Source organism: Aythya ferina, assembly GCF_964211825.1.
Source record: "Aythya ferina genome assembly, chromosome: 4".
NCBI lineage: Eukaryota > Metazoa > Chordata > Aves > Anseriformes > Anatidae > Aythya > Aythya ferina.
In genome coordinates, this window is record NC_140300.1 from 14,187,081 (window position 1) to 14,331,259 (window position 144,179).

The 144,179-nt window shown below is 38.7% G+C and overlaps 1 protein-coding gene and 2 long non-coding RNA genes across 3 annotated transcripts in view; 2 read left to right on the forward strand and 1 right to left on the reverse strand.

The window, feature by feature from the left end:
* Window positions 1–6,598: 6,598 nt before the first annotated feature.
* HS3ST1 (heparan sulfate-glucosamine 3-sulfotransferase 1) lies at window positions 6,599–17,835 on the reverse strand. The gene is made up of 2 exons (XM_084517635.1): window positions 17,640–17,835; window positions 6,599–9,328 (listed from the first exon to the last, which is right to left on the reverse strand). Exon 2 carries the CDS (start codon window positions 9,198–9,200, stop codon window positions 8,238–8,240), a length of 963 nt encoding a protein of 320 aa, XP_084373761.1. The 5' UTR covers window positions 9,201–9,328; window positions 17,640–17,835; the 3' UTR covers window positions 6,599–8,237.
* A 796-nt stretch (window positions 17,836–18,631) lies between these two features.
* Window positions 18,632–112,018, forward strand: LOC311435983. Its single transcript, XR_014692516.1, has 5 exons — window positions 18,632–19,195; window positions 23,806–23,865; window positions 105,984–106,122; window positions 110,857–110,959; window positions 111,735–112,018. It is a non-coding gene; the product is annotated as an uncharacterized lncRNA (long non-coding RNA).
* Window positions 112,019–139,642: 27,624 nt separating this feature from the next.
* Window positions 139,643–144,179, forward strand: part of LOC311436277 — a 16,120-nt gene continuing 11,583 nt past the window's right edge. The window contains exon 1 of the long non-coding RNA XR_014692716.1: window positions 139,643–139,704. This is a non-coding gene — a long non-coding RNA (uncharacterized lncRNA). The remainder of the gene's footprint in view (window positions 139,705–144,179) is intronic.

Here is a 144,179-nt window from a genome sequence, read left to right on the forward strand (position 1 = left end):
ACAAAGCCTTCACAAGGCTATCAGAGACATAGTATTCAAGCACCTACATATAACCTGGTATTTACTTGCTTTTGAAATTTTTGAAAGTTGCTTTTTTAAAATCCCAGTGGTTACTTTTCTGCATTTCTAGATACATAAATTCTTTACGCTCTTACCTACCAACTCCTGACAAGACCAATTTGCAATGTAGTGTCCTCACAGACAGGTTTGGAGGTCATGCTGCTTCTCACCTAGGGTGTTTGAATACTATTATGTCTAACATCAATAAAGATGTAAAAATGAGCTATGGGCATTCACTCCATTTAAACATTTTTATCAAATGCATTTGTCAGTTCACAGGTTGATCTGCACAAGGTCTAGTGGATGAAAATAACTGCTGAAATGTAGACACCAGGGCAGTGGAGTCATAGCACAAAGCTATGTGTGTATGCTCAGTGGCTAAAGGGGTTTTATATTAGCCTGTACATTGGCCACAGTGTGCCACTCCTCTAGTTGCCTCTGCATGGCCAACACTTTAAAGCAAAGGTATTAAAAATATCCTGATGTAATGCACAGGATAACTGCCCACAATGTTGTACCACCCCAAAGAACTGGCAGTACAAGTAGGAGGTAAAGAGATGGAAGGATAGGAATATCTCAAGGCACTGTAATACCTGAAGATTTCTGTAGTTTAATTGTTGCACACTCAGGTCTAATCAGAGTTGCATGTGTTTACAGAACTGAATGATGACCTGAACCAGGGACCTGATGCAGATGAAAATAATTTTGTTTGAGTTCTCTTTTGTCTGAAAACACTTTTGTTCTGGCACAGCTCTCACAGCTAGCCAAAGCTGTTTGACTAGCTTGAGCAGTATCTTTGAAGGCCTAGCCATGGCCAGTGTCTGCTGAAACCACCTGCTGCATCACTGGTTTGGGGACAAAGAAATTTAGAGGGTGATATCCCCCAGCAAGCAGTTATTACTAGACAGTCAAACACAAGAGATGATAGTTGGTCTGCAAAGAAATGGCTGCAACTGGAAAGGTCCTTTGGTTAGTAGCAGCAATGCCAAAACTATCTCCCGAATAAGGTAATCAAGAGTTTAGCAGCAATATCAGTGTAATGTATTCCTGCTGTCTGCACTGGGCATGCTGTCCTCCCAGCTGGTTCAGCAAACTGTAGGACAAGCATTTATATAGGCAGAGAGCTCATTGTAGTAAGCCACATTCTCCTTTATGTTTAAAACATTATTTCCAGTATATTCACAGATGAACAGACCAGTTCAAGGCTGGTAACGTGGGGTGCAGGAGAAGAAAAAAAAGTACAACACAGTGACAGTAAAAACTCTCCTGCTTGTGATAAGGTAGAGGAACCATACTCTGCAGATCCTCATAGCATTTGTGACACTACTTTCACCCTTGCAATGAGAACAGTAAAAGCTCTTCCCTTTCCTAAGCTGTCAATCCTTGTTCCATTTCATGATATAAAACCATGAAAATCCATTTTTTATGCATTACTGTATTTGTGAGTAATAGTAAATCCTTTCCTTTATTTACCATGCTTGAAATTTAACTTTCTTCCATAAGGCTGTGGAAATGAAGTTCTTGTATGAGTCACAGAAAAGGAGTGTTTGAAGCAGTTTAGCATTTACATTTTTTTTTCCAGTTTATGAATGTCTGAGCATTAGCTGACTCAAGTTTATTAAGTATGAAAAAGCACTAGGATTTTATCATCACTTGATGTTAAATAATTAACTTAGCAAACGAGTGCCAACATCATAAAACACGATATGTATGATATTGAATCTATATCTATGTTCAATAATAAATATCTTATGGCATTCATATAACTGAAGCCCACACAAGAATAAGGAAGCTGCCAAAATAGTATCATATCCAGTTGGCTTATTCAGCAAGAAACCAACTGGTCCACAGATGCTCTTTTTTCTATGAGAAAATATCCTCTTTTGCAAGTCTCCTGTCTGAAGAATATTTAATATGAACTCTTCTCCTCCTGCAGGCTGTAAATCATTTATTCATCAAACCCTTTTATTTGTAGCAGATGGAAAACTTGCTACAAGTTTGAAAACAAAAAAGGGAAAGATTAGACAGTTAGGTGAATAATAAGACTAATTGCATTATACTGCACTGACTTTCTAAAAGGCCTTATGGCACGGGAATGAACTGATACTCAGATGAATTTGGATGCCTTTTCTCTGTTTGGGTGGCACAAATGAGAGCTGGGCAATAAGCATTTTTTTCCTGAAAGCCCTTATTCATCATATGCAAGGGTGTGAACAGAGGGAATGAAGCTATGATAAGATGTTCCCCCATATCCACTTCTAGTGTCCTTGTCACAATGTGGCTGTCTAGCCCTGGTCCCAGCTAGTGTGATGTGCAAAATGGACCAGTTGTTCTCTTTCTGCAGAGTGTCCTTTTTCCCTCCCTTATTCTCCTTGCATGGGAACACACATATTCAGGCAAGAGAATGATAAGACACTAAAAAAAGATACAGTATGATTCCAATTCTTTTTTTCTGCAGCACTTGCACACTTCTTATTTTAGTATGGTCTGGCTACATTTCAGTAAACTCTTGTTATGTGACTATATAAGATAACTTGCATTTCTGCTCAGACTTCTTTGTACTTTACATGAGGGGAAAAAAAAAGACCCTGTTCCTACATGGATCAAGAGAATGATTCTCATATTACTTCCACTCTTTCAAAAGAAATATTGCTACCACTTGTAGTGACACCATGGGTAAGTGTCACGCTATCGCCAATAACATAACTGCTACACTAGCAATAAGAACAATATGTTCCTTTGATTATACATTTCTATTTACCAAGTACAATAGATAGCTACTCACATATGATGGTGTTACAATAGTTCCTGCTGTAATGCAATGATACAGACCAAATAAGACAAATTTTATTAAAGTTAAAAACATATCCGAGCAAACATATGCAAAGTGCATTTTGTACTTCATAATGCTATGCTTTCCCATTCATTTGACCAGTATTCTTTAAAAATACTTTCAGATCATGAATTTACTTTCTTACAGTGTTAATTGAATAGTTATAGGACAGATATGACACAGCAGCAGACTGGGGAGGAGAAAAGAATTTCACAAAATCCAGTAGTAAGAGATTCCCTGAGAACTCTGTCTGGTGTAAAAAATACTGCAAGAACCCTGCCGTTTGATAGTTATCTGATCTCAACTGCACTAAGTCCTAGAGGCTGGCCTGTTCATTTTGAGGAAATATGACTACAGATTGTTATTATTATTATTGTTGAAATACTGTTGACCAAGAACTCAGGAAGGGAGGGCATGTTATTTGTTCTGCTGTTTTTCTGTGTATACATAGAGGTTCCTGTTTCTGTAACCTGCATTCAAATTAAGTTGTGAAGAATATTGCCATTCATTTCAGAACAGCTTTTTGTTTTAGCCACTGTGCCTTCATAATTGAAGCTGTGTATCTGAGTTGTATTACAATTGTTTTTTTATATTAAGGGATTCCTCTTCCACCTGCTCTTTGGGGTTGGAATCTTAGACCGTGTTTTGGCAGAGCACAATATCTACAGAAAGTAAAAAGATGATGTCACTATGACAGTATTATTGACTTAGGAGTTAATTGAAGGCATTGCTTTCATAGACAACATAAAGTGATATCCAAGTCAAAAATTTAATGTCCCATATCATTAAACAAAAATGTTTTCAGCCCAATGAGACCAGCTGTTCCTGCGCATCCAGCTGCTCCCCACCCTGACTTGCATATTTTATATATCCCAGAAGGCATTTAAAATCTGCAGCATCACTGTTGAGATTATTGCACTATTGACTTAAAAACTGCAACAACTGTTGTGTGGGAGTTAAGCAGAAAATTTACCATAGGTGGGTTATTGTTGCAAGAAAAGAGACTACTGCTCTCCTTTACTAATAATCTGATATACACTTTCTTTTATTTTTGGTAAGCATCTTTAATTTTTAAAAATCTTTAATTTTTTTCCCCACTCAGATAAGATCTTTGCATAGCTTCCATCTGTAACTGGCCTTGCCAAAGCAACTGAAACATGGAGGAATTAATACTGAACGTACAGTCTTTCCAACGTAACTGGAAACTCAGGCAGAGTCATGAATACAAGTTATTGGAGTAAGAATGAGAAAAGAATAATGCTACTTACAGCTGTAGAGGAAATACTTGCAAATATTTCAGCTGGTATGTACCTACTAGCAAGTTCAATACACTCTGTTTACATATGTTAACCTATCACTTTTTCCTGTGCAAAGTAATAAAAATATTACTTTATTATTGTATCAGATAACATCTATTACTATACTCCTTTAAAATTTTATTCACAATGTGAGCCGAATTGGGACTTGGTTGTTGCAGACTTTGAAAAAGAGAAAGGAGAAGGGATATTCCCCAGAGTAGCAGTTTTGATATGCAACCTCTTACTTGTGGGGTGGAAATGTAAACTTTCTTAAATGCCTAGTCAGCCATGCTAGATAAAGCAGAAGAAAAACATATGGAAATATGCACTACCCCATCTTACTTTCCTTTACACATTTGAAATCTGTGTGCATGACAAGAAGGAATAGGAATCCTGTTTTTCTGCTGAACCTGATCCTGAAAATGCATATAGACAAGGAAATGTGAAATGATCAGATCTGAGTTCCAAAGCAAGAAAAGATATTCAATGGTGGTAAGCGTCTCACACATTCATCAATGAATGTAGCACTGCCCTACTGGTACAAATAGACTCAAACAAGATTTAAAAAAGGATGATTTTTTTTAATGACGTGTTCCAAAACAATGTAGATTTACTCAAGCACAGTAGATGTTATTTCACCCATAAGAAAAAAAGGTGTAAGGAACAGCAAAGGACATACGAAAGTATCATGCAGCACCAACAGTAGTTGTATCAATATTCTTGCTGAAGTTTTATATATATATATATATATACACACATATATATATATATATATACACGTATATATACATGTGCGTGTGTGTATATATATTTACCTAGGAGACTTCTTTCATTTCCCATACTCTAGAAATGTTCATGGAATAATCAATATAGTTTAAACTTTGTCCTCTGCAAATATACTATCTGCTTTCAAAGACTCACACTAATCCACGTTGTGAAGCAAAGGGCAAGGCTTAGTCTTGGAGTGCCACCCTGATTAATGTCTTGATTGGCTTTTCTTCTTCTTAGTCAAGGGGAGTGGTAAACTTTGAATTGAACATTGGATTATCATAAAAATGTTGTATGTATTTAATATTTGTAAGAGTGATTACAGAGTTGGCTAGCAGCCCTGAGGAGACAGGCCTCCAGAGCTACACCCAAGTAGTTGTACTTTAGACCTGAGAGGGCAGTTTAACAAGAATAAATACCTGTACTGCTTAACAGCGGAAAGGTATTTTCAGAGATTTCCTTTAATATGAATAAATATGGCATGACTTCAAAGTGTTTGAAGACTGTGTTTCTACAGTCTCAACCAGAATGTGCATCAGCCTCTTTCATTATCTCTTCACTTTCTTCTGTTTGATTTTTTTGTTGTTGTTTAGCACATTTTTAGAAAATACAGTGACATGTGCAGAAAGTGAATGCAGCTGTAAATTCTGTAAAACAGAATTCACACTCAGAACCATAGCTTTTAGCATTGCGACCCTTGAATATAGGGCATCTATGGCCAATAAATTTTACCTGTGACCTGATGGTTCATAGAATCACAGAATCATAGAATATCCCGAGTTGGAAGGGACCCAGAAGGATCATCGAGTCCAACTCGATGGTTCATACTCTACTTCTTCTACAGAGGTAAACCCATACAGAGGTGGGGAGTGAGAGGATATGTCCTGGTTAGTTTCAGGCAAGATAATGGTATCAAATAGCATTACACATTTAAAAACATTCTCAATTCTAACATCAGGCATCAATACTACTGTGGCATTCACAATTACACACATCATATGCTGTATCGCCATGTATGTGTGACCTGCTGTAGGTGAGCTTGATGCATCCCTGTCTTCTTGCATTCAGCTGACTCTTTGACCGAAAAGGTACTACCGACATGGCCACAAACCCTGGCAGCATTTCTTTCTTTCCCAGCAAAAAGTTAGTAAACGTAGTGGGCTCAGTCTGGGGCTCTAAGAAGGTGAAATTGAAGGGGGGACTGTACTAAGGTGGGACGTTTTTCTTGTGGGCCAAAATCTCTTAGGTCCAGATGGTTCCTACAGAGTTAGCAAGGAAATGGGATAATAGTAAGTGGACAAGAATATACTGCCCCTCCTTACACCAAACCCGCAGTATTTCTATTTTCAAACTGTAATAGGAGCGTCCTGGTACTTTAAGCCTGTTGTTTTTTTTTGTATCCATCTCTTGCAAAAGATTCAACATTATTGCCACCAGAAGATGTATTCCTTTTTTGTATATTCTGGATCAGCAATGGACCATGTAGGCAACAACCCAGTAGCCAACAACTGATTTCCACTGAATCCACTAGGCTACAGCTGAATTCTTATGTAAAATTTAACTGGAGTCTAAACTGAAGTTGAATCCTAACTTCCGGCCTTCCAAACTAGAGACTGATGAATAAACAAGAAAGGAAAGATGCAATTCAGAAAATATTTTATTGAGTACAATACCATTTCATTTTAGGCTTTCATCAAAGGTCTACTTTATAAAACAACACCAACAACCTCTCTGAGGTTGAATACAGCTTGGGCAGGTGCACAAGGAGCAGGAGAGGGGCAGCATCTTCAAATTTTCATGCAAGCAGCGTAATATAGGATAATTGCATCCAGACAGTACCTTGTCACAGTGCCCAAGTTTGCACCATCTCACCAGGAAAATGTAATGCATCTACATTTAAATTTTATAAAGGATTGTAATAATCAGTAGCAAATTCAAATATACAGGGTGTTGCCACTGAATGTTCAATTGATATACTCTAGATCATAACAGGAGAATTAGGAGCTCATAAAGAAAGTATTGTAGTAAGCACTGTGTGGAAATAAGATTAACTCTAACTCTGGAGAATGGTGGCTAACAGGACAGCAGAACTAGTGTAGATAAGGAGAGCTGTAATTTTACAAATGTACTAACATCTAACTTCTATTTTTAGCAGATGGAAGACCATAAAAGTTCCTGGGACTGGGGTTAATTCCATGACACACAGGCTGGAATGAGGACTTGGCTTCATGTTTCCTGAAGGGAGACTAATTGAACAGTAGTCCGTGAGCACTTTCCAGTTGCATGAAGCAGCTGCTCATCTCATAGAAAATAGCCTTCACTAGGGTACAAGTGTGTTAATATTTATAAGAATGAAGCTGCTGCTTGCTAGAACATAGACCAGCTAATTTTTTTCTGGTGTAAGCATTGATTTTCAGTGATAGGAAATCATAAGTGTGCTATAACATTCAGGAACAGTCATAAGCAACCATTAAAATTTCCCCATATTGCTTAAATTCTTCTCTCAAACCTCTTTCTTTCATTATGAAGTATACGTACATTCATCGACTGTAGAAAATTTTCAGGTTGACTATTTTTCTGCACTTAATTCTGTGTTTTTATGAGCTGGTCCCCACAGAATCTTTAAAAAATTGCAATGAAACTAGCATGGTACTGCCAAAGAATTTGAGGAGCAACTGTTATAGCATTAACTATAAAAGTAAGTACAGCTGTTAGCATGTTTTATGATACAGAGCCTTCCATCATCCTTTGGCTGTGCATGTCCCAACATGTGCAAGAAGTACCACTTTATCCGGAAATATTTTTATGAAGCAGGATGGAACAATTTTCAAATTACAATATTTTCAGATAAGAAAAGAAATTAGACCACATTTTAAAGCAAGAAAAATGGAAATGTAAAGCTAAGCATATTCATTAGCAATTAGAGGAGAAAGTCCAGAATAGTCCAGAAAGACTGAAGTATTCAAATAATTTTGAAGGGTTTTGTTGAAATGAACTTCTTATTTATTAAAAAGACAACACATTCTCGAGAGCATCTTCTGCAGTGAAATAATTTAGTTTCTTCATATAGACACATCATACACAATGTTAACAACCATGAAAAACAATACAAAATGCTTTCAAATTTAACAAGTAGAAAAATATAACTAGTATATATGGCAATTGTGAATCTAATACTGTACAGAAGTATTTACGTATTTTTACAAATAAATTATAGCGTAAATGCCCTTTTAAAAATTTCTAGATGTACACTGGAGCATAGGTTCTGAAGCTCACCACTAACTTGCAACAAATGAGTGCCAGTCAAATGTTCTGTCGACGAGCTCAAAAAATTTTTTGTTGGGTTCATGGAAATACTCATGCAGTTTCTCAAGTAACCAGGTATCTACTTGTGGGTGTGCTCGTCCTTTTGACTCATGTAAACAACGCTCCCTCCCACTGTCCCTTAGGCAGTAGAAGCCTTTAGTTTTATTGAAATAAAAGTTTGAAGCATTTATCTGCGGTGATAATTTCAAAAATCTCTCTACCTTCTCTATTTCTGGAAAGGGATCTTTGATTAGCTTATCCCCATCTACAATGTGGATATGGTCAAGGGGAAAATACTTCAACCAGTTTTGCATGTGAATGTAGTACAAGCTTCTGTTTATTGCCTTGTAGTCCACATTGAGTTCACCATCTTTAATCAGGAATTGTTCAATGGATGGATACGGCTTGTGCTTCTGCATGTGGTTATAGAACACTTGGGTGTAATCTGATAGTACTCTCTCACTTGGGTCTCTTAAAATAAGGAGTAGTCTCATAGATTGGTTCATGTTATAAACTCTTTCAGGCACTTTAGGTGATGTGAAATACGCTGGAGTTTTTTCCACTGTGATCTGATGCGGATAAGAGAACGGCATTTGATTAATATACCACTGCAATCCATTTCTGTAATGATCTTCCCAGTCAAAGAAGTGAACTTCACTTTCTGCTGCTGCAATATCTGGATGAAGACTCAACATCTCTAACAAAGCTCTTGTTCCACCTTTTCTCACTCCAATAATGATAGTCTGTGGCAGCTGCCGGCATGTTCCATTAGAATGAATGTTTTCCTTGAAGTCATTTTTTTGAGATGTTTTCTTTAAAAGCTCTCTCTGAACAGACTGAGCAGAAGTCTCAGCCTTTGAATTGATAGCCGGTCTGGAAGGCACTATCTGAGGTTGAACAATAAGCAACACAGCTCCCAGCAGAAAAGCTGCCATGACAGAAGTTCTTAGTCTGGTTTCACTCAAGCAGGTAATGGGGCATGGAGTGATTTCCACCGAGAACAACCTTTAAAATTTGTTTTTGTTTTGCTGAGTGGATGCGTATTTCTCAAACGGAAACTTAGCTGAGAGAAAAAAAGAAGAGAAGCACATTATTTTATACTCTGATATATCACTACTAAAGCCACACTGCAAGTATCTTTTGATTTTCACAACTGAACAAACTTCTTTAGCTTTCCCAATTCTAGGCTCATAAATCATTTGATAGAATTAAATTCTTTAAAGACAGGCACATAAAATAATGCCACGAGAAAATGATTTCCAGTCACTAGGAGACATGAACATTCTGAATCTTTTTTTTTTTTTCCACCCAAGATTCATTCTGAGGTAACTTTTTTATTTTTTTAAATCTGATTTCAGTGGAATTGAACCACTACTGCAAGAGATTTTTTTTTTTTTGGTATTTGTTTTTAAATCTGCAAGAATAGGTCTATTTTAGAAGCAAAACCTAAAAAGAAAAAGGTATGGGCTTGAACAAGATAGCTTCCTTAAAGATGGTCTTGTAGTCTCCTAAGGGATCACATGATGGCAATCTGAAAGTAAAGCCTCCTGGGGAAAAAAAGGCTAACAATATATGAAGAGAACTTTCTACAAAAATGTGACCTTCCCATAGAAGTTAAGAAGAGCTCTGGGTGAATAGTAGACCAAGGAAAAGGCAAATTTTTTTATAACTTTTAAATGAAGTACTCGTTTGCTGTGCTTAGGGTCTCTGAGGAAAGTCAGGTGCTATGTACTCTGCTGCTGCTATAGTACTGCAGACTACAGGAGGACTGCATCAACAAAATGCAAAAAGAGCTGCGGTCCCAGTCCAAGTACTCAGGAAAGAAGATACACAATGGATATTGTTGAAGATCACTTCCAGAGTCTGACAGCAAGCTGCTGTGATGTAAACATCTTTACTCTTTATTTATCAAAAGGCTACTAAATACTACAACTAAAAAGATTTTCAAAAGCCACCTGGACATGGGCCTAGCTACCTGCTCTAGGTGTCCCTGCTTGAGCAGGTGTGTTGGACCAGATGACCTCCAGGGATACCTTCCAGCCTTAACCATTCTGTGATTCTGTAAATTCAAGGTAAAGGTCAGGTTTCTTAACACAGTGTTCGAAATGAAATGGTAATGGCCTCATATATAGCAAACCTGTTAGATTGTCATGTTATGAGCTAGCTGTGTATACAAACTCCATAAATTTGGAGGCTTTCTGAAGTCCTGTAAGCTCAGCAGAGGCTGGTGTAAGCATGATTGTGGTATTGTCTAACTCCATGTAGAAGTAGAAGCCACAATGGCAGAGCATCTGACTGCTTTGCCTTACCAGGTTACTGTAATTATAAATTTTAGCTCAGAACAATGCATACTGTAGTAACTACCAAGGGCTGAAATACGAGATTACATATGAACAACCTGAGGAAATGCAAGGGCTAGGTTTTGGAAATTCTCCAGAGAATCTGAAAAGATACTAATGACTTTTCCACAATAAGCTAAGTCCCTGTGTGACAAGGACTAATGATGTGTTTCCAAGTGATGTAGAAAGTTGTTTGATAGCTTTGCATTTACAGAGGTCATGACTTCATCCTGAATGAAGCAGGCTTGCTTCCTGATGTTTGCTACTGATTATTACTTTTCTGCTTTCCCTTTTCTAATTACTTTTAAATGTCTGCAAGGCAGTGGTATTGTTAGGAAGCAGAAATTAAGGCTGGGAGGAGAGGGAAGCAAAGGGCCATGATATGCCTATGATACACCTGAAATCAAGAAGCATGTGCCTGCAGGCTTTGGGTTCATGACCATGCTCTGTCCTGGACACAAAGTTGTGCCCTAGGCTGTTCTGTGATGTCTGATATGAGAAAACTTTGCAAAGGAATTTGTTCTCCCATTTTTGGTCACTGCTAAGAGTTTTATCTGGTTGGAGGAGCTTCATTTTGGCTGTCATTAATTTTCTATTATTTCCCTGTCTTCACCATTCTCAACTAAATCTACGTCAGTTTCAAGAAGAAAATCTCACTAATGGTGTTGTGCAGGGGTGGATTGGGTGACAGACAATTAAGAATAGGTACATTTTTGCTTTGTGCTGGATGTCCGCATTGAGCCATGCTGCCACCATATTTTAGAAGCAATGTGAGCAAGTGGTTTAATTAGATCAGTGAATGATGGGCAGCTCAGAACATAAAAGCAACAAAACATCAACTCTTCCTGAATTTTAAGGTCACAGATTAAAGGAATAGCCACTTACTGCAGAGTATATTTTAAGAGTTACAAGCTCCATAAATAGTAAGCCTGAGTCGTTGTCCTAACACCTTAATGGAAAAGCATAATAGGATTTCAGTGAGGAACAGGTTGAATTGATGTTGAAGGGAGTTAAGTAAAAGCCCAATAGTAAGAACCCTTATTTCTTAGCAGTCAGATTGAAATATACTATGCTAGTAGCCAAGTTGCATACTAGGCAGTCTTCCTCTGGAAACATTAACTTAGAGCTACTAGTCTCAGATATTAATGACAAAACACTGCTGGGAACACTTTTTTTTTTTTTTTTTTTTAAATTTTATGAGCTACATATACCAATTCATTGGGATTTTTTGTTTTTAAATTCATAGTTTGCATAGTACTCAGCTGCCAACTTTTTTTATTCAAGCCTCCCCATGGCAGAGTACAGCATGGGAATGTTTGAGGGAAATAAGACCAAAGGTTTCTTCTAACTGTAGCTCTACTCTTATTTTGGCTGGCATCACTCTTCAAAATCAGACTTGCAGGATATTACAGGTGTGATACCAAGGGACTGATGTCAGGTAGTCTTCTTAACTGAAGTACTTTTGGGGGGGAAATATTATTTTCTAAGTAAACAAAACAACTGTCTTCAGTTGCAGTGTGAGCCCTCAGAATAACATGGAAGTACCCTCTAATTCAGACATACAGAATTTGATTTTTTTCCTCCTCCCCAACTATTTGTTCAGGTGCATATCATGCATGCATCAGGATCTGTAGCATTTACTGTCTTTATGCACACCCAATGAACCATGTCAGTAATTATGCCATTCAAAGTACCTCCGTGCTATTGTTGCTTTACTTGCTAGCAATAAAGCTTTGTTTGTCATCTCTTTCTGTTCCTCTCATTTCTTTCAGACTGTGTAGGTCTGACACCTGGACCAATTATTGTGTTGTGTTAGATTAATGCAACACAATGGACATGAGTGTTCCTCTAAATTCAGCACAAAACATGTGTTGTGTAGGCAAAGTGGTGTCCAGGAATAAAACTGCTTATAAATTGGTTGCTGTTCAGCTTTCTTCTCTTCTGCCCTCTTTAATGCTTTATGCAGATCTACAATTTGGTGGCTGGAATTACAGCAGTTTATATAAAATGATGCAAATGTGTATTCCAAAGCTTTATAATTTGTAGGTCTGAAAAACTGTTTCAACAATAATAAGCATGCACTGAAGATTTGATAGCAGCCACTCTGCCAAATTACTTTTCTGCTTTAAGAATTCTCTTAACTGCCTCCACGAGTCATGCAGAGCATACATGACTGCACTCAGTGACTTTGTATTCCAGATTAATACAGAAATTTAACTGACAGTCATTACTATTGTATTTGCTACAAGTAAACGAACAAGTTGGTAAAAGAAGCACAGTTTATGCTAAATGGCGCTTTGAAGATTACACCAAGACTATTCAAAAAGTCTGATTGCTTTTTCTTAATCTTTTCTTCAGCTTTCTCCAATTAATTAGCTAAATGTGACATACTGTTTATTCAACAAGATTCAGTGTGGACATTGCCAATCAAATCAGCTTTCATTAAGGTTATAACCACTTCAAAACTAATAGTAATTTAGAAATAAATGGAACCTTTTCTCACTAAATGCAGTATGAGGGGTACAGCTGTCATATTTCATTGACTTTTAAGTATATCACAGTGCTCTTTGAAAGATGTGTTGCTATTTTATCGCTTTTGACCATCTCTCAACACACACACACCACACACACGCACAGCTGCTGCCAGGACACAGACTACAAAAACAACTATATCCTTACCATTCACATGCAGGTGTCTTCATCTTCACTAAACAAAAGCTGTACCTTTTTATGGTCCTCCAGGGAGTGAGGAAGACCCCCAATAAATTTCAGGTAATCTCACTTTCTCTCATTGCAGAGCTGAAGCCCTTCGCTGGGGGGATCTTTGCACAGACATCTACGAAAACCCAGTCTGGCCCAATTGAGAACTACAGGTCAGTTGCTAAGATTTGTCTCTAGAGGGAGATCAGAGCTGAAAACTGGAGGGAGAAATTTTGCTCTTCACAGGATGATGGCACTGTAGACATGACAGAACCTCAGTACAGTTTGTGGGGTTTATTTTCCTTTACTCTAGAAGTGCATGTTTGGGCACTCAATAGTCAGATTAACATTACCGGTTAAAAGTAGTCAGATTGACATTTCTGGTTAAAAGTAGCTGTGAGGTACAACTCACAGATCTACTTCACTGGCTTCTTATAACAGGAAAAAGAAATCCAAAATCAAGTTAACCAACCCTACAAACAACCTTCTACACTGATGAAGAGTCAGTGAACTGAACATTTGTATTCAGGGTCACATTTGTAAAAAAAATCTGAACTAGATTAACTGAACTTGAAATTTGTCAAGTCATTGATATGAACAGTATATATTCCTACCCTCCCAGGATAGATGGTGTCTGCCATAATATATATTCTTCAGTTGTTTATATGAGCTCTTTCAAGTGACATTTTGTCTCCAGTTAGCATAAAACACACGGCAATCACTTACAGTTTAGTCAAGAGCTTTTCCTGAATTGAAAAGGCGCAATTTTATTTTTTTTCCCCATCTGATCTAGTTTATAAACCAGCAAAATGCAGAATATATTTCAAAGGAAAAAAAAATGTTTTTAACTATTAAACTCCCTCATAATGTCCTCTTCATGAAGAAATGCTTCCCACACTTACTCCACACTATTGTCAAATCACATTTTAAAAAAGTTTTAAGAAACATCTGCCAATGAAATGTTTAAACTTAGTTTCTATTAATTAATAATATGCAATTGCCTACTTTAGTGAGTGTTATAGAGAAAATTATAACAAGTCAAATAGCACTGTATACTACTGAAGCCATAGATCTCTAGGTGCATAAACTATTGATCTCATTATATATTAAAAAGCCATCTGTGCATTAAGAGGGGAGGTGAAAAGATAAGAAATTGTATTAATCTGTATTAAAGTGCCTAAACAATACTGCCTAGCTACTTAAACTACATTTCATAAATTATATTAAAAAATACTGCTTAACCAGAAGAGATAAAACCATGGATTTAACTTTTATAGTCAGCATGTTATGAAATCTAATCATAATTTCAGTGTGGTTATGATGATATAACGTCTACGGGCTTTAAGACTTCAGAAATATTCCTTAAAAAGTCTCTAAATTTTGGTTAGGAGAACTTAGCAAGCTGAGAAAGGTTGACTTGGTAGGAAGTATTTTTGGCTGAGATGTGCTATATTTCTGCACCTGCTGTGATAAATAGAGTTTATACAAATTAGCTAGGTCACTGGTTCGTGCCTTCTAAAGGAGGAGTTCAGATCCAGTGTGAGCAATAGAGTAGCAAATTTATAATAGACTGTAGTTATATATAACATGCACTCTTTTTTTTTTTTTTTTAAAAAAAAAAGGTCAGAAGGGACCACTGCAATGTTTCATGCCAGGAAATCATAGACATTTTTAGACGAGAGAATACCCTACATTTCAGAGAACCTCATGCAGGTAAAAGGAAAATGGGACATTACGGCAGAATAAAAATAAACCTGAGAAGCTCAGGATGCACAGATATTTTTTGTACTGAATGCTTGTATGGAATCCCCTTACCACCTTCTTCTAGCAATTACTTAATATCTTGCAGGACTCAAATGTTGTCCTTCATAAAGGGAGCGGGAAGTCCACTGTATCAGTGCCTTCTCTGTACCCTCATAAACCCAAACATTAAATTCAAAATCTGGAAGTTTTCCCACTTCCCAAGCAAAATGGGTCACAATCTGACTGGGAAGCAGAGATCTATTGCACAGTTAATAAAGTTGATTTCTAGTTCATTGAAACCTTCCCCAGGAAATCAACCTGCATGAAAAGATAGCTCTGTCGTACCTTGTTCCCGTTCCATACAAAGGCTCACCTGAACTGAATGGATTGAAAAAGGGAACACAGCATATTCAACAATCCCAGTTTCATTACCCCTGCCAAGCAACTTCTTACCACTCTCTGTCAATGTGGGCCCTATCTCAAATGCAGCAAGTCATTGAAACCAACAATAAAAACTAAAAGAATGAACAAACAAATAAACCTCTAAGTAACCTTAGAGATCATACTCCAAGCTGATTTATGTCTGCCACCCTCCTGCTACTTGACTTTAGATTAATACTGGAGCAGAGTACTGGTGAGGTCGCCACTGCATTAGACTTAACTAAACCAATCCATTTACTGAGTGAAGCACTGTTTGGTGACCTGGAGGGAACCCTGATACTCTGGAGTAAGAAGTGAAGTGACCCAGAAGGATCTTCCATTTTGGGCTGCCCAGGGATATTCTCAGTTTTCTTGCTCTCTTTAATTATCAAAACTTTTCAGGGAAATGCATCAATCTGGGGCTTTGGTAGCTTCTTGGCACTGGGCAGCATTTCTGGAAGAGGGAGGAAGAGACCCCCTTGTGAGACTAAAAAGCATTTCTGTCTTCCTCTCTGTATCTACACATGTATGTATTCTTATGCATTGGAAAACTGTTTTTCATTTACTCTGCTTTTCAGTAAAGTCTGTGTAATCACATGGTTAATTTGGAATAACCAAGGTAGTATCCTCAAAAGGAGGGGACATGGTTCAGAGACTGGCAATTCGAGGGTCAGAATTTGCTCTTCTAAATTATTGCCTTTCCACTGCAGCAGCTGGCTTTGCTTCACATGTGTAATCTGCTGCCGACCGGAGACGTAATATCAAAAACCTCTGCATTTTCCAAAAAAACAGGGAGGAAAAAAGAAAGGTGGGTGCGGACTGGGTGGATAGGAAAGAGCTAACTGAAGCTGATGTTAGTAGCTGCACTCTTAAAAGGCACTCTTTTCTGAGCAACGTGGGAAATACACTTGTTCAAGAAATGCTAGCAAATAAAATATAGTAGTAATTTATAATTTGCATATTAAGTTTGAAAGGCCATTTTAGCAAGACAATTTATGGGTTGAGATTCCTCTTGCCACATAACACTGCAGAGGCTTGCAGTGGGAGTGGGCAATGAATGGCTCTCCTGTGCCAGAACGATGGTCCCTGCGTGCACCCCATCCCCATGCCATTTAAGCCTGGTATTTATGAGACTTCCCAGATATTGGATAATTTTTTTTTGCTCCCCAGTGTCCAAAAGGAAGTCTAGGAACAGGGAAAGCCTTGAACTCAAAAGCCTTGAACTCACTGCACTAACAGAGAGGAAGGAGTCATACACTTTAATTCGCAGTCAGCTGAGGTGATTGAATTGCCTGTACCTAGCTGGGTGCCCTTCCCTAATCTTTTGTATGACTAAAAGACAAGACCAAACCAAGACAATGCCCTGCCAGCACTCCTCCAGCTGGGAACTACCACCCCTGCCTCATGGCATCCTTTTACCCCCCATAGCCTTGAACCTCTCCTAGCCTTAACCCTGAAAAACACACAGAGAACTACAGTGCCCCCGTGCCTGTCCTGTGCTAGTCCAGGCAGCTTGCCTATTCCAGGCAAAACAAGGGTGAGCTCGAGTTCACGTCTGTGCCCTCCAGCCTAGCACAGCTTGGCAGGCTGCAGCCGAGCACGCTGCACCTGGCCAGCTTCGGCACTCAGCATGGGAGAAGATCAAAGACGCTCGGGGGAGCTTTTGCAAGTTGCTCTGCTGTCAGGTAGGAGCCCTGCGCTCCGCCACGCCGTTTCCACACCCTGCCATTCTGGCTTTGCATGCCCTTGTCATTTAGCTACAAGAAAAACAAGGCGGTAAGGAAAGAGAGTGCCTAGGGGCCAAATCTGGATGGATCTGCAATTCAGGTCCTGCTGACCGCTTCCCCCACTTTCTCCCCATTCTTTTTTTTTTTTTTTCCTCCTTCCCACGACAAGCGAAACCTGCCGGCTCCTGACTCAGTGAGCAAGTGCAAGCACCGCGGTGCTGCAAGCGGGGCAGGTTTCTCCGCGCCGCTCCCCGGGAGCAGGTGCCGCGGGCAGCTCAGCCCCGGCAGCGGCCAACCCCCGGGTGCCAACGACCGGACACCCCCCCAGGGGGCACCGCTCCTCAATTCCCCCATTACCCCAATACCGCCGCCCCAATCCCCCCTCCCCGTTCCCCGGGGCAGCTCCGGCCGCTCTCTGCGGGACCCCCTCCAGCGCATCACTCACCGCGGGGGCGCGGAGCCGTGGGGCAGAGCCCTCCGCGCCGTGCCATGGGCGCCCGTGGGTGCCGGTACCGGCGGAGGAGACGGTGGCGGAGCCGTGGGAAGCGCTCCCGGTGCCGGCGGGGCGGGCGGTGTAACGAGCGCCCGCTGCCGCCCGCTCCGCTCCTCCTGCGAGCAGCGCCCGGCGCCAGCCCGTTTGTACGGCCCCCGCTCCGCCCCGCCGCCGCGTCAAGCACGGCACCGCCCCCGGCCCCAAAACACGGCCCCGGCCCCAAACACGGCCCCGGTCCCGGTGCCGGTCCCCTGCCGGCTGCGCTCGCTCAGCCGCCGGGCGCCGCCGGTCCCCTCGGGGCCAGATCCGGCGCCCTGGTGGCGGGGTGCGGGGAGCAGGAGCAGCGCGGGGGGGGCCGGCTGTGTGCACGGATCGGCACCCAGCGCACTGCCGTGTGCGGGGATGGGCTCGGGGGATGCGGCACCGGGGGAGTACCTCGCCACGGAAAGCACGCCCCAACTGCCTCCTTCTGTACCCATAAAAATAACACCCGTATATATATAGAATAATACCCCCCTGTCCGCTTTCGGTTTTATATACTTCGTGAGCACCTCCTGGATGTGTTTCCTGGGCTTCAGAAGGTGGCTTCGATTTTACTTATTTATTTATTTTTCCATTGAAATGCTTTTTGTGCAGCTAGAACGTAAAGCAGGATGGATGTCTCGAACGTAAGAAATGTGGCTTCCTACGGGGAGTGGAACAAAAGGCTTTCCGTGGATTTTAAAGTCACAGGGTTAATCCACTGAAATAGGTCTCTATTTGCCAAAACGTGGTACATATATATTTTTCAAGTCAATGTATGTTAGAAGTATCATTATCATACTGCATCTCTATCCATTTATTCAGCAAACTCTCTTGAAATTTACCGGTAATTAAAAGCATATATATATATATATATATATATATATATATATATATAAATATATGGTGGGGTAGCTCATTTCTCAGCGGGGAGCTTATTTCTCAGTTGATTTTGGTCAATTTAGCTCCCCACCCTCCTGAGGGGTTTCATGCAGGCTGACAGATCTGTCGGAAAGTGGTGGTCTCTTCCTAACGATGCTCAACTTGTACTGCTTGTATGCAGGGCTCAGGGCGGTTTGCCCAACGAGGTAACTTGCATAATAATGGCTCAGCACTCCCCTAACATGCTTGGATGGCAGCCCAGAATCTCTCTGCAGCTGAGGGTCAGTGTGAGATTCCCTGATTCACACTTTTTAAAAAACATTTTCTGTTCCAAACTCTTGCTCCTGTTCTGGAGTTTTACTACTGCAGCTTTCCTTTGCAAAGAGTGGCCGCTTGTTCACCAGTGTGGCTGGAGAGCTGTTCCCCAATGGCACGTCATTTTATTGATTCAGGGTTTGGTGTTTAAAGTTCCGTCTGTGTTGGTGGAGCTGTTTGCACAGGCATCGCAGGGCTGGGCTCACACTGCACGTGTGTGCCAGGCAGGAGGCTGGCATGAGCCGAACCTACGCATCTGAGAGGGTTCATACGGGCACGTAAGTTATTGGGTGAGGAAGGTTTAAATTGCCTCTCGCATTTCTGATTAAATTAGGCTAACGGCCTACTTTTTGCAGGATACCTTGACCATTGGTGGTGACGTGTTTGCTGTTTGCGCACTCCTTGAGTTGTGGTCAGTGGAAATGTCAGGTTACACAAGCTTTTGGCACCAAAAAAACAGCTTAGTGTACTACTTCTATGTAAAAATTGCACCATGTGGATTTTCTTAAATCCTTTTCCTGCAGTCTTAGTGTGTAGTGGTATTGTAACAGGAGTCACAGCAATCAGTTACGGAACTCTGTTTTCTAGTTCTGGCTCTTACTGAGGAATGCAGAACAAAGGTGCTGTGTTTGTTTAAGTATCACCAGCAATTTCAAATGGATTAAAGGACGTAGGAGTGCGTGGGGAGCTGTTTTGTTTATAACTGTTTGTCTGCTTCAGCCCTGAATAGGCATACTTTTGCAGGGCCAAATTAATTAGTAAAATAAACAAGTGAAAATCTGAGGAATAAAAATCACTCAGTTCTGTTTGGTATCTCTAAACAGAATTTTGACAAATGTTTTCAGGAAATAAGTACAAGAAAAGATAGGATACTGTAACTATGAATTTATTTTATTCAATGTTTTTTGCATATTTAGCAGTTAAGATATTTCCTGTATTTCACCTTCCTCAATCATTTCACTATAATTTCTTTAACAGCAATAGACATCTGTTAATACTGACCTTCTAATTTTTAATATGTAAAGAGAATATTTCACTACTGTGTTTACTATCCAAAAAAAAACACACAAGCACCCACCACCAACAGTAATAGTCTTTTTACTTGTATTTTAATATATTCCTTTATGTTTCAGTATAAACATGAGAGTCTGAGAGTCCAGTAGAGAAACAGTAGAGAAATTTCATTTGAGATTAACTTTGCTGATTAATTGTGCTATTTATGGCATGATAGTGCGTTTTGGTCTTCTTGCAGGCAGGTGAAATCCAAAATGCTTAGGTACTGTTCAACTGCTTCAGCACATGATTTAGTCATAAAGGATCACTGTTTCTTCCATGTAATCTCTAGATCAGATGGTGTGATACCTATTTCACGTGTAATATCCTGTCTTAATATAGAAGAATCAAAAGGTAAAAAAATCACCATTTCTTTAGGTAGCTTGTTCCAATTGTGGACCATCTTCAGTATCAAAATAACAACAGAAAGTATCTTTACCTTTTAATCTGGCAGTATCTAACTGTAGCTCCAAGACATTGCTTTATATGATCACCTTCCTAGGTAGATTAAAGATATATTTTGCCCCAAAATGTACTTTCTTATTCCAATTAAGTACCTTCTCAGTATTATTATTATATTTTTTTTTTTTATTATTAGTTTTTTTTGGGGGGGAGCAGGGGATAAGCTAAAGAAAATGATCTCTTACAGCATCTCACTGAAAGGTATTTTGTCTAGGCACAAGTAACTTCAGTTTAATTTTTTTTCTTCACTTTTCACAGATTTTCATGAGTGCAATACTGATCCTTAACATTCATATTGGAAACATTTTCACAGTGCTTTGATAAGGAACCCCAGTTGCCAATATGGTTTCAAGATCTATCAGTTCACCAGCTGTTAAGCTATTTCAAGTGCCCTTGACATATAGTCCTTACTTTTTCAATTCAAATGTTCTGGTTACTAGATCTGATGCCTTATGAAAGTCTTGATCTGTTCTGACTGCATATTTCTCTTTATCAAGCAAATTTGTAATTTCCTTAAAGCAGACTTGTTTAACGTGATTGTGGCAGTGTCTCTTCAACTGTGGGAAAACTGGTAGAAGTGATACAGTAACTATACACGTGCTGTATTTTTATTCTTTCGATTGAATAATGACTAATCTAGAAAAAGGAAATGAGAATTCTTAAAGCCAAAAGAATAAGAAAGGAAATTAAAATTATAAGTGCAATGTTGCCAATATTCATTTACGCTTCCCTCGTTAGTCTGAAAAGGAGGATGTGAAAAATGGGGCCTCTGATAATACCGAAATTCCATTATATCCTGGATGACTGGCATGTGTCATACACTGTAAAGAAAGAGGTGTTCTGCCCATGCAATAAATGAAACTGGAGCCTGCTTGGAGAAAGCAATTCTGAGATACCAACTCATTCAAAGCCAGGGTCAGAAAATCTGGGGACAGGGCTGGAGACAGGAAGGCACCAGACTTCCCTGAGCAGATGTGGGATGCCTCTGCAGTGGTGAAGGAGGAGATGATGACTCACGGGAAGCAATGCAGCTTCCAGGAGGGGCTGCAGCGTGGATGGAGCTGGAGGTGTGCTTTGCAGCTGGCTTAACAGCTCTGGGACTGTCTGAAGCTGTTTCAAATACAGCCTGGAGAGCAATGGATTCGTGCTGCCATAAGCACCAGTGATCAAACTACTTAACCGGGTTTGAAAACTTTCTTTCAAACCCTGTGCCACCACTCCACTGTTTGTCACAGTGTTTTGGAAAGGCAGAGGTGGAAGACAGCTGAAGAAGAAAGCATAGGCATGAAAATTACTTAATTGAGCAATACTTAAAATTTTCTCTGTGTGGTCTCCATTGGTGCTGCCTGTTACATAACAAAGTGTACATTTGTCAGATCGAAGGAATGCAGTTATGATTTAAGCAATTTAAGACAATTCAAGCTCACAGATTTCTAGGTTTGTCACTGGGAAACACTTGGGAAAGCAGGAAGTAGTGTAATGTAGGAAGCTAAGGGGATTCAGAGGATGAGTTATAAAATACATTTAAACAGACATATTCTAAAGTTATTTTAAATTTAAGAAATAACAGATATGTTAATTCATGTCTAAAATCTCAAGAAGACAGGTCGAATTCAGGGCTAGAATGAAGAAATGACATTGAGACATCTAGACATGAGAAATGCACTATTTTGGTGTGAAAAGCAAAGGACATGAGAAGCAAAGGAAAGTATGGAACAATGTTGTATGTGGTTGGGAGTGTGAGGTTATAAGCCAGCCCTTGCTCAGTTGAAATACATGTACATTTTTCCCTTTTCCTACAAATTTTGTTTTTCTGTTATCCCCAGTGGCAAGAACTTATGAGGTGTTGAGGTTGGATATGACAGCGTTACTTGCTGTATAGGTGCATTTCTGAAAGCAAGGTGGAAGGTGAGGCATGCAGAAGGGAACTCTTAAAGTAAAAAGGGAAAATGAATGGTAATTCAGTGATAATATTGAATTTTCCAGTGAAATAAATAAAGGATTAGTTTGAAGATTCCACATAGCACAGCTGAGAATTTGATTTGAAATGGTCTCTCTTAAACACGCAGTAATGCCATTGCCTGCTAATACATTTTCTCTAGACAAAACATTCTCAAGTTTGTACTTCAAGATCCAGGAGCCAAGGACTGTGGAGCACTGAGGTTTATACTGCTATAAGTAAGAGGACTGCCAAAATCCTGTCTTTCAATATAAACATATAAGACCCATCTTTTCCTTTCCATAACTGAAGTGCTGCTTGTAATAAGAAATAGGGATTATTACTTAGTGAGGCAAGACTACGGATGATGGCTTCTACATGATATGAAGAATGTTTGGTTTAACAAAGTAAAGGGAAAATAAAAGATTAGTAGTAAATTGACAATGGATGAGATCCAAGTTCCAGAAGACGTGTCAGACTTATTACAGCTCTGCAAGCAATTAAGCCTTTGCCTTTGAGAATGTACCCCTTTATGGTATGGGATTGCTATGTAAAGAGAAAGAGGATAGATACAGAGTGATAACTGGTACAGGGTAGTCTGTGTGGGTGACGAGAGCTCTGGGCAAGAGAGGAGTGTGGAGTAGTTGCTGCAGTGCAGATTTTCCCATCCTTCTGTTGAGGGTGACATCTGAAGGCAAGCAGGGCTTACAGGTGCTGAAGAGGGCTGGTCTGTCCTTTTCTCTCTCCATCTTCATGGTGCCAGACCCTTTTTTCTGGGTGTCTGAGTTTGCCAAAGCAGCAGAAAACCACCAGTGCCACCAGCAAAGAGAACTGTTTCCTGCTGCTTTCATTCTTCACTGAGGCTTTGCTCCAGCTAGATCCTGCTTGTGGCCGAGAGCTGGTGAGAAAGGGTTAGGATCCCTGTTTTCAGCAGTGCCTAACCATGTCAAAATGTCAATATCAAAAAGCCAATCGTGCTATTTAGATTTATTATATGTTCAGCCTGAGAGACATACGTTTTTCTAGTCACAGCCATGTTCAAATATAAGGAAAGAGCCAGGTGGTTTCAAAAAGACAAGTTAATTCTTCGCTCAGTCTTCTGGCTACTCTCAGTTAGGAAATCCTGGCCTTGAATTATGTTAAGAGCAAGATTTTAATGCTCTTCAGAATTACAGTATTACATTATTTCCATCTCAGTTTTTAGAGAGTGTTACTGTGATTGAGAATAGTGTTCTGCATTTGTGCTGTCCCCTTTTGTTTTCCTGTACCTGCCACCTGCTGGAATATATTTTACTAATTTTTTTTCTTTTTGTATCATTGCTACTTGCTTTAGAAGCAAATCCCTGTCTCGCCAGTGTTGCATGATCTGTGAGAACTTAATGGTAATAGGAAAGAACTAATTTGCATATTCTAATTGAAGCATACTCTACTGTTTTTCTTGCTTAGGTGAAGGAAAGGATTCGAGATGAATGTTTATTCTGTGACTCAAATACAAACCTGCATAAGGTAGGTTATTTCTTCTACCTGTTTCTTCTAGTATTTCTTTTATTGTTATGGGCTATATAGACTTTGCCTAGCCTCCAGTGTGTGACATGGGTAGGGCACAGAGAGCAGAAAACTGTGCCACAGTTGTCTAGGAGCCTGATAGCACTGTGGTTATGAAGGCACTTTGCTCCCCGTTGAATTGTCTGGGATGTCTGCCAGCTTTAAAGGGACTAAAAGTGGGTAAGGAGATGGCCCACTTTCCTTTCACACGGTTGGCAGGAGGTGAAGCATACTGTGTGTTTTCATAAGCACTGGGGAGCGATGGGACACTTTCTAGCCATCCATTCCCTACGCAGCATGATGTGTTATCTGCTCAGGACCAAGGCAGGGACCCGGAGTGCAGTCATCTGTCCCCTGGGTTAACACTGCAGGGAAAAAAAAAAAAAAAAAAAAAAAGTGTGTGGCCTTTGCTTATTTCAAATAGAACATAACATCACTAGATGGACTGGAAGCTTAAAGCAAGCTGTTATTGCTCTTAACACTAGAAATCATTTAAGGTGTTGCAATAGCTACAGCACAGCAGAGGTATGGTTACCTTAGATGCAAAGAACATGCCCAGGCACCTGTATGCTTTGTAGTCTTTATCAGACACTGTTCAAGGTTGAATGCTTTCACCTAGCAGATTATATCAAGCATAACTGTGTTCCTTTAAGGACACTGTTGTGTGTAAAAGATTTTTTTTTTCTTTTCTTTTTTCTGTGATGGTCTCTAACCCTTAAGGCTCAACTCTGCCTCTCTGATTTAGATTGTTACCTAAGTTTGCAAGGGATTCCACAGAAATCCACTGACCTTGCAGAGAAAGATATGTTCAACAGAGAAAAAGAAAGCTTGATCCGGGCTCTTATTAAATACAACTCGTATATAACGTAGGCTGGTCTATCATTGCATATAGCTAGCTGCCTCTAACATCATTAGGATTTCCAGGCACAGACCAACTAGGTTATGAGTTCCAGATACAGAGTGAAGTCCAAGGAAATTACATGACCCAAGTTGCAGACATAAGACAAGTTCTGTGTAAAATATTTATTGCTCCAAATTATCGTTGTAAGGGTAATAAAATGAAGCCGTATTTGTAAGTTTCACAGTGATATATTTTTATGAGTTTAGAGCTGCTGTTTGTATAAATTCAATAGAAAAGCTGTTTGGACTTGTTTCAAATTTCTTTAGCTACAGGGGAAGAACATTTATTCCCTATTTCACTTGTTAGAAAGAATGAAAAGCAAATCTTTTATCTGCTTACTAGAAACTACAGCTTTAATGAAACTCATTACCTTTCTCAGTATGGCTGTTTGAGTTGTACAGAGATGGAATCAAGTTTCCTAGACATTGAGGGACAGGGCTGACACCAGCTCTTTGCAGTCCTTTTTAGAAGGCACAAACTAAAAATGGTTAGACAGATTCAGCTGAAATATCTACCCAAATCATATAGTCATGTCAGAATACTTCAGCTGAGAATAGCTTTTGCTGGAGATTGAAGGAAACCAATTTGTTTGTGAAATCCTGCCTAGAGCTTCCTAAGTTTCTGGGCTTGATTCTTTTGCTGCTTACTTAACATCCTGGGGGCTGGTTGAATTTGTGGGGTCCTTAGATCATCCTGGCTCCCTGTTTGCAAAAGTGTCCACTAGCAGCCCTCAGACTTGTTAAATGCTGAACAGAAAAAAACAAAACAAAACAAAACAAAACAAACAAACAAACAAGCAAGCAAAAAACACAAAAAAACACACCATCACCAAAATTTTGCAATATCGAAATCATCAGAAAAATCATGATCGCCGTCTGCTTAGCCATAGTGTAATGTGTCTTTCATAGGGCCACCCTGCCTGAAAGGCAGCTGGACTGGACTGAATGAAAGAAGTTTTACTATATCCTTAGGACTGGTATCACTGCAAAGTTCCTTTATAGAGCTGGGGAGGAACCCCAAACAACTACCTTTTCATACTCACTGTTAGAGTTAACATTTGGTTGTTCTGGTCTCATCCAGGTCTTGATCTGATTCCATATTTAAAGGTGGTTTGGGTTGTAAAAGGTGGTAGTACCTTTAAGGTGTGCACTGGCTGTAGGAGGAGTCAGTGTTCCTGGGATCCTTACTGGAGATGTCCCAAAGCTTTTGGAGAAGCCATATATAGCTGGTAATTTTTTTTCAGTGACAGAAAAGAAAGTTGATTGCAACTTTATCCTTAAGGAGAAAAGGTGAAAAAGGTAAAGTCTGTTTTTATTATTATTACTATTATTATTATTATTATTATTATTATTATTATTATTATTTATTTATTTATTTTTAAATTATAGATTTGATCTAGTGTTGTATTGATTAAAAACATAAGATATCAAAAATGTCATTTAATACAACAGTAACCCAGAGCTGTTCTTGAAGACTGTCTTCCTGCCCTACAGTTTTTGTCCATGCTTCTCTAGCAGTGATATGTTTCATTATGATGACCAGTACAGAAAAAAAGGGGAAAGAAATACATTTTTTTTTTTTTTTTTGGATGAAGCTGTTTTTTGTGTGTGTCCTCCACCACTATCCAAGGAAAAATGGATTGTTTTGTCTCTCCATCTTTTCCTCCTCCTTCTCTCCCTTAATGAGAGATGTGTTTGATACATTGCATTTACTACTAGATTGACTTCTCAAATAGCTCTGTATATATGAATAATAACAGGTTTGCTCTGGGGCAGTGTTTCATAAAAACTGTCAGTTTTAAAATTCAAACCCCTTTTTAGGCTGATGTGTCTGTGTGTAAACACCTTTTTTACCTCTCCTTCCACCCCCTTTTTCTCCACTGCAGATAAGATAGCAACATCCCAATTCATCTAGTTCAGTAAAATGAGAAGTGACCAGAATTACAAGCTGTAAGTGCTACACCAGGGAGGGAATAGCTAACTAGCTTTAATTGTGGGCACTGTTCTGCTACTGTTTGGCAGAGTCATCATAAGCCTGCTTTAGCAGCTACTAGCAATTAAAGGTATCTATGGCTAACCAATAAAAACTTTTATCTCTCTCTTAACGCAGTTACAGACTCACAGTTAGAAAAATTGTGTTAGAATAATTGTTTCATCTGCTTTTATGCTCCAGTTTTGTAGCCCAAATTAAGAAACTCATTTTGTCCTTACATTGCAACAAAGCCATAGTAAAGGTGAGATGTAGTCATATCTCTGCCATGGATTCATATATTTCTATCCTTTATTATAGATTCTTCTGCCTTTATTGTAGGAAACATTTCTGTCACATTAGTCAGTCATGTTTCTCTATTAAAAACCCATTTAGACATTTTTTCAACAGAGAAGTCTTTCATGCTTAAAAATTCGTTATTAGGACGGGTAGGTCTTTACCCACAGAGTTAAAACCTTCTTCCATTTCCCACTTAGAAAGTCTGAGATTTTGTAAAACATAGATCTAATTACTTCTAATTTCTCACAAGAATAGATTTTAGTGTTTAAATTTGCAAGGCTGGTGTTTCTGTCTGTGTATACTTGTATATACTGGAGTATATTTCATTACTAAAATATGCCTAGCTAATATATTTGTATATAAATATTTGCACATATGAATATTTACATTTTATGTAAATATCTACATAGTGGATAATGCAGTTTTCTAGCTTCATTTTTTAAATGTTTTTTTTTTCTTCTTTTTGTTACAAAGATTAAATCTCATTTGTTTAAAATGTTATCATAAAATAATTCTTCCTGTTTGTGAACATCAGCTCACGCAGTCTTTGCTCTAAATCAAATGAAGAGAAGTGTAAGCAAAAATGAACTGGAGTTAATTAAAGGGTATTTTTAAGCAGTCTCACTATAAAAAACTATTAAAAAATAGACTCCATTAATGAGCTGCAGCTTGATTAGAAAGTCACTTTAAAACCCTGGCCTGTTCTCTGGGAGAACAGCAAAAAGAATTGTGCAGTTTTATTGTGTAGAACTCATTAATAAAAGAGTGCTAATGTGCACTGGCTACCCTGGTAAACTGTCTTATATAAGCCTGATTCAACTAGACAAATGACCTGTTTTTAAAAAGAGATGGAAACATTTGCAGTAAACCTCTGGGCAGACAGATGTGCAGAGGGGATATAGCTACTACAGAAAAGATGTTCATTCAAATTCTTCAGACACAGAAGGTCAAACATGCTTAGTTAAAAGTCAAAAGAAAATCAGTATTTGGGACTAAATACTTTTCTGAATGCATAGGCTGAAGGCCTCAGCCACGGTCTTGAGATGTCAGTGGACTCTGGGCAGCATTGTTCCCTCACTCCTGGAGCGGAGCAGAAGTAATCTGTGCTGACTACTCCTGATGTTTTTTGTCCTTTCATCTGCCTGGAAATGATTTCCAGGTTTAGCTCCACCATCTTCCCAGGGAAGATGTGGCCTGCCGTTCCCCAGGTCCTCATTCTTGCCTTTCTTGAAGATAGGAGTGAAACCTGTTTTCCTTCAATCTTTGGGCACTTCTGGTCACCATGGCCAATCAAAGATTATTGAGTGTCCTAGCAGCTTCTTCAGTGCTCGTGAGAGCATTCCACCTGAGTCCGTCAACTTATGTATGTCCAGTTTGGTGAAATATGTCCTGACCTGATTCTCTTCCACCAAGGGTACGTCCTCCTTGCTCCAGTTTTTCTTCCTGGTCTCTGGGACCTGGGATTCCTGAGGTCTGGTCTTCCTAGCAAAGACTGAGGCAAAAAAAAGACATTGACCCTCATCTTTTCCCTGTCCTGTGAGGCTAGGTTTCCTGTTTCACTCAGCAGTGGTCCCACATTATTTCCCATAGCCTTCCTTTCATCACCTATGTACTTAGAGAAGCCCTTCCTGTTGCCTTTGCCATCCTGCACCAGATTCAACTTCAGTTGGGTTTTGGCTTTTGTAAATGCATCTCTGCATGCTTGGATGGTGTATTTCTGCTGGGTTCCCTGCTTCCACATTCTGCATACTTCCTTTTAATGTTTTGGTTTTGCCAGGAGCTCCCTGCTCATCCACACAGACCTCCTGGCATAGTTGCCTGACGTCTTTCTCATTGGGGTACTCTACTTCTGAGCTTGGTGATCCATGAATATTCACCAGCTTTCTTGCATCCCTCAAGGTCCTTATCCCATGAGACTCTCCCAAGAAGATGTCTGATTAAGCCAAAATCTGCTGTCCTGAAGTCACCAGTGTGACTTTCGGGTGGTTCTGTGTGGAACCAGGAGTTGGACTTGTTGGTCCTTGTGGGTCACCAAGTACATTTTTCCTAAAAAGCCTGAATCCCTGCATTGCAACACCACAGTCATGTAAGCCATCCACCATGTCTCTATGATCCCAGCAAGATCATAGCCCTGCAACCGCATGCAGATCTAGCCAACATTATACTCATCTACAAAAGGGGCATGAGAGAAGATGCAGGAAACTACAGACCTGTTAGTACAGCCTCAGTCCCTGGAAAAGTTATGGAGAAGATTGTCCTGGGGGTTACTGAAAGGCAGGTAAAGAAAAAAGCTATTATCAGGTATAGTCAAGAAGGCTTCATCAAAGGAAAGTCCTGCCTTAGTAATTTGATCTCCTTCTATGATGTCACCTGCTGCATGAAGGAAGGGATGGCAGTAGATGTAATCTTTTTGAATTCCAATAAGGCATCTGTCCTGGTTTCAGTTAGAACAGAATTAATTTTCTTCCTAGTAGCTGGTGGAATGCTGGGTTAAACCACGACAGCATCTGATAATGTCCCCTTGCAGCATCCTTCCAGACAAACTGTCCAACTGTGAGATAAACAGGTTCATATTATGCTGGGTGATGCTGTCTCAATGATAGAGTTCTAAGGGTTGCAACAAATGGGGGTACATCTGGCTGACAGGCAGTCACCAGTGGTATTCCCCAGGGCTCCGTTCCAACTGAGTTTCAACAGGACAGTTCAGTTCAACATTTTTATCAATTAGCTGGATGCAGGAGTGCAATGCATCTTCAGCAAGTTTGCAGACAATCCTAAACTGGGAGGTGCTGATGATTCTCTGGTGGGACAAGAGGCCTTGCATAGGGATCTGGATACATTGAAGCACTGGGCAATCATCAATGGCATGACATACAGCTAAGACAAATGCCAAGTTCTGCAGCTGGGATGGAGTAATATTGGACTTAGGTATAATCTGGGAGACAAGCGGCTGGAGAGCAGCTCAGCAGAAAGTGGTCTAGGGGTGCAGGTCAATAGTAGGCTCAACAGGAGTCAGCAGTGTGCCCTGGCAGCCAAGAAGAGAAAGCACATTATGGGATGCATTAACCACAGCATAGCCAGCTGGTCAAAAGAGGTGATTCTGCTGTGTTTTGTGTTGGTGCAGCCTTATCTTGACTACTGTGTGCAGCTTGGGCTGCACGATGCAAAAAGGATGTTGAGGTCCTTGAAAGTGTCCAGAGGAGGGCAACCAAGCTGGCAAAGGGGCGGGAAGGCATGTCCTATGTGGAGGTTGGAGGACACATCTCACATCTAAGAATAAGCAAAGAAAGCACTTTCTTATACCTTTCTAAAGGGGGGGAAAAGAACCAAGCAGAATATTGCAATCCATTTCTTCTACCAATAACTGCTCCCATTTTCCAAGTTGTACATATGTCACAGGGGAGAGGCCTTACATGTGACATTTAGGTGGTTTTCCTTCAACTTCACTCTTATATGCATTCATACACTTAAGACAGTTCATGCCTATATGAGATCAAACAATTTCATATCCCTCTTTGGTTAGCTACTTGGGATGCAGGAGGACAGCAGTCCACAGAGTTTCAGAAAAGTTGTTTCTTAAGGCCGAGGAGCTTATCTGATACTGGGAGAGATTTGTGTGGTAAAAACTCTCTGTGATGTTTCCACTCCCCAGAATCATTCTAAGGCAGCTGGGAAAGATGGACCTTACAGGTTGGCCAGGAGAAGTCTCACCTAAACCCAAGTAAACCAAAAGTCAGGTACCTAGTATAAACCAGTGATGGTCAATCACTTAATCAGTGAGAAAGTCTTTGAGTGACTAAGTCTTTCATCTGACTGTATTTGAACGTCTTAGAGCTATCCAGCCCTATTTTCCAAATTCCCAGTTCCTGCAGATTACCTTGAATACTAGTGATAAAGCTGGCTGAGTTTTTTGCTAGTAGCTGTATAAATGTTTGCTACTGTTGTGTGTGTATTTGACCCAAAGGAATGTGTCATTCTTTGTGGCTTTTTAGGAATGCAGCATAAAAATCTATGTGAAGAGCTGCAGTAGACAGTGCTATTTACTCTGCTGAGAGGAGATGCTACAGAATGTTATGAAATCCTCCTAGCCTAGTTTAATCTTTCTTCTGTGTTCTCCCACACAGTGTTCAGAATCAGTTAAGTGACATGAAGAATATTACACATTTTTTATAACAGATGGGGGACATCACTTTTATGGATTTGAACAATTCATTAAAAGTCAGGTTTTGCTATGATTCATCTTGCTGTGATTTTTTTAATATCTTATCTAGTCTCCCTAGTTCAGGCTGATCCTAGTCTAAGGAGGAAACTGAGGAAATCCTCTCACAGGTCCAGCAGCAGATGTCTGCACAGGAAATGCTTTTTCTATTCTTCCTTTTCCTTCAGAGGGGAAATAAGAATATTTTGGAAAACATAAACTGCTCCCTGTGTGCTAGGTGATGCTAACTACATATGAAGGAGGAGACAGGGCGCATACATTCAAGTGTTGTAGAAATGTATTTTCATCCTCTACATTCCCCACATTAATGGGCAGACTTGGGTGAAATGGACTAGTACATGTGAAAGTACAGTGAGAACTCTCTGGAAGGTTTTATCAAGGTTTGTTCAGGGCTAGGAAGGACTGTCAGGTGGGTTCTGGGATGGAGTGCCACAAGCCATATATGCCAACCCAAACAGTTTGTTCCTCCCTGCCCACCTCTGTGACACCCTCTTTCTCCAGAGACCTGTCATCCTTCCCTGTAAAATCAGTCCTTTCAACTCCATCACCAGCTGTGTATCCATAGCACAATCAGAATGTTTTATGATACATACTTGACAAGGTATGTCTTCTGCACATGCATGTGTGTAAGTTTAGGTGACCTGAGGATGTTTGCATCCCATATAACATAAATGAACACATCTGTCTCATACAAGAGGAATATCTGCTTTTTGGGAAAGTAATAGACACATAAAAGTAGACAGTCTTTATTTGACTTGGCACCTACTTGCAAACAGATGAATGATGGCAGACATCTACAATTTGATTACAGGATGGGTGCATATTTGCTTACATGGCAGGGGTGGACCATAATGTACAGGAGACATGTATCTTTATGAGAACTCTGGTAACATAAAAAGTCGGATATGTAGGTAACTCATGACATCTAATTTTCATATCACAGGCCTCCGAGTAATAATAATCCCTTTCTGAACAATGCTGTCTGAGACTACAGGTATGGTTCATTAGGAAATGATGTTGTGGTACGGGAAGCATTCCATTTTGATACATCTCACCTCCAAATGCTGCCCTGATTCTGCTGCAGCTGAGCAGGTAGCAACCTATGCCTACTTTCCCCAATAAAGTGTATTGCACAGACAATCAGGAAGAGAGGTAATTTATTGTCATCTTTGCAAAGCTGAAGGTCCCTGGGGGAACTGACTCTCTCACACAGACTGGGCAGTCACTGTCCAGGAGGTGACAGTGTGTTCTGTTGTAAGCCCGCTTGCAATGGCTTCTTGGTCTGGATTAGGTGAGATTCCCCAGACTCTGCTTTTGAGGAATTCCTCTAATCCACAGTCCAGAACACATGCACGATTCCTCCACGACTGTTCCCAGGTGTGAGGATCAATTCCCACCGCCTTCTTCAGGTGCAGTGTACTCAGTTGTAGTGGGTTTACGTGGCAAGGTTTTGGTAGCATGGAGCCATAGGGGTGGTTTCTGTGAGAAAGATCTAGAAGCTGCCCCATGTTTGGGAAGGGCCCCATTGTTTTCCAGATCCGAGCCAATAAGCGATGTTGTTTTGCGCCTCTGTGAGAGCATATTTAAGACAGGGAAAAAACGCTGCGCCACGCAGCAGCCGGGAGAGTCAAGGGAATGAGAGAACAGCCTTGCACCAAGGTCAGTGTAGAAGGAGGGGGAGAGGTGCTCCAGGCGCCGGAGCAGAAGTCCCCTGCGGCCTGTGGTGAGGACCATGGTGAAGCAGGATGTCCCCCTGCAGCCCATGGAGTACCACGGTGGAGCAGGGTTCCACGCTGCAGCCCGTGGAGGAGACCACGGTGGAGCAGGTGGCCCTGCACCGATGGAGGCTGCCGCCTGTGGAAGACCCCTGCCGGAGCAGTTTCCGGGCCGGACCTGTAGCCCGTGGAGAGGAGCCCACGCAGGAGCAGGTGATCTGGCAGGAGCTGCTGCCCGTAGGGGAGCCAGGTTGGAGCAGTTTTCTCCTGAGGGATGGACCCCGTGGTACGGACCCATATCTGGAGCAGTTCTGGAAGAGCTGCTGCCTGTGGGAAGCCCACGCCGGATCAGTTCATCAAGGACTGTATCCCGTGGGTGGGACCCCACAGCACAGGGGACGAGAGTGACCGAGAAGGAGCGGCAGAGAAGAAGTGCTGTAGACTGACCATAACCCCCATTCCCCGTTCCCCTGCGCCGCTCGGGGGGAGGAGGTGGAAGAGGGTGGATGGGGGGGGAAGGTGCTTTTGTTTTTTTTTCCTTTGTTTTCTCACTTCTCTTGCTTGTTAGTTGTAGGCAATAAATCTTACTATCTCCTTATGCCGAGTCTGTTTTGCCCGTTACAATAATTATTGCGTGATTTTCTCGTCCTTATCTCAATCCTTGAGCCCTTTTCACATATTTTCTCCCCATTCCTCTTTGAGGAGGGGGAGTGAGAGAGCGGCTGTGGTGGAGCTCAGCTGCCCACTCGAGCGGAACCACGACATCAGTTCTCCCCAGAGAACCTCTGGGCTGAGCAGATTCTCTGCCCCAGAGCCTGAAATTGTCACCCAGGCCAAACCAGTGCAAGGGGAACAGAGTGGGAAAGTCATTTTGTAGCTGCTGTTGACTTAAATTCCTGCTGTACAGGAAGGATCGTCCAGAAGATGAAATTTCTAGTGCTGGGGGGTTTCATTTCTCACATTTACTCCTTTTCTTCCCCAAGGGATGAGGTCAATGTCCGCTGCCAGCTGTGAACCCCACAAACACAGCGCTTTGCATGAAGACCTCTGCTGATGTCAGTAGGTTAACAACATTCTGAGCCGGTCTTGTAGCTCCTGGAACTTGTGCAGCGCCTGTGCTTGGGCAGCTGGTTCCAGCACCAGGCACTGCGAGAGGTTGAGCAGGATGGTTGTTCAGAAGGCCGAGGGTAAGACAACCTCCTCGGTCACCCTTTTATTTCCTAGGAGGAAGGCTCAACAGTATTTCTCCTCTGGGCAGCAGCATGGGTACCAGAAGATGTCATCCAGCTGCAGTAGGAAACCTCCTGTGCCATCTTGGCAGGGGTGTAGTCATCAGGAGGTGTTGCAGGAAGCACGGTCGAAAGCACGACAGACACCAGCAGAGTCAGATCATGCTCCACCATTTTATTGCCCGAATAGCCCAACTTTTATAGTGAATTTTACAGGGGTGGACAGTGTTTCACACAAGATTATTGGTCAAAAGCACTCAGACAAACAGTTATAAGAAAATAACACCACCTGCAAGAAAAGAGCCCCCCTTTTTGAATAGAAGTTAGGAAAACAACCCCCTTTGTGCTTAACGGTCACGTAGGCCTAGTCCTTGAGGCCAGCTGCTGATAACAATATTTTCTGAGTTCCTTAATTGGGTGATGTGGGAGTCATTGCCGTGGGAGCTTCTCACAGTTACTCTGGCAGCCTGGTTTGCTCAGCTACAGCAGGCCCTGAGATTTCTAAGGCCTACCCTGGTTGCTTAAAGCAAGCTTAGATCGAACAATTATGCCAATTCCCAACAATTCCCCCGTTTTCTTTTAGTACAGGCAGTACTTGGTTTTACAGTAGGTGTCAAATACATAACATAACACAACTATATAACTTAATCCTAATAACACTACAATTACTGTAAGCACTTAATGGTAACACAATCTAATAGTAACACACTTAAACCTAATCACTTGATGGTGATCAAAGGGTGTCACAGCCCACGTCATTGTCAGAATGATTATCAGGAACCTCTTCATGGTCGTCTTCAGCGTGTGCAGATTCTAAAACTGCTTCAGTCCACTTTGCAGTGATCCACTGGGTACCTGTTCCCGGCACCACTTCAAAATCCCTATAACATTTTGCAAGTAACCCTTTAACCACATTTAACATAATACTATGTGTAATGATGATTGACACCACAATGAACAGAATCCTTAATCCCCCTTTGACTAATCCCAGTAACCATCTATGCATTGTTTCAAACAAATCAGTGAACCATTGATTGAAAGGATTGATACCATATTGACTCTTTCTCATGTGCTCTTTCAGGAAAGTAATGAATTTGTGAGTTGAAAAGGTCTAAACAGTACATTCCCTTAAATTTCTCCAAGTGGCTACTTCAAACAATGACTCCGTACTAGTGAAACTTGATTTTGCTCGACCGATCGCAACTCGTTCTGCTAGTTGCTTACAATTGATTCCCCGTTTTTTCTAAAAAGCGCTGTAATAAATCCATTTCTCTATGATTTTTTGCCGGCACCAATTTCCTATGCTTTTGGCTTGCACTATGGCAATATCCCAGAATCCTGCACTATGGCAATAATAACCTGTACTATGGCAATATCCCGGAATCCTGCACTATGGCAATGATAACCTGTACTAGGGCCATATTCCGGAATCCTGCACTATGGCAATAACCTGCACTAAGGCAATAACCTGCACTGTGGCAAACCTGCACTAAGGCAATAACCTGCACTATGGCAAACCTGCACTAAGGCAATAACCTGCACTGTGGCAAAAGCGCGCTCTCACTCACACAGTACACAGCACAATCACACATACAGAGCACAATCGCACACCCAGAGGCCTCTGGCACATCTCACTCTCAATCATACCACAAGAACATAATTTAGAATGATAAGCAAACAAACAAGTATTGTCTCTCATTGTGTTCCTCGTGAAATGACTTGCAACACTTTGTTTTAAAACCTTACCCTTACACAAATACTTTCAACACAAAATACCTGGACATTTAAGAATAACACACACAATTATTAACACTCCAGTTAGTATCCCTCCAGCAGCTGAAAACATACTGTTTGTCTGCAGTTTCAGGAGATCTTTGCTCCTGTGGTGAGCGGCTGAGAGTGGAGTCCCCTCCGAACAAAACGCTCAGGGTGCACCTAGGGGTGTCCACACCACAGCCGATCCCCGCAGCCGAGCAGTTGTTACGTGCGGCCGCAGATGCCACTCCAGGCACTAAAATTGCCAATGCCGCTCTAGCTGCAACCCCACACAATTCAACATTATCATTGCAATCCGGTGCAAGCAATGCCCATTTATGTCTGGTGATCTCACACAACTGTAACAAGCTAGGAGCAAATACAATGAGTTTATCTAAGTAACATGGACATCTGATAGCATTTGCAGCAATACCTTGCCAGGCCCTATCACCACAAATCAGAAAAACATCAGGAGGTAAGGCCAAAGCTGTATAATTGTTCCAAACACTGTAGTTGTTACCCCTTGTCTCCATGCTATAAGCCCCTAAACCCTGCTTAGCAGTGTCATTGTAATCACAGGTGTTATTTGTATTTCTATACCTGTATGGCCCTTTCCAGGTTCCTGTAGCAGGATCCATCTGATAGCCATGGCTACATTCACATTTGTAGCCACCTTTCAGGTTGATACACATTTGACTACAGCTACCAGGGTTTTGACATTCATCAATGTCTCCACAGTTTCTCTTGTTTACAAACTCAAACCCAGCTGGACAGTCACATTCATTTATGATGCATTCCTTCAGGGGCTCATCACCCCAGTCCTTGCAGTCTCTCTGCTGGTTACACACTTTATTGATATCTATGCATTCTCCACTTCTGCACTTGAATTTGCCAGGTCCAGAGCACTGAATAACATTGTTACAGTTTGCTTCATCAGTGCCATCCAGACAGTCTCTCACACCACTGCACTGCCTACTCCCATGGACACAGTTCCCATCTTCACATCTGAACTGGTCTGGCCTGCAGGTCCAAGAAGGGCAGTTAATTTCATCACTACCATCCTTGCAATCAGGATCTCTGTCACAGTCTTTTTCACCATCACATTTCCAGGACACTGGGATACACTGGGTTGACTGAGGACCACAGCTGATTTCATTTACCCGGCATGCTCTCATATGACACAGCTTAGAACTTTCGTCAGACCCATCTTCACAGTCCAGATCCCTATCACACTGCCATCTGTTTGGCACACACTGACCACTGTTGCACACAAAGTCAGATTCAGCACACATCTTCTTCACACAAGCACTCTCATCACTGCCATCTGAGCAGTCTTCACATTTTGTTCTAGCACTGTCGGCAGCAGTGCACAGGCCGGCGAGGGCGAGCAGCAGGCAGAGTGCCCCGCAGCACAGCAGTGCCCGCCGCCGCCCTGCGCCTGTGTCACTTATACTACTCCTATTACCCGTGCTGTTACTGTCAGTGGCATCCTCCTGGTACCGTTTCTGTCTTTGTCGCCCCTTACTCTCCCCCTTTTCTTCTTGCCACTGACCAATCACCACAAATGGATGAGACACATGATTACTAGTTAGGAAAGAGAGTGTAACGTCTGCTATACGGCTGCAGGCCGTGCCAGCTGCAACCTTAGAAGCTGTTTGTGAGCAAGCCTGCCGGTGGTCATTTGGCGGTGTAATCTGCGTCTCTGCACTCCTGCCCTGCAATAGGGCTAAATCGTCATTAATAGTCTGTAGAATGTGGCAACCCCACGGAATGTTATCCAGAAACATAGTTATAACACCGATCTGGGGACGAATAGTCTTTTTTGCATTGCAAGATAAACCTCTTATAAAAGGAATGCTAGAGAGAAGCAGCACAGCCGCTGCTGCCGCTGCCTCCATGGTTCCGTCAGACAGGCTGCAGGGTCCTGATGTCCGTCCCTCTGCTCTGTGCCGACTCGCCACACGGTGAGGGTCGGCTGACGTTGTCCACTGACGCCTCTGGTCTCCCATAGCAACTCGATATCGGATGTCCCGCATCACACCGCGATTATTTCAATGTCCCGCGTTTTCCGCGGCTCCTTTTCCCGCGTCCCTGCGCGGTTCCGTTTCCCGCGCTTCCCCGCGGATCTTTTCCCACGCTCCCCACGGTTTCCTTTCCCCGTGTCTTACCGTGAGTCCTTTGTACAGTGTTTGCGGCTCGGTGTCTGGTCAGGTGCAGCGCCGGTGCGATGTCCGCTCTGATGTCCAGTCCGATGTTCCGGCGGCGCTCCGATGTCCCGCGCCGCTCCGATGTCTCAGCCTCGGGGTCAGGCTCAGCGCTGTGAGGTCGCGGCGCCGCTGGTCCCGGCGCTCGGCAGTGCTGATCCCCGATGTCCCGGCGCCGCTGGTTCCCGCGCCGCACCGATGTCTCAGCGCCCGGCGCCGCTGGGCCCCGATGTCCCGGCGCCGCTGGTACCCGCGCCGCACCGATGTCCCGGCACCCGGCGCCGCTGGTTCCCGATGTACCTGGTCTCCCGCTTTACCTGCGTTCAGATGTGCCGGTGCCGCCGGTGTCCCGCTGCGCTGGTGTCCCGCTGCGCTGCGATGTTCGCCCCGGCGCCGCTGCGATGTCCGCTCCGGTGCTGCGATGTCCTGCTCCGGTGCGATGTCCTGTTCGGGTCCTGTTCAGGTCTCAGCCTGTTCGGGCGCCATTTGTTGCAGGAAGCACGGTCGAAAGCACGACAGACACCAGCAGAGTCAGATCATGCTCCACCATTTTATTGCCCGAATAGCCCAACTTTTATAGTGAATTTTACAGGGGTGGACAGTGTTTCACACAAGATTATTGGTCAAAAGCACTCAGACAAACAGTTATAAGAAAATAACACCACCTGCAAGAAAAGAGCCCCCCTTTTTGAATAGAAGTTAGGAAAACAACCCCCTTTGTGCTTAACGGTCACGTAGGCCTAGTCCTTGAGGCCAGCTGCTGATAACAATATTTTCTGAGTTCCTTAATTGGGTGATGTGGGAGTCATTGCCGTGGGAGCTTCTCACAGTTACTCTGGCAGCCTGGTTTGCTCAGCTACAGCAGGCCCTGAGATTTCTAAGGCCTACCCTGGTTGCTTAAAGCAAGCTTAGATCGAACAATTATGCCAATTCCCAACAAGGAGGTACATCACAGCTGCCTTTGAGGAAGAGGTGGAACAGCCTGTGCCTTCCAGGATACGGTGCAGAGCTGCGACATAGTAAGTAGAAGCTGTTCTGGCAGGCGTGCCTCGCCGTGAGCCTGAAGAAGCGCAGCTGATGGTCATGATGTGATGTTGTCTCTCACGGCGTGCTGATGGTGAAGCCAGCGCCTGCCTAGTTGGTACTGCAGCATGAGGAGTCCGGTTCAGCTTCCTGCACAGCAAAAATCAGCTCCATGAAGATGGTCCTCTGGGAGGCGGTTGTCAGCTGTAGCTTGCAGGAATGGGAGGAGGGCAGCACCATTAGCTGGCAGTGGCGCGACACAGGCAAAAGCACACAGGCCTTTTTCACCATCTCTTGGACCCAGGAGGCAACCTTCTCCGTGTCTAGGTAGGACTGGGTGCAGAGGGTGCTTAGGAGACGCGAGGCCTGATTCTTCCCCAGGTTGTCATTAGGATGGTGGAGGATGCACTTCACGTCCCCCAGCAGCCTCTCCCTGGAGCACTCGCACTTCTGTTCTACACGGACGCCGGAGTGCCTCTTTGGCCGCTGCCCTGTGGGGTTCAAGTCAAGGAGGAAGGAGAACCCGGGAGGTGGATCCAGGAACACGTGCAGGCTGTAGAATAAGCAATCCTTCTGGACATTCCAGCCAGCATAGGTGTCATTCATCCCCATGTCTAGGTGCAGCTGTGGCATGAAAATATTCTTGGAAAGCATTTGGCAGATGCAGAGGAGGTCTCCTACTAGCTCCTTGCACACGATGGTCACTTCCTGCATGGGCCCAGGGGTGAGCTTCTCCAAAGGTCTGAAAGCACGCCGTGCACCACTGCGGTCTTTTAGCTCATTGTCCTCTTCCCCCTCCTCCTCACTGCTGGAGCTGATCTCCTTTCTGCTTCTGGCAGACTTTGTCTTCCTTCGCCTGGCCAGCCAGCAGAGCGCACAGAACAGGACAAGGGCTCCAACAATGGCCCAGATATGCCACTGCTGGAACACAGTGGAGAGCGTGGCTTCCTCAACAACCACCTTGTTCTCCATCTCGTCTAGCAGCCGAGCCATCTCCTGTCTCAGCTGCTCCTCACGCTGCCACATCTGCTCAAGCGTGGACATGTCAGCCTGTTCGTTGACATGCCCCACGTACTGGCTTCCCAGCACAGTCAGGACAAAGGCAATCCACTCAGCCACGGCCTGGAGGAGGGGGGAGAGAAAGGGGGTTAGTGGGCCTGGCTGGGAGGGAGCTGGCTGCTGGGGGAGCAGGGCTGGTAAGAGGGCTGGTCTTGGAGTGGGCAAAAGCAGGGCTTGTGAGCACGGTGTGGCTGGGTGTCAGCAGGCTTGAAGGGGACACAGGCCCTGGGCAGAGACTCCCCGAGAGTCCCTTTGCCCTTGCTCCCAGCCCCCGTGGCCGCACCGGGCCCTGCCCACGGTGTGGCCCGGAGTGTCTGGACCCCAGGTGCAGGCTCAGAACCCACCCCCCGCCCCAGATGCGTTCCACGGCCCTTGTCCAGCCCAGCCTTCCCCCACACACCATATTCACAGATCGCCCAACTCCAAATGAAATGGACTGCCTGGCGCTCGCTCCCTCAAGGACAGCTCTCCATTGTGACTTGTCCTCTGATGTGTGTGTGACAGGCGTCAGAGCCATGTCACAGACGCCCCACTGCCCAGCTGACGCACGGCTGCCTTGGGCACCAAGGCTCCGGCACCTCCAACCTACAAACCCAAGAGCAGTGAGCTGCCAGGGGCAGACATCCCCTCCGAACTTTCCTTTAATGGACATTCTAGGGGGGTGTCCATGACTTAAACAGTGTGGTAAATTTTTCTGAACCTGGTGGCCCTAATCCATGTTGCCTTTACACCTGTAGCTTTTGGGGGCCATAAAACAAAGGCTGTTCTTGCTTCTCATGAAAGCTGCCCTGAGGAATTCTGCCCCTGAAAGCAGCTACTTGGGGAGAAGCAGCAATAGCAAGGGATGAAACTGATGATTGTAACAGTCTCCTTTGAAGCAAATTTGCAAGTACCAGGGGGTCTGGGTGGGTTCTCCAGAAGGCCAGAGAAAGAAATATAAGAAACGGTGATGCTAAAGTACTATGCATAAATCTAATCTTTGCTAACATACTTGCAAGTATAAGGTTATTTTATGTCTACTCCAATGTCCAAGAAAAAACTCAGCCTTTGGCACTTCTTCCCAGAAAGCCAGTAGGAACCCTGCTGGTTTACTGGGATTGTCCCTTTTACAGCTGGAGTCACGTATTTTCATGAGAACTCTGGTAACATGAAATGTTGGATGTGTAGGTCACTCATGACATCTAATTTTCATATCACAGGCGTCCGTGTAATAATAATCCCTTTCCAAACAATGCTTGAGAATACAGGTATGGTTCATGAGGTAGTAATATTGTGGTAAAAGACCAGACCAACAGTACAGAGACTAAATTTATTGGATACCAAAACACTTTAATCATAGATGTATGTAATTCTACAAACTGTACAACTTTCGTGTCCCATGGGAGAGACAGTGCTATCTAGAAAAAAATGTTGGAGAGTTAATGTAGTGGTTCCAGGGGTTCCAGCTGCATGGTACATAGCTGTGGGGAAGGTCTATGAGGTCCATGAGTCTCTCTGGGGATTTCCATTCCATTCTTAAGCGACTGGACAGTGATACTTATAGCAGTAGATAGAGAATAGCCGACTCCTGGCTAGTTTGTTCAAATTCCCTTGGCATCCAACAACCGGCTCACACTGGTGCTCACAGTCTGCCCATCTCAAAGGCTTTCAACACAGGCACTCTCACAGTGCTTCAAGGGTTCTTTACACTCTAGGTACTCATCTATTTTTAGAACTAAGTTATTCCCATATCCTAGAGAGTTGACTAAAGTTCAGATGTTAACACTGTTGTCAACTAAGTCTACCCCCTGTCAACTGCCACAAGGAGCAACTTTCTAAGTTTGACATATTTCATGCTGAAGCTGGTGAGAGCCATTCCATTGTTTTCAGGAGACATTGCATTTGACCCAAAATAACAGTGTCAAAATATAACGTCCTTTAATACTTGCACTAAAACCCCACCAGGGTACAGCAAATTCAAATACTATGTCTGTCTGCAAGTACATTTTACAGTTTATTAATTTAATAATACATATGTGTGCATACATACACCACACACATTTGTATTGCTGAAAAGAAATACAGCTGGACAACTTGATTCAATCTGCTCACTGATTTTATTTCCCTTAGACTTCAATGGCATTTAGTGGTGTCTCTGCTGATCAGTATAATGTTCAGCTCCACGCAAGATTGTATTTTATCTTGGCTCCAAATATGTTTTCAAATTAGAATGATGATGCAGATGGATCCTTGTCTCAAAGCCATATGATTGATTTCATCTCTGATATTCTGCTCCATCAACATGCAAGGAGTTATTCCTGACATCAAAGGGCAATCTGTTTACACTGGGAGTGCAGAATATCAGAGCTAAGCAATACAGGAAAAATAAAAATAAAAAAGAGAATGGCACTGTTGTTGCTCTTTGAAACAAAACAAAACACAAAACTTATTAGGAAAGCCATACAATCCTTTCCCTAAAACAATTATCTTCAATTCTAAGAACAGAAAAACATTTGTAATGGGTCGAACCACAGGTCTGTTTAGACTGCTGCACTATCTACAGTGGTCAGTTTAGGATACTAGAAATAAGATTGGGTCAGGCAGACAGTGATATACTTCTCTTGTATCCCTTCCAAATCAAAAGTTTAAGTGGATTTCTAGAATGTGGACTAGTAGTAGTCCTAGTAAATTTAGATGAGGCTATAATTTCTCTGCAATGTAACTTGTAGACCAGATTTTAAAAGATGCAAACAGTAACATAAAATACAAAGCATTATGAAAGAACTGCACTCAAGTTTGTAAATTAATACATAGTTATGATATATTTTTGTCAAATAACAGAAATTGTGATGCAAAAATTTTTTTTCTTCCATTTTGATTTGGAACATAGTCACATGCTTGATTCAGAAGAATGTCTTTTGTTATTGTCAATGTAAAGGATGAAAATAAATAAATAACCCAGATTTAATTCTGACCTTGACATATATAGTTAAAAAGTTTTGTGTTTTTTTTTTTTTTTTTTTACTTTCAATTTAAAATAGATTTTATTTGATGACCTAAAGATATCTACTAATACACTGCCATTTTTATATAGCTCATATTAGTTCCTTTTGACTGATATGAAATAATAATAATGGCATCCCTTGAGAAAAAGACTAAAATGTTGAATGTGAGCTAGCCTGACAGTGGGAAAGAATACAGGAATGTGTTGGGCAATATATCATTCCTCTGCGTAATACATAACCTTATCTCCTATGCATCACTTATTTTTTATTGAAGATCTTTCTTTGTGTTTGCATTCCATACAAATAATGAAGTATCTGGATTAGTCAGTTCTTGGTAATGGACTGTTAAAGAAAATTGAGTTGCTGAAATATAAAACATTGTAAAGGGAAACAATTATTTAGTAGAAACAGGTGAAGTAGTTTGAGAAACCATATTTCTATGTATTGGCTCCAAGTTCCCTAAGGATCTAAGTCTGTCTTGGAGGCTTGGGGCTGGAGGGGGAAGGAGAGAGAGAGATTCAGAAACTATTATTTAGATTTAAACAGAAGTTTAAAAAAGTAAATAATAATAATAATAAAAAAAAAAGGATTTAAAAAACAGTGACATTTAAACAGATAGGTATGCAGGAAAAGAATATTGTAACACGTTGGACTTGCATTAGTTTCAGAAGATTCATGCCACAATGCATTTCATAGAATCATAGAATAATACAGGTTGGAAAAGACCTCTAAGATCATCTAGTCCAACCTTTAACCTAGTACTGACAAGTCCACCACTAAACCATGCAACTAAGTTCTACATCCACACCTTTCTTGAAGACCTCCAGGGATGGTGACTCAACCACTTCCCTGAGCAGCCTGTTCCAATGACCTACAACCCTTTCAGTAAAGAATTTTCTCTTAATACCCACCTCACTATAGCCTTTAAGTCAATGGTACAGCACAATAAGGTCTACCCTGAGCCTCCTTTTCTCTAGGCTAAGCAACCCTAGTTCCCTCATCTGTTCCTTGTAAGACTTGTTTTCTAGACCCTTCACCAGCTTCCTTACCTTTATTTGGACATATCCTTGAGAGAAGTTTCAGTTTTTATGTCCCTGATTTTGACTGAGGTACTGTAACGCTTTGCTCAAAGTGATATAGCAATTTTTCCCCAATATACCATCACTAAATTTACTCTGGGAATGTCTCAGATGCAGAAGTGTGTGCACCATTTCTGTCACACAGTTGTGGTGATGGCAGTGTTTCCCAGAAATGTGGCATGTTCTGCACAAGTGACTGCTTTGAGTCCAAGACACCTCAAAAGCTCTCTGTAGCCTTGCTGCATACATAATAACACCCACAAGGGTGCCATATTTCTGTCTGTTCAGCATGTGCAGAACTGTGCATGTGATGCACCCCTGAACTGTTGTCTATATGGTACATTTGCTGAAGTCAAACTGCAACTCCACAATAGCTGTCTGAGATTTTCTGACACGTGACAAACTGGTCTGTGCTAGTGTTTGTGTTTCTAATCATCTATCAAACATCAGAAATTCTGTGACAAAAACACAGCTGCCTGTCCAAAGTTTTCTAGAGGCAAAAAGAGTGTATGTCCGTAAATGAGAACATGCCCTGAAGTCCCTTAATGTATTATATCTCTCTTGCTAAGGTGGCGGGGACCTGAGCTCCTGGGTTGAGAATAGGTATGTTTGATCCATCCACCTCTGACTGTAGGAAGGCTACCTGAAAGAATTCAAAGTGTGAGACATGATGTGGCCCATGGATGCTTTACTCTTGCTCTACCATCCTTTAAGACAGATTAACTTTCTTTGTGCTTGTAAATATCAGTGCACTCTTGGTGCCTTCATGATACTGATGGGTGGGAGATGGTGGGAGCCCTGTGGTGTGATGGGGTTTCTGCATGGCTGGGTCTCTGTTCCTAAGACACTGGTGTGAGTTGACAGTGGTTCAAGAGTTGTTTCCAAATGGTGATGAGCAGGCATGGATGGAGCATGCATGGTGCTGCAAGATGCTGGTTCCTTATGTGTCTGTCTGAATTTTGGATGCAGATCTCCCAGAATCGCAGTCACAGAACAGTAAGAATTGGAAGGGACCTCTAGTGGTCATATGGTACAACCCCTCTGCTCAAGCAGTGCCACTGTTGTGGTAACATGGATGGCAGCTAAACACCACAAAGCCTTTTGCTGACTTCACACCACCCCCACAGTGGGATGGGGGAGAGAATCAAAAAATAAGTATAAAAAATTCACAGTTTAGTAGGACAAAAAAGGAAGGGAAAATACCAATAGTAAAGATAAAAGAAAGTACAAAGCAAGTGACGCACAATGAAATTCAACACCACCAGATTGCCAATGCCAAGCCAGACAAGGAGTAGCCTCACCCATCCCCCAGGAAACCTCCTCAGATTTATTATCAGATTATTATCCAAACCTCCCAGATTTATTATCCATACGAGTGTATTTCATATATCATATGGTATGAAATACCCTTTTGACCACTTTGAGTTAGCAGGCCTGGTTCTGTCTCCTCCTAGTTTTGTGTGAACCGCCAGCCTCCTTAAAGGGAAGCATGAGAAGAAGAAAAGTCCTTAATTTAGTGTAAGCACTACTCTGCACCAACTAAAATATTAAACTGTTAGTAATACGAAGAGTTGCTTCTTGTCCTGTTAGTGTGCACTGCATAGAAAAGTTTTATTGCCTTGTCTCTGTTCCCCTCCATCAGATATTAATACACAGAGACATCTTTGATGAAAAGGGAAGCAGTCCAGAAAACTAAAAAAGTAAGAAGAGGAGGACAGAAAGCATTCCGCTTTGATACATCTCACCTCCAAATGCTGCCCTGATTCTGCTGCAGCTGAGCAGGTAGCAACCTATGCCTACTTTCCCCAATAAAGTGCATTGCACAGACAATCAGGAAGAGAGGTAATTTATTGTCATCTTTGCAAAGCTGAAGGTCCCTGGGGGAACTGACTCTCTCACACAGGCTGGGCAGTCACTGTCCAGGAGGTGACAGTGTGTTCTGTTGTAAGCCCGCTTGCAATGGCTTCTTGGTCTGGATTAGGTGAGATTCCCCAGACTCTGCTTTTGAGGAATTCCTCTAATCCACAGTCCAGAACACATGCACGATTCCTCCACGACTGTTCCCAGGTGTGAGGATCAATTCCCACCACCTTCTTCAGGTGCAGTGTACTCAGTTCTCCCCAGAGAACCTCTGGGCTGAGCAGATTCTCTGCCCCAGAGCCTGAAATTGTCACCCAGGCCAAACCAGTGCAAGGGGAACAGAGTGGGAAAGTCATTTTGTAGCTGCTGTTGACTTAAATTCCTGCTGTACAGGAAGGATCGTCCAGAAGATGAAATTTCTAGTGCTGGGGGGTTTCATTTCTCACATTTACTCCTTTTCTTCCCCAAGGGATGAGGTCAATGTCCGCTGCCAGCTGTGAACCCCACAAACACAGCGCTTTGCATGAAGACCTCTGCTGATGTCAGTAGGTTAACAACATTCTGAGCCGGTCTTGTAGCTCCTGGAACTTGTGCAGCGCCTGTGCTTGGGCAGCTGGTTCCAGCACCAGGCACTGCGAGAGGTTGAGCAGGATGGTTGTTCAGAAGGCCGAGGGTAAGACAACCTCCTCGGTCACCCTTTTATTTCCTAGGAGGAAGGCTCAACAGTATTTCTCCTCTGGGCAGCAGCATGGGTACCAGAAGATGTCATCCAGCTGCAGTAGGAAACCTCCTGTGCCATCTTGGCAGGGGTGTAGTCATCAGGAGGTACATCACAGCTGCCTTTGAGGAAGAGGTGGAACAGCCTGTGCCTTCCAGGATACGGTGCAGAGCTGCGACATAGTAAGTAGAAGCTGTTCTGGCAGGCGTGCCTCGCCGTGAGCCTGAAGAAGCGCAGCTGATGGTCATGATGTGATGTTGTCTCTCACGGCGTGCTGATGGTGAAGCCAGCGCCTGCCTAGTTGGTACTGCAGCATGAGGAGTCCGGTTCAGCTTCCTGCACAGCAAAAATCAGCTCCATGAAGATGGTCCTCTGGGAGGCGGTTGTCAGCTGTAGCTTGCAGGAATGGGAGGAGGGCAGCACCATTAGCTGGCAGTGGCGCGACACAGGCAAAAGCACACAGGCCTTTTTCACCATCTCTTGGACCCAGGAGGCAACCTTCTCCGTGTCTAGGTAGGACTGGGTGCAGAGGGTGCTTAGGAGACGCGAGGCCTGATTCTTCCCCAGGTTGTCATTAGGATGGTGGAGGATGCACTTCACGTCCCCCAGCAGCCTCTCCCTGGAGCACTCGCACTTCTGTTCTACACGGACGCCGGAGTGCCTCTTTGGCCGCTGCCCTGTGGGGTTCAAGTCAAGGAGGAAGGAGAACCCGGGAGGTGGATCCAGGAACACGTGCAGGCTGTAGAATAAGCAATCCTTCTGGACATTCCAGCCAGCATAGGTGTCATTCATCCCCATGTCTAGGTGCAGCTGTGGCATGAAAATATTCTTGGAAAGCATTTGGCAGATGCAGAGGAGGTCTCCTACTAGCTCCTTGCACACGATGGTCACTTCCTGCATGGGCCCAGGGGTGAGCTTCTCCAAAGGTCTGAAAGCACGCCGTGCACCACTGCGGTCTTTTAGCTCATTGTCCTCTTCCCCCTCCTCCTCACTGCTGGAGCTGATCTCCTTTCTGCTTCTGGCAGACTTTGTCTTCCTTCGCCTGGCCAGCCAGCAGAGCGCACAGAACAGGACAAGGGCTCCAACAATGGCCCAGATATGCCACTGCTGGAACACAGTGGAGAGCGTGGCTTCCTCAACAACCACCTTGTTCTCCATCTCGTCTAGCAGCCGAGCCATCTCCTGTCTCAGCTGCTCCTCACGCTGCCACATCTGCTCAAGCGTGGACATGTCAGCCTGTTCGTTGACATGCCCCACGTACTGGCTTCCCAGCACAGTCAGGACAAAGGCAATCCACTCAGCCACGGCCTGGAGGAGGGGGGAGAGAAAGGGGGTTAGTGGGCCTGGCTGGGAGGGAGCTGGCTGCTGGGGGAGCAGGGCTGGTAAGAGGGCTGGTCTTGGAGTGGGCAAAAGCAGGGCTTGTGAGCACTGTGTGGCTGGGTGTCAGCAGGCTTGAAGGGGACACAGGCCCTGGGCAGAGACTCCCCGAGAGTCCCTTTGCCCTTGCTCCCAGCCCCCGTGGCCGCACCGGGCCCTGCCCACGGTGTGGCCCGGAGTGTCTGGACCCCAGGTGCAGGCTCAGAACCCACCCCCCGCCCCAGATGCGTTCCACGGCCCTTGTCCAGCCCAGCCTTCCCCCACACACCATATTCACAGATCGCCCAACTCCAAATGAAACGGACTGCCTGGCGCTCGCTCCCTCAAGGACAGCTCTCCATTGTGACTTGTCCTCTGATGTGTGTGTGACAGGCGTCAGAGCCATGTCACAGACGCCCCACTGCCTAGCTGACGCACGGCTGCCTTGGGCACCAAGGCTCCGGCACCTCCAACCTACAAACCCAAGAGCAGTGAGCTGCCAGGGGCAGACATCCCCTCCGAACTTTCCTTTAATGGACATTCTAGGGGGGTGTCCATGACTTAAACAGTGTGGTAAATTTTTCTGAAACCGGTGGCCCTAATCCATGTTGCCTTTACGCCAGTAGCTTTTGGGGGCCATAAAACAAAAGCTGTTCTTGCTTCTCATGAAAGCTGCCCCGGGAGCAGCGAGCACCTTGCAGTGACCCTGGCCTGGAGGGATTCACCACTGTAACAGATCAGGCAATGTTTGGCTTATACCTGTACCTCGTGTGATGTCTTCAGGTCATACAGCTTTGGAGGTGTGGGTAGAAAGCAGTGCTTTGCACATGAGCAGTCTATCAGCAGCCAGAGCACTACCTCCTGAAAAATTGAATCTCCAGTCATAAAATTAAGATGTTTTAATTGGAATATAGTAGCACAGCATGCTCTGTAGGTCTTTCTGTGTTTCTTAATGTGATGATCCTCCATCTGAAAGCAGCAATAGCAAGGGATGAAACTGATGATTGTAACAGTGTCCTTTGAAACAAGTTTGCAAGTACCAGGGGGTCTGGGTGGGCTCTCCAGAAGGCCAGAGAAAGAAATATAAGAAACAGTGATGCTAAAGTACTATGCATAAATCTAATCTTTGCCAACATACTTGCAAGTATAAGGTTATTTTATGTCTACTCCAATGTCCAAGAAAAAACTCAGCCTTTGGCACTTCTTCCCAGAAAGACAGTAGGAACCCTGCTGGTTTACTGGGATTGTCCCTTTTACAGCAGGATCAGAAGCTGGCTTTACAGCATGTTTTCTCTGAGGTGACCCGGAGTGTTCGTATTTTCCTGAAACTTTCCATCTGTTTTACATACACAGTGCGTCCTTCCTTCCTCAAGTGAACACATCTGGACTGTACTTTTAAAATCCTTGTGTAAAGTCTACTACTCAAACAGTGTAAATCTTGATGTGATCAGTCAAACAAATATTTTTTAAAAGCTTTTCTATATAATGTGACCTAGGGAAGTGCATTAGCCAAGTAAATAACCGTTTGTTGGTGGTGGTGGTGGTGTGTTTTATTTTTGTTGTTGTTTTGTTTGTTTGTTTGTTTTCCCATTAACAACTGATTTCTCTGTAAATCTGTGATTTCTCTGATTTCTCTGACCTACAGTACTGCTTTCTGGGAATAAAGTAGTACTGATGAAGAGAAGAGAATCTAAAAGAAATATGTAATTTTTTCTTTTCAAAAAACGTATAAACAAAACCAGAGCACTGAGGTGTCTCTGTTTTTATATCCTTTAGATTGACATGCCTTTGTTGCTTTGTCTTCCTTTATCTCCAGGTCAGAGGTATCATGCTGTACATTATAACTGCAACACTGTTTTCATTTTTCTCAACATCTATGCGTAAGCTATGCCTTTAAAAAGACAAATTCATCTTGTGGCTGCCTGCTCTGTGGCATCTTATATAATTTGATGTATATTTATTTATGTCTTTCCATTGCAAAGAATGACAGTTTTTACCAAAAGAAAACAAGGCATTCATTCTCATTTGTTTAGGGTTCCAAGATGTATCTTTGCAAATAATTTGTCTCCAGAGCTTGCTTGAAGACTGAGAGTAGGAAATATAGATCTTGGATAAAGAATATGGCAAAGCATGTAGCACTGGAGATAATCTTTTATAATCAAGGTTGGCCCATGATAGACTGTGCCTGTAGTTTTCATACAATTATGCTTTTCTGATGTGCAGAGGTAAGTATGCAACCATTGTAAATTAATATTCAGCAGATTTGTTAGCATGCAGACCTTTGCAAGATAATCAAGAGAGCACTTACAAAGTATTGTAATAATAAATTTCTTACAACAGATGTTCCTTAGCAGATTTTATCTATGTCATTTCAGTGATAAATTCTTCTGACTTCTTAACCTTTAACTACAGTTACACATTTACCTTTGGTTGTGAGAAATAAAAAGAACTGATAAGAATTTTCTAAAATTGATTTATCTGGAGGTCACTGAGTCTATTACAATGAAGAAAACAAAACAACAACAAAAAAAGCCCCTAATATTTACCATGACGTTAGAAATTATGTAAAAACAGTTAGTAAAATGATTAGATCCTATAATGGGAATTCTCCAAGTTCTTAAAGTTCTTGCAAGTTATTAAGCCAAAAGTCTAAATCTAATCTTCCTAAGACATGTTATCCTCTGTTCACTCTTTATTCAGATATGATTTTAGTCTAGAAGACAGATTAAATGTGAGATTCACCTCACATATTCTTTACTTCCTAAAATTAAGGTATATGCATCAAAACACTCATCAAGGCTATCTTTATAATTAATATAGAAAAAACTATTCTAAATGAAAACTTATTTTATATGCCTTAAATAGCTGTCTTAAAATAGAGTGAACCATATCTAAAGTTGCTTAACTGTCATGTTTATTGTGGTTTAGTAGTGACAGAACCACAGGGTCAGTTTTGGCATTAATTTCTAGCTACAGGCTTTGTCCACAAAAAGATTTTTTCCATTTGCTTGGATTCTAACTGTGTGTTCCAAGCAGTTTCTGCCCAGGGGTATCCTTGTCAGCTAAGCTTAGACCTACCTAGATCTTTGAAGATATGAGAATTGCATACCTAAATGCTATTGAGAAAGCATTGTTCTACTTGTGCCTTTGCAAAGTATAACTTGTAATAGTATTTATTTCCTTCTTCCCACCTGAAACTGAAGTTTGTTAGAGACATAAATAGAGACTGTTAATTTTTACTAGAAAATTAAACAATGTCAAGGAATATTTTAGCCCTGATGTCAAGTGATATTGTCTGATTTTGATCTTAAGATTAAACTCTTCCTCACAAACACAGTGGCAAAGTGCCTGTTGGAAGAGATCCTTGGTTTCTGCTAATATCCAACCTTTGCTGAGAATTACTTGAGAGACAGCTATTTGGCTCTGTCCAGTCTAGAAGTGAATCAAACAGCAAGGAAAATCACATGTTCATCTCAATAACACTCACTTTCATTTTTTTATTTTACTAATATAGTTGTGGAGATAGAGGAGACATTCTTTAATAAGAGTAGATAGATTTTACTTGTCTTGGCATGTAGAGCTCTGTGAACCTCTTATCTGTAAAGTAAAATTCTGTAAAATAGAAACATTACCTAAATGATATAGATATTTATGAAACTATTTCTTCAGTCTTTACTGTGGCCCCAGGAACATAGCTTATAGTGTTCTGCAGTCTGTAGAATTTTCTACTATACAATGTGAAAAGCATCCGTAAAATGGGAAAAATAAGCAGAAAAGCATAGGGTGTCACTGCTTCCATTTCTCCAGGATGGTGATGCACTAATGATGGAGATAGAGAAGACAGTAGAAAAACGAGTAGGAAACTGTAGTATTTTCTAGGCGTGCACACTTCTTTAACTTACAAGATCCTCAGAGTGAAGAAGAGCTGGACTACAGCCATTATAGAGTGCTTTCAGTGATGATGCTAGAAGGATATACAGCTGCCAAGCCATTATTGAAATTATCTAGATTCTGCATACCAAACTGAGTTGAGCTAATGTGTAATGTGTATACCTTTTAGTCTTTGCTCTTTCCACTAAATGTATACATCAGCAAACTTAGAGCTGGGAGATAGGTTAATTAGATGCTTTTCTTGGGGGGGGAGGGGGGGAAATAAAAAATAAAGGTCATTCGAAACTCTGGTGGCTATTGTTAAAGACACTAGAAGAAAATGCATATGAAGGGAAGTGCAGTAGGGACAAGTTCGTATCTTTTCCTTCCTCAGGAGATATTTAAGAAACCCAAGGCTGATAAGAATATGGGCATGTCTGAAGTTGTTTAGTGGCTCTTACTGGATTTTTCAATGTTTTACTCTGAATGAATCTGAAATGCAGTCAGAACTTGTTTGCAATCAAAACCAACAAGAAGTCCTGCCAACAGACTGAGCTGCTTCAAACAAACAGCACCAGTTTATAGGTTCATAAATATTGGGTGCAGTGCTTTGAAAACTGTATTGAGCATTCCCAAATGCCATGGTGGCAGCTGAGCAAAGATTAAAAGAGTAATGGGGGAAAAAAATCCAGCTGCCTGTGTTTGTGGGGAAGAACCTCTCAAGCAGCAAAAACAAAAGACAATCTAAGCATAGTTTATGCATAGTAGTTTGAAGAATATATACACTTTACCCCACATCTGATTTTCTTTTGTTCTGAGAGAATGAGGTGACTCATAATAATCAAGCTCCGTAGAGCTCATAAAACAGAGGAGACAGGCTCCACATTAGGGTGTCAATAAGTATTTATCCCAAGAATTAATGCATTTTTCACAAGCTCAGTGCTTATTTTCTGTCTGGTTAATAACATAGACAATATGCCTTTGTTGGCTGTGTAGCAGAGCTGAAGAAAAGCAGTTTGTAAATGAAGGCACAGTTCAAGGTAGGAAGAGTAGAGGAATGGTTGGACTGTGCCTATCGTGTAGTATTCCTTTAGTGGACTATACTTTTATGATACTTTTATGACTGCTGATGTCACTTCAGAGTGCTTTTTTTTTTTTTTTTTTTTTTTTTTTGTTTTGTTTTGTTTTGTTTTGTTTTGTTTTGTTTTTCTGGGTTGATATTTGAGATAGTAGATTTGGATATCAGAAACCTAGGAAGAGCCTTCTTTCTGTATCATGATCATGCTGAATTATAGATATCTGGCTACTTCCATATCTAACAGCTTTCATATCATAATTTTTGGAGGTAGAAATTTTACAAGTTCATCTAAGAAAAGCTTAGAACCTGGAGAGGATTTATTCTTGGTTGCTTTGAAGTAACTACAACTCCATGTGATAATTTTCACTGGTTTTATTTTCTGTGATTCACTGTAGTTTACATTCTCAATATAAATGCATCTTTCTTCAATGAAACACTTTGCTGGTCACGTTTAAAATGGAAGAAGGGAAGGAACAGAGGATTGTCATAAACTGAGGATGTAAAGTCTTTGGGATGTTGTTTGTTTGGAGTAAGGTTAATTTTAAGATGAGGTGTGTATTGGCTTGTAATAGATGGTTGAGCTCAGGTTGGAGTGAAATGATTTAGTTGAATTTGGATGGGTTTTCCTAATTAGTTTGCAGTATGTGTATATTATTTATTTTTTATTTATTTTATTTGCATGGTAATAAAACATTCCCAAATTTCATAGCTATTCTGGAACTAAGAGGTAGACTTCAGACCTTGGCTTTCAGTTAAATTCCCATCAATTCTCAAATCTGAATAACTTCATATCTTAAGTCTGTACTTGCAAATAGTTGTTTCTTTTGTAGGTACATTTTCTTAAAATTACATTTAGAAGGGGCGATGTATACATTTGTCAACATGTATGGTACTCTTCTACTTGCGTCATTTGTTTTTTGGGTAATCAACGTAGTGTCCTGACACACTGGTAATGGTGATCAAATGGGTTTAGCAACAGAGTGTCTGAGGAAGCGCGAGTTAGAAGCTGCTGTTTTGCAGAGACAATGGAAGTTGCTCTCTGAATTACTTCACCTGTTATTTCTCCAGTCTGGTGAGATTCGTGAGTGTCATAAAATGAACTGTGCTACACTGAGAGTGCCTTCTCACTGCGGCTGTTCAGTATGAATAAAGGAAAGTGACTGATTCTGTGTAACTCACAAGCAATTATAGCAGTGAAGGTGAGAGTGGGACTGTAAATAATCGAAGTAAATGAGAAGGCAGAATGCTCTTGAGCTTTTCTCACCTAACAACACAAAAGTGAAGGGCAAGGGTAAAGCAGTTTGCACTAGTTGAGGAAACTTATTAACTTATTCATTGAGAAGAAAAAGCAAGTGAAAGGGCACCTTCCACATCAGTATTTGAAGGAGGTTGTAATAGCATTTTTAATGAGGATGAGGCATAGGCAGAAAGAAGGGTTCATCTTTCTAGAGAAATAATCACACAGGATTGCCTGGCTCATCACATAGCGCAACAGCAGTCCGTCAAGCAGGAGGTAGACTTGTGTGACTCCTTTCAGAGATGCAGACACTGGAGCCAGTCATAGCTCTTTGTCAATACATTGCATGTCACTTCCTCCCTTTAACGAGTTGATCTTAGCAGGAGAGGAGATAATGTTTGTCCATCTAGGGCATCTAGTAGGGCTGCTATTTTGGGCAACATTTAGAGCCTAACCTGGGTCAGGCAGTTGTGTCCTAATCCAGCCTGTCAGCTCTAATGTGGTCCTGTCAATGTCTTCCAGTGTGATACAAGAGAGCTTTGGCATCCTATTTGAGCTCCAAGCTGTCTGTAAAATGTGGACAATATAATTTACTGTATAGTCAATCATTCCTGTTGTTAAAATATTACCTAAATATTGTTAATGGCTATATATGTAGCAAAAGAATTAATTAAAATGATCTCCTGAAAATACCAGCTCCCACTCTGGTAGTGGCTTCAAATCTCACTATTGTGAATCTGTGTTTGAAAATCTTTTTTTTGTATTCTTGTGTGTCAGATTTGAGCAAGGGTCAGACTTTAGCTCAGAAGCTCAGTATTGCCACATGCATAAACAAGAAAGGATGTTAGGAGAAGGGTAGAATGGGAGAATACAAATTGAGAAGATAACTATCAATACATCACATCATATTCAGAGTTCAGAGTTTACTAAGCTGTAGCAGCTCACTCACTAGTGGACTTTGAGGCAGTTACAGACATCTCAAAACAAAACAATAACAAAACCGCCATACTGCTTAATGAGTGTTTTCAAGGAAAAAAAAAAAAAAATATCACATTGATCTGTGAGAAATTTGCTGTGGCCTGTAACAAATTCTGAAATGTGGCAATAACCTGCTGCAGAGCTGGCCCCTTGTTTAAAAGTTCTGGTCTTCTGCAGACAGTCCTGCAAATGATGGACTAGAATGTGAAATAATTACGGGGGTGAACATTATGGAAGTAATGTACTTAAAATGAAATTTCTTCCAAACATAAAATAGTTAAGGTTTTCCCTGAAGTACAAATATTTTCATCTCTTTATCGTTTTCTTCCCATCTGATTTAATTATTCAGAATTTAATTATTTATTCAAAAGCCCAATTCTTAAATATTTTGTTAAGACTAGATACCTGGCTCCAGTAGTACTGTGTGAAGAAGAACTCAGCTGGTTAATTAAATGCATTATTAAGAAGTGTCCAGGGAATCTTTTGGATTGGCAAAATCAAAATAATCAAAAAAAAAAAAAAAGAATAGGACAAAGTAAAGAAACTGGCTCCTAATAGGAACAATGGGGGCCAAAAATATCTAATTATTTTTGAAGATAGAAAATTATGAGATAGATTATAGGGTGTGGGTACTTAGGATCTGAAGGAATGGACTTGGAGTATGAGGATATGACTTCTGATTCACTGTTTCTGTGCAGTTGTTATGCTGCTTCAACTTTAAATGTTTGAGCTGAAAACAGAACAGCAGGAACATCTGTGGCCTCTCAACACAGCACCTGTGTTTAAACCATTGAACCACCTGTTTAAAAAGGTGTAACTAATACTATCCTAACTCATTACAGATAAAAATCTGGCTGTAGGTGTCACATTGGATTAATGAAAATAAATTAAATAAAGAAATAAAATAAATAGTTAAATAAATATCGATAAAATAAAAAGTATTCATTTTGGAAACTTTAACCTGCAAAGACCTCAGTGCAAGTAGTTTCCTGGCAACAAAGAATGTTCTTATATAGAACAGCTAACACTGAGTGAGGATGCCAGATCTGGGCCAAAATCAATTAAAATCTGAGAAAGTAACAGTTGACTTCGTTATAAGAAAAATAACTTTTTTCTTATTTCTTCCTACTCCAGAAGAAAACCTGCTACTAGGAAATTAGTAGATATTTACCAGCCTTCTGCCTGAATTTCATTTGTTTGTTTCTCTCCCTACTTGAAGTTGAAGGCTTTCCTTTCAGAAAATAGTTCATAGGCTTGCATTTACTGAAAAAAAATAAAAAGGAAAAAAAAAAAAAGAAAAAGAAAAGGGAGAAATAGAAGCTTTTCAACTTAGTTGCCTAATGAGTAAATGCATTGAACAGAAATTCTCTTTAGTCTTTCTACTTCTTTTGAGTTCTCTGTTTTTGAGTCGAAAACAAAACAAAGCAAAACAAAAACACAAGAAAACACCCCACCAACATTTTTTGGCTGTGATCATAAAGATATGACTTTCTGGCCATGACAGGAATTGTTCGTGAGTGCTGAAAACCATCATACAGACATTTGACTTCATGGAATACTGTCTCATAAAGACATTTAAACTGTAGTACAAAACTCACTGAATCAAAGGTTCACTCTTGCTCTTTGCCTGAGTTTTAAGACATTGTTTTGGTTTAAAACTTTTGCACAAAACTCCTAACACCCTTTAGAAAAGTTAAAGCATCACTACACATTTTAAATATCTGTGTAATTTCTTCTTTTCAAGTACTCTGTGGTAAAACACCTGCTCTTACTGAAATACCATCAATTTATTTATCTATCTATCTATCTATCTATCTCTCTATCTATCTATTTATTTATTTATTTTCCCCCAGCTAACCTTATGCAACAACCAAGTATCTAACGAATAAGGTGGTTGTTTCAGGTGACATGAATGAATTAAACCTTTTGCATTCTACCTGCACATCTGTCATTACATTAGGCTTTTCACCGGTAGTTCACACATCACAGAAGATTTGCTCAATTTGCCTTCCATGCAAGCTTACAGTTTACAGATACAGTACAGGTCAGGAATCATTTATAATTTCCTGTACACCTTAAGGAAAGATAATTCAACATTGCTAAAGAGTGTTGGTTATGCAGTGAACTTTCCAGCTTGCATTGAGTAAGATTAGCCTATACAGTTTCACTAGATTTAAATCTGGGTTTCTTGCATAATGAAAAAAAAAATTGCTCAATGAAATAATCCAGTGGTGTATCCGTATATAAAGGTCCATGACCAAATTCATATCTTATTTAATTCCACTGACATTTTTAGACTCACACCGTGGATGAATTTTTCTTGTTCAGTGTACCCTGTCACTATTTTCCATATTAATATTAATGAAATTGCCATAGTATCTTGGTTTTTCTTCTAGCATTATAGCTGTGCACTCGATAAATAAAATATAGCTTTAACAAGATAAATAACTGAGATTGGCATGTGTATGTATCCAGTGTACACAGAAAATGTTGGCATTTCATTATAACTGCTTGGGGAAAGTTTTATAATATCTAAATAAGTAAAGTCAGATTTTCGTTCTCTAATTGAGTTCCTGGCTTCTTTCATCATTTTTATTTATTTATTTATTTTTAAGTTTTAATCCTTACTAAAGTACAAACTTAAATCTACAGATTTGAAGAAATTTAGAATACAAAATGGAAAGTCATGATTGCATTCATATATTAACCAATATATATATGTTATATATGTTATATATGTTATATATGTTATATATGTTATATATGTTATATGTTATATATTACATATTACATATTATATATATATTTATTGTTATTATTTATTTTATTTTATTTTATTTTATTTTATTTTATTTTATTTTATTTTATTTTATTTTATTTTATTTTATTTTATTTTATTTTATTTTATTTTATTTATTTATTTCTGGGGACAAAACATGAAGAGTTACCAGAGTGGTATTGATTTTTTTGTCTTTGACTTTAAACCAGTCTTCTGCTTTCTTGAAGTTAAGTACGCAGTTTTGGCAAAACTGTGACACTTGCAATGTGAGCACTGCCAAGTAGAGTCTTTTATAGCTCAAGAGGGTGTGGAGAACAGGAAGGAAAGTACCCAGTGTAGCATCTTGTCTTTGCCTCATCTCAAGGATTAGGGGTGAGCAATATGCTCAGCCCTGCCTTTTTTGAATCATTACCCATGCTGATAACATTTTATACTCATTGCACAGGAGTAAATGGAAGGCAATGAATAATCTGGCCAGTTTCCTATAGGCTTTCCATCAATACTGGAGTCAGATGGACTAGACAGACCATACCTGTCTAATGGGAATTGTTCTTCCATGCCTGCACTATCATACTTGCCATTTCCATTCATAAGCTGGATAATGGCCTCTGCCTCTATTACTCTCCATTTCCTCCTAAACCATTTTTGAGCCTTCATTTCTCAGGCCCACATGAACCAGTTTAGTTGCAGTAGTTTACTAGTAGCTGACAGCTACTTGGTCCAAAAGTCTCTGCCAGTATGGCCTGTTACTGACACAAATTACACTGTATTAGTGAAATATATTTATTAGCTTGGAAGCCCTATTATGGCACACATTTTAATACTTGTTTGTTTTATTTTTCTTCTGTGGAATTGATAAAAAGGCTAGCAAAAGACCAAGGTAGCTTATGAGCATAGGGAAGCTAATGTCATTTTTTGAATTGAGAAACAAATACTTTTATGTAGCCTTATTCATTACACCATCTTCCTTATGAAAAAGCTGTAATAGTACAGAATGATTTATCATGAAGAAACCGGTATACTGTCATCTTTCTCCCAAGAGGATTCTGACGTGGTTTGTGCAATAATGCATTCAAAATCAAACTAACAGTATTTATTTTCTGGTATCTCATCTGATAATTGAATGAATAACCATCACATGAACAAAGGGCAATCTGCATGCTTTATAGGCAACTAGGTTTCAGGCAGTTGTGAAATAATGAAAAGTAACACTTAATAAGAATGCCAGATGAATATGTCAAGCTAAAGTTTTTGAACAATGCATGAGAAGGAAAAAGTAAACTCTAGATTGTGCATTACTTCCTACAGTAAAGTTGAATACTGTTTGTTTAGTAGTGATTCATGAGACCCTAGAGTTGTGTACACCCGAGATGTGATGCTTACACAGAGTTTCTGTTCTCCAATTAAATGTGGCATCAGTATTTTCTCCTTCACTCTTTTATGTGTTTTTATGTGCCTGAATTTTTCCCCATTTCCTTGCAAATGATGCTCACCCTTTGTGTCATATGTCATACTGTGGGCTCTTGTTTTACTTACTGCATGAAATAATATACAGACTCCATTTGTATCAAACTGCTCTTTTTTCTAAGACAAATACTTAAATAGCTACCCCTAACTACATGTTCTTTATTATTATTATTATTACTTTTTTTTTTTGAATTTTAAAAGTGATCTTATTTCTGATTGTGCAGTATCCCTTTCAATATGTTGTCCTTTCCTCTGTTCTTCATGCAGAGTACTACCCTGCTCTTTCCCATTCTTTCCTCCATTGCAACTTCTAAAAATAATCATCCATAAAAGTAGCTATTGAGCTTTATTGTTACTAGCACAGTGAGATTAATAGTGGTGAATATACTGTACCTCACTAAAAGGGTGCCTTAAATTGTTTGACGCATCTCCCAGGACAGTCAGGGAGTTCTGAGAAACCCCAGTGTTTCCTGTTACTCCTTCCACAGTAGCATGGGTCTGCATTGATTTTTCCAGTAGTCTGTGCCAAACAGGAACAATTTAGCTAGTAGGGAGGTAATAAAATAATCTTTACAAGCAATGAATATACTAATGTGGGTCAGAAACTGGATTTGTCTTTGAGTGTGAGAGAGGATCTAGTAGTTCACTACATTTCAGAATTTTCTAAAATAATTTCAGAATAATTCTAAAATTCTATTTTTTATTTTTGACACATCTTACTTTTATTTGGGACCACTGAAGGATTTCATTTTTCTATATCACTTGCTTTCATTTCAAGAAGGTAAAATTTATCGTTTTAATAAACCAAATATTTCAGTTCAGCCTTTTCCTTTGCTTATATATGATTTTTCAATGAAATACTACACAGCCTAATATAAATTAACAAATATAAATTAACAATGAATCAACATGAAATGCTTTTAAGATTATCTAAATGAAATAATTTATCATTTCCAGAGTGATTTGAGAAAGCCAAGACAATTTTTTCAACTTCTTCCTTTTAAACATGTCATTGAAACAAGCCTGTTCTTATGAAATTTTCCAGGATGGTAGTTTTCTCAGTGAAATGAATTTCCTAGAAAATGGCTAAGATCAATGCTGGAGATGGAAAGTGTACATTGAAAAACAGCATGAATGACCTAGGCTCATATTGTCAGTGCTCCAGTGGCCGTGTGAATATCTCCTGTGTTTCTTTTTATTGCCTTCCTGTCAAGAGTGCAATGCATCAAAATTGCCATCAAGTGAAGAGTTCGTGTTTTGTTCCAGCTGTTTTTTTTTTTTTTCGTTTTTTGTTTGTTTGTTTGTTTTTGGTTTTGTTTTGTTTTGTTTTTCCCCCCTTTTTTTTTTCCCCCTGTTTGTGGAGGGTTGATGTGTCTAAAAATAATTACAGGACATTCTAAAATGGAGACCGATAAGTGAATTACATTCAGGTGAATTAATTTTCTATGAAAATATGGACACAGGAACATCTTCAGACATTAACAAATAAGAGCAATAAATCCTTCTGTTTGCTCAAGATATGGTTAAAGCTGCTTCTATTGACAGTGATAGCTGTGTTATTACAGGATGCTTGTGACTGCTCTTTATGAGCTCCTTGAGTTGTATTCATTCCTCTGCTGTCGTAAAAGTATATTTATATAACAAAAAACTACACTGCCTGTGTCACTGTAATTGCCATGGTCAGATGCAGTGTAACATCCTGGCATTGAAAAGAGCTAGTAATTCTGTCAAAAACTTGAGAAGTCTCACTGTGAAGAAGGAACGGAGAATGGAATTTTGTGAATTTTCTTTTTAAATGTCAATAGAAGCTACTCTGAATTGCATGCCTAGAAAATTGTGTATCAAGCCTCACAGTAGTAATAATAATAATAATAATAATAATAATAATAATAATAATAAAGTATGTCAGGCATAACTATCTTCTCTAGATCTTACACTTTAGTAAGGCTTACAAGTATCTAAGCCTTGTACGTGAGAAAACCAATCAGGCCTTATTCTAACATGTTTCAGAGGCTCACAAAACAACAACAACAACAACAACAACAAACACAGAGGAAAGTGTGTTCTGTCTAGACCTTTCTATTGGTTGTTGATCTCTGTGTAGTTCCTGGGTCAAGCCTTCTGTGCGTAGCTAATCTTGCTCTGGGTGTATCTTTTACTGTGTTCCTTTCATGGACTCTTCCAAAGTGGTAAGTGGTACTTCTGTGTTTTGCTTTTGCTGTTGTTGTTTTAACAAGCAATGCATTTTATGGGGCTTCCATTAAAAGGATGTATTGGGTTTGAAATTTAATTGAATAACTGTATACCCAATTACAGTTACAGTTGTGTACAGATGTGGCTGAAAAAGCATGCTGTTATTGTGATTTATTATTAGTCACATGCTGTTGCAGTGCACTAAATAGTTGAACTTTTAAAGTAAATTGAAAAAAAAAAAAAAAAGTAATTCTAAAGTAATTCTTTTCAGGAAAGGGGGCTATTAAGAGACAAGGTATGCATGAAAGGCAGCTCTCCTACAAACAAATGTCCACTATTACTGACATGTTTTTTCCATCTGAACAGAAAATCCTTCTATAGCAGAAAGCCTTTACAGACCAATTTAGCTGTGGAAATGGCTAAGCAAAACCATGTTATCCCTCCTTAGTCTATATCAATCAGCCAATTACATAAAGTAGCTTGCATCAATGGTCTAGATGCCAAACATTCAGTTAAGGATCAGAGCTTCAGATGGAGTGTGCAGACATAATTGCATTTAATGCACTGAATATGCATCATTTTAGTTTGAAAGAAGGCTAGTTCAAATACCCATAAGCATCCTGGACCATGCAGAAGAAGTAGAAAATAACTTTTTCTTCCATGAGACATTTTCCAATAGTATTGCAGTCTCTGAGACCTATGAAGCCACCTACTGCTCAGGTTTTTATAGTGACCTTGTCCCTGCTATTCTTACCCTGTCAAAGTCTTGGAACAAGTTTTAAAAAGTCTTACATTTGTGAGTATTATTGGCTTACACAAGTAGCAAGACCGTGAAGGGCCTGGTCCATACACCATTTCTGTAGCCTCTTTCAGCTGAAGGATGAACTCCATTAGAATACTTCTGAGGAACAAGGAATTATGTTCAAGTTATTTTTCCCCGGCTAGTTCATGCCCTGCTGAGTTAGGTGGAAGTGATTCATAGGTTGCTAGTGGTACATGACAGTAAAGTCAATTACACTGCTAAATGGTGAGATAAATGCAAAAAAGATGAAGAAAGAATTAGTGGATTGCTTTTTAAGGGAGCACCTCTATACATTTTGCAAATGCTTCATCAAACATCACAATGAATTGGCTACATATGAACAAGTTGCGATAAAAGGCAGGGGACACAGGAGGTTGGCAGCATGCCTCACAAGAGCCTTCAGGTGTCTGAACTTCCATCATCACTTCCAAAGTCTCCATGCAGTGCTGTGACAGCTTATGGAAACCTTCCCATGTCTTCAGAACTGACACGGTATTACTGACTGATTGCAAAAAGAAGCCTTCCCTTAGCTTTATTGCTCAACAGTTGTATGTAAAACTAACCCTTCAATGCTTTTGTAAAATATTCTAATATCTTAATATCTTTTTTCTTTTACAAAGTATCTATATGTGTAAGTTTCAAGTGTGCAAATACACTGATTTGACATGTACGGGCCTTTTGTTTTCTTCTAGGGTAATTCATTAATCAATTCAAGATTAATAATTAGCCTGGAGAACAGGCAACTCTTGCAGGACTCCAGTCAAACTTACTTTTTCTGATCAATGTAAAATTCACAGCAGTCTTATAAAACTAAAAATATTAAAACAATAATTGACAGAATAAACAATAATAGAAACAAAATTTTCTGCCTTTAGGACATTTTTTTTTTTTTTTATTGAGCAAATGAACTGATCAAACTACTTACTAAGTTTAGAAGCAACTGCTTCTAAAACAGATCAGGCATTTTACTGCTAAAGCACAGATTTCCTTGGCCACGTAAAAAAAGTGTAAATGCAATAATATGAAGTAGTTCCACTGAAATGCCACTACTGATGTCAGATGGATGTCTTGGGGTTCAGATGAAGGTATACATTACAAAGAATTCTCTCCCTGTCTTGGAAGAAGTTAAAAAAATGTCTTGTCATGTACCATTTTCTGCTGACCTCTCTTCACTCCATGTTTTTTCTTATAGTGCTTGGCCTCTGATTTGGTAAAGAAATTTTGTCAAAGGGGCTGTTGTATGGGAAGTGTGCTTGAAGATATATATATTTTTTTTCCTGTTGCCAGTAGAATTTGCATTAATCTGACTAGTTCTTGACATCCTTGGGAAGTACCTATTGATGTTGGGCTGACGTTGTTGAAGCAAAGAGCCGCAGTGAGGTGGAAAGACCCAGGCTGGGCTGGACTGTTTCCAGAAACAATACAGCCATATTAAGGTGGCATTCTGTACAGATTAATTAGCTCTGTCGAGAAGCAAGTTCCACACTGTGCTAACATGGCTACCTTTGTTCCGCAACTTAAACTGACTCATTTAGTCCTGTCTTAGATACCTTTAGATAAACATGGTATCTTTATCCTCAGAGTACGTCAAGGCCAAATGACTCATTCTGTAGTTCTAATCATTTCTGGCAAGTTATGGTCAGTGTTAATCAGCAACATGAAGCAGATGCTCAGTGATGGTATCACCATGCTCTTCCTTGTATCCACCTGCTCAGAGGAAAACAGCTGACCTAAAGTCAGCTCCCATCTCTGTCATTACACATACGGAGCAGTGCTCTGAGCTGCTCGTTTCTCATCTAGAAGGTGTCCAACAGCAGAATAACTCTTTCTGTCTCAGGAAAGGTTAGTGAAGAGCAGGTTAAGTGCTAAATCACTAATTCAAAGGAGATCTCACTGGGCTTGATCCCTGATGACTGAAATACTGCAGGCTTGGGTATATACTTGTCAACTTGAATAATATATGGGGAATATTGATTCACTTTGTCCTTTCTTGAGTTTTCCTGTGTTGGTCTTTTTATTATTAGCAGTACTATTACAGCCATTTAATATTTGGCTTCAGAACTAAGCTGATTTTGGACCCAAGCGCTGTGGAAACCAAGGGGATGTAGGGGTTATGTTGTCTCTGGTGCTTACCTGGTGAAGCTTCTTAAGCATGTCTGGACATGTACCAAGTCTGTGCATATGATCTTAATGTGAAGACCAAATCTGCAATGCTGTGCCAGAAAAGACCAGTAATATCTGTGTAGGGGGGAAAGACAGAGCACAAGACTTGGCCAGGCACAGTTAGACAGTGAATGCTGATGATAAAATGATAACTGCTAATTGGGTGTAATGAGATAAATGTCTGAGAAGATACCCTCACCAAACAAGTAAGTCAAGAGGCCAATCCTTGTTGGCAGGGAAGTTCTGAGTGTATTAGTACTCATGTAAAACAGCCGTAGGGAAATGAATCATACAGCTGAAGGTTGCTTGAAAACGTCCTGTCACTGGGTGTGCTACTCTGAAGAAGCTTTGTGTGCAGCACAGTGAGCTAAATTAATTTCAAGTTATTAAAGTGAGAGGAATTTTTTGAATAATCATCACTATATGATGACCTAGATGACAATGGGTAGGTTAAAAATAAGAAATGCATTTTTGCATTTCAGGGAAATGAGAGTAGCCTTCCTCTGGGAATCATGGAAAAATTGAATGTGAGGAAGAGAATATCCAGCTTTAGATCTGAACATCCTTTACTCTTGCAACCCTGCACTGTCATTAATACTTTTACAAAGGGATGTGAAGTGGTATCATTCAGATTTTGTAAGGCTCATGCACTAATTTCTCTGGTATATGCCCAGGTCAGCATAACAGAGATTCCAGTTCTGGGTTTAGAATTCTTTTTAATGTCCCCATTTTGGGGGAGAAGATGTCACAGCCACTGTCGAGACGATTACAGCTTCACAGGTGACTGAAAGTACTGCATGATATAGAACTGAGTTCACTGGATTTCTGTAACACTGTGCTTAGAGACATTATATTCCTATATAAACATTTGCAAGCAAAATTGCTTATGAATTGGAAAATATAAATGACAGTTCTCAGTATATTCTGTTATCTCTGTCCTAGTGAATGATACTGAGTTGTTTTCCCAGAGAAATGACATTGGAAAGACTTTGAGAGAAAGGTGTGGGCAGGAGGAATATGCAGAGTTATGAGGAATCAAGATTTTGTTCTCATGGTTTCTCAACTCTGTATGCAGCCAGGAAAAGTGTGAGAGACAGGGAAAGAGTCTTTGTGCTCTTTCTTTCTAGTTGTTCAGTTTTTCCTGACAGTGCAGATGCTCTTCTGCATCTGTAGGCTGAGGGGATGAGAATGAAAGATGTGAATTTTCTGCTATAAATTATCAAATTGCAGTTGCTGAGAATATTATATTAGTAACATTTCATTGCAGCATTTTTCAGATAAAAATATTTACAACTAATGTGGCTATCCAAGAGTAAGCTGTGTATGTCAATTTTTGGCATTCTATTCATGTGAATGGATATCCCACTTAAATGAGGCTCTGGACTTAAATATACAGATACATATTCTTTGGACACTGGAATAATAGAGAAGTTTTTTTTTTTTTTTTTACTGTCACTCACTGAAAGTGATCTTTATTTATTTCACAAGCTGAAGAATGAGGGAGCAGCTGTGACTCCATCTTTTCTGAAGTCTCTATCTGTACTGACGTCATATAATCTGGTAAATTTAGGAAAAAAAAATAACAAAAATAGCAACTAGAAATGACAGACTAGTATTTTTGAAGTTTTTGGTGCTTTTTGCCTTTGAATGCCAAAGGCATTTTTTATAGGCAGGTTTCTATAGGATTGGGAGGTAAACAGAATACAGAAAAAGGGACCTCTGCTTAATTGAATAACATTCTAATAACTGCAGAACTCAACAATAATGAAAAATGAAGGATCAAAATTCTCCAAAAATAGTCTGAAGAATCTGACCCAAAGCTTTTAAAATGTTTCCCTAATAAGTAAAAACATTGTTAAAAGTCTTCAAGCTGTAAATGTATACCTTTCTTTCTGAGCTATGCCCTTAGCTTTCACAGTAACATAAATAATTCCTCCTTTGATTTTTGCTGCATTCCATTTTTTTTTCTTTCTTTTTTTTCTTTTTTTTTTTTTTTTTTTTTCTCTTCTTTTCAGAAGTGGCTGCTCATTCCCCACCCAGCCTTTGTTATTTATGGAGATTGATCATGTTTATTCCTTACACTTAGCTTAATGACACCAGCACACTTAACCTGTGAACCCAGGCTGTTTTGGCTGGATGGTAATTTTGCTGAAGCTGTCATTAAGGTGTCACACTAGATTGTGGGACAGCTAATCTGTACCACGCTGCTATAGCTGTTGAAGGCTGAGGGAGGGTCCTTGCTATGCCATTTGCCACTCTTGGAGGAAAAGTGCCACTTGCATAATAAGACATAGAAAGAATTGTTCCATGGTTTCTCATTTCCTCATACTTCAATTTTATGTTGGGGAATGTTAATGTTACCCGATCACAATCTCTTAATTTTCAGTTTATGTGGTTGTGTCATGCCTTTGTCCAGACATGTCTAAAGTTTTTGTCCAGACACACTTTAAACTGGGTAATTCCATCTAATCATTTATTTCCTACAAGCCCATTGAGTGCAGCTGCTCCTTAATGGCCTGCAGTTAATATGTCTGAAGTGTCATCCAGGGGAACTGTGTCCTTCAAGAGATGAATTTAAAATTCACAGATACCTCAGGAAAACTTCAAGCTCAGCAAGGTTCACATCTGACACCTTCAAGAACCTGTCACATCCTTTCCTGACTGGGAGCCCATGATGTAATTTATTTGACTAAAATAACTGAAAAAGCTCTTGAGAGAAATCTTTTCTCTCAGTCAGATTGTGAACAGGCTAAATTGAACCTAAAATATTTGACAATACAATAGCTATATGGGTAATTATAACCTTAGTCTCAGTAACATCTATGCACTAACTTTAAAGGCATCAGCTTTCACCTAATGTCTGCCAAAGACCTTTTCTAACATTGCATTTAGTCTGCTAACCCAAAACAGATCCTGGGAAAGTCATACTGTAATAATGCGCCTGTAGTTGATTTCCTCCAGAAAATAAATAGTTTTCCCTGAATCCATTCAGGGAAATGGGGTTGTTAACAGAATGCATTATTAGCTGAATTACTATATACAGTGACTGTGATAATACTTTCTACAAGTTGTCATTTGTAATCCTCACTGTTTCAACTGACTGCTCCTGGCTCAGGTGTTGAAAGGGGATAAGAAAAAAGAAATCACATGCTGTCTTGCTTTAACTTCAAAAGGACAGGATGCTGGCATCTAACAATTACAAGAACTTGACTTCTTTTCTACTGTAAGCAATTTTTGCAAGTTCAAAAACTGCTAATGTATGAGTGGAAAAATCCATACAGAATTCTAAAACAACAAATAATTGAAAGCCAATATGTCTTCAAGGAATATGAAGAAATGACATTTATCTACAAATACATACTTCCCCAAATTAGTACTGCATGTTGAATTCTTAATATATATTAAGACATTTATCCTGAGTGAGGATTTTGATGTATAGATTTTAGAAAAGAAAAGTATCAGGAAAATAAAGGTTCTCCACTGCTCTTCTCATTCTCTTTAAAAAGAGCTACAAACAGTTGACCTGATAGGAGATCTAGCTAGCAAAACCCTTAGGAGAAATACTGAGATTGTCCCTCTTTACTTTCCTAGTTGCAGACTCATAGAGGTAAGGATGACCTGCAGGACATGAGATGGGGACAGTGTGAGTTTGGGTACCCTTCCATGCAAAAGCTAAGCCAGTCCCTAAACTATACAGGTACATCCGTGCATGTCATAGATATGAAATTCAGTATTTTCCCTCAGTAAATTTATAATACATTAGATATTATATAATAAGCACTTTTTTTTTTTTTTTTTCAGTGCTGTTTACCACTCTTTAGATAATCCCAAATCCAATTCATATTTTAGCTCTTTTATATACTGCAGTGTAAACATATTAATCAAAATAAATGCATTTATGCTGCAAGGCTGTTTTTAGCAGCGTATAACTTTGCTAAATTTAAAGTGTTTGGGCAAACATTTTTTATGCTGAATGTGTGACTCAGAAAATTATTTTTTTTAATCGTTTGGCCATTTCTAAGAATGAAGTTAGGAAAAACACTATTTCTTCTCTGCATCAGACAAAAAATAATCTCTGAATTTATTTGTTTGCTGAAAAGTTCAAGGGCTTTCAATCAATTTAATTATTCAGTTTATTTGTCATGGTAGTTGACAGATGTGTTTACCATCTGTGAAAAATCATCTTGTTTTTGCCAATTTCCAAGAATCTAGAAAGAATCTGATTCCTTACATGCTGAGTGAGGTCCAGGACAGTTGGACAGTGGGGTGGTTTGAAGACTCCTCTTGGACCGAGCATACTTTAAGTTCAAATAACTCCTGCATGGTGACTGGATAGGCTCTGTTACATCCCTAAAGAAGAACAGAATGGGGAGGGGGGGGGAGGGGTAAGCAGGAGGGTTGAAACAGACCTCCTCTTACAGCCTTACAGCTATTTCTCTTTGCTCATCTGGGTCACAGTTCTGGTAGGCATAAGGTCTCACAGATTTGATTTTTTTTTTTTTTCCCTCAAACATTAAACAGTAAATGTTGCTTACATTGTTACTTCATCTTGTATTTGTTAATATTGGTATTCATAGAGGGATGGAATTTCTGAAGCTAAATGCCTAATAATTTTGACAGGGAATTACATGAGGACCTATGAGCCCATATGGTGCTTAGGCACCTGCTGCACTTACTTTAAAAAATATTAAAAAAACAAGCACAAGCAAGCTACGGAGCAATAATTTTACATTCAGTGTCGCTAAGAATAGGACAATTACTACATACTTAATGAAGAACACAAGCAGAGATGGTCAGCATCTGCCCATTGCTGTGCAAGCAAGAATGGGCACAGAAGCACAAGCAGCACTCCGAAGAAACACCAGTATTCTTGTGCTTATTGTGTGAAGCAGATTTTTTAGAAAAGAGCATGTGACCATGTCATGAAACGCTGTGTGAGCATGCCATTTAGCAAAATGCCCCAGATTGTCTTGTATCACACTATTTGACGGTACAGACTTTGCCTTTACAGCTTTATATCAGTGGTTTTTCGGGGCCTTTATTTCTGTGTGAGTTTAAAGCAAATAGTAAAATGTTCCATTTTTTTGATACATTGAAATATTACATACCACAATGTTTAATTTGCGTTAGTCTTTTTTTTTTTTTTTTTTTTTTTTTCCTCCAGGAAAATCAAAGAATGAATGTTTTCATGATAACATTTATTTGTATATTTCCTTTATGTTCAGGTCTTTATCAGTTTCCCAGAACTGAGCTTTCTCTGTAATTCTGAAAGCCTTTACAACAAATCACAACAAATGCCTTCACAACAAATCTTTTTGTTACATAAGAAATAGAGAACTTTACAAAGATAAGAGTAAATAAGTTTTCAGCTTGTTCATGCTGATAAATCACCATGTTGGTCACAGGGTAAATAAAAGTACTTTGCAGGCCTTCTGAGTTTACAGACACAGCTCAGCAAAGTCTCTGCTAAGGAAAGGAGTGTACATGAAATTCTCTGAAAAACTCTTCCTCTGAGCATCCTCACCAGCTTTGAACCTCACTGGCATCACTGGAAGTGAAAACACTTGTGGCCCATCAGCATGTGATGCAAGGACTGTTATTTTCTGGTTTGATCCCCAGAGTACCAGAGATCACCTTGTTTCCACAGGTGGGATCTCCAAACTTTTCACTGACTTGAGTGGTGTTACCCAATGCTCATATGAATGTGTTCTGAGGTCTCATTCCCTGCCACTGAGGTCAATGAAAAGATGGGGACTGTAGTCTGGGCGACACACACAAGGCAAGCTAGTAACTTTATCTTTGCGTGGAACTCTGGAGACAAACATACAAAAACCGGATCTTTGAGGCTAAGTATGAATGTGGCAATTTAAGTGAAAATCTTGCAAAGGCTTCTTTTAAGTTTCTGTAATAGTGTTATTTATTTATTTATTTTTGTATTCTTAGACAGGAGCAGAAAATGTAGTCCATTCTTGGCATTTAAAGCCTGATTTTGCCTTAGGATTTTCATTTTCACTGTCTCACCATGGGAATTTTAAGTATAGGAACATTACAGATTTGCATGCCTCATCATTTTAAAGCTTTTTCTCTAGTAACATGGGAAAGGGAAAGCTAAGCCTGCCACCAGGCCTAACTGAAATCTGGCATGAGTTTTAGTAAATGTGTCTTTGTTGTGCTGCCCTTCTAGTTTATGTAACTTATTTGCATACTTACTGTATGCAGATAAGTAATATACCATATGTCATAGAATTGATATATGCTAACTGCTATAGCAAAGAAGATGTATTTTAAGGTGTAGAAATAGTACTGCATGCAAACTGAGTCATCATAAATAAATAGTACAACTGCAGCACTGCCATACCACTGCCTTTGCACCTCTTTGGCTTAGATGGACACAGATGTAAATTAATATAGTAGTTAATTTATAGAGCACGACATATAGCAAGATGTAATACAGGCCATGGTTTTGAAATAAGTATGCTGATAAAACTAGTGAAACTGTGTGTCTGAGAATAGTTACAAATGTATTTTTGGGGAAGAAAAAAGCCCAAAACCTGTACTTGCCAGGGGTGGTAGTTTTTGTTTTATCAGTTAAAGGTAGAAGTTTAGATGGTATGAACAGATAAGCGTAACTGGTCTGTATCTTTGTTTTCTCTCTGCCTCTAATTGTAGTGGTCATCTTAATAAATTAGTGTTGCTGTCTCTGTAGATAGGATTGCAGTGAGTCTACACGTCTCTGAATCAGCTGAGTGACTAATTTGTGGGTTTAACTGTACCAAGTTATAATCCACTGAAATCAGCTAAAATTAATGACCCAGCAGTATTCTTCGACTATAGCCTATTCTACTCAAGAATAAAAAATTAAAACAGGAAGGTTATAATTTAACAAGTACATTTTCAGCACTTTTAACAACACTGAAAAGAGTGTTCTTTCTTGTTGTTGCTCTTATGATGCATTTTACTGCTAGGTTCAGATTCGCACATCAGCAAAACTTTGGATGGAATAAATTCTCTTTCTTCTGTTGACTTCACTGGAGTGGGGGAATTGCATATACTCGATATGTGTTTCCCTGACTCTGAGAAGGAAGTGGGTTATACCAAAGCTATTGTTCTCTGTGAATACTGCCAGGTAAATAAGTAATTTGAGTGGCATTAATCATGCAGAAAGAATTCAGACTAACAGGGAAGTTATGCCTTAGGAAAGAGTAAAGAAACTTCCCAGGTACCTTAATGACTAGAGTTGAACAATCAAGGAAATAAATGTTAATAACCACATTTGGAAAGTACTGAGATCCAGTGCTCAGCATCCACTCCTGCTGCCACCTTTACGGGTCAGATCAGCAGATTCCTGTATTTGTGTCAGTACATTAGGAACATGGCCAACTGAAAGGGACACAACAGTAAGGTGCTGCATTACACTTGGCATGGGGTAAAAGCCTTGCTGGGAAGGAGTTTTAAGGGAAAAATGTAAATTCCTCTTTCCACTGCATGGAGGATTGAGTATATATAAATATAGCACATTTTCTGTTACAGCAAAACAGAACCACAGATAAAGTAAAAACAAAAGAAGAATGCTTTACCTATATTGTAATCGGCTAACCCCTGCCCTTCTTACTAATTCAAGAGATCCACTTTTCCAGGTGCTGTGCAAAGGTAGAGGTGAATAACTGTCAGCTCTCAATAAAATGAGACTTCACAGACTAATTAGGAAATTGTACAGAACTAGACGCAGGTAGGTGTGCTCTCTTCTCTCTCAGGTATTAAATGGATGGTTCATGTTAACTGGGGAGAAAGGTGCTGAACAAAAGAGAAATTCTGATTTTGGTTTCATTAGTGCAAATATGGGCAAATTTTGGCAGCACCTATAGCACCTGGAAGTAATCCTGAATGTATTCCTGATGCACACACACATCCTGACCTCATTCCGCTCACAAACAGGAGGGTGCAGTGAACCTGTTTCCATCGAAAGAAAATCTGCTTGACTATGCCAGCATGGACCATGGTGCACTCAGTCCCTGTGGCCAGCTGGGGATATGGATCTAACAGGACAGTTTGCTGAGATTATTCCAGTTATTAGAATTTAAATAGCAAGATTGATTGCCTTGGAAGGATTCTCCTGCTGTGAAATTTCCTCTCTGTAAAACAATCTTATGTTATTTATTTATTTATTTATTTATTTTGCTTTAACCACCTATGCCTTAGGTTCATCATGTACAGCATGAATACTAGAGCAAAATAGAGGTGAGACATAAGACAAGGTTTAAAAAAAAAAAAAAAAAAAAGGGATAACTTGATCCTCAGGTTGTACTGACTCCACAAACCCACAAACTCAGCTGGTCAAAGTAAATAAAATCTCTGAACAAAAGATATTTTATACCAGGGGAAAATTTGCATTTATACAGCTTTTTATAATGACAAACATACTTTGTTTTCTCACAGGGATTCATTTAATGTCCTTCCTCAGATGCTTGCTTTCATCAAAGCTACATTGTTTTGTACACCTTTACCTTTCCTGACAGTGGTGTACTCTGCTGTTGTACTTCCTGCATTGTGTTAAACTGATGAATGAGATTGTGTTTCAACTTTTTGTTCTTTTACTTTTAAGTGATATCTGCTAATCCTTTCTGGTCTTGGATGTCACCTAGACCCACTTTTGCTGTATGTTCTTGCTTTTGACTTAGATTGCAGCTCCTTCAGTGTACAGTCTTGCTTTTCAAGTAAGGCAAGCATGACACCCACAACAGGTTACAACACTGTCCTGACTTGGGTTTTCTGCCTAATTTGGTTATGAGTTGGCTTTGCACCAACATGCATGGATCACATCACCCACTAACAGTGGGAGCTGTGCAATTCTGGATTCTTTAGCTCTGAACCTGGCAATTGATCAAGGAGATTTAAATAAGGTTCTCTCAGTAGCTATAGCCTTAGTTTGTAATTGTTTATGTCTACAACCTTAGTGTCTTAATTAAACCTTTAGCACATTATTCCATCTTTTTGTGGACTTGCAGCTTCATTAGCTCAGCTATTAATTTGCCAGTGTTTTACCCATCTTCTGCTTAATGTTAAATTGTGTGTGATTTTCTCAGATTAATTTCCTTCTGGATGTCTACAATATCACCGAGTCTTTGAATTTATTGTTTTCCTGATGTTAGTGTCTGGGCTTTTGGATTTTCCTTCTTTTTCTTTGCTGGATGTAGTGTACTAAACCTCAATGGACTCTTTCTGATGACTTCATCAGCTCATAATGCTATTACATGTTGAGTATTTGCACATTTCCAGATTTCGTAGCATTTCACAGCCTACCAATTGGACTGTTTCTAAGCAATTTTTCTAAATTGTTTCAAACCTCCGGAAAGCATTGTTTTAAGATATTATATTACTACTACTAAAGATACTTTTTGACATAATAATTACAGTGAAACTTTAACCAACAATGCAGACTTGATATTACCTCCCCATGACTTGGATGCAAAACAAATGTCTGTAAACTCTTCTGTTATTTTACTTTAAAAGTTGGGAGTCTCCAATTTTTGCCATGCAGGTGCTCTTACACTTGTCAGAAAACAGTTTCTAATTGATTAAATTTTTTGAGTCATTATCACTTTCCTAGAAATGTACTTTTCTATAGACATATACATATATATCTATATAAGAACTAAACTAGAAGATAATTTTAACAATTAATAGTTGAACAAGAGCAAAGACTGTTTGGGAAGAAAAGTTAGATTTATTCAGTTAATGGATTTTCTTCATGTATCCCATCATATTGATTTCATTCTGATAAATCTAAACACTTTCTAAGAATTAAGAGTTTCCATTCAATTGGGTATCATAAATACTGTTCCTATAGCTTAACATGGTATTTCTAGGCTGCCTTTTGAATTTGGTCTTTGTAATATAATTGTATCTGCTACAGGCCTTATTCTTTTTTTTTTTTTTTTTTTCTTTCTAAAAATGAAAATAAAATCAATCTGCTTAGTTGAAAGTCTTGTATTCAGTCACTGCTGGAACTTCTTGTGAAGTACTTCCTAACTTAGTATGAGGAAGAATTACAAAATAGTCATGGAATTTTGATTTCCACTGTCACATTTTCTAAATGAAAAAAACTGTCTTGTGACTTGGTGCTTTGTCCAGTTGCTGAGGCAGCAGAAATTGATGAGTTGAATGCTTTCAGTCAGACAAAATAATTATTTGGCTTAGAATGGAAATAGTCTTACATATCATAACAATGGCTGTAACTATGTTCCTGTTGTAGCAAAAAAAAAAAAAAAAAAAAAAGGATTTTCTTTCATTACTTCATATTTTTTCATATTTGCATAACATTGCTCTGTTATTTTAAAGAAAATAGGTAGGTGCCTTCTTTTAGCAGATGCTCCAGTCAATGAGGTGAGATACATCTGAAAAAAATATTAAAGAGAAAACTAAAACATGACTTAGACACAGTTGTGTAGTTGTCTAGTTCTAAGCAGTGGCACACTGCTTCTACTATCATTAGCCAGCTCTATGGTGTATGGTGGAGATAGTCACTTTTCTGGTCCTCGTAGATGTCCAACTCATGCCACAGACTCTAATGAGTATGTGAATCTGCCACTCATAGTTTGGGTTTCATTACTGGGAACAGGTGTCTTTTAGATGTAGGAATATATCTTTGGATCTAGCCATTAATATTTCATTTGAACTGCAGATTTGTTGGTATTATTCAAAAGAACATCTGGTTGTTCTTATTGGATTATTGCTGAAAAAAAACTGTAGAAGACTGTTTTTCAAGCATGCACTAAAAGAGTCAGAAATCAACAGAGCTACTAAGGTGCTAGAATCAATAAAAGAGAAACAAGGCAGTATAGAGTGGGAGAAGAGAAAGTTCGTGTTCAAAGACTTCCAAGCATTAAGGTTAAAGCCTGTCATTCACTGAAAGAGCTGTATAATATTAGACCCAGGTTAAAAAAGAACTGTCTTTATTTGCCTCAGGTCAAAACAAAAAGAGAACACGCTAGAATACAAATAATTTTTCCTTTATATACTATGAAGTGGTCTAGAAATAGGAAATCCATTAATTCGGTTGTGCTTTGATTTCCACATTACACAGAAAGAATTTCCAGCACCATCAGTCACAGAAGTGGAAAGGAAGGCTAGGGTTTACTGGGTTTCTAAAGCATGATTACTCAGCTCTATATCCAGATTACACATAAGCTTTCAGAAGTTTCACAAGTCTTCTTGCTGTAATTAAAACTTAGTAACATTTCTGTAGGAAATTAACTAGGAGGACCAAGAGGACTGTAATTAAATGATCAGAAAAACTTTTTTTAGCATATTTAAGAAAACAGGTATTAGTTAATACAAAATCAACAGGAAAGTCTGTGGGTAAAATTGAATTTGAGACATTAAAAAAAATGATATGAAAAAACATAACTGCAATTTCTGTATTTTTTTCCTGTAAATTTAAAGTGTGTATAATTATTTTTCTGTAATGTAATTAGAGTTGCTGGTTAATAGCTGTGTTATTATGATTAGCCTGAATTCAAAGAATGGAAACACTAATGTCATTGTGTGGAAAATACTGTGATTGTTTAAATTTCTTGCTATTCACAAGTTTTGAAAGAGCAGATTTTCCCAGGAATGCTGTGTTTCAGAGTTTAAAAGCCTTTTGAAGCTATTACTAAACCATGGAGACTGGTGATACTTCTGAGACTTTGAGCCCTAGAGTAAGGTTCAGTTGTACCTTCAGTCCAGGTCAGGATGAGAAATAGACCTTCACAAACCCTTTCATTAAACTTTTGGTTCATGGCTTCTGTAAAAGGAAAGTCAGGTGTCTGCTTCACAGAGACATTATGTGTGTGCTCTAACAGGTATCTGACCTGAAGGATGCAGGGAAGATGAGAGTGTGACAGGTCAGCCTTCATACAGGAACTCTGTCTGTGCTGTACTTCAACCCACTGAGCTGTGCACCAGCTTCACTGAACTGCCAGCCAAGGCACCACAGTAAAGCAAGTACATAAAAATGAAGGTGACTGCATTTGAATGCCTAAAGTATTTTAGTCCAGAACCCTACACCTTCCTAGTACCTAAGTGAACCTTGCTTTCAGTGGATATTAGAAATCTAAATATGAGCTATCTCTATGAAGAGCTTTGGTGCTGGTAATTGCTGGCTGGAGTGGAGGTCCCGGGTCCCCAGTCTGGAGAGGGGAAGCCAGGTGCCCAGGCTGAGTATCTTGCAATGTCTGCTGCCAGTGTGCATCATTAAACCTGGAAGGTAAGACAGTGAACAGCATCAGCATAAGACAAGTTGTCTTGCAAGAGTGCCCAGTTTAGCTTTTTTTTTTTTTTTTTTTTTTTTTTTTAATCACAGAAGAAAGAGTGGTTCCTGTTTCACACACTCTTTAAAGATGAAGTAATTTGGTGAATGCAGTGAACCCACTGTTGCATTGCTGCTTGGTGCATCTGAACCAGGTGACTTCCCCAGGGAATCTGCTTTTTGCCTCCTTCTGGGTATAGGCACTTTTGGACCTAATTTACTGTCTGTGAGGAAATTCTTCAATGATGACTTGTTTCGTGGTTTCTCCAAGTTGGGACAGCTGTTTGTAACGACAGAACTGCAGGGCCTAAATAACTTTCATGGCAAGTTCTCTGAGAATTTATCTAGCATATGTTTAGGTAGAGGGATTAATTTCTTCTTTTTAACTTGGCCCTAGGTACCAATATGTATAGATACATATACATTGTGTGCCTATTTGGAAAAATAAATATATAAGAAAAATCTAGTCTGTAAGCCTAAAGCAACAATTAGGTGTAAAATTGAGTTCTCTTCACGTTAGTTTGATGTGTTAGGATGAAATATAGTTGCCTAATTTATTTGGGTTGCACTTTGTCCAATTATTGACAGCTTTCTCAGCAATTATTACATACTTCCTCTCCTTGAAAGTGTGTCTTTAATTTTGGAAAAGCTACATTTTATTTTGCTATCTGCAAACACAATGAATTTTTTTTCCTTCTGATACACTATCAACATTTTTATGATGAATTATTATTTTCTTAGCCAGAAATAATGATGTTAACATCCTGAAAATTAAATTGCTTTTCCCAGTAGCTCAGGAAATTAAGGTAAAAGAGAAGCTTTGTTGACTGTATGTTCTCATAGGCTGGAAAGATCCTATCATAATATGCTAAGGAAAAAATCTGGAACATATTTGGCACAATTTTAGAGAATTAGAGTCAGGAAGTAGATAGCTCAATGGAGTTGAATAGAAGTGAAAGGAAGTAAAGAAAAATCTATTTGAGAGAGACTGTGGGTTTTCTACGTCTACCAGATTAACCTGTTAAAGTAATGTGTTACCTATTATGTATGACACTTGGTTCAGATGTAGAGCAGGGAATGTAAACGGGTTCAAAGGAACAATGAATTTGAATTCCACACCATGTCTGATTTTCCTTCACAGTCAGGGTAGACAAACTTTGAAGAACATATGTGTACATGCACACACCATCACCTCTCTCTATATGCGTATATGAAGCTTCTTTTCCTTCTTCAGCATCTCTCCCCATTTTCACATGATGTTTCTTTATCTATTTTCCAAAATATCAAATGCTCCAAAAGGGAATATTTCTGGCTAGGAAATACCAGAAATTTCATGTGACTACTCTGTCTGAAAGATTCCTTTGAGAAATAGATACATTCTTCTGTCATTTGACGTTCTACTATTTTGAAGGTTTTCTGAAGCAAAATTTAAGTGGATACGTCAATAGTTTTATCACTGGAAGTGAAAGATGTTTTGAACTTTCTTACTTGAGACTGCTGAGTGACTAAATATTGCTGCTAGCTAAAAAACAAAACAAACAAACAAACAAAAAACAAACAAACAAAAAAAACAAACACTGACTTCCTTGCTTACCTGGGTGTTTGAGAGCATCCTCGCCTTAATTCAGAAGTTTGTGACCTTGTAGCAGAAGCCATATGTGTATAGATTGTCTCTGAGTGCAGAGCTTTGAATCCAGGATCCTAACTTCTTGTGTGACTTTTCCAGCACTAAGAAATTATGCAAAAAATGAGACCTATCTCTTGTCTCCTTCAGCCTTGTGTTGACTGAGTCTAGCAGTTAAGCTCTGTTGGGGCATATTAGCCATTCCCAGAACATGCTTCCAGGACTGGATGCCTTTAGCAGGTGTGAAGAGACTGTGATTTGCAAACAGCTTTAGTCGCCTACACATTCATCTCTGTCTAGGTGGTGACAACTTTAGTTGGACTTAGTAGCAAAACTGTAGATCTGTAAAAAGTTTTCAGCTCAAATCTAGCAGTTTTGTGGGAGACGATCTGTGTCTCCCACATTCAAATGCTTAATTCTACACATGGTAAAAAGCAATAAAGGTTACTTTTGGGAGACCTTGCTTGGCACCTGCTTCATGGCTGATAATTCCATTGGTGTAACAGTCGTGTTGTAAATTATGGGCTTTCAGTCAGTGCATATAGCAAGGTAAAGATATTACAGCTGTAGTCAGGAATGGCTCTGAGATGTTCTGTGAAAACCACATGCAAATACAAGGCCCTCCTGTAGCTAGGAAGGGAAGGAGACAATACAACGAGACTGGTTTAACAGTTTTTTTTCTGCAGTGATGACACTAGCCTCTTCACAGCCAGTCCCGCTGTTCTTTGTATTTGGTCTTGTCCACACGCCAAAGGGCCTGCCACTAGGTAGTACTTACACAGAGTGCTGTGAACAGGGTCAGAGGTCTGGCTTGGTCATCTGGTTCATAGCACAGCTACACAAACAGTTTGGCATATTTGAGGGCCCCATGCTGCTCTGAGAAATGAAAGGAGGCGGCCACTCAGCAGCAAGGGAGCGGGCAGTGAATTCCCTAAGCAGATATTGCTGTGAGCACTATCGCATCACAACACAGCATCCAACATCAGTTTGAGGGACACTTAAGAAAAGCTTTTAAGAGTGGTGCTTTGTGATGTGTGGTGCAGATTGCCTCCCATGGAAACTGCGTAGCAGAGCTAAGCAATCCCACCCCACCAGGTGTTATCCGCACCAGTGTTTCAATATCTAGGCTGGCTCACTGTGGACTTCAGCGAGGCATTTCTGAACTTGAATAGGTGACCACAACACATTTTATGCACAGGGTTCATTTCTCAGGTTAAAATGTAATGAAAACATGGCATAGGTGATAAAACACCAAGAGGTGTGAAATACTGTTGCACCAAGTTCCTTTTGTCATTGTGCATCTACATTGAAATTATAATTGACTTCCATGGGGTAGAATCAAAGCTTGTCTGCTGAGGCAATTTTTGTGTTGATTGTCACATAGCTAAAAGCTTAAATGCCTTGCTTTGGAAATAAAAGTCATTCTGAAGAAAAGGGATTTTATTTTAATTGAATACCTGGAGTGGCAGCAACAGTTTCTCAACAGTTCTTTTATATTTTTAAGATTTAAGAGAGTGGGGAATATACTCTCTCATTCCCATGTTATAAGGCCACGAGGAAGTTGTGTTTATGACTTGCTGCCATTTTGGAAGAGCACTATCAGGCCTTCATTCTCCAAATGTATCCCATCCTCTCCAATTTACCAATTCCACCTTCTTCAAATACTGTTGTTACACAAGTTCTTAGCATCCAAGTGCTCCTGAGCAGGATACTGGCCTTCACTGTATGGAACAGAAGGGGTTGGTTTTCTTTTCCTTTCTTTTCCTAGCTTTCCTATACCCTTTGGTTCTCTGGTCATGTCAAGCTATTGACTCCTAGCTTACAGTCCACCTCTGATGCTGTTTTTTGTTGCTCGCTTTTTATATTTTTTTTGCTGGTTTTTGTTGCTTGCTTTTTATATTTTTTTAAGCACTAACCCACGTGTAACCCAGACCCCTCCTTCAGCATCGACCAAACTGCTTCCTTATCATCTCTCAAATCACTCCTTCAGCAAATTGTGTTCTTCAGCAAGGAAAACTCTGATGCTTAAAACTTTGTGCACAATTGGCTGTGAGTGGACTGCTTATCATGTTGACCACCCTTATCTCACTGTTTCATGGTACCCAGTCATCTGACCCTCATTTATCTGTTTTATTTTCCTTGACTGTCAGTCCCTATAGAAAGGACACTCAGTTCTCATCTTTCATAGGGTAACAAAGAGCTGATATGAGGATAAATGTTGCAGAACTGGGACTACACTAGATTATGATAATCTAAGCAATGAGTGCAGTGATGACCTTGCTAAAACTGTTCCATCTTGATATCATCTTGTGCATTGGCACAGTCAGGCTTCTTTGCTCCACTGTGAGAGTTCTGTAGTGATGAATGCACCTCTCTGTTTCATTTTAAAGTTTTGATTGAAATTTAAACAAACTTCAGATGACGTGAATTTGAAACAGACATATTACCCAAATGGAACAATGGGGTAGTCATTGGGCTTTTTTCTTTCCATTTTTTTGTTAGCTTGTTTGTTTGTTGAGAACAAAGCAAATGAGAACATGATAGAATTATTCCAGATGATTAAATCATACTAGATCCAGCTCCTGTGGAGTTCTGGCATGCCACCTTTGATCTCAAGATTAGCACAAATTCAAAATCGGTCTGGTCTAAAATCACGTTTTCACAAGTTCTTACAATTCACACACACACACACACACGTTGAAAATATCAGTTGTGTCCCTCTTAGGAAAGATCACTTGTCTCTTTATAAACATGTGTGTTAATAAAAATTAAATACAAGCACAAAAGCCAATGAAATGTGATTTCTTAGCTAAGTGTTCAGCTAGATGATGGAATGAGAAGGATATCTGCCAGCTAAAGCCAACAGAGAGTCATATACTATCGACTATTTCTTAAAATAAATAACAATGTGATTTTAATAGGACCATTAAAAATTGGAGTGGTATTTTAACACCATTAATACTGACCCTTTATTTCTTAAACTGAAAGAGTGTGACCTAGAAGAAACCAAACTTTGCAGCTATTTTCAGTAGAGCCTAAAGATGTAGCTACCTAAATTCTACTGGGATTTAAAATCTTTTGAATTTAAAAATATTAATAACTCCAGGTATCTTTGAAAATGATGGTCTAAACCCTTTCTTTTGGATTATAACACCATATCTATGACTGTTTTGTTTCTTCCTGCAGAGCAGTTAGTGGATAACAAAGGTGACTTGGGTAGTCATTTGTATGAAATGAAATGAGTTCACTGCGGATCTATCATTCCCATGACATTAATTAAAGCCTAAAGACTTTGGTCTGTCACTAAATTCCTCCCCCTCATGAATTTACAAGATACAGCAACCTAGAACTCTGACCTAACACACAGCATTACTTAGACTATTTTCCGTGGTTTTTCTTCTACTCACTGCTTTATTCTTTTCATACTCAATACCACTCTCAGAACGTGCTATACATTTAAAATTAACTATGACCATTTAGTTATATTGTGGTCTAAACGGTAAACCTGATTACAACAAGTTTTCCTAGCTGTGTTTGGAATATGTGTAGGTACATATGTAGAATTTTCAAATGTAAATATATTTGTAAATGTACAGTTTACACCATATTTAATGCACTTGTGGTGAGAACTGAGGACTGGGCTCAGCAGCTGTGCTTGAATCCAGGCAACTTGGTCTTATCCAGCCTTATTTGTACCTATACACGGGCGAAAAATAATTCCTGTGGCAATGGGATCAAGTAGAGGAATGGGTTTTTGCTGCCTAAAATTTCATGTTTGAACACAGGAGAGTTGTCTTTAGGAATAATATTTGTATGGTATGTTACACTAATTTTCTCATTTTGCTATAGTGAATATAGTGCACAAAGCTCAAGAGCTTATGCCCTGGGGAGGATAACATTATATTCAAGTGCAGATCCATAGATCTGCCCTTCTGGGATCACTAAAATACTGTGGAAGTCAAAGTTACCTTGGCGTGTCTGCATTCAATTATTCCTTGTCTGAATGTAGGACTAAAATCTTGGCAGCAACAGTTGTGAAGTTCAAAATATCATTGACTGGTGTGAATTAATGTGTGAGGTTATATATGTTATGTTATGATATATAATATAGATATGTGACATATAATATATAATATATGTTCATGTACATTAAATGTGTTTTTTGTTATTGGCTTTGATTTTCTTGAAAATCTTTCCAAAAATTTGCAAGTTAATTACCAGCATCAGTTTTCACATGATAAACTTATGCTTTTCTTTATGCTAAGGTTTTTCATAGGTATTGATTAGCACTCCATGTAGCAAACTTTCTTATTTTAAGTACCAATACTTATTCTCATCTGCATAAAACTGTTTTCACATGCTTGCCAGTCTGAATAGATTCAGTGTTACATGATATCTTTAAACATTTAGGGAAGTTTTCTTGATGGTTGAGACACCTAAAAAATATCAGGGAAATGCAATTATCATGCTCTACACATAACTGTTATATATATTTAGTTTAATACAGCTAGTGAAGACCATGTCACTGATGAAAGAAAAACTTTTGTTTTAGGGCTAGTTCCCAATTTACATGAAATCAATAAAAGAGTGTAATTCAAAATACAAATCCACCCAAGAAGAAATGTATAGAAAAATAGCTGACTACGGCCACTTTTTAGCAGTAAATTTCCAAGTAATTCCCAAGTGGGAATGTAATGTTATAAATTATTATATTATTTTTCTCCATTCCAATCCAAACACAGAATCAATTTATAACAGGGAAGACAATACAGATAAACTTGGGTAAAAATCACAAGCCAGATCCATTTACATTTTTGATGGAAAAAGATTTTTTTTTTTTTTTTGTGCTTTATTTTGTTGTTTGTTTGTTCTACAGTGCATAAATCCAAGCAACTGCTCCTCAAGAAAATTAGGCCCTCAGATTTCAGTAGATCTGCTTGAAGTAAGGTGGAAACAAATATTGGAGTTAAGATTTTTCAGTTTCAGAAAGGTTAATGACTAGAAAAATAGTAAAATTAAATATAATTTCTCCAGCTGATTACAACCTTTGTTACATTCTAATTCACTTCATTTCATGATGTAGTTTAAACTCCTGTTACTAGCATGTTTTATATCTTGCCTGCAAAGCTCTTCTACACGTTTTCAGATATAATCTTATTCTTCTCTGAAGAGAAAGCAGATATCCTAGATATAACCCCTTATAACTTTATTCATATTTTCCGCAAGGTCAGCATTTGCTTTAGGATCATGTATGTCATGAGTATGTGTTTTGATGATTTCAAAGGCTGATATTTTTACTTATTTCCTTTTGTTCTTGTCTTTCAGTCTTCTGTTCAGATCATTATCTGTCAGAAGGTACCTATTCACTCTGATTTAAATTAATGAGAATTTGCAGAGTTTTTAGCTCTCCATTGATTTTGGCATGCAAGTGTACTTGCTTCAGTTTTTGCTTTCAATTTGCTTTAGTGTCCCCAGCATTCATGCAGCTTCATCTATCTTTTGCTAGAAATCCCTAACAGAAAAATTGCCATTTGTATTCAGAAGTTTATCTGATTGTTTTATTGTTTGTCTTAGCATAACAAAACAAAGAAACTACTTCTATTAAGAAAGTAAAATAATATAAATTATTCTGAAGATAATAAATGACTATTATTTTATCTATTATATTATTATATATCTTCTTATTATATACCTTTTCAGTCTCACAGTTCCAGTAATTTCCCTACAGGAGATCACCAATAAAAATCTTTAGCAAAAAATCTACATGGAATTTGGGAAAAAAAAAAAAAAAAAAAAAAAAAAGATGATCTCATTCAGAAAAACATGGTCACCAAAACTTAAAGTAGAAAAAAAAAAAAATCAAACCACTAAAGCCTTGCTTTTCTACTATGATATGTGAGTTATGTAAGTGATTACATAATGTGCAAAGTTTTCTTGAAGGGAAAATGTGTTACTTCAAATTTTGCTATTATTATATAAAAAAAAAAATCATAATAATAAAATACCAGGACCACATCATCTCTTTCCCCACAGCAAGCTACTTTCTTAAGAACTAAGATTTACTCATTGTTCAGACTCCATTTCAGTAACTGGAACTACCTCATTTCACTTTATATAAGTATAGGACTCCCTTCCTTAGGGTATCATTGAGTATATGGAATGTTGCCAGATTCTGGTCCATTTTTATTCAAGGTCTAAATAAAGATTTTTTTTTTATTTTATTTTTTTCCTTCCCCCACTGTTTTCATTCTAGCTGGAAAACTCCTTCCAGTGATAGTGATTGCCCCCCAAAAATGCTCATTCTATCCCCTTTATATTATTTTAAGACCTAAATCCATTTACATGCCTTGTTTGAAGGAAAAAGAAGAGAAAGAGCCTCTTTTCTACATGTTATTTCTTTCTTATTTCTTTCTGCCTTGTGACTTCTGCTTTCAGCAAAAATAAAGTAGCAATGTGTTAGTGAAACTAATCCCAAGTACTTGGGGATATAGATTGGGCTGAAGTTTTAATTGATCAAAAGGTCCCTCTTTCTCTTCCAACTCCTTCCTCTACCCTGTACAAAGAGGTTTTCTGACTTTGATCAACCCTCCAGTCTCCCACGCCACTCATACATGTCATGATGTCTACTATTCAAAGGAAGAACTAAGTGGCTGCAGTTTCCAATTCAATTATAGAGACAGCTTTCTTTCTTTCTTAAAATAATAATAATATTTCAAATACACATTTTTGTGTTCTTACTTTAGTAGTTCTCAAAGTGCAAGCATTTGCAGCTCCTCCTGGGAACATTCCTCCAAGGCAAAACTGTGACACTTTTGCTCCTACCCTGCGTGAAGGACCTCAAGGCAGATTGACATTTTGTTCCTCATCTTTCAGTTTTGCTGTAGAGGTAGAGGGAAGTTTTGTCATTGTTTTGTTTCTTTTCTTTTATTTATTTTTTCAAAGAAAAAAAAAAAAAGGAAGAGGCTTATTTGTAACTGAGCAGGAGAGCTTATTTCCTACCTCAGTTCTTAATTGAATCTTCAGCTTTGTAGAAACTTGTGGTTTCCAGCCTAAGAGACTTTAAGGCTTTTTTATAAGTCAGAGGAATTAAGAGTGGAACGAATGCTTAAAATTGGTTTTCTTTACTTTTATGTGAAATGTTCAGATGCAATTTTATTTTGATCCCCATTCAGTTTTGAGCCTCACTACATTTATAAAGTACTTTGCCCAGCTTTTTAATCTCATGCTTAAAGTCTCTGCAGCATTTTTAACATAACCTAGGATGCCTTAAAGGCCCTTGAATGTGAAATAATGTAGTTAAAATATATATTTTAAAATGTATTATTAGTAAATCATACCAGGTTCTTAACTGTATTTTTTACATTGGAGGAGCAATAAAAACACACCATGGCTGGAGTGAATGTAGAAATATTGATTTTCTTTTTACACTGACAAATACACACATAAATGCCCTTTTTTAATGACTGTTCTCTCTGTCATTGTCCTCTGTGAAAATCCTGTATCAATTGGATCAAGTAATTCTACTGAACTTGGAAAGTCCAAAAATCTATTTATTTATTTATAGGAAAAATGATAATAAAGGAATGTCAGCTCACAACAGAAAAATGTCTATTCTACAAAGGCTAGGGGCTTTTCAACCCTCAGTTGGGAGTGAGTTTTTTCTTTGGAGATATTTAACAACTTCCTTTTCATTTTCCTGACTTTCTGTTAGCTTCCCCATGTCTGTTTTCTTCCTTAAATTTCTGGGAAGGGTTCATCTACTTATTTCCACACCCCAGAAGCTTTATTGGTCTTCAACATACTGACATGGGAGAATGCAGAATGAGGTTAGTGGCCATCTCCAGAGAGCTGGGCATCTACTAGCCTTGCAGAGAGACAATCTCATTACAGTCTTTGATCCCTATGGAGTTGGTTTAGATTATTAAAGGCTACTCATGAAAACTTTTTGCTGCCTTGTTCCCATGCTTATGTGCCTGAAATTGCATCTACTCAAAGTCACACTGTTTTGAGTCTTGAAATATATTCCCAACTTTTCTTTGAATGTGGTGAGCTGTTCATTAAGAACAAATGTGAAGCTTCAGTGAATATAATGCACTCAAAAAATGCAACACTGATTTGTAAATGTCCTTAAGTGGCTTTTTCTTATGTTGAAGAGTTTTTAAGAGAAATTACAGGGCTAAAATCACAGCTTGCAGAAGAAAGGTAATATGAATATTATTTTCTTCAAGCTCTTGACCTGAAGAACTTGATAGGACAGATATCAGAATGTACTCATCCAGAATAGCCATCACCTAGGGGGTAGCACTTGAAAAAAAGACTGTAGCACAGAATAATAAGATCCTGACATCTCTTCCTCTCCTCTTCCTCTCTCCCTCCTCCCTCTCCCTGCCCCTGCCCTACCCCCACCCTACCCGCTACTTTTTTTTTTTTTTTTTTTTGTCTTTTTCTTCTTTTTTCTTTAGTCATATCTGGCATGGGTATGGCCCTTTAAGAAAGAAATTATTAAATTATTATAGCCATGATCTGATGATCTGAAGCTTATCTTTAACACTCCATCTTTTCCTATCCTTTGTCATTGTCTGAATTCAGTGTAGCAGTTCTCTCTATTTACAGATACCATCTCTAGAATGTTGCTGTTAGTTGTCTTCATTTCTTATGTTGCTCTAACAGGTCTGGAGACATTGCCAGTTTCCTTTTCCTTTTTTTTTCCCCCGAGATAAGCATCTAAATGCAGGAACTCCAAAATATAATTAATCCTGACAATTTGTCACTATTACTATGAAGTAAGGTTAGATATCTGGTTTTGACTAGACACCTATCTTTTAGATACCTAAGCCATTTTTTATACCTGTTTATTTGGATAGTAAAGCACTTCACCAGCAGCTGATTTATATGTCCTGAAGTCCCTTAGCTGTCTTCAGTGAAGAGACCTTTGTTTAAAACTACAGAGTCAAATCCTCAGTGAAAAGCAATTGAGTAACATCAAATGTTAAATTAATTAATTTGAATGAAAAATCAGATTCTTCTCTTCCATACTCTTAATATACATTACAATCAAATCAGATTTTTTCTGCATTGAATAAGTGGCAGAGAAAATAAATTCAGGCAGGAAATAAGATTAGAACAAAAGTTAGGAAAAAAAAAAAAAAGGATGTAAACACCCTTCTAATTCAGTAATTCTTTACAAGTGGAGTAATTGCACACACCCATGCAAAGTATACAGAAATAAAATCTTTTCACCTCAGGAAGTGAGGTGAAATCATTTTACATCATTTTGCACTCTCATATGGGAGTGAAATGAAAAGAGCAATGGCAATCCCTTCAGAAGCTCTGACTGCATGTCAGATTGGCTTCTGGAAGGCAAGTAAGCAGGGTACATCACAGTCAGGCAGATTTGTCTTTCTTGCTAATTAGTTTAATAAGGGTAAAACAGATTAAGAGAAGAGTATAATCTTATTTATCTAATCAAAAGAGATACTAAATTTTATATGCTTTCAGAGGACAGCCACATTTCAAGCTCAAGGTGCAGGTGAAAGCCCAGCAATAGGCTGGGGGCCCCTCCTTGCTTGCTCAGGGTACAGGGGTCTTCCCAGGGGACGCATTTTACGTGTGGATGTGACGCACAGTCCTCCTGGCCCTGAGAGAGTAGGTCTGGTCTGAGCTGTTAGAAGCTGAGCAGGAACTTCTAAGAGAATCAGAGAGGTTCACAAATGAGGCCTGCGGGGACATCACCACTTCCACCCAGAGCCTCACGTTGCTGAGGATGCTAGTCTCAGGGCCAGAGGGATCTCAGGTGGGATCCAGCACCCAGCTGGTGCCGTGATGTCTTCCAGTGTCATAGGTACCGTGCACCAGTGCAGGGAAGGTCTTCAGGGCTGGGAGAAGACTTGCTTCCAAGGCACGTGGGTAGCTCAGTTTGCAGAAGGTGCAAAGGCAGCAGACCACACAAGGTCTTAGTTTGTTTTGATTATGGTTTTAAGGTGCAAGGGAGGAGACACCGGTCTTGGCTCATGTTGGTACTGCTAACACAGGGAAATAAGGGAGAAATACTCTGCATGGGAAATGCAAGCTGCTAGGCAAGAGACTGGACTCCATGACCTCTCTGGTCTGAAACACTGCCAGTTTCACTGCAAGGCCCACAAGACAGGCAGAGTCCAGAGCCCCATCTTATGATTGACTCAAAGGTCTAGAAAAGAGGAATTTGGCTGTATTAGGAACTGGTGAATGATTTGGGAATGTTGTACCCTAGAATGTTGTACCTTAACAAAAATGGAGCCTGGTTGATGGCACTGAAAATAATGCAGAAGGTTATCTAAACTAGAAACAAAAGGAAATCTGATAGGCATTGAGAAGCACTTGTTTCAGTCTGATGCAATCCATACAGAGGATGTGGCTAATGTTCAATGCAACTCCAAAAAGGCCAGGAGGGAAATAAATAAGAATTGTAATATACGGAGAAGGCAGATTATCACAGAATCACAGAATTTCTAGGTTGGAAGAGACCTCAAGATCATCAAGTCCAACCTCTGACCTAACACTAACAAGTCCTCCACTAAACCATATCCGTAAGCTCTACATCTAAATGTCTTTTAAAGACCTCCAGGGATGGTGACTCCACCACTTCCCTGGGCAGCCCGTTCCAATGTCTAACAACCCTTTCGGTAAAGAAGTTCTTCCTAACATCCAACCTAAAACTCCCCTGGCGCAACTTAAGCCCATTCCCCCTCGTCCTGTCACCGGGCATGTGGGAGAACAGACCAACCCCCACCTTGCTATAGTACCAATTGAGTAGTATGTGCAATTTTATGCAGTGCTAAACATTATACATGCTTCTACATCAATAGCAGAAGCCTAAAAATAGGACAAAAAAAAATGCAATAATTAGCATCTGTGGCAAATCTAATAGAAATCTTTGAGACTGATTATGCAGAGGTAAGGAGCAGGTTACTATGTTGCTTGGACATCAGTTTTGTAGGAAGTACAAATCGGATGTTTGAGGTGTGGGAGAGGCACAGAGCAGGAAGGATAATGCAAAAATCAAATACTAATCAATACAAATCATAATATTGTTGGAAAAGAAGAGCACTGAGGAATCTATGTGGGTTAAATCTATCACTTTACTATTAAGAAGTTAGCAATAAAAATGTATTGCAAGGCTACCTCCCATCTGATGACGACAAAATATGTGAAACTGAAACAGCTGCAAAGTTAGGACAAGTCAAAATATAGTAGATTTTAACTACCTAGCTATAGTGTAGTGCATCTCATCGTTATGAGATGTAGAAACAAAACTTTATAATGCAACGAACATCTCCTTCCTCCATCAGTTTGTCTCAGAACACATAAAAAACAAACAAACAAGAAACAGACATTATCCTAAACTCAGTCTTACTCAGTGTTGAGTGGTACACAGGACCTCACTCAAGTTTTACTGTTGGTGAGCCACTCTGTAACAATGATCTCAATACAATTGAAATTAATGTTATCATGAGGGAAAAAGACAAATAAATCCAAAAGCCAGATATTCAGTTTCAAGAAAGAGCAATGAAAAAGAAAAATATAAATAGTTAAAATAAATAAATAAATAAATCAATCAATCAACCAACCAGTCAAATAGTTATATAAAGAATAGTTCAACAAACAAGAGCCTGGAGTATGTATTACAAGCCCAGTTAAACTGTGTACTGCAATTCCAGGAGAAAATGAAGCCATCAAATGAAATTTCTTCAAAGCTCAAGGGGAAAACTATCACAGAAAATGAAGGCAAATGGAAAATGATACTATCGTAGGCAAAAGCACAGCAGTTTAAAAATGGTAGGTCTACACAAAGAATGAGAAAGCAAAGCCTGTAATACATGACAACTAGGAAAAATAAAATAAAATAAAATAAAATAAAATAAAATAAAATAAAATAAAATAAAATAAAATAAAATAAAATAAAATAAAATAAAAGAGGGATAAGAGAATTTGAAGGGTACCTTATAAAGACGTAGCCTACTGCACCAGACAAATGTTTGTTTAGCAATCCCAGCCTCCAAGAAAGGTCTGGATGGTGCCCCTGTAACATCCTGGAAACTACAATCTGGTGAATCTTCTCTCCATCCCTGAAAAAAACAGAGTTTACGATAAATTTAGCATCACTGAATATATGAATATAGAGGGTTTGTTATGAAGGTTCTTGTAAGGGTAAAGCATGTCTAGCTGTTCTGGTGGGGTTCTTGTCATTCTAGTTTACTGAGTGTGTTGGTGAACATAACTCAATCCCCTTTGTCCAAACTAATCCAAATCCTAATACATTTTGATTTTTTTTATTTTTTTTTTAAAGCTACAGACAGTTTTCAACTAAAGGTCCTTGAGAAAAGTAAGCTGCTTTAGTGTTCAATAAAAGGTTCTTTTAGGGGTCACTATCAGTACTGGGGCCAGTTTTATTCAAGATCTTCATCAGTAAGCTGGAAAAGGGAGTGAATTGTGAAATCTCCAATTTCACAGTTGGTAGTATGTTATATTGGGTAGTCAAATGTCACACTGGTGGTAAGGATCATCAAAATGACCTCAGTGAGTAAGCATGAAAATAAAATGGTAGATAAGCTTCAGAGGAGGTAACTGTAAAGCAGGAAAAATAATCCAAATCATGTTTACATGATATTGCCTTAGAAGGAGACACTAAGGGGGTTGGAACTTTTCAGCTTAGAAGGAAGAAAAGAGTAGGAACAAAGTCTGCAAACCGTAGAAGGTGATGAATGAGGTATATGAAGAACTTTTATTCACCAAACACCACAGTACAAAAATGAGTGAGCAGTTACTGAAATCACTGGAAGGGAAGTTTAAAATAGGTAATAGAAAGCACCCTTTTACTCAGTGGGTAGAGTATTTCTGGAATTTCTTGCAACAGGAGGTTCTGGAGACAATATCAGCAGGACCATAAATTAACTAAGGAAAGTCATGGAAATCAGGTCTAGAGACAAACTATAAAAGCAAAGGCAAGGACATGCTCTTTAACATCACTAACACAGAGATTTTGGATGCTGGAAGACTGCAGCTGATCACAACTGCTCTCCTAAAATAGCACCTATGATTGCCTCTGTTAGAGAAGAATATAGGTCTGGGTGGGCTAATGGTCTGACCCTGTATGGGATTTCTTCTGTCCTTACATTTTGTAAGTTTACCCTAGTGTGAAGTGAATATTTATTTCAAAAAAAAATTCTTTTAAGATTTGTTCCCCTTCATTCCAATTACCACTTAAAAGGTTCACTGTTAGAACCTAAGCCAAGAATAGAGATTATTGCTACATAAACAAAATTAAAGAGAACTGGAATTTATCTGAAAAGCAGTAGAATGGAATGGGAAGGAAGGAAGAAAGCAACACCTCCCTTCCTACCTATTTTGGGAACAGCAGTCATGCTTTGCTGCTATTTGATCACGCTGTAAATATCTGTGCTATTTTACACAATATTCTCAATAGACTTAGTAAATGGCCTACACAGCTAGAGTACCTTTACTCATTAACTATCCTCACCTCCTGCCAACAGGTCTCCTTCTAACCTCTACTTTTTATTGTGGGGAATCACATTATGAGAGCCACTTCTTTGTGGCTGATCAGTGTAGATAGGTTTTAGCAGTTCATTGTTCAGTCGCTTCTACAGCAGGAATAATAGCAAAGCAAAGATCTAGAAATGCAAGAAGGCCCACCACCAGCCACCTCAAGTATATCTTGAGCAAGGATCAAAAATATTTCAAACCTAATCAGTCAGTTTTAAAAGTCAAGAGATTTTTATTGAAATCAAATATGCTGTTGCTTATAATGTGCCATTGGGGTTTTTGAATTCAGTCAGGTTGAGTCTTTAAGCTTCTTTTCTACAATCCTCTAGCATTACACACTTCCTTTTTAAGGCAAATGAAGCTTTTCACTGTTCCAGGAAGTAGACCTATAAGGATCGTGACAAATACCTTACAACAGGGCAACAAAGGGAGCTGCCATATGCCACCTTAAAAGAGTAAGAATTGTATCATAAACACCTGCTCTCAGACATCCAGAGGGGAACTCCAAGTTTTAAAATATGGTTAGCTCTGCTAATAACCCATCCATAGGTGTGCAGTATAGCAGGAGGAACAGAGGATGTATAGCCTGCGTATTTAGTTAGCCTCTCTCAGAGAATAAATATGCTAATAATTTTCTCCTTGCTTTAATGTAAACCTGCGCAGACTTATTTGCAGCCTGCACATATTTACATATGCAAACCTTTAAGCTGTGAGCTGAATTTTTGGTTACTTTACATGCACACATATGCACAGATCCCGTGTGTTAATATTGCCTTTGTGGACAGTTTCCTTAAATCTCATGAATCATCTGGATGCATGCCATAAGAGAAAATAGCATGAAATAAGTTTTGAAGTAGGGCAGACTGGTATGACCTTCAGCTGTATGGGTACAATTACCACTTTTCACAAATATATTAACAAATGAAATGATGCAATTTTGCTTTCATCTCACTGGTTTCATAGGGATGATGATGAAGTAACTCATGATTTATAACTAGTAAGTCAATTGTGACTTTTACTTTTTTGTCTATCTGTAGGAAAAAAAAAAAAAAAAAAAAAACACAAGATGTTTTAAACAAACACACTTATTTCTTAAACCAACATCCTTTCCCAAACGTGTTTATACATGCATAAAATCTCCCACATGGTATGGCCCTAGACAATTATTTACTACCTTTTGTGCCTTTAATTGCACACAATCTGCAGATTAAAGAGAAGAATATTTTCCAGAAGGGTACCTTGTTATTCCATGGTGACTGTCATTTGTGTGAAATGTAAAGTTCCCAGAATAAATAAAAAACTAACTCCAATATCAACAGTGCTTGCTCTTAACAATGGGTTCAGAGGGACAAAACAATAAATAGTATTTACACAAATTGTTTTCAGGAACAAGTGGAAGAATTTGAACTACATAATTTTTCATTCAGATGATAAAAATAAAAAGATGTAAGGTGTTATTTTCTTTTGTCTTCTGTTTGGGCATTAATGGGTTGTTCCAATGTGAAACAGTTAAAGATGGGAAAAGAATTATATATTTTTTTGTCTGCACACCCTGTAAAACAGAAGTTGCAGTAATACATGGCTTTAATATAAAAATATTCATTGAATGTTCATTGCAAACATTGGTACTTGTTAAGTACTTGTATAGACTGGGCTTACAGGTGTGCAATCTCAAAAAAAGGTAGTGTTACTTATTAGATTTGCTCCAGTATTGCCCCTCATGCTTTGACTCTTCTTTCAGTTTTGATTATTAAGAATAGCCAATAAACTCTTTTATCTTGTATGACATTACCTCAGACTTATCATTTTCTCATTCACATTTTCAGGTGAGTTCTGTCTGTCAGAAATGTTGTATTGTCTTAAGAGAAGAGATGCACAAAGTAAGAAGAAAGAGAAATAAGAATATTTAAGCATATCTAAGTTATCCTCTAATTAGAATTAGAATAATTCACAGAAAAGAAAAAAAAAAAATCTTGATACTTTTCAATTGCTATTATAGAAGATGACTTCCATTCTGGGCTATCTTCCTGGAAATCTCCCAGCAGAAATGTTTTAAAGGTGAGTGCAGAAGAAAGTGGATTTAAAGAAATCATGCATGCCTTTATGATGCAATAAACCTTGTGTGTGCAAGCTATCATTAACTAAGTGTAGTCAAGGGAGGAGACAAAAGAGACAGTACTATTGCCATAGGTTGTGGTTTAACCTGGCAGGCTACTCAGAACCATGCTCACGCCCCCCTCTCAGTGAGCTGAGGGAGAGAATTGAGAAAGGTAAAAGTGCAAGAACTTATGTGTTGAGAAAAGGACAGTTTAATAAGAAATATATATATATATATATATATATATATTTCTTATTAAATTGTCCTTTTTATATATATATATATATAAATATCACAACAAAATTGCTCATCACCAGGTGACTAATGCCCAGCCAGGTCCAGAGCAATATCAGCTCCCTTGACTTGGCCAACTTCCCCTAGTTTTATTGATGAGCATGACACGGTATGAAATATCTCTCTGGTCAGTCTGGGACAGCTGTCCTGGTTTTGTCCCCTCCCAGCTCCTGGTGCACCCTCAGCCTCCTTGTAGGCAAGGCAGCATGAGAAGCTGAAAAGTCCTTGGCTCTGTGTAAGCACCACTCTGCAATAGCTAAAACACCAGTGTGTTATCAGCATTTTTTTCCTCCCAAATATGAAACAGCACCATACCAGCTACTAGGAAGAAAATTAACTTTGTTGCAACCAAAACACAGACACGAAAGAAGGGCAGAGTTCAGATAAGAGAGATAACATAATATAAGAACGAGCAGCAGGTTCAAAGAGAGAAAATCCCAAGTCACATGCTTTGACTATCCTTCTAAAAGTGTTGGGGGTTGATGTTTAACCCCAGGCACAAGACAAAAAGACATTGCAAAACTTAGCATGAGAAGAGATGACTAGAGTAATAGAGCACATAGAAAAAGAAAAAATAAATAAAAAAGAAAGTTGTCAAAATTGACACATGAAAATAAACATATATATTTATTATGTTTGTTGGCTTTTACCCAGAAATGGAAAGTAATTCAAATTTTCAAGTGTTTATAGGTATTAATTCACAAGTCACTGAAAATGCATCTATTTTCTGATTGTGCTGAAGATGCAAGCAGAAGCCAGTAATACCATATTACAGGAACATCATCAGTACTGTGACTGTATTGAATATAACCAGTTACCACTGGTGTGAGAAAAGAAATTGGATGGATCTGAATAGTATTGATGGATTATGAAATTAACTTTCTAGCCAAGGATTATAAATTTTTCTTAAATATTACTACATTGGTCACCCTCTTGTTTTGATAATTTAGGGAAGGCTGGGTATACATACAAATTTGTAAGTAAAGTCACACATTTCCAAAGTACCAAATAGGCACATATTTTATTTCATGTGTATTTTTTTATCTCTTGTTCAGAAATAATCACCTGTGGTAATCTCAGAACTTTATTTTTAAAACTTTTGTTGGAGAAATAAACTCTCAGTTAAATAAGAAGTAAACAGAGCTAGGATCAGGCATTTGTAATTTCATTCATGTTAGGACCATATTGGTCTTTGTGATCCCTTAGAAGGTGTTCTACATATGGAATTAGATCCTCTTAGATCAGCGTATTCAGGACAGACTTCAGAAAGTTTGTGGATTTATGTGGATGAACATGAGGAAAGGAAGAGCAAGCCCAGTTGACTCCATGAGTTGCTCAATTCATGTTAAACAAAAATTTCCAGTCCATGGGGAAACAGCAGTATCTTAACACTTGTTTACATAGCAGAGTAACATAATCATAGTACTTTTTATTGAAAACTTCCAAAAAATCTAACAATTAGGGTCCCGGTATAAGCAGCTGCAAGTTGAAAATTTTAGAATCTGCCCCTTGTTTTGATACCCTAAAGAGAGCTAAGAAGTTAGGAAAAATCTGGCCTACGCTGTCATTCTGAATACTAAAAATATGGTTTTATATGTGCAATTCACGTCACTTCTGTATTTAACAGTACTCAGTGCAGCAATGCCACCATATGGTGTAGTCCTCTCAGATATATCAGTATTTAAATGACAACACCAACAGGAGCTTGGGGATATGCAGTGATCATGAGTCAGTATGTGGGTAATAGTGCCAGCTACATACATCCCCAGAGGGAGAGTGGGAAATGCCTGTGGGAATTCATTAGTTTCTAAACCCTTCCCTGTTGCTTTCAAGTCCCTGCCTAATTTCTGTCTGTAGGATTCACCTTCACTGCAGGTTCGTGTTTCCTATCTTTTAAACACCACAGGATGAGTTTTTTTTCCCCCTCACCTTCTAATAAAACAGGCCATATGCAAGTGAATGGGCAAGAAACATGTAAGACTGACTCTAGTTTGCACTGAGCTTTTTTTTCTGCCCAGACATCCTACATCCAAATGGACAGTACACACAAAGTGTGAAAGAACACTGTCGTACTCATCAGAGGACATACAATTTTTTTTCCAAATTCAATTTTTTAACGGAGCATACATGAAACACGCAGCAATTTTTCATCAAACTAAAAATATAAACCTTAAACCCAACCCTCACACAGAATATTTTCCTTCTTTATTTATGTATCTTCTCTTTTATAGAAAGGCTTGGGACCTGGAGTTAGACTTTTTCCATTCTCTTCCTTTAAAAGCTTATCTGTCATAACTTGCACATGTTCACAAGAGATGAGATACAAAGATTCCTTAAAATTTTGGCATTCGAAGAGCACATCTAAACTGCATTAACTCCACTGTCCGGGGCAGCTCCAGTATGAGTATCCACTATATGCTTATTTCGCTCTGCATTTTTAAGTAGGTAGTCCATTTTTTAAGGTTCTTGTAAAGTGTAATCATACACTTTTAGAGTATCTCTGAAGGGTACCTACCCTTAAAGTTTGTTTGTGATATGTTTGAGGATCCTTTGGACTGAAAGCTGATCTGTTAATGTACTATAACAGTTATTATGGACTTCTGCCAAAGTACATTAATGTCAATGGAAGACTCACAATAGCCTCAGTGAAATCCAGATCAACTCCTTTTTCTTATTACTTTACTCTTATTACTTTATGGATGGGCACAGATAAATAAGCTGTTCTTACAAATATTTCCTGAACAATACGTTCTCATGTTCTGTGTTTCTAAATGAAAATGGAATTCTTTCACACAAACTAAAAAGGAAATACTGCTTATATCACTGGGGATTCACTTTCACTTTCTAAACAGCACAGGAAGACCAAGGATTCTTAAATGCAGATGAGTAAAAGCATGTGAAAAAAAAACAAAACACCTCCACCAACAACCAGCCAAACAAAAACATTTTGATTGCATATTTACTTTATTTATCCATTCACTTTATTTTAAAGAGACAGATCCAAGTGAGAAAATTTTCTTTCTAATACCACTCTAACCATGTATCATGTGAAAACAACAACAACAACAACAACACAGTATTATTATTATTTATTTTTTTTTACAAACCTATGTGCAAAACCTAACAGCTTAGCAAATTCCAGGTATGTTTCTAGAGATTTGGGCAAAATAAACTTCTGAAAAGCTTTAATTCTTGCTAACGCCAATACCATTAACAGTGAATATTGTTCAAAAATCCCTTTTGTATATGTTCTGCAGCCATACAAGGTTTTTGATACAAAGCATTCATCAGCAGTTGGAACAAAAACATCACAGAGGTAAAACAGGTGCTTTCATGGGCTGGTAGTATTCTTCCATTTCCAGGATCTAGAATTATTGCTCTGTGATTTGCTTTCTGTAACAGTCAAATACAGCATCAGTTTATCCCATTAACACTGTAATAACATTTATGACTTTTTTTTTTTTTTTTCCTGATACTGACTAATTTAAATTGACCCAAAGGAAATTGATCAGTACCATCTGATCCCTATTGATTTTTTCAAAACACATCTAAAGCTACTTAAGCTACTAAAGTTACTTAATGGAAAGATGCCTGTTCACTTCAGCAAACTGTAGAACAATTATTAAGGTGCATGTTCTTGATTAAGCAAAAATGAAAAATGTAGTGTTATATACCAGAAACTTTCAGTCTCACAACGTAGACAATACAGTACACTAGTCTTTAATAATGGAGGAACACTATTATTGTTTGCTACTTTTTAATAATTCTGCTCTCTTGAAAAAGACTTACACTTCTGCCTGGGCTAACCACTGAGGTCTTGGCGTAGGAACAAGGCCAAAAACCCACCCAGAGTTATCCAAGATATATTTAAATGATCACAACACTATTTATTGTCACAAACAAAAACAAAAAAAAAAAACACACAACACACACACTCAAGCACACACACAAATAAAAACAGTCATTTTAATAAATGGTGCAGTAAATAGGGGTGGTCAGACCACATTTATGCCTTGAAGGGTATCTTTGCATTGAAAGTCTTTGGTAATGACTGAATCTTGGAAGTGTTGAAATTCTGGGTGGTCCCTGCCACGTATTGCCAGCTGGAATCCTGAGAAGTTGCACTTCTTCTGTCCTCTGGATTCTTGCCATGTTCATTCTCTTCTTTAGTCCTTCTATACAGAGAACCTTTTACTGAACTGGTATTGACTGGACACTCAGACACTCAGGTTAAAATCTCAGAAAGATTCTTGTTTTTTTACTTTGCATACTCAGAGACTATGTACTTATATTTTTTCAGGTAACCTTGAGCTGTAAACATATGCCTCCTAGAGGCCAATAATTTTTAAATGATCCAGATTTTTAGTATCAATCAAAATATCTGCTGCCACTCAAAATATCAATGATAAATGCAGCCTGTATGATCAAATACTTTTAAAAGGCTTTGAGGTTAATATTGTCATGGGAATTTGATCTATCAAAAGCATGACAAAGATGTCAAGGTGATAAAAAGTCTGTATTATATTTTATGAGTAAGTTATGCAATTTTCTGCCCAAATTTGTGCCTTCTGGTTGACAAAGTTGTGCACAAATGTAGTACTAATGATAATGGAATAATTTTCAAAGGTTCAAGCACGCTTAATATGTCCAAAGAAGCAAGATTGCATGTTAATGATCATGTGTAGAAAGAACTGCAGGAGGAATTCCAAAATGTACAACCAAGATATTAAACTCTGAGCCAGGGGTATTTTTAAGCTAAATTCCAGTTCTGCCTTGTTCAGAAGTGATAAACACAGGGGTATTTGATGTGTGCAAACACAGAGAGACACAAGGACACTGACTACTTTGGGAAGGTGGCCATGTGCCATTGTATTGGCCATGTGTCTCAATAATAAATTAGAATTTATTAGTAATACTATTACAGAATTAGAATTTATTAGGAATACCTATTACAAGGAATAATAAATAGAAGACTCTTAATAACAACAGAAGTGCAAGAGGCATGGCAGAAAGATTTTGCTAGGTTTCTGAAACTGTGTGATATTACTTATTTCTGTTCAGTTATCAATAATTTGATTAAGGTACATGTATGATGCCTTGAGACTATCCATTTTTGCAGTAAATAGCGGTTGAAAGAAAGGTCTGATACAGACCAGAGAATTGTGAAATAAAACTGGATGGATCTATACAGTCTGTGAATGAGAGCATTAAAATTCACTAGGCACTTTTTCTGGGAGCAACAGAAGGTTCAGATAAAGTTTATTTTCTGAATGTCTTAAACTCCTTAAGGTGGCTTAACTGCTAATGTTAAACGTGATGACTGAAGACAGTTAGGCTTAGCTGCTGTCACACAGCTACGTACAAAATGATTACTTAAATCTGTGCTTTAGTTTGGATGATTGAACCTAATAATTTGTATAGCAATACCCTGGATGCTGCATGATTATCACGGATAAGCAATTTTCAGAGAGATCTGAATGTTCAAATTTTTCACTGATACACCATTATTTTGTAGCACAATCACATCTTGAAACTAGCAGGGCCTCTAAGTAATTAGTAACTGTGGAGGAAAGAAAACTACCAATTTGTATTATTTCTGTATTTTCTTATATTTAAAGGGTTAATAATGTAAGTCAGAAGGTTAATTTGTTTTTGAAGGATTTTTAAAAAGTGTTGCTTAATTTTATTGCATATTAATATCTTAATATTAGTTATTTGGAAGATTTTGACACAAACTTTTATCATCTGAGAGTTTACCAATACCATACAATCAGTGTTTATTCAAACTTTAGTCAGTACTGCCTTAGAGGATTATAAAGCTGAATAAAACAATATATTTTGCCTTTCATTATTACAGCTATGAACCCAATGAGTTTGTTGCTATCCAAAAAAGAGGTAGACACCTCTTAGATAAAGCACAGTTTGGATAAAGCATCAAGTTTGCAGGTAGTCCTAAAGTATTGATTTAAAATTAAATTCAACCTCACAACTGAAGAAAGAAAACATAAAAATTATGGTTTCATGTCTGGAAAGTGATCAGCAGGCTTCAGTTGTTTGAGAATAGCTTTTAGACCTTCTTAAGGCAAATAAGCTTGATTAGCAAAGTAAACAAAGATACAGAGATGTGAATATGGACATGTAAACAGTTAAATGGGAAACAACTCTTTTCACAAGGATGCGCTCTGAAGTCAGGGAAGAGAAATGGGACTGCAACAAGTGGTCTCAAAGTACAGTGACGTGCTTGGTACTTCATGATACTGTGCATATGGACTTTGACCCATCAAAGCTCTTGACAATATGATGGTCCATAAACTCATACATTTGTGCAGTATTTTCAGTGAATTGAGAGATAAGTCTGAAGGTTCAATATAGGAAGCCAAAATTTTTTAATGTGACCATCAGGAGTCCAGGTGCTGATCATTTCTCCAGCTAGAGTAATAGTAAACTTTTGAAATGATGGAACTGTTTTTGCATTTTCTGAAGATATTCCTTATCAAAAGCTATCTATCCATTATACATTTAAACAGGTAGGTAATGGTAATATACTATATATGCTTATACAAATTGTGTGATGTTATGATAGCATTGAAGCTGAATTTAAGATTCACGGTTGTTAACACAAGGTCTTCTACTCTTAAGATAAAAGGCTTGTTTCTATTGCCATGCTGTTAACTGTCATAGAATAATAGAATGGTTTGGGTTGGAATGGACCTTAAAGACAACCTTGTTCTAATACTCCTGTCCACTGTCCACATCAATGACAAAGATGTTAATAGTGCTGGTCCCAATCCTGGCTCCTGAGGAACACCACTCATTACTGATTTCCACTTGGACATTGAGCTGTTGACCAGAACTCTTTGAGTGTGACCATCCAGCCATCCTCAACATTTAAATATGGTCTTTGTATCATTTTGGAAGAATAGTGTATGAAACTGAATGGTTCAAACTTATTCTTCTTTCCAAGATCCAAAAAACTCGAATCCCTGAATACATCATCACTTGCAAAAATGTTTGGACCAGATCCCAAGAACTTTCTTCGATGAATACTCCAAGGCGATCTTTGACTGTTTTGTGTCAGAAATTGTGTGGATTTTGTTCTATACAAAACTAGTTTAAGATTTTCTGAATTATTTTTAGGTGCAGTTTCCAATTAATTTTTCTATGGCAATATATACAGTTTTTGGCCATTGTTATGGCAAAACCAAACTGTTTCTTTCGCTAACTTAAGTGATAGAGTATTAACATGTTTTAACAGGATACAGAATCACAGAATCACAGAATTTCTAGGTTGGAAGAGACCTCAAGATCATCGAGTCCAACCTCTGACCTAACACTAACAATCCCCACTAAACCATATCCCTAAGCTCTACATCTAAATGTCTTTTAAAGACTTCCAGGGATGGTGACTCCACCACTTCCCTGGGCAGCCTGTTCCAGTGTCTAACAACCCTTTTGGTAAAAAAGTTCTTCCTAACATCTAACCTAAAACTCCCCTGGCTCAACTTAAGCCCATTCCCCCTTGTTCTGTCACCAGGCATGTGGGAGAACAGACCAACCCCCACCTCGCTACAGCCTCCTTTGAGGTACCTGTAGAGAGCAATAAGGTCGCCCCTGAGCCTCCTTTTCTCCAGGCTGAACAAGCCCATCTCCTTCAGCCGCTCCTCATAGGACTTGTTCTCCAGGCCCCTCACCAGCTTCGTCGCCCTTCTCTGGACCTGCTCAAGCACCTCAATGTCCTTCTTGTAGCGAGGGGCCCAAAACTGAACACAGTACTCGAGGTGCGGCCTCACCAGAACCGAGTACAGGGGGACGATCACCTCCCTAGCCCTGCTGGTCACACTGTTCCTGATACAAGCCAGGATGCCGTTGGCCTTCTTGGCCACCTGAGCACACTGCTGGCTCATTTTCAGCCGACTATCCACCATCACTCCCAGGTCCTTCTCTGCCTGGCAGCTCTCCAACCATTCCTCTCCCAGCCTATAGCTCTGCTTGGGGTTATTGCATCCCAGGTGGAGGACCCAGCACTTGGCCTTGTTGAACTTCATGCAGTTGACCTCAGCCCATCGGTGCAGCCTATCCAGATCCTCCTGCAGAGCCTTCCTACCCTCAAGCAGATCGACACACGCACCTAACTTGGTGTCATCTGCAAACTTACTGAGGGTGCACTCAATGCCCTCGTCCAGATCATCGATGAAGATATTAAAGAGGACCGGCCCCAGCACCGAGCCCTGGGGAACGCCACTAGTGACTGGCCTCCAACTGGACTTGACTCCATTTACCACGACTCTTTGGGCCCGACTATCCAGCCAGTTTCTAACCCAACAAAGTGTGCGCCAGTCCAAGCCAAGAGCAGCCAGTTTCTTGAGGAGAATGCTGTGGGAGACGGTGTCAAAAGCCTTGCTGAAGTCAAGGTAGACCACATCCACAGCCTTTCCCTCATCCACCCAGCGTGTCACTTTGTCATAGAAGGAGATCAGGTTCATCAAGCAGGACCTGCCTTTCATAAACCCATGCTGACTGGGCCTGATCGCCTGCTTGCCCTGCAAGTGCCGCATGATGACTCTCAAGAGGATCTGCTCCATGAGCTTCCCTGGCACTGAGGTCAAACTGACAGGCCTGTAGTTTCCCGGGTCTGCCCTCCAGCCCTTCTTGTAGATGGGCGTCACGTTTGCTAGCCGGCAGTCAACTGGGACCTCCCCCAATAGCCACGACTGTTGATACAGAGTTGAGGAAGCCATTATTAAAATAAACAAGATAGCAGTGACAGGTTCTGAAAAGTACCCTTATTATCATTTGGTAAGGGATCAGAAAACCTAATATTTTCATTGGAACACTGTTAGTATTTTGTACTTTATAGTTGTGATAAGGCTCTTAATCTACTGTATGTACTGAAAGCTGTTGCATAAAAAAAAAAAAAAAAAGCACAAAGACATCAGAAGTAACGATTTTAATTGTACCTTCCATTTTGCTTATTGAAATTATGTTCTGTTGTACTTTGGATTATTGACCACGACTAAATTATGCACATCTGAAATAACATTGTTCACTTTTTGTGTTATTATTTATTTATTTACTTCCCTACTTATTTATTTTCTGTGTGTTTCTGAGCTCCGGAGGTATTTAATGTAGGAATAGATTCAGGAGGTTAGTCTGTGAGTAGTCAAATTTTCTTCAGAAGAGAAACTATCTTATTTTCACAACTAGAAAAACAACTTCTTCATCCCCAAAAGTGTACAGAATAAACATAATGGAGTAAACCACTTTTGACATTCTCTACAGAGCTATAAATAGTGGCTTTGCGTATGCAAATTTTCCTTAATCTTATTTTTAAAACATTCTTTCTATTTTTAAAGGAAAAGAAGAAAAGTTAAAAGTTATAATATTTAACCTCCTAAAATTCAAGAAAACTTTTATGAATTTGTTTCTACTAAAGAAAAAATAACTTCTAAAAATTAATCTAAAGAGATTTGTAATTGTTTTCTGCATTTCATTATGAATTTATGCATTATGTCCACTGAAATAATGAAGGTTCAGAGAAGGTCTCAATCTGGAAACAAGCAGAAATAAAGAGAAGACCTTTTGGTGCAGAGATGAACTGTTTGCAGGAGACAAAACAAAAGGAAATTGTAAACTAGAAGAGAACTGTCCTTTCTGCTCTGAGGGTACAGGGGGTAATGGTGTGGATTCCCTGCTGCAGATCCTAGGTGCTGTGGCAATTCAGATAGAAATGTAAGTACATTGCTGTGGTGGCATCAGGGTGACGGGAGAGACTAGAGACTGAGTAACTGACTGTGGTACAAAAATAAATAAATTAATTAAAAATGCCAGTGAAAGGCATAGGGAATAGATCAAACAGCTACACACAAGGAAATTTTATTCTGCTTAGCACTAGAAGCCCTGGTTGCACCAGTCTATCTGAACCTGAAATGCCTTCCACTATCATTGCCTGGGACTCCAGCAAAAGGAAGGGAGTGGAGCTGCTAGGGTGTCAAAAGGAGATCACAGATCACAGTCTCCAAACCTCCTACACAGAATATTTCTGTTTCTGACAGGATGGATGATCTTTTTAGACACAATATACATTCACTTCCAAATACACTATTTCCTTAATATCAGATGTGTTGCCTTGTGATATTTCCTGTACAAGAAATACCAGTAGTAGCCATCTGTGTCTGGACTTTTTTCTCATGCCTTCCTGTGATTATTTCCCCTATGACTTCTTCTAGCATTTTTTTTTTCTTTATGGGTACATGTGTATTAATATATAAACTTAATACATAAACTATGAAGTTCCAGCAGGGAAAATTGTCTCCCTCTCTCTTTTTTTCCACTCAATGTCTTCAGTCCAATGTACTCTTAATTATATGTATGCTTATTTACATTTGTTGACAGCTGTTACCTGAATTCTTATATTCTGCCCAATTCATCACAATTATTCACTTCCTTTCTACTCTGTGACGATGTTATCATAGTATCCACATTGTCTAAGCATGCTGGGTGGTATAAGACCAACTGCCATTTTATAGATAATAAATGTATAGATTTGAATGAATATGAGCCAGCAGTGTGCTCAGGTGGCCAAGAAGGCCAACGGCATCCTGGCTTGTATCAGAAACAGTGTGACCAGCAGGGCTAGGGAGGTGATAGTCCCCGTGTACTCAGCTCTGGTGAGGCCGCACCTCGAGTACTGTGTTCAGTTTTGGGCCCCTCACTACAAGAAGGACATTGAGGTGCTTGAGTGGGTGCAGAGAAGGGCGACGAAGCTGGTGAGGGGCCTGGAGAACAAGTCCTATGAGGAGCGGCTGAGGGAGCTGGGCTTGTTCAGCCTGGAGAAGAGGAGGCTCAGGGGTGACCTTATTGCTCTCTACAGGTACCTCAAGGGAGGCTGTAGCGAGGTGGGGGTTGGTCTGTTCTCCCACGTGCCTGGTGACAGGACGAGGGGGAATGGGCTTAAGTTGAGCCAGGGGAGTTTTAGGTTAGATGTTAGGAAGAACTTCTTTACCGAAAGGGTTGTGAGGCACTGGAACAGGCTGCCCAGGGAAGTGGTGGAGTCACCATCCCTGGAAGTCTTCAAAAGACGTTTAGATGTAGAGCTTAGGGATATGGTTTAGTGGAGGGCTGTTAGCGTTAGGTTGGAGGTTGGACTCGATGACCTTGAGGTCTCTTCCAACCTAGAAAATTCTGTGAATTCTGTGAATTCTGTGATTATTTTTTATAAATATGACATACAAATAATGGAGCAAATTTTCTACGAAGGGCAATAATACAAATTTCTGTCTTGATCTTTGATTTTTTTAGATGATCCACGCTAGAAGAAAGTTCTTGAAGCCTGCTCTCACCACTGCCTATAATGTTGGTCTCTAATTGAAGGAAGTTTTGCCCAGTATTTCAGAATATTCTGAAAAAATATGTCCATAGTAATTGATTAAGTCTATAGGTAAGGCTGTTGCAAGGTTGGTATGAGAAGTGTTAGGCTTATGCTTTCACCAGAATCTGCCTCAGCCCATTCCTGTCCCACACAGTGGAAATGATTAACTGTTAGTTTGAATACCTGAGAGCTATCTACCATGTCTGCCAGTTAATTTACTCAGTAAATGCTTTTCATGCACAGCAACTCTCCCTTCTTCCTCTCCCCCCAACCAAAAAAAAAACAAACAACACACCATCACCACCACCAACAAAAACAATCAACCAAAAAACCTGAACAAAACCCAAACAGATTAAACAATGTCTTCTGTAGCCTGAAAAACAAACAAACAAAAAATATTGATTGTTATTGGTAAAATAAGATTATTCCTATCATTATAGTACCAAATTTAGAAAAGTCACTAGATACAGTTGTACTTATGAAGGGAAGATCAACAAATAAATAGACTAAATAGACAAAACCGTAGGTTCAAATCAGACTCTGGCATATTTTATTTCAAATCAGTTGACTTAAAATCAGTTAACTTAAACTGATTGCACAGAGTTACATGAGTCGTGAATTTATCCCAAGATCTTTCTGGTGTTTTTTTTTTTTTTGAATAACATGGTATTAGTCTTTTCGGTTTCACACTCCTGTTAGCTTGGGAAAAGGTGACAATAATGGTGGTGTGATTTGTGTGATTTGACCTAGATTCATCTAGAAGTCACAGAACAGAGAAAGTTGCAAGAAAAGGGTATTGTTCAGTGCTACAATTTTGGTGTTCTCCCTCTCTCTCCCCACCACCCCCAGTGTTAGAGTTCCATTTTAAACATTTGTAATATACAAAGATAGGTATTAGTTGATATATATAAGGTATAAAAGCTTTCTTCAAAGTTAATGTGCAAGAGGAGTAACGGGTTTCATACATCAAATGTGTTTCCATATATATAAAAATGTTGAGTTAGGGAAGGAGAGGCTTTTAAAACTGCTTTTTACTAAAAATATTTAAAATCTACAAACCAAAAAAAAAAAAAAAAAAAAAAAAAAAAAAAAAAAAAAAAAAAAAAAAAAAAATTACTTACACACACACTTGGAGGATAAATTCAGAAATATCTAGCAGAATCTTGTATCACAGAACTATTTTATTTTTACCATCTTCCTGTAATTGACTGCTATGTACTTACCCTTCAGTCTCAAGGAGTTACTGTCACTATTTCTTTCCAGAAAGGTTTGTTAATCGCCCTTTATATTTTGCACAATAGAAGTGCTGCAGCCCTGAAGTAGCCAGTTTACAGCTAATTTTTACTTTCTGCATCTCTTCAAGGTAGTTCATAAGTGTTAATAACATTTGATATTATTTTCTTTTGTCTTTTTAAGAAAGGAAAGTGGCACATTTTTATAGGCTCACCTTGACTCAGTAATACTTATGATTTTGAATTATGTTCTTCTTGTTTGCAGAGAGAAAATAGCTATCTCAATGAAACTATTGAATTTTAGAGCAAAGTTCTGGAGAGGTGAATTTGCTAGATTAAAATAAACCACCCTGAAAGGAAGCCCTTTTATAATATTTCAATCCTCTGCAGAACTTTCATTTTCCTCCTTTATGTTTAGGCAACATTTTCATCAGCATGAAAGGTTGATGGTAGTCATCTTACCTGCTTACTCGTCAGCTGCCACTATTGCATCTCTAAACAACTCAGGCATTTGGGTTGACGAAAGGGTTTTTCTCTCTATGGTGGGCTTTACAGTAGTTGTTGGGTGCCCAGCCATCGTTACTGCTACTCTTGATCTTGCAGTTTAATGTGACCACCTACTTTATCACTACCACCTACACAAGCTACCCGTAGAAAATGATCATGCCCTCTGTTGTGTCTCTACATTTTTTGATTGTCTTTTGTACTCTATAAAAGTAACAATCTCATCCAAACACTATTTAAGAAATCAAAGCAAGTGGAGATCTGGATGAGAAACAAGGCCTTCATATACATTCATGAAATATATCTGCACAGAAACTAAAGTATGGTTTATGAAATATTGTGAAAATATTATGAATATTATGTATTTATATTATTATAATATCATATCATATAATATCATATTATATTAAGATATTATGTGATATCAATGTCCTTCCTTCCTTCCTTCCTTCCTTCCTTCCTTCCTTCCTTCCTTCCTTCCTTCCTTCCTTCCTTCCTTCCTTCCTTCCTTCCTTCCTTCCTTCCTTCCTTCCTTCCTTCTTTCACACTTTGGTTCAAACTAAATACCAATACTAAAGTATTTTTAATACCACAGAGCTTGGAAGCATCTTACCTGTAGCAAAGTTGTTATAGGTAAAATCTTACCATGTAATAAAATTTTTTGATCAGTGTCCTGGGATACTTTGAGCAGAGATTAATGGTAGACAAGGCTCGCCACATTTCTGGTGGATATGAGGATCCTCCTCCTAGGATATGAGAATCCACCAAACTGATGCTTTCATGTCCCTCCAAGGTTAAATAGATATTTTCTGATGTTTCTGTACTAAATGTTTTGCAGAACCAGATGTTTTTGAAGTGAAAGAAATTGAGATTTTTTTTTTGGTTCAGTTAGTGATAATAAACTAAAAACCAAATACAATTCTTAAATTCAAATTCAAGAGAAACGTAGCAATTAAACTGGGTATTAAAACAGGGCCAGATTTGATATCCTAGCTTCCAGCTTATAATAATCAGCATGCGATTTATTTTTATTGTTGTTGTTGTTGATTATAATTTTTGATATTTGAGACCATTTGCTTCATATGGTTAAAATTTTGACTGAAGAAAAAGTAACTTTATATTGGACAAAAATGCTAAGTATGTGATGAACACAATATCCCCCCTTGGAGTCACAAGACTCATCTTTCTGCTTCACTCAACTTCTGAAGTCAAAAGCAATCTATCAGAAAGAAGTGTAAGTAATAGCTCATAGCTGCTTTGTTGTTATAGTTTCATACAAGGCTCCTGTGCTAACAAAATTGAAGGCATGTTATTTTTATAATTTTACTTGTTCAATTTAGTGAAAATGTATCTGGGTTTCTTTCATAGCAGTAAAAATATCTGCTCTGAACTTAACAAAAAACAAGCACTTTAAAAAAAAAAAAAAAAAAAAAAAAAAAAAAGAAAGCAGACCAGTGTTTTTTTTGGACAGAATCAGACCACTTTCACACATGGATAAATCTTGCTTTGGTATGGCTGAGGTTCCTCTTTTAGCAAAATTGTGTGTTGCTGACAGCAAAGAGCAAGTTCTTACTGCCTGAAGCCAGTGGGAGTTGTGCCTTTGACCAGAGTCAAAAGCATATCAGAGCACAGGTTATATCACTCCCACAAGACTCTGTCAGATCTGAGATACAAACCTTGTTCAGGAATCTTTCATTTCAATTCTTCTGCTTTAACAAAATCAGAAATCTTTAACATAGAGCTTCTTAAACAGTAGGTCTCTGAAGACGGGCTAGGCAAGTTGGTCTGATTTATATTCTTACTTCCAGAAGAATTTTAAGTATTACATTACAAACCAGGAGCAATGCTATAGATCCAAACACTTGTGAAATACCTTTAAGTAAATGGAGACATATATAAAGAATGATTATGTATTTATGAACTGGAAAGGAGGCTGTACTGCAAATGAGATTTAAAAAAAAAAAAAAAAAAAAAAGATATGACTCATAAAAACCTGTTAGCAAGGACTGCATTATAAATTTCTGTGAAACTTGGTTATATTGAACAGTAATAATATGACTATAATGGATATGTACAGCCTAAATCAGAAACCTTAAATTCCATATCCTGATACTTAATTATGAACATTGGTAATAATTTTTAAAACTATTTTTCAAGCCAATATCCAATATCTTTTTTAGCAAATTAAATATATTTTAAAATTTCTAGCACCACTTTATATTTTTTATATTTATATTTTATATTTATATTTTATATTTTAAAATTTCTGTCACCACTGGGGTTCTACAGGTCTCCGTTTTAGGGTCAGTTCTCTTTAATGTTTTCAAAATTGACTTGGATGCAGGACTCAAAAGTACACTGAGTAACTTTGCAGATGACACAAAATTGTGAGGAGCAGCTGGCTCTGTTGAGTGTAGAGAGGCCTTGCGGAGAGATCTTGACAAATTAGAGGGCTGGACAATTCCCAGCCATGTGAAATTTAAAAAGAGGAAGTGCCATATTCTGCACTTGGGAAAGGGCAACTCTGGATATACATACAAATGGGGGGACAAGAGGCCCTGTGGAAAGGGATCTGGGGGTTCTGCTTGATGGAAAGATGAATATGAGCCAAAAGGGCCAACCGTATCCTGGGGTGCATCAGGTATGGAGCTGGACAGGGGAGGGTCAGGCTGGGTGTCAGGAAAAGGTTCTTCACCCAGAAGGCACTGGCACAAGCTCCCCAGGGAAGTGGTCATAACACTGAGACAGCCAAAGTTCAAGAAGCATTTGGACAATAGTCTCAGTCTGATTTTTGGGTGGTACTGTGTGGAGCCAGGAGTTGGATTCGGTGATCCTTGTGGGTCCCTACCAACTCAAGATATTCTGTGATTTTATGATTCTGTGTTTTAAAAAAATGTATTGTGGGTGATCAGAGAACTCTGTCTTATTTCATGATCTTCAGTATTGGAAAGGTAACAAAAAGTATAAAACTTTCTACTTTTCCCTGTCAAAGCAAACAAGCATTGCATTTTTTTTTCTCCTTTATAAAAGTTTTCAGTTCTTGTAAAATACTCTTCATGTTTTCAAGGTACTGCAAAAATAGAAGGAAGCAACACTGTCTTATCTTGCATGAGTCAGCCTTTTACAGATCATACCTCCCAGCTGCAAAAAGTTGCAAGTTAAATTTTATGGTAAGCTAATATCCTTTTTACTTTTTTTTTTTTTTTTTTTTTTTTTTTCCCCAATATTATCTTTGTTATCCTTTACCTGGATAATGGGGAATTTCATGGTTTGTGATGCAAAGAAGCAATTGATTCAGGTGTATTGGAATTCAGGTTCAACAGAAAAAGGTAACAGTTAGGGTCTGTCAGAAGACTTCAGAGCCACAAAATGTTGGTTAGATATGCAGAGCAGGGGGATATATCTTGCATTCTACTTCTGATTCTGCACATGCAGACCTTGTTTGGATCAGTCTCTTTTAGGTGTTACCATTTCAAATGAAGGATTCTCTGCTATGAAGAGATCTAAAGCCTGACACTGTTTTTAATAAGAACTGATGCTGTGACTTTGGTGATCCATTCATTTCAGTTTTTACGTTTATAGGACTTTGGCATGCAAAAACCTGCAGCCTGGGGAAAAAATAAAATAAAATTAAATAAAATTAAAATAAAATAAAATAAAATAAAATAAAATAAAATAAAATAAAATAAAATAAAATAAAATAAAATAAAATAAAATAAATATTGATTAAGCAGTAATTTTTGCGTATTTGTCAGCAATTCAAACTCATTTGCTCAGTGAAGAGCCTTTTGACTTAGCTTTTATTAAATGGTAGAGGAAAAAGTTGTTCACTGTACACAGAGAACACATATTTTATCCAAGATTTTCAAAGTATTTTCCAAATTAAGCTTTCTGACCTTCTTCTGAGTTAAGTATCAGATAGGTGAACTAAACATTTTATTTTAGCACTTCTGGGTGAAACATACTGACTTGAAAGCACTGATCCTGAAGAGAGGTGAATACGGCCCCATGGGATGCAGGGCAACCCTCTGCACGGAACTCAATCAGGTCCAAGTCCTGCAGAAAATGAAGCTTCTGGATGCCATTGCTGTATTGTACATCATCTCCTCCAATTTTGGATACTTGTGTCAGCTCATTAGAGCCTTTCTGACGCTCACATTTTGCCTCAAGCATGTATGTGTGCCTCATCTGATATTTTTTGCTTTTCTATAATAAAATCTAGGCAAAAATTTGCCCTGTGTCATTAAGCTTGTTCTTAGATATTGATCATATTGTGTATTTGCCCTGATAAATATCAGAATATATATATATATGAACTGATTTTCTATTTGCTGTGAAAAGATATTAGATATAATTAGAAATAATGATAAAAAAAAAATCTTGTAACTGGGGAAAGGATTTAGAATTTTGTCAGATGTGTAGTTAAGAGTTAGAGTAAGTAGAGCAGCTGTGTTTGCAAGTGGTAGAGAGAATGCTTCTTGGTTTATTCTTGAGAAAAATGGAATTCTAAAGATCTGTCACATTTTTTTTCCTTGGGTACTTTTGTCAAAGTTTGGGACCACATGGTTGAGTGAGAGGAGAAACAGAGTCATTCTTGTTTATTAATTAAAACTTTAGAAAACATACTTTCCTTTGCAGGAGATTTTCAACAGGAATGTTATTTTATTTTATTTTATTTTATTTTATTTTATTTTATTTTATTTTATTTTATTTTATTTTATTTTATTTTATTTTATTTTATTTTATTATTTCATTTCATTTCATTTCATTTCATGTATTTATTTTCAACAGGAGAGTTCCCAGCCTCTTTTCAGATACACTCAGCTCAGAAATTTCCTCACAGTTTTTCTCAAGGTCATTTTGCAGTACCCAATCAGATGTGATTTTCTGCTGCTTCTCTCTCAACATTCCAGTTTGTCTTTTTCCTTTCTGAAGTGTTAAGTTTATCACCAAATGGTGCTTTTAGTGACTCTCCCCCAAGCCCACATACAGACCTCTGTTCTGATAGAGGTTATAATCCTTCCATCTGTTTGATTCTATAAGGGATTTCAGCTGCTTTTCATATTTTTTTGGTGCATATAAGCAGCTGTTTCAGAAAAAAAAAAAAAAAATGTTCAGCCCAAATGATAACAATGCTTAAAATAATTATAGTATTGTAGAAAGTGGGATATAGTATGAATTAAGCCATTTGTTGCTAAGATAAATATTTTATCTACTTTTGTTTGGGATGACTTGGGAAGGTTATGGTGAATTAATGCAGTCAGCTTAAACTCATGCCAATAAAACCTTTTACCCAAACTGCACATGTACATATATATCCTGTCCAGACTTTCCGCATAGAAAAGCTCTGAGTGATTCACATGGAAGAAGGAGGAGAGTACAAATAACATGTTGGTTACAATTTCAGTGTTCATTTGCAACCCATGAAATATCCCTGGCGCACAGCGAAAACAGACTCCTGGACCACATGTCAGAAATGTTAATGTATGTCATTCAGGTCATATTTCATCTCATTTCTTTTCAAAAAGAATTGAGTTTTGTTTCTGGCATTTTGGGAGTAAATAAAGAGATTTCCATTAACCAATAATGACCAACCTGGATGCAGAAAGCATGTTTCAGGGAATTCCTAGTATAGTAGTTGCTGTACCTGCCTCTACACAGCTACCTTAGTTAGCTGCTATAAACTGGTTTGGAGTATAAACTAGATCATTTTTTTAATGGTTTCATTTAAATTAATGGAGTTTACAAAGTATGAAGTGAGCTAATATTCCCTTGTCCCTGAATTTTCTAATGATAAAAGATTTTAGAAATATTTTTGTAAATAACAGTTTCGTTCACAACCTACATAGAATTCATCTTTTGATTTACACTGGTGCAGTATTTTAAAATTCATGAAGAACAAAGGTGTGTCTTACCAAATAAGGAATATTCCCGTTTGTTAAACATATGTGTTAGATTAAATGCCTCTCCTCATGCACTGCTTATCACATTAGGCAGAATTCATACTGCCATAAGAGCAGATGGCTTGGTTTGATGGAATGTGTTTCATTCAAGGGAGAGGATTCAATAGTTTGACAAAATGCATTTTGTGGATGGATTAGACGGAGAGCGACTTGTGGTGTGCTGTCTATGGAAAACACCAATTAATTGATTTTAAGACATTGAGTATAGAATGGATTGGAGTGGCTTAAAACATGCACTTTATTGATCAAACAGATAGAGAGGCCTGACAAAAAAGTAAAATATGCCCACAGAACTCATTCTGTCAATGGCAATGTTTTCCTTTACCTGCATCCTCAACAAATTGTATTTTGTTATATACTTCATATGCTCCTAGCAATGCCATTTTCTCCCAATTTCTCTTTCCTCTGACAATACAATGTGTTTGGTGAAATTTCTTGCTATGACAGATTTTATTGGAAGTGCATAGCTCAACTGCTTCTGCTTAGTACATGCTTCTGGCCTAAAATGAGGGTCTGTGGTGAGGGCTCTTACAACTGGGCATTTGGATTCAAACCCCTGCCCTGTGCCAGGTTGATCCTCTGAAATGAGAGAGTAATGTAGAAGTAGCATCCCTGCAAGGTGTATGTTTTGTGCTGAAACACCTGACTTGGGTGTGCAGAGTAATTCACAATGCTAGAGTATCTTATGTTAATTAAACACCTAGGCATGATCAGAAAATCCCAAATGCTGAGTGAAGAGGCAGTTAGGTAAAGAATAATGAGTGCACGTGGAAGCTGAGACACAGCTCCCATCCGCAGAGCTCTGTTTCCTGATGCTTGAGATAACTTTCCCACATAGGTGCCTGTGTCAGGCCAGCCCTTTCCTCCCAGAGGAACTGCAGTCTAGCAGCTCAACTGTTTAATGCCTAGGTTGTAGGAAAGTTTGGTTCATATTCACAGCATGCATACCTGATTTGTGGGTAACCTTAGAGAGCTTTGCCCTTCTTCTCTAGAACAGAACTAGTCATGTTGGATTCCTGCTGATGTTGAGGAGGTAACAATAACAAGAGTGTAAGTGATATAGATACAGCAGGGTTATCAGAAAGCCACAGAAAGTATTCACTAAAGGCTGAATAGGCTGTGACCAAAACCTCTATACAGAACTACTGTGAAAGAAAGATAAGTCTTTCTTTTTCCTTTACATTTTTTTTTTTTTTAACAAAGCATATCCCACCCAGATTTGCCTAGAAAAATCCAAGATCAATAAGTGATATGCAGAAAATTACTTTTTCCAGAATGAATGAATGAACATAATTGAACCTTAATCCCAGATTACATTTTACGCTGGGGCTGGTATTAGGTGAATTCAATAACTCCTAGATGGGATTGTTTCCAGATTGAGAGTGTAGCACTGTCTGGGGTCTGAAGTTAGGCATGACTAGATCCTTGTAGACCCACTCACGTAATGAGACACACTCACATTTCTGAGGCTCCTGAAAGTTTAATTTGGGAAAAGTATGTTATTAGCATATGCAGAAGCATTTGAACTAGCAAGCAGTCTATGGATTATTTGTTTTATTCCTTATTTCAGAACTGTTCTTATGCCTGTTTTGTATCAAACACTCTCATAAGAGTTTATAATGCTGCATAATAGGGCTAAGTTGAAATGTTTATAAATTGTTAATGAATAATGTTAACTGACCAAAGTTAATAAAGATTCATTAAAATTTATAAAATAGCTCATGTATATTTCATTGCAAACATAAAATGAAGTACTTTTCTAAACATGGATACTTCCTGAAACTTAAAATTAGGAATTTTCAGAAGCATTAATTAGTGGAAAGCTGAAGAAAAGGTTACGACGAATGTACATTTTGAACTATTTTGAATAACTCCTCTCTATAAATTCATAAATTATTCAGTAAAAAACACTTATGTAATATTTCTTAAAGGTAAAAGAAGTCTCCTTTCAGGCTTGGTTGCCCTTTCCTTAAAGCAAAATAACTCTGCTACTTTACTGGAACTAAGTAACAGAAATAAATTGTTTTTTTTTTTTTCCCCCAAGGCAGGCATCTGTTACTTCCTAAAGTAAAGAAATACTCAAGGAACATATGGTTGAAAGGATTTGGCAGGCTACTCTTTTAGAAGAAGAGATGTATATGAGACTGAAGCAAGAAACCAGAAAGTATCAGATTCAGCTGATAGACTGCCAGCATGTCTTTATCTAAAATTAAGTGAGCTTTTGAGTAAAGCATTGGATAAATTAGACTGGAGTTAAGAGCAATTTGGCTTCTAAACACAGCAAAAAGTCAGACCTTATTATCTGGGTAAAAAAAGAAAAAAAATTGCTTAGACTTAATTTCACATAGTTGACCAGCATAGATGAGTCTAGTCACATGTTCAGTTTCCCTAAATGAATGCCTTGAGGAGAGGGGTAAGGGTTACTCACATGAATAAGAATTTCTGATTTGCACGTATCAGATCCAGAAAGGCCACTATAATAGCATATAAAAGCCAGCGTAAAATAGATATTTGGCTCAGCATTTGAAGTCCACAGTTCCTTCTGAAAGAAAGTCACTAACAGTAATAAAATGAGAATTAAAAAATCTTAAAAACTGAATTTGATAGGAATTCAGAAGAACTAATTATAACATTGTACATTTTGTATAGGCTAGAAACTTCCTATTTTAGATTATTTTCAATTACTTTACATTTCTGAAATCTAGGAATAATGATGTAGAGACTGACATAATCATAATGCCCAGAGAATTTCAGAGACTAGGATTCATAGCAAGAGTCTACTGGAATGTTTGAATGTGGTTTTGTGTTTGTTTCTCTTTTTGTTTTCTTGAGAGCAATCAACCTAGGTCAGGAGAAATAGTTTCTGCTGACATTCATTTGTACCATTAGTGGGAAGAGAAATGACATTTGCAACTTCTGCTCTTGTTTAGGTGCATTGCAACTTGTGTTCAAATGAAAGAGAAAGGAGAAAAAGAGCTGTTCCTTACCTTTTTCCCCTGTTTTGTGTGGTAGACAAATTTGTTTTGAAACTGAAAGTGAGATGCAAAATTCCAGTGAATCGTAGAATCATTTATTTTGGAAAAGGTGTCTAAGATCATCTAGTCCAACCTTTAAACATTCTTCTGCCAACTGTCTGATATATGATTATTAGGAAAATAATTCTGAGGAAAAAGCTAGCATACAATAAAAAGGAGATGCTATTTCCATGCAGATATCAATGATGAGGTGTAGCTCATATTGCTTTTCTGCAACCATCTTGCTGTTTAGAAATATCTGGACTCTATAATAATGCAAAGAATTATGTGTTTTCAACTGAAGGCAAATTACTAACAACCTCTGAATGTTATTGCTAGGAGGGCCCCTCCCAAAATGTGCCTCTTTTTCCTGTGTGGAATTGGCTGTTCATGACTTGTGCGCTTGTTTTCATATAACATTGAGTGTTTGAGTAGTATCTTCACTCTGCTGAGCTGCAAGGGAAGGGAGCTGGCAGTCCCTCAAACAGCTCACATCAGCTTGAGTGTCCTCAAGAGAATGGGTGTGCTACTTTGAGAGGGGTCAAGATTTCCTGGCAGCTGAGAGCAAAGAAGCTGTCAGTCAAGGAAGCTGCAAGATACATGTGAGGCAAAGGTTTCAGTTTACAAAGTAATACTGTTTTGTTTTTGTTGTTTTGTTTGTTTGTTCATATAAAAAACAATACAATTTTAATCAGTAGATCTCAAATTGTTTTACAAAGGAGGTCAGTGCCTGTATTTTACTGAAGGCCCAAAGATGTGAACTGATGCCAGTGAAATGAAGAAGACAAAGCCATAATCAGAACATGCTTAAATCTCAACATGCACTTAACCAAAGCATCTCCTAACCACATCACCTTACTTTGACTCAGTACAAGCTCAGGGAAGTGTGAGATAGACTGGAGGAGTATCCTGCCTTTCAGAGGTGGGTCAGCTGCAACCTGGAATGAGTTCAGGTTGTTTTCTTGGTTTTCTTGTGAGCGATCTGGAGACTTCCCCAGATTCACATCAAAAATTACCTATTTCCTGCCTCAGAGCATACATTTCTTATGTTCATATAGCAGAATTAAGCTAACGGCTGATAATAGGTTTTTCTGATTGTTTAGTTATTGTTTCCTTATATCTGTGTTATCTGCTTTTTTCTAAGATTTCTTTCTCTTTGCTTATTTATCATTGTTAGCTTATTAATTATTATTATTGTTACCATTATTATCATTTTGCAAGTGGAAATACATGACCTACCCCTCAGACAATTGTACTCATTTGCATATTGAATAACTTGGCAACATCTGGAAGAAAAACTGAATGTGCTCAGAGATATTTTGACAGATATTTAACATTGTTTCAAATGCTATTTCTGCAGTGAACACAAGCCAACTTAAAAGGATGCTTGAGGAGTCCAGTGTAACTGCAGTATCAAGAAGCATGTTCTCTAATAACACAAAAATCAGGGACATCAGCAATAAAAAGAACATAAGATATTTTAACTGATCTATCCAGATAGCTTTCTCATGTCTTGTATTTGTAATAATACTCTTTCCAGGATAGCAGAGTAAAGTTTGATGTTATCTCTGAGTCTTATCTTTACACAGTGTGATACAACAAGCATAAAGGCTTATCTTTTCAGTTAGAAATTTCTGCAGTTAAGGATGTGGTTTTGTAAATTATCATCTCTATTCAGACCCATTGTAGGAGACACTTTCTATAGTGCTATAAAGGACTCTTCAAAAGCTGTTTGCCTAATGCAAAAAGGCAGGGCCAGCACAAGAAATCTTTTCCTCCCCATCTGGGTGAATGTCATTGAACATTCATTCTGTTTGAAAAGAGCAGGTCATTTAAAAAACTTTAATTTTACTAGCTATGACCAACCCCTTACCCTATGACCAACCACTTATCTGCCTACTTTGGAGAGGCCTCTAGTTACTAAAGAGTTATAATATGATAACTCTTATCACTCCAAAAATGATTTTCTTTAACTGAGAGCTGATCAGAACCACAGTCTGATGCTTGCCTCAGGCTTCTGTACTCATAGAGGTAGGTGTGAGTAAGCAAAAGGCAATATTTCCAACTTGCACTTTCTCAAGTCACAATTCTGTGCATCCACTCAAATTGTCTTCTTATATGACAAGTACAGGCTTGTGTCTGCAGCATATCAGACCTCTTCAGGTGGTCACATCAGTATATGGTACTATTTAATGGGAACATCAAGAGTTGTGAATAGAGAATGAGGACAATTTCTATGAACACTGACAGAGTGTCAGTGGATCTGTTTGATTTTGCACTGCTTTTGACATGATCAGAAAGAATTGAATACTATAAAACAAATGTTGGAAATAAAGCTTAGGTGATCAAGATGACTAAGAGTGGTGTGTGTTTAAGTGAATGAGAGATGTAATCTGTTGTTAACAAGTGAGATGTACCGACTTAGGGGCAAGGCCACCTAAACAATACAGTGTACGTTGGGAAGAGGCTGCCTCAGTGAGGACACCAGTTTGAGTTTTCTGCAGAGGGAGAGTGAAAGGGAAATCAGCATACCAGCAGCTACAAAAGAAGACAGCCAATAATGAAGGAAGTTTTAAAAGGTTGGATGTAGGAGGAATAAAGGTTGAAGTCACTTGAAAAACTCACAGGAAGGTTAGGGCAGGCTAGGGAAAGATATGGAGTAGAAGAGTCCTGCTTTTGCTTTGATAAAAATTAAGGTATGAGAAAGTACAGTGAGTCACAAAAATTGCAGAGAGCAGGAGGAAGCTATGAGCTGTGGAAGAGAAATCCTTGGATACTGTCAGCCCAAAGTTTGAGGGAAATGAAGTATATGTTACAAGTTTCTTCATGTTAGGGAGCTGCACAAAAAGGTGTGTGAGTCCAGTGTAGAGATGACCATCTGTACCTTTTTTTTTTCCTTCAGAAAAAAAATAATAAATAAATAAATAAAATAAAAAGGTTATGTACCAGAAGACTAGAAACTCACATTTCTTGTATTGAGTTTTAGGGAAAAAGGAGTTTAGCTTGTTGGAAAATTTCAGAAGATGGGTTGTGAACAAAATGAGGTCTGGAGACCCAAGTTACAGGTCTCAGATTTAATGAGCTGACCAAGTGCTAGATGAGGAAATATATAATGAAGGAAATAGTTCTGGACCCAATTAAAACTGAGGGAAAGATAGTTCATGACTCAAATAATTTAATATAGTACATTTTTCTGAGTGCTCAGAATGTTTACTGTAAACTTTACTATCCTTCATGACCCTGAGTGAACACATATACTGGTAGTATTAGCCAGTATCTAGGATTTCCTGCAAAAATAAACTATTAATACCAGTCTATTACGAGATTTGAATGATACATTCCTTCAGATACCACTGAGATTTGGAGTAGGCTTCTAGTTTACACAGTTCGTTAAGAGAATAGAAGTAAAAGAAATATGCCTGAATTAATGTCTTCTGTACCCTCTTCTTTTGAAGAACTATATTTTGGTAGCATTTGTGTATGACAGTATGACTGAACTCTATTGTTAGTTGTACAGGAAAGTAAGAAAAGTTATTTTTCTCCTAATATTGCCACATCCCCAACAAATTGAAAAATTTTGTCAACTCTGTGATTCCTTATGTATTTCACTCTCAAATCTTTTTCAAAGTGTTTTCCGTTGTGGCCAGTAGTAGATGATACTTAAAATTGTAAAGGTATTAGCAGTCTCATTAAATTCCGTTATTTTCTCTGAATTACATAGGTAATTTTTAATCTTTATCCATTTTAATGTGTCTTCTATTGCATAGGCTTTTATACTTTTCTTCAATTTTGTTTCATTATATAAATAATGGTTTAAAATGTGTATATATACCAGAGGAATTAATAGGAAACATGTAGGACTGAGTACTCCTCTCACTGCAGTATAAGCCATTTCTTTTGTTAAAATAACTGAATTCTCTGTACTTTTTCCATTTTCTAATTTTCTTCAATATTTTTCCCTATCACAGTAAAATAATCCTCTGTTTTATTTGAAAAAAAGTTTTATTTGAAAAAAAAAAAAAAGACCTTGAAGTAAATCTTTGTCATTTTTGTCTAGCCATTCACTAGTTTGCTATTTTCTGGAAGCTGGCAAATGTGCCAATTTTCAAGAAGGGTCAGAAAGAAGACCCTAGCAATTACAGGCCTGTCAGTCTCACATCAGTGCCTGGTAAAATCATGGAGAAGTTGGTTCTCGGACTTATTGAGGTGCACCTGGGGGACAAAGCAGTCATTGGTCCCAGCCAGCATGGGTTTGTGAAGGGTAGGTCCTGCCTAACTAACCTGATTTCCTTTTATGATAAGATCACCCGTATGGTGGACCAAGGGAAACCAGCTGATGTGATTTTTTTGGACTTCAGCAAGGCTTTTGACACGGTTTCCCATAGGATCCTACTGGACAAAATGTCCACCATACAGCTAAATAAAAACATCATACGATGGGTGAGCAATTGGCTAACGGGCAGGGCCCAAAGGGTTATGGTAAATGGAGCTGCGTCAGGCTGGCGGGCGGTCACCAGTGGGGTCCCTCAAGGCTCCATTTTAGGGCCGGTACTTTTCAATATTTTTATAAACGATCTGGATGTAGGAATAGAGGGTATTTTGAGCAAGTTTGCTGATGACACCAAACTTGGAGGAGTTGTGGACTCGAATGAGGGCGTAAAGGCCTTGCAGAGGGATCTGGACAGGTTGGAGAGCTGGGCGATCACCAACCGCATGAAGTTCAATAAGAGCAAGTGCCGGGTCCTGCACCTGGGACGGGGAAACCCTGGCTGCATGTACAGACTGGGCGATGAGACGCTGGAGAGCAGCCTAGAAGAGAGGGATCTGGGGGTCGTGGTAGACAGCAAGTTGAATATGAGCCAGCAGTGTGCCCTGGCAGCCAGGAGGGCCAATCGTATCCTGGGGTGCATCAAGCACGGCATCGCTAGTAGGTCAAGGGAGGTGATTGTCCCGCTCTACTCTGCGCTGGTGCGGCCTCACCTCGAGTACTGTGTGCAGTTCTGGGCACCACAGTATAAAAAGGACATGAAACTGTTGGAAAGTGTCCAGAGGAGGGCTACGAAGATGGTGAAAGGCATTGAGGGGAAGACGTACGAGGAACGGCTGAGGTCACTGGGCCTGTTCAGCCTGGAGAAGAGGAGGCTGAGGGGGGACCTCATCACAGTCTACAACTTCCTCGTAAGGGGTTTTCAAGAGGCAGGAGACCTTTTCTCCATTAACACTAGTGACAGGACCCGCGGGAACGGGGTTAAGCTGAGGCAGGGGAAATTTAGGCTGGACGTCAGGAGGGGGTTCTTCACAGAGAGGGTGGTTGCACACTGGAACAGGCTCCCCAGGGAAGTGGTCACTGCAGCGAGCCTGTCTGAATTTAAGAAGAGATTGGACTGTGAACTTAGGCACATGGTCTGAACTTTTGGGTAGACCTGTGCGGTGTCAAAGAGTTGGACTTGATGATCCTTAAGGGTCCCTTCCAACTCAGGATATTCTATGATTCTATGATTCTATGATTCTATTTTATTTTGGAATAGGATGGTGTTCTTCTCTAAGAGACATAAACTATCTGTTACCAAATAATGAATTTGTAAATATTATATAACCTTCATCTCAAATGAGTGATTTCAGCATCCAGTTGACAGTTAAAATAATTCTTATTCTTTTGATCATTCTTAAAATTTTGCATTATATCAGACATCTACCATTCCTCTTTTGCTTTCTTTATCAGCAGTGAGCTATCCATAAGATTTGCCAAAGGCTTTCCTACTTCCCCTGCTACTTATTGCATAATGACGGGATATTATTCATCTAGATTTGCTCTCTTGTTATATTTTATTACATCTAGTTGCCAGACTTTTTACCATCTTGTAATCATAAAATCTTAGTGTATTTTACTCTTTTCCTCAGAAAACTCTGCTCCAGTCTCCAATGATCTTCCTTCCTTTGTTCTTCTTTTTCAGAACTAAGGCGAAGATGCATTTACAATCAGAGCAATAAGTGTGCTTTTTCTTCTGATTTCCTAATACACTTTACAACAAACCATCTTTGCAAGATTAAGTGTAGTTGAAAATTTGCTAGTCACAGTGCTTAAGTGAGAGGTTTTATTTATTTGTTCACATTAAAAAAAAAAAAAAGTGTTTTCACTTAAAATACTGTTGAAAAGATGACATCTTATTGAAAAATATCACAGGGAACCTCACTGCTACAAAATCTCATCTCTTAAGGGAAGAGGCTGTGAAATACTATAGAAAACAGATCCCATCTCAGAAGGAAAAAGGTGAATGATTAATGAGCAAAGATGTGGACTGAGAATCAGATTTATCATTAAAAGATTTATATTATGGACTTTTCTTGCTGTAGGACTAGGAGAATAAGTCTATCTTGTCCTCTGTGTAAGGCTGACTCTTTGTATGAACTCTAAAAAAAAAAAAAAAGAGGAAATACCGCCAACAATACAGCCATTACCGTATCACAGCTTTTCCTTACCATTTAAAGGACTGCAGATACCTACAAAAAACATGATGCTTTTAACAAGGGGTTATCCACCTTCAGGTGGCTGAAGGTCAAAATACTGAGGATGGACACTCTCCAGCTGCTGCTCATACGAAGATGCAGATATTAAGTCAGAAAGTATTAGCACAGGCAAACTCATGCCAATCTATCTAAAAATGTTTTCTGTACACCTCTAAACTTCTTCATAAAACAGATGAACCCAAGACAAAAAATGAAATCTCTACAAAACTTATACTTCTACACTACACATTCTGAAAGATCCCTGAATTCATTGGTATACAAAGTTTTCATCCTTAAAAATTTTCATCCTTACAAATTTTCAAAATATCTTTATGTCCTTTCAGAATGTTTAGACTCACTGTTTTAAATGATATTTTTGTCTTCACCCAAGTTTTTCCTCCTTTAAAAAAAAAAAAAAAGAAACTAAGAAAAACTTTTAGACTGATAAGCTAGTAGCAAATATAGTTGTCAAAAAACATTGTTAAGCAATTCTGTGAAATAACTGACAACACGTGAACTTTTTAATAGGCTAGCTCTGTAATTAAAGTGAGTTCAGATGTGACCTGTAATTTCCTAAAAAATCGTTGCTGACCCTGGAAGAATTCAATAATAATGAACTTCCCACTTGCAAAATCACCTCTTCTGATGTAGCTGAATACCAACTGGAAAAAGAATCAGGAAACAATGCAAATAGCTTCAGGCTCCTTCTTTCTTCAGGTATTTATTTTTATCTCACAAAAGAATGATGACAATGCAATCTGCAATTCCCAGCAGAAAGTTATTGTCCACTGTGCACCCTGTGGCCTCTCCAGCCACAGGAAACAACACAACTACCCAGACAGATCTCCCAAGGAAACATGCAGCCATCCAAGTCCCAAAATGCAGGGTGTGCTTGTGTTTTCTATTAGTGTCTGATGACAGCAGTGAGTACACCTGTGGGAGGTATGCCCAGGTAGAAGAGCTGGTCAGCTTGATGTTAAAGCTTCAGGAGAAAGTGGGCAGGTTGAAGAGCATCAGGGTGTCAGAGGAGATGGACTGGTGCAACCATACTCTACTGTCCTTAAGACAGATACATCAGCCAGCTACAACACAAGAAATAAGTGTCCCCTACACTCTCACCAACAGGCAGCAGGAGGGAACCTAAGAGACAGGGAGGAATGGAAGCAGGTTTTGGCCTTGGGTGGCATCCAAATCCCCTTCCTGCCCAACTCGCCTTCTCAGGTGCCATCACACAACAGGTAAGAGGCTCTGGAACTTGATGAACAGGCAAATGATGATGTGGGAGGGAGAAAGGATTTTTGTGCAGGAATTAGCAGGGCTGATTGGTAGAGCTTTAAACTAGATTTGAAGAGGGAGAGGGATAAAGTCAGGCCCACCATTGATAAACTATGCAACAGCAAGCCAAATCTGAGGGATGCATGTCAGAGAGATCCTTCAGTCTGCTCCATGAGGTGCTTGGTACAACGAAGCACATTTGAAATGTTTCTACAACAATGAACACATCTAGAGAAACAAGCAAGAGGAGCTAGAAGACTGACTCAAAGGTACACTGAGTAGGTACATTCCCTCCAAAATTGTGAGGAGCAGATGACTCTGTTGAGGGTATTGTGGTGGTTTTACCATGCTGGGCAGCTAAACCCCACAACCGCTCTCTCACTCCCCCTCTTTTTAGATGAGGAGGGGGAGAAGTAAAGCAAAGAACAACTCACGGGTTGAGATAAGGATAATTTAATTAAAGGGAAATAATAATAATTAAATAAAGATTATTATGAACTAAACAATTTAACTAAAGGGAAATAAAAAGGGAAAGGGGAAAAGGGAGGGGGAAAGGGAAAATAAAAGAAGGGAGGAAAACAAACAACTAAAATAAACGAAGGCTATGTGGAAGTGCAGAGGAAAGAAATTACTCTCTACTTCCCACATATGAGCAATGATTGACTATGTCCTTGAAGCAGGGCCTCAACGCACGTAGCCGGTGTTCGGGAGGAGGACCGACGTTTTCCCAATGAGAGCCCAACCCTCCCCTCTTCTTCCTGTTTCCACCTTTTATTGCTGAGTGTGACATCACATGGTATGGAATATCCCTTTGATTGGTTTAGGTCAGCTGCCCTAGTGATGTTTCTCTCCTCACTTTTTGCCCACCTCCTAGGAGGGTTAGAGAAAGGCCCAATGCTGTGCCAGTGCTGCTCAGCAGTAGACACAACACTGGTGTGATAACACTGCTGTTCCAGCTACAAGTGCAGAGTACAGCACTGTATGGGCTGCTGCCGGGAAAGTTAACATTCCAGCCAGACCCAGTACAGGTATAGAGGCCTTGCTGAGAGATATTGACAAATTAGAGGGCTGGACAATCATCAGCCACAGGAAGCTTAACAAGAGCAAGTGACAGATTCTGCACTTGGGAAGGGGCAACTCTGGATATATGTATAGACAGTCTGGAGATCAGATCTGTAGAAAGGGATCTGGGAGTTCTGCTTGATGGCAAGTTGAATGTGAGCCAACAGGGTCAACTGTATCCTGGGGTGCATCAGACATGGCATTGCTAGCAGGAACAGATTGTCCTGCTGTGCTGTGTACTGATGCGGCCTCACCTCTGGTACTATGTGCATGTTTGGGCACCACAGCATAAGAAGGACATAAAACTACTAGAGATGTCTAAAGGAGGGCTACAGAGATGGTGAAGGGTCTGGAGGGGGACCAGCTTTTTTATATTTGAGGAGCAGCTGAGGTCACTTGTTTTGCTCAACCCAGAGAAGAGGAGACTGAGGGGAGGCCTCGTGGTGGCCTGCAGCTTCTTCACGAGGGGAGGAAGTGCTCTCTGGGGACAGCAGCAGGACCCAAGAGAACGGCATGGAGGTGAGACAGGGGAGGGTCAGTCTGGGTGTTAGGGAAAGGTTCTTCACTGAGCATGGTCAGCCACTGGAACAGGCTCCCCGGGGAAATGGTCATCAGCAAGCCTGCCAGAGTTCAAAAAGCATTTTAACAACACTCTCAGACATATGGTTTGATTAATGGATTGTCCTGGGTGTAGCCAGGAGTTGTATTTGATGATCCGTGTGGGTCCCATCAAACTTGCAATGTTCTTTGATTCTCTGATTTTATGTTCTTTGGCAATCATTTATTATGATCTCTTTGCCATCTTACTTCTTATTAAGTCCTCTTGATTAAACAGTCTTTTTTTTTTTTTTTTTTTTTTTTTTCTTCCTCACCTTTGCTCATATGAGAGTCTGAATCTCTGTAATTAATTTTTTTTCTCTAGGTAGATGACTAACCTCTTTTCAATCAGAAAAACTAAGATATACTTCAGTGTGGGAGGCAGCTTCATTGCATATAGTCTGCTTCTGATGGAGCATTCAGCTTTCCACAGATTCCACTGCCCATATAACTGGAGGTTCGTTCATTCATAGGGGAGTTGAGAGAGAAGAGGCTTCACAAACACCTCCTGAATCTTCAGTCATCCTAAGACACCATAAAGACACTAAATTCAAAAGGGCATGAGGCATCTAGAACAGAAGTTGAATGTCAAATTCTAACCCCTCTTCTCAGGCTAGTACTAGAGTGTGGAAAATGAGAGAGAACATCTGTCTTTCTTGTAAAGTTGTGTCATTGTGCAAGAAGAAATTCCAGATCTGTGAGATCAGAAGAGAAGGGGAAGCTTGGTTTTGCACCTAAAGTTAGGAAATTCATTTCAGAGGAGGAAGCTTGGGCTCTGTTCTCACACCTATATTTGAGTTTCATTTCATAAAGAAAGTTCAAAATCTAGGACCCATCTCTTGGTGAGGATGTGAACTACTGTACCAGAGCAGTTTGCTCTTCCTGTGTCTTTCTTCAAGAAGTATACAATGACAAATAGTGATGATGTTGCAGTAGAAAATGAGGAATACCTCCACCCTTCAAACTGCAGTCAGTGGTCAGAGCTAGGGCTTTCCTACTTCTTAGAGGAGTGTACCAGCTGCTAGACAATTAAAAAATGTATACAGAAAAGAAAGGTTTTTCTTTTGCTACCTGCGCTTTGAAGGATGTAAAAGGAGACATGTTTCCATTTCTTCCAAAGAATAGTTGTTTCTGTATTGAAAGGCAGACTCTGACCTTTTGGGTTGAACATATGAGGGCAGTCAGGTTCTGAAAAGACGCAGCAGTCAGGATGCATGTTCTGTTCTCAGTATTTATTAGTACTACTCTTTCAGCATGATGAAACAGTTTTCACTTTTATTTGTTTCTTTTGCCTTGTTTTTCTTATTGACCATGATAGGTCAAGAATGCACTGTCAGGAACACCAGACTCATGGGTGCAGAAATGCAATTCAGAGCGTATGTACCTTACTGTGGATTCAAGATTTCACCTGGGCCAGGGATCTGACAGTGTGGACAAAATCCCATGCTCTCAAGTCATTATTAAGTTTAGTCTCAAGTGTTTTTTTCCCAGAAACATGAAGCAAATCTGACATGAAAAAGAGGTCTGAGTCCTTACTTTTCATTGCGGGCATACACATGGTGAATTTAATTAATTCAACAACTTTCTGTTTATGAAATATTTTCTCAAAACTCAGACCAAACTATGTCCGTAAGTTGTCTTAGCTCTCATTAGATAATGTCATCGAATGTTGACAAAAAAAAAAAACAACTAACCACAGACGCACACAAAAAAACCAAAAACAAACAAACAAAAAAACACAAATCAACACTAAGAAAACTAAGAAACAAAGAAAAACGTATGACCACCACCAAGAAACAACCAGCCACTACCATCAAAATCCCAGAAAAGAATCTTGATTTTTATTGAAGTTGTGCCACTTTGTCCATTTTGTCACGTTATGCATTCCTCTTGGAATTTTTAAAGTACTATTTTTGATTTCCTTTTCATCATTTTCTACTAAAGCAAAGTTCATGACGAGTAGCCTAAAGAACACACAGTTATTTGTCCTGTAATGTAGCAGATGGCTTTTATGAAACTACATGTTTTTGTCATATAACCAATTGCTGTGCTGTAAATATCTTCTGAATTATAGAACTTTCAGTTTTCAAATTGCTTCCAAAGGCCGTTAGTACAATTAGACTGATTCTGAATCTTGTGTATGTAATGATAATTGCAATGGAATTATTATTAGATGAAGATTCTTTGGAGTTGATAATTTGGAGGTGATTTCAAAATAGAAACTATTTATTATAACTATATCATTGCATTTTTATGTGAAGTATATGCTGCAAGACAAGATTTGAACTTTGCTCATAGCCTGCTTATTTTATTACTAGAGAAGAGGAGACTATGGTTGAAGAAATTCATCTTACTCTCTGCAGATGACATTTCTAATGTTTCTGCTATTGATTCTGGTTTGACATAACCTTTTCTTTTTGTTGCCAGCACAATACTCTTTATGTGCCACTCAGTACTTGGTCACTGCACACTTGCATAAGAGGAAGGGCAAAGCAGGAAGAGTTCTATGGGGTAACACTGACATGAACAGATGCAGTCAGAGGACAAAAAGACTGTGCAGTGGTGATAGAACTTCTGTTTCTGTGAATGTACACATGCTTTTGTTGTTCAGATAGGATTTGTAGAGTCATCCTTCATCTGACACTCTCATGGCCTCTGGGGACTAGTCCCTATGTTTTCAGGTGAATAAAAAAAGTCCAGATTCTTTGGAGCTTCTAAATGTTTAAGCACTTTAGAAATTAAAGGAGTGATCCTGGAGTACAAGTCCAGCCCTTCATGAGAGAGGCCAGAAACTTGGAAGGGGAAAACAGGAGGGGAAAAAAGAAAAAAAAAGAAAAAAAAAAGAGAGAGAGAGAGAGAGAGAGAATTAGAATAGGAGTAAAATATGAATCCAAAGTAACTCATTAATAAATCAAATTAAACTTGAGATGATACCACTTACTGATCTTGTTCATTAAAACATTTTTCTTATCTATTAAGAAGAAAGCCATAAATGTTTTATTGACAAAAATTCTTTGTAAATAAAAATTTTCAGAAGCTGTCTGGAAAGACAATAAAAGAAATGGACAGGTTAATTGCAGCTTGGAATTTAGCACTGGAAAAAGATCATGACCCTGCAAATGGTTTAGGTCAAGTTTAAGGTCATGAGTTAAACCATTTAAACTTTCTTTTGGGTTTAAGGCAGACAGACATGAAAACTTCTGTGCTAAAATCCAGGATGGTGAGGTTACCAGTGTTTTGTAAGGTTGATGTAGAGCTCTTCACAAGATGTTTGTTTTTTATTGAAAAATGTGTCTTCTCATTTCTGAAGAAATTTCTGATTTCTGGCTGAAATAAAACACCAGGACAGTCACCTCAGCCCTGATAACTGCTTGGAGCCTCGTGGGAGCCAGAGGTTACATGCCATAGTTGGCACTCTAAGTCACTTTCACTAGGCTGAGGTGCACTGCAGTCTCCCTTCTTTCTAAGATGCATCCTGAGATGTTTGATTTTTCTGTGTTTGTTTTGTGTTTGTTTCTTCAGCTGTTCATGGAAAGCAAAACAAAAGCTAGGGACTATATTTTCTTATAGCTAGTAAAGATTTTTTTTTGACATATTTTTGACCAGTTTCACTTATGAATGTATGTGTATGAGAAACAAAACAAAACAAAACAAAAGGAAAAGAAAAAAAAAAAAAAGCTCTAAGCACAGGTAAAGGGTGCAGGGTTTGGAAGAGGGTGGTTACCAGCAAATGTATTTTGGGGAACTCATGATCCTAAAATGAGAATCCTTTCCTAAAGTGAGGTAATTCTCAGAAATAAAACAGTTCAGATGAGAGATTCCTGTCATACCACAGTTACCTCAGTTCCCTGAGCCCAAGTGTTGAAGTCTGTGCATATGTGAGGAAGCATGCATTTCTCTCTGTTCTTAATGAAGATCCTAAACATGCTTTAGCCACTTTTGGAAGCAGGACACTGGGCTGGATGGACCTTTGGTCTGGCAGCACAGACTGTGCTGCTCAGTCAGGAGTCTTCCCTGTATTTCTCCATGAATTCCAACACCACCTCTTAATACCTTTTTATCCGTCTAAAAGCTCATCATTTTCTCCTAGTCTCTTATGTCATCCCTGCCCCAAAAACTCACTTATCTCTGGCAGCCCCCTGAAAGACTCCTGCTCATCTCATTTTGCCTCAGTTCTGATCTCATTGGTGCCCTCTCTGCTGTCAATACATAAAACAGTTTTCCAGATGTATCCAGAGAGGTTGCAGATACAGACAGTATTGCTGTCAAGGTTCCTTTTCCTTACAGTGAATGTAGCTTACTGAAACCTAGGAACCCTCTGTATGATCCTGTGCTCACTGAACTCAGTGGTAACAAGAATCTCAGAATAAAGTCTATGTATATCTGTCTCTATTGATTTACTCTAGTGATTTCTGTACATGCCACTGTGAAGTTTATGCTTCTCCAAGTTCTATTTTCAAGTAAGGATCACACTTGAATTCAGATAAATTGAGAATAGGTCCCTTTGTTTTGCACTTCTCTGTATTTGGGAATTCTCAAACCTCCAGTGCAAAAAGCTCTCGACCTACTTTCTCTGAACTCTGTTCTGCAATCCAAACCAGAGCACACAGGGGGAAAACAAGACAAACAACTCTCAGAACAATGGTTTCCCTGGGTTGGTTTCCTGCATGATGATTTGCTCTGTCAATGTGAGTCTTGATCTGCAGAAATCTTTACCCTGTACAAAAGTTACAACAAAGCCAATTTAGCACAAAGCAAGGGCTTCATTTAAACAAAACAAAACAAAGGAGAAAAAAACAAAAACCAAAAAACAAGCAAAGCACAGAACACAGTAATGCAAGTTTACTTTTTGTTTTTGTGGCATAGAAATGTAATAATATTTTACTATGATTGTCTATGAGGTTCTGATGAAACTTTTTTTTTTTTTTTTTCCCCTGGAGACTAGACAAATCACCTTTCACAAAATCCATGGTAGCCTGGTGTTAGTGCACACAGCTTTATGAGAGAGCACTACCGGAAGCTTTGAGTTAAGTGAAATGCAGTAGCAATGTGAACACTGCTTTCCAATATCATCATCCAAGCAGCTAAGCTCCAGGTGATGTTGGAAAATGGATTTTTTTTTAGGATTTTTTTTTTTTTTTCTGGTCTAAGGACTTTCATTTTGTCTTCAGGCATTAAAAAGAAAAAGATTTTATTATTATTATTATTATTATTATTTTTATTTTTTTAACCTTGAACCATTTCTCTAAGTGGGAAAATCAATAACCCTGTGGAATACGAAAATTGAATTTCTAGGTTTTGTTGAGCCTTAATGGTGGAAGAATATAGAGACAGACTTTTACATATGTCTATGTGATGCTGTATGGAGGCTTAAATTCACGTTTCTTATTGATTCCTCTTTCTATCTGGCAACATTTATGAATTCCTTACTGGACCGTACAACTGTAGAACATGTCAATTTTACTACTGTAACCTATATAATATAATCTGTCTTAACCAACAATGGAATGTAATGTGTATATAAACTTTAGATTTTCTTTGATTTGTAATTTTTTCATTTATCTGTAAGTATTGAAAACTTAAGCTTGTTATGTGTTTCAGATTTATGGAGAATATTACCCCACACCCACAGATCTCACCAGGATTCAGTTTATAGATATATCATTTTTGAAGCCAGAGAAGTGAGAAATTTAAAGTAGTGTAATATTCAACAGGAGAGTTGCTTTGTTCAAAATTTAGACATGGTATGAACTTAGACATGAATCTGAAGGGGTACTTACTGATGTGAACTGTACATTAGGTTCATTAATTCAGCAATTCAAATCAACATGTTGGTTGCATGTAAAAGCTCTGATGACTGAATTCTCTTTATAGATAAAATGCAATACACAGCAAAATCTGAGCACTTTTTTTTTTTTTTTTTTTTTTTTTTTTAAAGAATGCTTACCTGAATAGGTACTATCTAGATAGTTTTTCGGGATCTGTGGTTTCTGCCAAAGATTATGATTGCCTTATTAGCCCTTTGAATAGGTTTATGTGTGCTTATGATGTGAATATGCTGACCCCAAAGTAAGAGCATCTGCATATCATGCATAATGGTCTGTACATGGAATATCATCATAGAGCCAAGACTTACAAAAGTTCTTGCAATTCTTTGCAATACCTAATCTAATGCATTTCAAAAGTGTTTAAATATAGTCATTTTAAAGAGTTTTTAAAGTCCCTTTGAACAAAATCAAACAAGTTTTGTGAATTTAATATACTGACTGTGTTAATGAGTATTAAATATTGAAACTTGTCATGGTTTCACACGGTAATGTTCAGCCTGCAGTTCAGGCTCTGCAGTGAAGTTATCACTAAAATAAGCATGGTGACTCTTTCAACTCTGACTTCCTTCCTAGGAACATATTTTGTTATTTAACTTCAGTTGAAAATCAAAGGCATGGCAAAACAAACATAGAAAAGGAAAGAAAAGCCAGATACCAGCTTCTTCAAAACTTTACAATATATTACAGTGAGATGCAAGCAGCTGAGACAGGCTTACAGATGATTGTGTGGCCACAGAGAAAGCCATGATAGGACTTTACCACTTGGACTGTGGCTATATCTGCATCCACTGATGGTTTTATAGTTTCAACCTTCAGCTCATAAAAACTATGGTTCATACCTGAGGTCAGAATGATGCATACTGTGGTGTGATGTCTGTTAGTGCTCTACTGTGCGACCTTCTGGGCACCCATTATACAGCTGTGTGAAACTAGGATGTTCCTGAATAGACTGTAAGGGCTGTTTTGCTTTCATGCTGAGTCAGCTTTTAGGCTGCTGACTCTTCAGACGTCTTGACCCCATAGATTATTGTTGCATTAGCAGAGTAATACTGCTAATGGATGACTCTGGGTTCAGGCTTCATAGCTCACTGAAAAAGATAAGACTACATGGTAAAAAAATACAAGTTTGACTGTTGCTATTTCTCCCCATTTTGAAGGAAACATTTTTTAAGCTAATAACTCCTTTTGATTTGTAATTGTGAAAAGTACAACAAATTTGTAAAATGCTAGTAATGTGTCAGGCCACCTATGCAGATCTTTATCCATACATGTACATGTAACTAATATTGACCTCTAGAAAATAAAACTCAGCTATCATCCATAAATAAATTTATTTGACAGCAAGTTCACATAGTGCTGCAGGCAACATCTTGGAACAGGTTTACCTTTAGTGAAATCTGAAAGTTTGGAAGACCACAGTGTGAAAACAACACCTACAGTAACATTGGGTTGGAAAAGTCAGCATATCACAGATAAGACAATCACTTGGAAATTTCTGTGTGTGGGTATGCAGGAGGGTTAAAGAGGGAGCAGGAGCTGAAGTAGACTATGAATCTTTCTTCACATATTCAGAGGTCATTCAATTGCAAATACTGTGTCATCCTTATAGGCAATTACTTTTGTTTAAACTTAAATCTATGTTTATATTAAATAAGACGCAGAGTTTTCAGTTTGGATCTCTTTAATGTAAGATGGTATACAGTAAGCTATTACTAGTTCTATTTTGCAGACATAGTTCTATAATAAAGATTGGTTGAATTCATAAACAAAGTTTGTATATCAGTATAAGCATCTCTGGATGTATGCCTGTAGGACAGAAATTTACCCCCTTGTGATAAAAAAAAAAAAAAAAAAAAAAAAAAGCTGTATTGGCACTTAGGAAACATATGTTTAAATCCTGTTCCTGCCTCAGACTTCCTGTATTATCTTCAACAGTTTAGTCTTTGTTTTTAACTGTAAAACTACAATGAGAGCATTTCCTGTAAAACATCTGTCAGTTTATAAACTCTTCCAGTGAAGGACATTTGTATGTGTGTGTCCTTTTTATATCCTTGTGTAAATAAAGGTATTGAGGCCTGCTGTAGCAAAAGCTGCTGTTCAGTTCAGATCTGCATCAGAAAATGCTGTTTCAACAAAACCAAGATTTTTGAACTCAGTTAAGATGTTCATGACATTTCCACATGGGCTTTTTCCCAACTAGGGAGTATGTTTTTGAAATAAAGTTTTGAAATGATGTTTAACATGCACAAATTTTCAAGAAAAAAAAAAAAATAAAATAAAAGGTACATTTTGTCAGAAATTTTGAACAATATTTTTTCTTCTGAGTCAAGGAAAAGAAATATTAAAATGTCACAATATCAGTAAAATGGAGAATGTTAGTACTTGTCAGCTTAAAATATTCCTCCAAATGCCATTTAAATTAATGGGAAGGATTATGTCTCCTTTTCACATGCTATTAATATTCGTGACATTTATTAAGAAATTCAAGCAATTTTATGACTTATTGATATTTTGAATCAAGAGACAAAGAGGGTGAAAAATAATATGGACATAAAAACAACCCAAGCAACTATGTCCAAGCTTCTGGAAATAAAAAACCCTGCCTTCCAAGAGAGTCTGCATTTTAATTTGTCGTGGAAAAAGCTCAAAATGTTTAGTTGATTTGTGGAAAATTTTCTCATTTAAATATTTGATTTCACTGAAATTTCAGCTAAGGTTTCTTTTGTTCCACAAAATATTAATTCTAAAATATTTGTTTTCAATATTTTGATATCATTATCTTTTTTTGCTTTTACTCAGATGTTGATGGTTTTTCATGAATGTACAGCTTTCTTCCATGTACATACTTTGCAGTTACTACTTTAAAATTTAGAAGGATTTACAAAAGTAAAAGAGAACAAACCTGAATTGGGATTCTAATTGCAGAATTGTCTTCATGCTTCAGAGTTTTGTCTGCTTTCACAGTGTTTCTTCTCCATGATTGATGAACATTGTAAGCACAGTAGCTGCTCTTTAAGTCATATGAAGGGCAATTAAACTTGTAAGGATATCCGCTGTAGTAAAATGTGAGTGAATCACAGGTAATCCAAAGATAATAGTATGTCCTGTTTCTTTTTATTACCTTCTGAAACATAATCCTTTAGGATGATTTTTTAAATTATTATTTATTTATTTATTTGTTTGTTTGTTTTCTTTTCTTTTGTTTGTTTGTTTCTTTTTGATTGTCAAAAAAAATTCAAATAAAGAGGCCCATTAAATATTTCACTCACATTTCTATACTATGCATCCTTTTACCCCATCTCCTAAGAACGTCTAGTAATTTCAGGTATGTAGGGTCTTATTTTACATTCAGTGGTTAAAATAGGAATGGCTGGAGTCTTCTTTCTTAATCTGAGAGAAACAGCTTTATGGGATTTTATTTTTTCTGTGTTCCTGATGATCAAATTAAATTCAAGGATGAATCTTACTTTTAAATCTGAAAGTGGTAGTAATCATAACAATGATTTTCTGTAGAAGAAGACTCTTTAGCTGAAATATAGAACCTGTAGCAGGTGTGTCACCTACATTTAGTTGGCTTCCTCTTCTGAAATAAAGACAATAACATTCCCTACAAGACTGTCAAAAGGGGGATAAGCTTCCATATGATCAGTGGAAATTCATGGCAGAGAGAAGCTCCAATATTTCAGACTTTTAATAAAGGAAAATATTTAACTCAAATATATAAATTGCAATTATGTTCCTATATCATTAAATCCAAAGCTTTTGCACAGTGAGATAGCTTATTTGTCATTCAAAAGTGAAATTCCCCATTAAAAAGCTGGATGGAAATGATGCCTGAATGGATAGAATTCTTCTTCACTTGATATTATGCTGGTACAAGTGTTAGTTTTGATATATATATATCAACTCAACCTTGAAAATAGCTTTAGAAACAGCAAACATTCATATTGGTGCTTACCTGGTGCACATGGAAGTACTCTCTATGGTTACAAGGAGATTACTCATGTGAATGATATTAAATGATCTAGGAGAGGTTGTGCTGACCTGATCAAAGTGTGGATTTGGCAGAGAACAAAGTCTTCTCATACATCTCAGTTCTATGGAGCAGAACAGCAGCAAGGCTTTCCCGGTATTCACAGAAAATTACATATTAGAATACTTAAATGCAGCCGAGTCGACAATAACTTTTTTATTTCAATGGAGACACAGCTCTGCCACAGGACTTTTCTGATACATTTTAGCGTAACGTCTAAAAGCAGACCATTGTCTGTACTTTTCCTATTGGGAGGTACATATGTATCTCTCCAATGCGATGCAAAAGTTATGAATGAAAAAGTCCTATTACTTGGCTGCTCTTGTAGAATTTTTTTTCTTTCTGTATACTTCTCATAAGAATGTTTTTCTTCTATTAATGATATTTGATTTTAACAGCTGTTATAATTTCCTCTTCCCTTCTGACAGCATTGTATATTATGTTGCAGATTTGCTCATGATTTTAGCAATTTTCTGTAGCAAATAAAAAAGAAAACTGTAGCAATTTTCTTTTTAAACTATGAAAAGTGAGGAAAAGAAAAAAGAAAGAAAGAGACAAATAAGGATTATCACAATGTTGTTGAGAAAGAGGCATTTCTGCCTCTAACTTTTCCTCTAGCTGCCAGTGCATGAGGCCTAAGGGTCTTACTCCCTGTGACATCTCAGAGAAAACACAATTGCACTTTTCTATAGCTGACCTACCAGTGTGATTCACCAAAAGCAAAAGCAACACTAGAAATGCAGTTTTAGTGGGAGGTCTCCAAGCATAGTTTAGATGCTATTTCTCAGAATTCTTCTTGTGATGTTTGCAAAACCTCAATCCAACTGATTGCAAGTAATTTGGGCTTCTTCGATAGCATCTTTCATACTCCTCTGTCATGCTGATTTGCACTCCCTCACTCCCTGCCTGCCTTTAATCTCACCACTGATTTCAAAACACAGAATTTATTTCACCACCTTACAAGGAGGTGAGCTGTTGGGTAGCACTGCTCTGTAAGGGAAGCTAAGCCATTTGTTGCATTTTCTCACTGACTAATAATAGAGCTTTCAGGCTTTGCATTGCCAAATGTCACAAGATCAGGAGTCTGGAGAAAAAAGAGTTGGGGAGAAGTAGGCTTAAAAATATCACTTAAAGAAATAGGTGCTTGTTTCCTTTTATTTCTTTTCCTGATAGACCTTCTCACACCTTGCAGATCTAGGGATCAGGTTTACCAGCCTTTTGGACAGAAAGGCTTAGAAGAAGGAATTTTTTTTATTATTATTATTATTATTATTATTTTTATTTAGTTATTTATTTATTTTTCTCCAATACATTTTAAGATTTCTGGAGATTTTTGTGAGATTCTGAAGGCTTTAAGTAAAATATAGAATGCCATGATATTTAGGACCCAAATCTGATAGCACTTTGTATAATGATATTACAGCCATTAATTTAGGAGGGGTTTTGTTGTTTGTTTGTTTCTGTAAAATATTATAATTGGGATTTTTTTTTCTGAGTCATCCCTTCCTTTCAGTCAAGGACACTGCATAATATGATTCTGTAGCAGATAATATAGTGAATGAGTTTGCATTCACCTTTGCAAATGGTTTAGGTGTTCTTAGTTTTCTGTTTTAAGACAGTGACATGAGCAAGGCTGTTTTAAGTAACATAGCAGTTTGCTGTCAATGAGCTTCCTTAGACTTGCAGGCTTAGGGGATTAGGTTCTTTTTCTATTTTGTTTGTTTGTTTGTTTGTTTGTTTTGTTTTCCATTTAAGATCACGTGATTCATGTTTTTTGATGTTTATTTGCAACATTTTTATTCCAGCTGTGTAAACTTCTAATGTATTCCTTCTCCCCCTCTATCCCTGAGAAGCCATAGCCACAGCTTTCACAGCCATGTTTCTGTAATGCATCCGTAATGCCGCTGAAGGGAACTCTGGCCCTGAATAATTGTGATTTCCATGTTGTTGTCACATTTCTGTCCAGGGCACTGAAAGGTTCATTTCCACTTCCAATGTTTTGACACCTTTACTGTGCTTTCTCCAGTTTAAAGTTTCCTCGTTTGTCTCGCATGGTGCATTTTAATTGCAGGGTGTAGAACTGCTAATGCATTTCTGCAGTTAGCATTGAAATTCTGAGAATGCAAACTGGGCAGAACTAGGAAAGAGTTTGGAAAACAGAAGTAATCTGTTTACTCTGTGTGTTCTGGCCCTTCTGTCTCAAAACCAAATTCAGAGCAGGGCAAGAAAATGATCAAAGTATGAAAAATCTTTGCAACTACAACTTTTCAGTTTGGAAAAAGGCAGTGCGTATGACAAAGGTGTGTAGCATACATGAACAGCATAATAGAGTGGCTGTTCTGTGCCACATTCGGGAACAAGGAGCCTAGTGAAATGATAAAAGCAGCACTTTAAATGTACGAAATCATTTTCTCCCCTTCATATGTAATTTAAATGATGACTCTCAATTTGTGAAGAGGTCAAAATTATAAATTGGTTCAAAAAGGTATTAGGCAAATTTATGAATAAAAGGCATCTGAAGTACTGTGGCCCGGAGGTAACCTCTAGCTTGAGGAATCTCTGAACTACTGATTGCTGTCAACTGTCAAGAAAAGGGTCATGCTGTATATACCTTATTCTTCTGCACTTTTTGAAAAAGGGACTGATCTGGGATAATGAAAATATACCCATTGATTTCAGATTGAAGATTGATGTCAAAGGATGTTTTTGTTTGTTTGTTTTGGTTTTGGTAGTGGTGGCAATGGTTTTTATTCTTGTTTTTCAGTGTTTGTTTTTTTTTTTTTTTTTTTTTAATAACATGGAAAAAATGAAAATGCAACTACAAATGTAATAATATCAAGAAGTATAAGGAATTAATTAGAGGGCTAAAATGAAGTATACCTAAGAACAATAGATGGAAGTGAGAACTTAAGCTAGGTTAAATTCAGAACAAAAAAGCCTTAAAAAATGTGTTTAGATCAGGATCACTCTCTTCCTGAAAGAAGAAGAAACAAGAAAGAACTAGAAATAAAGTCACTCAAAAAATGTATGCTGTTTGGGAAGTAATCCTGAACTGACACCAGAATAGCATAAGTTAAATGATCCAAATGAGGTGTCTACATTAGCAGGTAGCTGGTTCTGTCACAACATGAACATCTGGTCTGCAGCTAAGTTGCATATTTTACCATAATAGATATTGCAAGAAGTATACTCTGATTTGCACTTAATATAACTTAATAGAATTTACAATAAATTTCTTTACATTAGACAAGTCTGTTCTTGTTAATAGTGGTGTGTACTGGGTCTGGCTGGAATGTTAACTTTCCCGGCAGCAGCCCATACAGTGCTGTACTCTGCACTTGTAGCTGGAACAGCAGTGTTATCACACCAGTGTTGTGTCTACTGCTGAGCAGCACTGGCACAGCATTGGGCCTCTCTCTAACCCTCCTAGGAGGTGGGCAAAAAGTAAGAAGAGATACATCACTAGGGCAGCTGACCTAAACCAATCAAAGGGATATTCCATACCATGTGATGTCACACTCAGCAATAAAAGGTGGAAACGGGAAGAAGAGGGGAGGGGTGGGCTCTTGTTGGGAAAATGTTGGTCCTCCTCCCGAACACCGGCTACGTGCGTTGAGGCCCTGCTTCAAGGACATGGTCAATCATTGCTCATATGTGGGAAGTAGAGAGTAATTTCTTTCCTCTGCACTTCCACATAGCCTTCGTTTATTTTAGTTGTTTGTTTTCCTCCCTTCTCTTATTTTCCCTTTCCCCCTCCCTTTTCCCCTTTCCCTTTTTATTTCCCTTTAGTTAAATTGTTTAGTTCATAATAATCTTTATTTAATTATTATTATTATTTCCCTTTAATTAAATTATCCTTATCTCAACCCGTGAGTTGTTCTTTGCTTTACTTCTCCCCCTCCTCATCTAAAAAGAGGGGGAGTGAGAGAGCAGTTGTGGGGTTTAGCTGCCCAGCATGGTAAAACCACCACATGGTGTAAACTTGAAGTTAGCCTTGTCAGTTTTTCCTTGATTAACTAAGAACAGATCTGGGCCCAACACCTCACTTTAGAAAAACATCTTCATAAAAGGTTTATTTCTGTTTTAGATCTTCTGGGAAGGTAAATAAATAATATTGACCTTAAAGTCCTCTCAGAATTCTTAAAATCTTTTGCAAAGCTTTTAACGACTACCACAATTTCTTTAAAGAGAAACATTATTTAGCAAAAACTGCTGTGTCTGAAAGCCTTGCATATCTCAGGCAGTGCTATTATTTCCATTTCCCCCTGGAAATTGAGAGAGGCAGAGACAGGCAAAAAGAGGCAAATAGATCAGGCAGAGGAAACTGTGAGGTGAAGGTCAGGAGGAGAGATCCTTCAGACTGGTGAAAGGCAGCTAGACTTGTCCTCTTTTTGTCTTACATTTTAAATAAAGATATTTACACAGACACAAGGTCTTTCTTCAAGTTCTGCCAGTGCAGTTTGAGAAACCAGGAAGTAGCTGACCCGCTTTTTGTCCATTAATGAGAGTATAATAGCTGCAGATTAACCTCAGCTCTACAGAGCATTTGGAAGTGGATTTTTTTTTTCCTTTGCTACACAGTCTGTTTTCAACAAGTGGATATTTATGGGTATGTGAATTATTCTATATGCAGTGATTTAGAGGTTAAATTAAATTAGAGTATATTTGAAATATTCCTTCATGAATTTCTTATCTCTTTACTCAATTCCTCTTTCTAAGGATTTTTTGTTTTTTCTTTTTGAGTATGAAGGGGGCAATGGGTAATTTCTATGGTCTTCTCATGGTATTTAGGTCATCTCCTCAAGTGCAGTTGAAGCTCTTCCCATCAAGTATAATATTATATTATTTTTATAAAAATTAACTCTTGGCAGAAGATGTCTTGAATTTTTAGTGGTATTTACAATTCTTTAAGGCTGGGAAAACTGAAAGTCTAATTCATGAAATGAATTGGCATCTGGAAGCTCCTAAGAAAACATGGACTTTAAAGCTAACAAGTATGACATAAATGTAATGGCACAATTATTTGGTTAACGGGTCATACTTTCTAACCAATAGTGCGTGCTGTGACTAATGACATACCCTTGTATAGATTAGGCATTACAGAGATTTGAGGTTGATGTTTAAGACTGATGAGCATTTATACAGAAAATATCCCAGAACACTATGATGCATAATGGATGTAAATTAATATAACTGTGGATTTTAAGTATAAAAAGGGATAATTCCAAAAAGAAATGTATCCACAGAACAGCTCCTGCCAGCACTTAGGGGATTTACAAACATTTTTAAAGGCTCAATTAATTTTTAGTTTATGCAACTTCATTCTAACTTACTGAAGTTGTAGATAGCTTTGCCCTAAATTTGCTTTATACATCTAAGTCATGATTAACATAGATGTTAAATATGCTGGGGAAGAACACTTCCGAAATGCTAGCTAAGACTGAGGCATATCTTAGGAAACCATGCAAGTCTGTTTCTGCATATGTGACTTTTCTTTTTCCTTATTCTCTACATGCCAGCATGAGATATGCCTGCTTTATGCTGGCTGCTATTCAGACTATGGAATTGAAACAGCAGCTAGAAATCCTATATGGGCTGGAGAAATGTCATAACCTTTCTTGCTTTCTTCTAGCCATGCATCCTGTGCTATTCAGCTGCAAAAGAGTGGCAGGAAAAGTCACACTGAAGTATCTGTAAAATAAATTGAAGTATAGCCAGACTGGAAACAGGGGTACAACCTGCCAGTGCAGTGGCATGAACCAGGCATCTGTTTTAGCTTAATTTTACTTCAGAGAAGTAAAAGTGTCTTGGGAAATTGTCTTTAGCAAAAGGTGGCAGTTTAAAGCATCTGTATTCTCAACTAATTTCTAGCTATATAATCAAATACTTAAAAGTTCCAATCCTTATGAATAGAAGTTGAAAAAAATGTTTTTAGGTATGAGTGCTACCTTTCCTTTCCAGTTCCTTTTTTTTTTTTTCATTTTTTTTTCAGTTTCTATCCCATTTCCAGTTAATGAGTTTTAAATATATCAGTAGCCAGCAGCTGTAATAAAATGTCTCCCAGCATATTGGGCTGATAATCATGATTTTCTTAAACTTATCATATTATGGGATTCCATGGCAGAGTATCTATCCAGCAGTACACAATGTTCATCTTAGCAACCCAGCTGACATAATGAAATATAATTATTCTTTTCAATTGTTCATTTTAAATGTAATTGGATTTTTAAATTACTGTGCAATTTAACAAAATCATGGAATATAATTGCCTTCTTTCAATATATATATGTTATAGAATATTACAATTTTCCAAACTTTCATGCATTCTTCTGTCTTTACTTTATACTCACATTTAACATGATTTGAATGAATATCTATCTATTGTTCATTCTGAGTGATCTTGCTAATTTATTGACAGCTGTGGATGTAGCCCATAGTCTTTAAACTGAAACATTAATATTAACGTCATTTCTGAAGTAATACTGGTTAATGTTATATGGACCTCAATATTATTGGTTTCTGAAATCTTCACAGATTAAGCATCCTCACAGAGTAAGCATCTTTCACAGATGCTTACTTGATCATGAAATTACAGTGTTCTCTAAAACAAAGCATGAGCTGCACACAAATGGAAATGTTAAAGAAATTATAAGAGTCTCAAGCATTTCCTGGTTCAAAATATTTCTGTAGATGACAAGCAGATTGCTTAGGTGCTGGACTACCCTGTTTCAGGTAGATGGCAGTTTTAATTACAAACTTAAACTGTGTGTCTGTTCCTGTTGATGTTTGCCTGTGGCTGTGGAGATGGAAAACATTCAGGTGAAGTCTGCGCAGATTAAACAAAATGTCCATAGGCAGAAATAGGGGCACGTCTTGGAGTCTCAAACCTCTTTTTCTCTTCACAGCAGAGCATGGTCAGAAACAGACTTGCTTTGTCTATGAGCTACTAAGTGATTGTTCTCAGTGCATTTTTCTTAAAGCGGACCAGAAAACAAACACCAATAAAACACACAACATGAATGTGCAGTGATTTCTTCTTCTATGTCTTTACAATGGAGGAATTGAAATTGTTACTAAGGAACTGAACTTGCAACTTTCACAATCAATAAGCATAAAGTTTTAAGCCATGAAACTCAATGAGTCAGGAACCAACATCCAGAACGGAGAATATGTAAAAGAGTAAGGTTGTTTGATTTGTTGTTTCCCAGATAATTTTGAGAATGTCATCTTGGAGATTTTGCTCACTGTTTGAATCATAGAATCATGGGATGGTTTGAGTTGGAAGGGACCTGCCATGAACAGGGGCATTTCCCACTAGATCAGGTTACTCAAATCTCCATTCAGCCTGCCCTTGAACACTTCCAGGGATGAGGCAACCACAGCTTCCCTGGGCAACCTGTTACACAGCCATGCCTCTCTCACAGGATAGAATTTCTACCTAATATCTAATTTAAACCTACTATCTCTTAGTTTAAAGCCATTGTTCCTTGTCCTGTCAGGGACGTACAGTCCCTGGACAGGACAAAGAGTCTCTCCCCATCTTTTCTGCAGGCCCCTTTTATATACTGGAAGGCCACTGTAAGGTCTCCCCGGAGCCTTGTCTTCTCCAGGCTGAACAACCCCAACGCTCTCAGCCTGTCTTCATAGGAGAGGTGCTCCAGCCCTTTGATCATCTTTCTGACCCTCCTCTGGGCTCGTTCTAGTTGAGGATAAATGGGATCAAGAGTCTTCTTTTCACAGATGTGTCCTGGCAGCAGCACTAAATCCTTGAATGCTCCAGATTTCTTGAATGGTTCTGTCCTCTAGCAAAATTAGCCTCTCTAATCCATAACAAACAAATTGTGTCTTTTCTGTGAAATGGGAAAAGAATTGCCACTGTGATGCTTTTGCTCTGGCTCAAAAAATGCCCATCTGGCACATCTTTTTAAGACCATCATCTCCGTAGTGCATAAGTCATTCATGAAGATCAATTAATTCATCTTCATTATATACCAGGTGTTTTATCATCCCTACTTTAGTCAGGCCCTAGGAGAATAATAAAGATCAGACAAAAAACGATTTATGTATCGAACCACATTTTTAGAGGTCCATGCTAATGACTTAATCAAAAG

Excerpts from the sequence above, each read along its gene's own strand:
- HS3ST1 (XM_084517635.1), bottom strand. The coding sequence starts at position 9,200 with ATGGCAGCTTTTCTGCTGGGAGCTGTGTTGCTTATTGTTCAACCTCAG.